The following is a 144,179-nucleotide window of genomic DNA, read 5'->3' as shown; positions in this document are numbered from 1 at the left end:
GCAATAGGTGTTATATTGCAATACACGGTATAGTGTGATGTGCTAGCAACCGTACCAACTATTACGCGCTCAAGCCTTTAGTAAACACGTTCGCTTCCAAGCAAATATCAATTAACAACAACATTAGGTCCACCATCGAACTAATCGCAATCGGCAATCGAATTCCAACCGTAACCTCGAGTATTCCAAGTATTCGGGACTATTGCGATGACAATACATAGGACATTGAGTCGGTAAATCGAAACGGCGAAGAGAAAGTACAAAATTTCTGTACTATTCAAATTCAAATTAATTTGTTTTGATAGGCTTATAAAAAGCTCTTTTGTTATGTTATTCTTTCCTCCATTTGCCTCTGGTAATTTAGAGAAGGCTGTATTCCTGTAGCGGAGACTATATGTATTAATGACCTGATGACAACAATACCTATGATACTATGTAACGACCTTAAGAGCAAAATATTTGACGATTTGTAAGCACTATATAATAGTCTATGCAAATAAAGAAATTTTGACTTTGACATTAATTATTTTATTACCGTGCAACAACTGTTTTATTTGCTTTATATAAAATGTGAATTAAAATAAAATTTTGGTTTATAGATATCTAATCTAATTTTATAAAACAATATTGTGCAAAGGCAAGTTGTACGGTTTTTTGTGAACATTTTTGGTTTGAACGTCGGCCACTACTTTGAGGTTTCAAAAATACAAATTCCAATATAGCCTCAACCCATTCAGTGACACATCGGCATTCAATACTCAGATATTGCAGCTATGGCTGATATATGCCGGCTATCCGGAGCCATATTGCCTGTATGCCCGCTAAGCCGGGCTCGGGTGTTAATACCGGTCCCCAATAAAACTGGGTATTTGGCATTAACCAAGCTGCTGTGAAAAAACTATCATATCGAAAACTTCTCGTATCAATGTATTAAAAGTCGACAAAGAACTACGAGTGTAAACTTAGTAGGCGCGCACACCGTTGATTTTTAGTTGGCCGATAGTTGTGCCCGATTATAAATTGTATGAAGAATCGGCTAAATCGAATCGGCGTAGTGTGCGCACTCCTATACATGCCCATACTGATCAACTGCCCGACTAAACTATCGGCCGACGAAAAATCAACGGTGTGCGCCTACTCTAATTGTTGTCAAATGGCCTTATTTGCTCGTGCACTATAAGCCTAGGCGCAGGCCACCGATTTTTAGCTGGCTGATAGTTGGGTCGGGCTGTTGATCAGCATGGAGACGTATGAAAGGGCGCACATTACACTGATTTGGTATCGGGCGATTCTTCATACAAATTAGAATCGGGCCCAACTATCGGCCAACTAAAAGTCGGTGGTTTGCGCCTAGGCTAAGAGTAAATTGGTAAAGGTATAAAGAAGACCTCTCGTATAGCCATCAGGATGAGATGTGGTTTTACTAAATCAATATGATAAAACGGTATTCCATAGACTTTATGCAAGCTTTATGCGAGGATATCCATTATGCAAAATCAATACCTAGGCTTTCGTACAACGAGTTTAGGTTTAAAAAACATTTATCTTCTAAGTTAAATTTAATTTTTAGCCAATGTTCTTCGTGAAAAGCAAAGCAATCATTCTTCCATCAGAAAGCTAACAGAACTGATTGCCTTCAAGACCAGAATATTTTCTAGGAACGTTAAATAAAAGTTAAAGTGGTTTTAAGTTTAAATGCGAGCCGATGTTCTGCCGGAGCTTTTAAGTTCCTTCAGAAAAGTTTTTCAATGCGCCGACCGTTTGTACGTACAGTCGATGACAGAAGTATCGAATGCAAAGTGCCCGATTTATATATTGAAATGGAATGAAAAATGAAACAGTTTAACGAAAAGCTTTAAGTACTTGTACTTTCTTAACTTGAGAATTTCAATCTTTCGTGTACTATAGAACAACTATTGATAAGGGTAGGTAAAATGTATTTAAGACACCTTCAGTCTTCACCTACCTTATATTTATTGTATTTTATTTTATTTTTCTTTATTCAGAAAAACCACAACTCTTTAATACAAACAGGTTCTGAAGGTGTCTTAAATACGTGTCTTAAAAGGAAAAGTGTTATGTATCTTATTATCCTTGTCTTAAAAACTCAATATGCCCTACATTAAATATTAATTTTTGTCGACTGTACTTAACGCTATGTAGATAAACGATAAAATTCCATTTCTTCATAGCATTGAAAGGATTTGAAATGATTGAATCCAAGTTTAGTATTGAAATGTTAGTTTTAGCTCAATTGAATTTCTGTGAAAGGAAGTTTCAAGCAAGAGTTCCCTGTCATTGCGATTGACGTTCTTATTATTAAAAGTTATTCTCTTTTTTTTTTTAAACTAGATGGCGCTGTCCTGACTTAGCCCGCGATATGAATGTATTTTTGTACGTTTTATAAATAGTTTAGTCTATTTTAATTGACCATAAATTTGTTTTTTTCTTAAACTTGGCATACATATTCTCAAATATAGATATCAGAGCACGCTTATAAATAAAATACAGGCTTTTATTCTCACTTCTAAGAACCTATTTCAAAAATAACAATCTATAGACTGGGCTTGCTATTTACTTGTAACCTTTATCAATGTGAACTCACAAAGCCGTGGTTTGTTTCTAAGGAGTCGTATAACAATGGCCGAAAACGGCCGGCTTTTCGGTTGCCCGAACAACGGAACGTGTCGCCGTATTGATCGGTGACCACGTGTGGGGAAACGCCTTCCTTTATTTCTTTTTCAAGTCCTTACACAACACAAAAACGCGTAAATAGTTGCCACGAGTAAACAATATCAATCAATCATTAAACGGCCAATAAAATTTATAATTTGCATGCTAACTGACATTGGCTAAATAGGACTGCACTTCTGATAAAATACCATCACCATTTATGTATTTACCCTATTTAAAAACGAATGAAAAATTTGAATGGAATTAAAGGCATTTTAACCAAATTCACACCAAGAAAAAAATAGACAAATAGCTTTTGTTAGTCGAATGAGAAAAAATTGTCAATAAAAAAAAATACAATGTGAAAAGTATTTTAAGATTTCGTATATGAACTTGACATCTAAAATTGTTGAATATTTGTACAGCAATATCGTAATTTGATTTTCATTGAGGTGATATTGAGACTAGATTTTTAATATTGTTTAGTGTTTTGTTACGTGAACAGCACAGATACAGAACCAGAACAGCAATAACTATAATTTCAATAACACTTCCAGCATCCATTCGTATGCCAGAGAAATATAGGCCTTCAAATCCACCACTTTCCTGTATTTAATATTCACAATCCCAAATCCCAGTTGGAATTTGCACATATCCCCATTTACATGGAAAGTAGCCATTAGCCGCGTATAGAGTCATAAGTGCCGGTACGGGTAGGGTTGCCAGGTGTCCGGCTTTAGCCGGACATGTTTGGCATTTTACGGTCTTGTCCGGCCAAATAGTGGCTTGTCTGACCTGTCCGGCCAAATATTGGCTTTTGTTAGGCTTTTTATGTGGCTGCCGCGCCAGCCCAAAGTCGAGCTACAAAATAGTATCAAGCGCACGCATCAGGATGTTAGGCAACCGATGATGATAGTACTCACTCGTGAGCTCGTGGTAAAATGTCCGGCCAAAGGCCAAATGAAGCACAGAGTCCGGCTTTTGTGTTTTTGAACTTGGCAACCCTAGGTACGGGTTAACCAATGATTGCCTCCTTTAAGCACTGATACCGTTCCATTATGGAGTTCTGTTGGATTGGCTGGATTTCGGGAATATTGAGTTGGCTTATTTATTATCTTTTCAACATTTATTAGGCTTGCTAAGATATTGAGTGTGAGTTAACTGAATCAAACGGGTGATTACTCGTAGTGTGGCGTAACTTAGGTAACTAAAGTAATTTATTCGGAAACTATTTTTTTCTCAGCTATATTGAAAAGTAAAGATCTGTAGTTATTATGATTTCTCAATTCAGAATTTAAAAATACAATAGGTAACTTAAGTGAAAATATTTTTCGATGTAATTCTACTTCTATTACACTTTATGTTGATGATGAGATGATGTTTCTACATGAATAAGTTTGTACATTTACTACCTCTAGTAGTTTATTATTTGCAAAAATATTCTACCTCGTGACATTACCGCTACTAGGTCACGTATCATATTGATGACGTCATTTAGCCAGTGAAAGCGGGCACACTTACACGGGTCATATACTGAAATATGCTCTATTATGATAGCATGCTTTCTGTATCATAATAATGATATTTGTACTTATACATAGTCGTATTTAACATGTTTAATGCCAGCCATAATGTGTGCCAAATGTGGAACAATGTTAGAAACTTTTTGTTCGAATATGTACGAGGAAAAATTTCCATTATGTGTGCCAAATATAGAACCACTTTTTATGCAAATATGTACAAGGAAAAATTAAACTGAAAACTTCAGTTCTAATTTCATTACGTCACATTTTCGCAACCCCAGCTTTAAAAAAGAATCTCTTAAAAAAGGAAATAAATCTCTCGGACATAATAAATTCTTTCTTCCTTTCATTCCATGGAAATTACGCAGACTTCATCAGCCTTTCATTTGGGTTATTAATGTTCGCTACTAATTAGCGAATGACAGAACTTTTCTAATTGCGAGTACTTTTGGTGAAGCCTATTAGCGCAATTAGTAGAAACAAAAATACCCAGTCTGTAATTGGGATGGAGAGATTGGAGTGGTGTGGAAACGTTGGTTTTGAACGTGTTAATTTTGTTAAAAACGCGAATGAAACAAAAAAGCTGAATAAAAAAGATTTTGTTAGCTTAGGCTTTTAAGCACGAATAAGATAATGTTGATGAAATTGCTCTACCTATGTAGGTAAATATCAGTTCAATGGTACCTACGTAGAGTTTTTATGAAACTTATTTAAAAAGGTACAGCAAAATTTTATTCTCGATAATTATCCGCCTTTCAGCAAATTTATAACGATGTCCAAAAGTTCTAGAGATAATATTGCGAGGACCCAACCGGACGTCCGAACGTCCGAGGGCCTAAATTGTCTCCACAGGCACTAAATGGCTTAATTAGGATCTGTCCGGGATGGCTGAATGTTTCCCTAATGAGGACAGAATTAAAACACTTTTTGATAATACTTGGCAAAAGGTACTAGGGAATTTAAATTATGCTAGATAAGAAATTAGTACTCAAAAAGTATAATGATTAACTTAGGTACTGAAAAAGTACGAAAGTTAGGTATTTGTGCTACTATGAATGAATGAATGTGAATATAAATCACTGAATTGATGAAAAATTATGTAACTTATCGTTAAACGTAAACGTTCGATTTCGAAAAATGTGTCCTTAGGTTTCAAAAATACCTACTAGTTATCAACAATTAAATACATAATTAGTCATCCGAATGTCCGGGCCTCAGGTAACATCCGAAAACTCCTTTCCTTTAATATCGCTAAGCATATCCTTAATCAATTTTCTGGGAATGTATATAGATAAAAAATATTTTGAAATATTTCAAAACTGTTATGATTTCAAAAGTTACTCAAAAATAAAAAAAAATCCGTTACTAACTCAACTCTCGTAGATATTAATTCAAATACGTCTTCCCAGCCCCGACCTTGACAGTGTTCCGTTAAATAATATTATTTCTGCGGGCGGGGAGTAATTTTAACATCTCACAGTTAGCACCAGATTCTCGAGGGGGAGCGGCAAAAAACAGGCGGAGAGTTTAGCTGTCTTAACCTGTTGGGCCACGAAATAATGGGGGACTGAAAATTCGGTGACCTTGAGGCTATTTTCGGTAGTGTGAGTTGTATAATAACACAAAATAGCGAGTGTGACGATTTTGTACTACTTCTTGTCACGATAGTAATTCACGCACCTTGTTAATATTTAAAGAGATACCTACTATTTTTTAAATAACCTAATAGGTAGGTCATATTAAAAGTAGTCACCCAAAACGTTTATACAGTGTTTTGGCGCATGCAACAGTACAGAAATATTCGAAACTCACTATAAAAATGTGTTTTTAATGAAACTGACTATACTGTCTATGACAGTTTCTGAAAATAATATAGATTTAATTCAATATCAATTCACTAATACTACGTTAAAGTACCTACTATTGGTATTATAAGCGCCTTTGAACCGTCACAATTTTCTATTTTCCACACGTAATTTATACAACCAATTCTATTCAATTCTGTGCTATTCAGCATTTCGCATTCACACTCAATGCTGCATCGGCTTGAATGGATATCCGCTTCCGCTCTATCAAGTTTTATGGCCCCGCTCGCTTCGACTACACAGAATAAAATATCTCGCGACGTTCTTTTATTCATCGCTCCCTAAAGTTGAAACTTCTTTATTGGGACAGTTCTGAAGCTTCAATGTATTCTGTTTTTTGCTGAAGTTCCTGAAATGCCAGCGTTTCGACAAGGCGCTTTCCACTTTCTTGTTTTGTACTTAAGGTACTTTTCTCGATGTAGCTAATAAGATATTTAGGTCTTTTGCAGAAGCGATCAAAGCGAGCGTGAGGGCAGATATTTAGAAAATTGGTACTTTCGCTTAAATGACCCTTTTTGCTGACCAACTTAATCGCGTTACCTTTACTTTTGTAGCTTTCTTTGGAATTTGGCGAGGGTTTGTCAAAGGGAAATTCTTTTACTAGTTATACCTTAGATCCTACGAATAGCTATACTCGTATATAAAATATGTCAATAATATTGATATGAAAGACTCCAAATAATAACCTTTTTAAAAAGAAGCCTCTTCATCAAAATATGAAATTCTCTCAATATGAACAGCTGGCGCAAACCCTCATATTTCCCAAAACCAACGAAATAACATTTTCATATTTACCACATTCTCGCGGAAACTCATATAAAAGCGCTCCCAGCCATACTTTAGCGCATTGGTTCCCAAAGTGGGGGGCGCAAAGACCTTTAAAGGGGGGCGCGGGCCATCTGTGTACTTAAGTATAAAAAACCTGCTACCGCTCTGAGAGAATGCATTCCAGACTGCTCGATACGACCAATAAATAACCTTGACTGGAGGAGGGAGGGGCGCGGAATTTTTTTTATGGTCGAAAGGGGGCGCGTCTCAAATAAGTTTGGGAACCAGTGCTTTAGCGTGAGATATTCCCTGATAAGATGTTGCCGCGTTCGGGGAAGTAATTAAACCGGGAAGTTTTGTGGGGAAAGTGCTTCGTACAGGGTGGTAATGCTTAACATTATCATTATCATACGTAGCGCAACTTTGAGACAACCAGTACTTAACATGTCGATAACTTACGATTGTCAGGTAAATTATTTTTTATGATTGCGTTAAAGAATTTGACTTTTGTTTGCAAGTTTTTTATTCCAACATGGCTGCTGCTCCAAGCTGTCACAAAATAATGACAGATGTCATTCCTGTCAAAAATGAGCGACGCTGTTTGAAGGGAGTCGTGTGAAGATTGTTTGTATCATGTTAATGTCAGATTGATAAGGAAACGAATAGATTGACAAGCGGCATTAAGTATTATACTTTAAAAAAGTTATCTTATTTCATAAATTCGCTAACGTTATAAATATTTTTTTTATAACAAACTAAGCAATAATACTAGTATTATTCTCTGAGAATAAATATTAGCCACTAAGATTAATTTTATTCTTGCCTTTTGTAGGAACAAAATATTTGAATATCATTTAACCCGCGCAGCAACGGGCTTTTCCTTAGCCAAATATTTGTTTATGCTTCTTAGTATAATTTCTTTTGTATTTATTCACTGAAAAATACTCAAACGGACTTAAGAATATTTAAACTTTTGATACCAGTGCAGTATAGTTAAAGAAAATTTATTTTTTTATTACATAAAATATAGATGAAAAAATATTTTTTATGCATTAAAGTCGTCGTAAATCGTGTTAAGTGATATGCAGTCTAGGATGGTACATATCCACCCTGTAAGTGCCTATTCACTCTCACCTTGAAAAGGCCAGAATTATAATGTAAAAGCACTTACTTTGTTATTTTTATTTTTTATTTGGTAATCAGGCATCTACAGCTAAACATATTATCTTTGACAGCTCGTAATCAATAAATTATCAACAAGCTAATTTGCTCGTCACGTTGTTCATTTAATTTAATATTATTAGATACTAATTAACTTACTAATCAAATGTCAATTTCTAGCCAAATGAACATAAATAAGATTGAAAGACTTGACTTATTTAATTAGTTGTTAGGTATATTGTTTTTATTTTAGGCATTGATAACATAATAATATTTTGTTTTTATCACTCAAAACATTCAGTAAGGCTGAGATGCACCACCTAACTTTAATGGTAACTACTTATAACGATAACCGGTGCTTTTTGTATGGAGTTCGACAGATTTTTGACATTTGTCACAGTTAAAATAAGATGGTGCAACCCAGAATTAATCAATATAAATTCATAAACAAACTATTGAACATAAATTGATAAAGCTAACCGTTTAAAAATGCAAAACTAAGCTTTCAAATCGACACCGCGGTGCGCAACACGCAATGAATATCAAAGCTCGTTTGTTTTCATAAAGTCCAGTTATTTCCAGTTATTTTCCTGAAACATCGTACATATTAATTAAACCTCGGGCGAAGGAAATTGTCGGTGTTCGTGTCGCAACACTTTAGTTATTCACCGGTTTATTACCACCCTGTATCATCAGGGATGTCGCATTTTAATAAAGAGGACGTTCTATAAAGTAGAGCAAACAGTATTTTTAAAACTACTGTGAAATAACATTGTCATTTTGTCTAAACTTTTTTTTTGTCTAAACTCTATTTTCCCGAGTAAACTGTACTACTCTCTTTACTACGCGTAATATCACAATACTTTTCAGAAAACTAGTAAGTAAGTAAGTAAATTAATCATGTGTTATGTAGGAACATGAGAAAATCACAGTGTTTCAAAACAAAGAAGAACTTAAAAAAACGAAGCCTTTATGGACCAATTAAGGCAAAGAAAGTTTACTTATTCTAAGGTATAATTATTTTCGTAATATAATAAAGCAGGCAGCCCTGACCATTTATAAATCTTCTCGTAGGTATATTGAATTATGCAAAAATCTGCGCTGTCGAGTTAAGTTAGAAAAAAAGTGCCACCATCAGCGGGCGTTAGCATAATAATGCCCAACATACGGCACGCGACGAAATTGTATTTGCGACTGTCTCTCAGCGCACACAACGAGGACAGTAAGTGTAGGCGCACACTAGGCGACACGCGACAGCGACAGCTCGGCAACTAGACGCGACGACAGGCTGCTTTCTTATATAACGTTTTAATGAAAAAGCGCAAAACCTGAAATTAGTTTGTTTGGAATCGAGAGTAGAATCGATTCCACTAATAAAAAATAGGGTCAAATTTTAACCAAAAATTTTTTTTAACAAAAATGAGATAATAAGTGAGCGGGGCGAAAACAAAAAGAGTGAATATCTTCGTAAATAATCGGCGAAAATTAATTTTAATAATTTACATAATTCTTTTGTAACAAAAATAAGTTGGGGTGTCTGAGGTTTTGCGCTTTTTCATTAAGAGTAGGCGCACACCGTTGATGTTTAGTTGGCCGATAGTTGTGCCCGATTTTAAATTGTATGAAGAATCGGTCAAATCGAATCGGCGTAGTGTGCGCACTCCCATACATGCCCATACTGATCAACTGCCCGACTAAACTATCGGCCGACGAAAAATCAACGGTGTGCGCCTACTCTAACACGTTGTATTTATCACCGGGGAACCAGACGCAGGTTAGCATACTATCCCTATATTGTTGACATTCCACCAGCTCGCACTAATAGTTTCAATAGCTCTTTTATAATGCGAACAGCTAGGGACTGGAATTCGCTGCCTGCTGCTGTCTTTCCCGAAGACTATAATAATACGGGCCTTTTCAAGGCAAGAGTGAATAGGCACTTACAGAGCTGATATGTACCATTCTAGACTGCATCCCACTTAACACCAGGTGCGATTGTGGTCAAATGCCTGCCTTGTTGTGCATAAAAAATTTTTTTTGGACGCCAAGTGAGCGAACCTTTGAATAAAATACATGAAACTAGCTTTCTGCCCTCGGCTTCGCCCGCGTGGAATTTTGTCTGTCATAGAAAGACTTTATCGCGCGAGTCCCTGTTTCAAAAACCAGGATAAAAACTATCCTATATCCTTTCACGGGACTGAAACTATCTCTATGCCAAATTTCATCAAAATCGGTTCAGTGGTTTAGGCGTGAAAGCAAGACAGACAGACAGAGTTACATTCACATTTATAATATTAGTATAAATTGTCGGCCTCAGCCAGTTGTCGCGTCTAGTCGCCGCATCTGTCGCTGTCGCATGTCGCCCAGTGTGCGCCTACATTTTACATCTTTTTGTTTTATTCGTACCTACATCCTATTGTACTACCTCGAAATCAAAATAGACACTGCAAAAATGTGACTGAATTTACGGTGTTTGTTTTTAGACGCAAAGTGCAGACTGTTTGTTGATAGTAGGATTTATTACTTCTGCCTGGATCTGGGATTTGATGCGAGTTTGTTTTTCATGACGTCACTCTATCATGTGGTTTTAACCGAGGTCAACCTTGACGAATTTTATGAAATTGTCATGGTCAATCAATAAAACTCGAAGGTTTATTAAATGTGTCTTCAGAAGCACAAAGTCAAATTTTTAAACAATAAAGTTAATTTGAGCCTGTAATATTCTAACTGGATTCGCATAAAGGACAAGTGATTCCCACCTGGTATTTCAACTTAGAGTCTCGAAATTGAAAATAAAGATCATGACCAAGTTCACGCCGTGACGTGACTTGCATTTAGATTAATGTTATTTTACTCCTATACTGCTGCATTTGAAATAATCAGCACGTCCGATTTGATAATAAGGTTTAATAAAACCTTTTAACTCCAAGTCAAAGTGTTTGTCGGATACTTTGCAATGAAATAGGTAAAATTCCGACTCGATCGTTCTCTAGTGCACTACATAGAGTACCTACAATAGAGTCCCATTTCACTAACAAGAACTACAGTACAATTCTAATTCACTTAACGATAATGATTCTAAACTTTAAACATCACTACGTTGAAACAGCGTTCTGAATGGTAACTCTGTTTTCGACAAAAGGTATTCAAAATTGAACCGTGAATCTAATGTAATATAGATTTTAATTACTTGCTAACTTTGTTTATTACTCCCAACACTTTCGTCAGACACTTGACTCGTAACAATGTCTGCGAAACAGGGAACTTAGCGAAAGCTCTTCGCGAAATGAAAGCTCAAAGCTTCATTAAGTTAAAGCCGTTACGTGAGGCTTCTTATGAATATTCAACTAATTATGGAGCTTTATTCGAAGTTCATGTACAATCGTATTCAGCTGAAAGCTCAAATATAATGTACATAAAGAACGTTTAATTTATTCATATTGGTATTAAAATAAATAAATACTTACATTCTACGGTAATTTTAAAACATGAAATAAGTTTACTACAAGAATTCACAAACATTACAATGAGGTCTCACAGTGTGCGTGGACGCACAGGGTTACACACGAACCAATCACAGAGCTCTACTCAACGCTGTGTCGATTTGCTGCTTCACTCAAGCAAGTATCGTTTGTGAATACGGGCGCAAGTGAAATAATTAGGTATTCGTATTATTATTCTCATATAAATTTATAAAAAACTCATAAAACTCTTTTATTTCTGTAAGTAGGCACTTTTACATGTCCCAGTGGTTGGGCCTATGTCCAACTTTCTTATCTTTCTTATCTTCCTTTTCTTCGGTGGCTCCAACTCTCAAAATTATCTAGCTGCATGAGATGGTTTCCCACTTCTTCTCAGCACTTGCCAAATGTTGGTCTCGAAGCGCTGGTAGGGTAAAAAGATTATGAGACATGTAGAGGCTCCTTAAGAGCAAAATGACGATTTGTAAGAACTATTTATTAGTCTAAACAAATAAAGAAATTTTGACTTTGACTTTTGACTTTGACACTAATCTGTTTATCGGATTCGGGGCCAGCACCTTCGCAGGAGCCAACCTTCGCGAAAAACCTCTATGGAAAATTAAGAAGAAAACTCTATGTTGTCTTGGAACGTCTGTCAATGAAGCAATGTGAAAAATCCGCTGAATATTTGCTGAAGATATTGAAATAATCAAAACCGCAAGAAATATCGACGGGTCGACCCTCGAAGCCTGGTCTCCGTCTCCTGATCCGCAGGTTGGTGGTTTCCGTTTTATGCAGCTGTATTTTTGAGTTGTTTGGAGTCACCAGCCGACCCCCGCATCATCTTTCTTCCCCGCAATTTTTTTCTATTCCTGGTGTGGCTATTTACACGCCACACCACCCAGTATTAACCCTAACACTGCTTCAGGACAATAAATGGGCTGCTTCAGGACAGACAATATAATATGTATATTAATAATTCGAATTCTAGTAAACTGGGTTAAGTGACAGCGTTAATCATAGTTGAAATGTGATTTGACGATGAAATTCTCTAATGAGTTTACTAATCTTGTAACAACAATGTTAAATTAAATATTAGAATCCAAGTGTCAATCAAGTTACACTCTGAATTAATTATAAGTTCTTGATTAGATCAAGTTGGGTAAACTTGTAAATTACTAAGCACTGAATATTGCGTTTCTGTAGCTTCTATTCGACATTGTTTCACGTTGTTCAATTATATTATTAATAGTGTAATTTTGAATTAATAATTAGATTGATACAGACACAGCTTACATGATAGGTATTTCGTGAATTTCCGAATAATAATTGAATTAGTCTGCATGTAGGTAATTAATTTGGAAAATAACATTACAGTACTTTTTCTGGTTCTAAAATAGGTTGAGCTGTATTTTCAGGACGTAAGAGTTTGAGATTCATCTATCTATCTATATAAATAAAAATGAATTGATGTTCGTTAGTCTGACTAAAACTCGAGAACGGCTGGGCCGATTGAGCTGATTTTGGTTTTAAAATGTTTGTCGTAGTCCAGGGTAGGTCTAAACGGTGAGCAAATACGCGCACGATATTGTTTTTCTGTGACAGACAAAATTCCACGCGGGCGAAGTCGCGGGCGGAAAGCTAGTTTAAAATAAAAAAATATATCATGCAGCGACCCATCAACTAAAGTTACGATATTTGGCGTTGCTAAACCTACGTCTAGAGTTCCTTCTGCACATTCATTGTATTTTGTATAGCATCTTGAAACGTGTAACTGAACTGAAACTGCGTTAGGTGCTTGCTAGGTGGCCCTTCATCAAATGAACATTTAAAAACTAATCAGCATTCCAACCAACTTCAAATCAAACTTGTCTGGAGCTAAACGAAGTTGAAACTGTGACAGTAATCAAAGGCGCATTTGTGAACTACCGTCAACTTGTGACGTCACTCCAAGTCGAGGTATTCAAATATTTATGGAAATGAGTCTGAAACTAATTGCGCTAAATGTGCCCCATTGATGGGACGGGCGGGAGATTAACTGGGACGTCCCATTATTCTGCTTTTGTGCAGACCATAATACAGGCTATCTGGATTTTAATTTGGTGAGAAACGTCTGAGACGTGGATTAAAACCTAATTTTATGCAATTCGATTTGGTTAACTTATCTTTTACTTATTATAATTTTATTCTTTGAAATAAGCTACTTTGTACTACTTTTATTGAAAAGCAAAAGTTTATAAAATCCTATAAAACGGGAGTGGTCCAACCGACGAATGTGCCGTTATTTCTACGTTCATCATCATCATCATAATTTCAGCCACAGGACGTCCACTGCTATACATAGGCCTCCCCAATTACTTCCACATCACCCGGTTGGTAGCGGCCTGCATCCATTGCCTTCCTGCTACCTTTATGAGGTAGTTTTGGTTTCCACATTGTGGTGGAATAAAATTATTAAGTCTGTATTTGTGTTTCTTTAGGGCTAATTATATGGGCCAGTGATCAGAAGCCGAGCTACAAACCGGAAAACAATCTAATTACTGAAGTGTACTCAATTAACCCACTTGTTACTAGCGTTCTTTTAAAAGAACGCTTGTTTTTACATAAATATTTTTACTAATGTGGGTAGTGTAAACAATTTTTATGTGCAACATTTGAAAGATGAGGTGGGTCGCAGTACTGTCCAAGTCTTATAAGTACACTGACGTAAATAACTATAAAGTTTTGGAGCGATTGTTTTGAGATAAATTTATCATGACTGATTTAAGGTAAGTGATAGAAAAAGTGAACTCCGTAACAAGTGGGTTAAGTGTTTTCTCAGAATTTGATTACGGTAATGTTGACCTTTACAAAGTCTGGGATAAAATATTTTCTTTTTAAGCAATGTATGACCGGACCCAATTAACTTTGATATTTTTATTTCTCTCATTTCCACATCACTGAAAAAATAATGCTGAAATTCTTGCATTAGGTACACATTTTTCTCAATGTTTTGACTTGTCACTTATTGGGTCTCTTGGGTAGGTATTTACTATCGAAGTTGAAACCTATTTGGCTCTACTTTTTTATTGATCCAAGGATATTTATTTATTGATGACCATAACAATTTTTAGCCTAACTAAAATTTTATGATGTTACATACAATTTGCAGGTAAATATCGAAACAGAAAGTGATTTTACATTACTGCATTACCCTTGAGTTAATATTTGTTGATTTCACCGGTGAAATGCAAAAGCTCGCGTTCGAGCTTGCAGTTTAAAAAGCAATAAAAGCTAATTTCTACTTTTTTTTTGTTTCAGGTAATACCGCGGGAAATGGACGTTAAAAATGGAATGGAACTGCTACAGTTTGTAAAAGCTTTTAAATTTAATTTGACGTTACATACAATTTTACGTTGGATACACGCTTTTTGACGAGCAGGAAGGCGCTGGATGCAGGCCGCCACCAACCCGACATTGTGGAAATCATTGAGGGAGGTCTATGTTCAGTAGTGGACGTTCTATGGCTGAAATGATGATGATGATGATGATGATGATGATGATGATGATGATGATGATGATGATAATGATGAGGGATTTTTGAAGTAGTACTCGTATTTTTGTGAGATATTGAAAGGCACTTTTTTATCGTAGAGTTTAATGAATGTCTTATTCTTCTTTGTATTGCTAATATCATAGAACTCGTAACTACTATTATTGAGAATAGTATTAAATGTAGTACACATGTCTCAGTTTTATGACAGTGTTAAAAGGAGAAGAGAATACATACAAGGTATCTAGGAATTTACGACTTTACAACTGTCTGATGTATGTATGAATTATGTGGCAGGTAGCCTCGCTTTTTTATCCTCACTTATAACCAGTTTTTTTTTTTAATTTTAGTACGATCATTGTACTTCACATGCATAGTCCTTTTTAAGTACTTAGTGATCATTTTGAAAACTGGAGAGTAATGTAAACAGCCCCAGGTACCTACTAATATGTTTTTTATTCCTATTTAAAAATAACAACTGGGGTAGCCTATTTTCGTGATATAAAGGACAAAAAAGGTTATGTTAGGGACAACCTTCCTATTTTTATCGAGGCTGAAAATTCCACGACATTAAGATAAAAAGAATAACAGGGTAAAGTACCGGCTACTCTACAAAGAAAACATAGGGACATAAACTGTTTTGCAGTGATAGGATAAAAAATATCTATTCTGTAATCCTCTTTGCCCAAAAAGATTATGGTTTGTTAAAAGATATTATTGGAATTTATGTAACACAATTTTCCCTTTCTATCTTTTAAGCTGAGGGTAGTTTTTCGGCGTAATGCTGATAGAAATGCGGGTAGAATTGATTTAAATCCCTTCAAGGGTTTTCCAGCGGGTGTAACGAATATGAATTTTCTAGATAAGAATCTTCGTTACAAAGAAATGCTAGAAGTTTCAAATCTAATGAGTTAAAAAAGCATTTTTAAAACACAATTAATTTCACCCAGTCCTTCCAATATCTGGAATCAAAATGGCGTCGATTCGGACATTAATTCAGTATTTTCGCACAGTTCCGGAAAAGAGGTCGCCTGGAGGGAGTGGTGTTGACCTTTGACTAGGTCGCCGAACACAGATAGGGGTCGGTGAACTGAGTGACATCAGCATAAATGTTTGTCCATAAAAGCATCCAATTTCTAGAGCAGAAACGGATTTTAGTAAGTACTCAAATCTTTTTAGTGTTCCAATCTTTTGGAAAAGTACGTTGGGGATAAAAAATAACAACAGTAAAAATTAAAGTATTTATTTTTTGCTAAAATAACTAATATTTTAATTAAACAATGACAGCTCTTGCACTCTACCTCTCTCTTTTACTATTTTTTCATAACAAGGTCGTTTAAAACTACTTAAACAAATGATGAACAAATACTATATTTTGGGGTAATTGTCAAAAACTCCATTAGTGGTGGTTTCCCCCCTGTAATACATAGAAAACTCAGTTATTTATTCATAATTTGAGGGCAGTCTTGCGACAGCTTTGTAAATGTACGAGTAGGTAATGTCGTCTGTTTCTTATTGCAAATGGGGTTCCCTCATGACTTTATGAATGAGCTTGCAGCAGCTCTTACAAATAGAATTTCAAGAGAAACCAATTTGTTTGCACAAAGTACACAAAATGGTACAAACGCATACAACGTAGCAATAATGCAATTCTTGAGTTATTTGTACTGTTCATTAGGAAATATTGCAGTTGGAGCACTATAGAGAGTAAGACATTAATTTCATAGGTAAATGTTATAATTTACCTTTACTCGAATTCATAAAGTTAATGTACAAGTATTAGTATAAGTTTTATTCTTGAAGTTTTGTGTCAAGATGTTGCAGAAAACACAATGACAAAGGTGACTGAGTTTTCTTCCGCCACTTCTTCCCATATGTTGTCCTGAAGTAGTAGTAGGGCAAGCTATATTTGGGACGTCTTTAAGTGCCCTGGAAAGGGCCTATGTACTGAATAAAATATTTGAATTTCGAATTTGAATGTTTAAAAAGATAATAATAATAAGTGAGAAAATATTTACACAACACAAGACAGTCTACACCCAGGGACTTCGACCCTTCTCAGGATAAAATTAGACTCAAATATCAGAAGCAAATAGACACAGACAACCACTTAGGTAAGGTAAAATTCCAAAACAATAAAGCTATCTTCAAAAGTACTGTAAATGGAAAATATTTGCATTCCACAATCACAACTGTTACATGAGTTGGTATTGCATTGCAGTGCAATAAAATATTCACAATTAAACGATTTGTTGCACTAATCGCGCGCAGTCATGAACGGTAATCTGTTAGGGGCATGAATATTGAACGTAGTAGCGACAAAATGGATTTACTTTCAGTAGGACTACTAGTTAGTTAAAACTGTTACCTTTAACAAGAATTAATTATACGTGTGGTTCAAAATAATAAAAAAACAGGGCAGGACTTTCACTGTTTCTGCGGATGTCGCAAAATTCAACTGAGCGACTGCTACTACTTTGCCTGGCCCATTCCCATTTTATTTGGGGTCGGCCCTCCGCGTCATGCGTCTCCAGGCGGCTCGGTCCTGGGTTGTCTTACTTCAACTGAGCGACTGCGACTGTAGAAAAATTTATTTATTTATTTAATCACCAACAAGGCCAGATTTTAGCATTCACAAAGAAATTTACGTAATTTGCGTATATAATATAAGCTAGTTTCCTAAAAAAATTTTTTAGTCCGTCAATTTTGATATAAAAAAATATTGAACACGTATGTTTTGAATTGTCAATCAAACAAATAATTACAAAGTTATAGTGCGTTGAAGTTCCGCGCGACGTCACAAAGTGCTGCACTTTTACGCACTCACTGACGTCACGGGCCTTTTCTTTAGAACTTTGGCACGCTTAATCTCTTTACATTTTCATTCGTTTTAAAAAGTGAAAAATTCTTACGTGTCGAGAAGTTTTTGATAAGCTAACTGACGGACTAATTAAAATTCTTGCTTTTTTACCCAGGAAACATCCCTATTGTGCGAACATTAAGCCTTTTCAACCCGTCTAGACAGCATGGAGGTTTTGCATACACTCCGTAGGCCAAAACCTCCATTTATCTATGATAAATAAGAGAGAGTTGTCCTGCAGCAGAAAGTAAATGACTGGAGTCATATTCAGTTCTAAATATATGAAAGTCTATCTGAATTGATTTAAGCTAAACGCTGCAGGGCACGTAGGTAAAAATGGACCTACTGCACCTCAGTGTACCAAACGATTAGCGTCTGAAATCGTTTAACGCCTGTCGCAGCATATCGTGACGGCTTCATTATTTGTCTGCAGCGCTGACGTTTTTGCTTCGGCTCTGCACATGCATGTCAGCTACATGTAAACGCGATGACCAACATTTACAATGTAACTGTTAGTTTTTTGGTATCATAAATTAGTGTTTTTGGAGTTATTTACCGTGAAGGACAAAAAGGCAAATTTTGCACGGACGTCAGTTAGCAAATGATTTTCGTAAAGATTACAGTTGGACTATTATTAACCTACGTCTCTAAAACAATGATTGTCGTTTAAAGTAACTTTTTACACGTGGACCCCGTTTTACCTGCTTAGCAGCTTCTAAGAAACTCCACCCGAGTTTCGTAAAATCAATTCACATCGAATAAGGTTTAAAGATTCTTTATTTCTCAATAAAAACCATATTGTCACTTACTTGAGAACAATCAAATAAACTATCCATAACCTATAAGGAATCTGCCTAATTTCAAGTTTCTGAAATTTTGTGATAAATCAGTGAGTCGCTTGAGAATCGCTTGTAGGTATAGCCCAAGGAGAAGATGTACCTAAAGAATTCAACTTTTGAATTTTGAGTTTAATATTATGGTGGTCAACTTGGATGTTTGTTAATTATGATGATTGTGCCTGGGTGCCTATGACCGGTTATAAAGTCTAACCAGTTGTATATTCAGGTTCCCACACAATTGATGGTGAAGAATGAACCATTAAATAGCATAAGTTCCACAACATTCTTGGGAATCACTTTAGACTCTAAACTTCAGTGGGGTCCTCATATTGAAACCTTGTCAGCAAGGCTCAGTTCAGCTGCTTTTGCAGTGAGAAAGATAAGGCAATTAACTGACATTGAAACGGCAAGGCTAGTTTATTTTAGCTATTTTCATAGTATAATGTCATACGGCATATTGTTGTGGGGCTCAGCTGCGGACATTGAAACTGTGTTCGTTCTGCAGAAGAGAGCAGTGCGGGCCATTTATAACCTTGGACCCCGATTTTCCTTGAGAGAATTCTTTAAGGAGATTAATATACTGACAGTAGCTTCACAGTTCATTTATGAAAACCTTTTATATGTTCGCAAAAATATAGAGCAATTTACTAGAAAGAGTGATTTACACAAGTTCAATACAAGAAACAAAAATAAACTTGCCGTTCCAAATTTCAGACTGCACAAGATTGGTAATTCATTTATGGGGAAATGTATTAAACTTTTCAATAAATTACCACAAACTGTTGTAGAATTGCCCATTCATAAATTTAAAGCACATATCAAAAGCACCTTAATGAAAAAGGGCTACTATAAAGTTGATGATTATATAAAGGATAAAAATGTTTGGAATGTATAACTACCTAGCTCGCATTAATACTTATGACTATAATTTGTATATTTTAAAGACTGTAAAACCTTGAAAAGGAGGCTGACAATAGTGACTGAGTTTCTTGCGCTGCTTCTTCTCAGCACTGGCCCATTTATTGTCCCGAAGCAGTGGTAGGGTTAATATTGGGACGTGTAAAAGCGCTTTTTTAAAGCCTATTTGCAAAAATAAATGAATTTTATGAATTTTAATTTTTATTCAGTTGTTCAAAATTACTCGAGACTAAAATATTTTTTTTTATATTTTTTTATTTGAAACTAAATCTCTGAATATCTTTTTAGTCTAAGAGCAGAGGAGAACCAGATAATGTTTGTTAGAAATAGCTCAAATGAATAATGGAATTATTATGGCCCAAGCAACCGTTATTGTTTAGCAAAACATAACATACAATCATCTCTAGAGTTCATAATATAGCGTTCCATTCCACAAAGCCTGCCAATCCTAGCTAAATAGAAAATTGAATCACGTCGCTAAGCCAACAAACTATACAACTGGTTTACGTAAAGCTATTCCGCGAACACAGTCAATAGTGATCAGTCAAACATCGGTGGTGTGGGCCTTCATAGAATTATCAGTCGCATGTTTGATGGTAATTAAGAATTCCACAGTGTATTGATAGTCCAAAATTAGAGCTGGCGATGTTGTTTGTTTTGCACACTGTTAGTTGAGAATTGGCTTTCAAAATATACCTTACACTTAGTTAACAGATACACAGACTTTTGGTTAGAATGAGACTTCATTATTTGTCAGCTTATGTGTATTTGGTCGCTGTTTTAAAATTTGACTTGATAAAAAAAAATACTTCGTTTTATGAGGAGAGAGATACCTAGTATACCTAAGCAGGACATGAAAATTAAAACGTGGAAGCCATAATTTACGAATTTAGAGCTATGTTTATTTTCATGTTTTCGTGCTTTTATATTTTCAAGTATCATTATTCTTTAATTATGTGTTGTGTGTTATTTTTTTTTAATAAAAGTATGTAGATTCTGTGTGCCTACCATGAGTTTACGTTAGGTGATCTCGCTAGCGACTGCGTAAAAAAATGACATTTAAATGTATGACATATTGTGCAGCGCCCCTAGCGGCTACTTTCAAGAAACAAAATCTTCATAGAGATTTTTGACGTACTCGCTGACGTAAACTCATGGTAGGTACACTGATGTCGCACACTTACAGCCTCACTCATTGTGTCCTATTTGGAGTTTATTTATTATTTTACATTTGAATAGAGCGTCTAATGAAAACTTCTACAAAATGACAACTCTATATTATGAACTGAATGATACTCTACAATGGTAGCTTATGCAGTAAATGTCGAATTTGTCGGTCAAATCGATCGCTGTAGTTTCTGCCTTGAGCCCGTAAAAAATTCCTTAGTTTTTGTTAATCCTTCGTGCCCACACGCGAGGGCTGTGTCGTGAACTATGTAGCTATAAAATTATAGTTATTACGAACATTTTACGTAATATGGTTATGCAAATGGCTCCTACTGGGAAATCCGGTTTATTGGAGTTGCTTTTTTAACTTTTTCACCTGTTTAATTTAATTGGACTGACGCGAGTAAACTTTAACTGCAGTCGTAAGCAACGTGGAATGGCTCGTTAGCAAAAAGGAGGAAAAATAATAAACAGTATCTCACAAAGGCAACGATTATGATGTTATAACAGTCAATTAATCCTTCGTAATTTAAGTCATTTATTTCAACAAATTATTTCTACTTTCTATCTACTTCGGTTAGGAAAACTACGTCAGTAATAAGTATTATGCTATTTATGTTTTTTCTATTCGATTTTTTCTTCAACATGACAGCGATCGGCCTTTTAAATTAAAATCACGATTAAATATATCAGATCCTAATTTATATTTTAATGGATTTTTATGTATATATCTCAATCACTCAGCTGTGTCATCTATTAAATCTTTAGTTTTATATTTATATTATTTGAAAATGAAAATGAAAATGAAAATATTTATTGCCAGAATCAAACAATACAATAACTAAAAGACAGACCTCCACACTAGGCATTGCCTGTCCTGTGGAGGAGAGAATAACGATTAACAGGTAGAATTAAGTACGGCTAAGCTGAAGCGTTATTTAAGGAACCAATAAATCGAAAATATGAAAAGTACACAGAAGACGAAAAGGCATCAGGGATGGATGTAGGGTGTGTGCTGTTGTGTGTAAAAGTGTAGATGTGTTGTGTATTAGTGTGTGTGTGTGTGTGTGTGTGGGGGGGGGGGGAGTATTTTCTTCTTCAATTATTTATTCTAATAAATTCTTCAGACTCATCATATGTCCAGTTCATCAGGGTCCGTGAGACGAGAACCTTTGCTTCTCTGACCGTGCAGTATTTATAATCACACAACCTGACAAGTTTATTGTAGATGTGTGGGAAGAGGAAGTTACCAAAACGCCGAGCAAATGAAGTTTTTACAGCGGGACAGGGAACTCTAAAAACACGCTTTTCGAGCAATTCGCCGTAACAATCAGAGTTCAGAACAGATTTGTGCATGGACACAGCAACCCTTAAGTAAAAGAGTCTTCTGACGCTGAGAACCTCGGCATCCCTGTATAAGGCCACTGTCGAGTATCGGATAGGTTTCCTTAGCGCCACTTTTAAAACTGCTCTTTGGGCTCTTTCGAGAGATATAAGAGTAGTAGATGCCGCTCCACCCCAGGCTCGAATACAGTAACCCAAGACAGACTGACCCAAAGCCATGTATACAGATTTCAGGGTTGTACCATCAATTGAGTCCCGAAGATTTCTCATTACGTAGACGCGACGCATTTGCGACGCAGTTTATTTCTTAACAGATTACGTTGCATTTATTTTATAGATCAATTGTCATCAAGAATATAATTTAAAGTTGTTTGTAAAACCGTTTAAACTGTTGAAATAATATTATTTACTTCACTCAAGCAATTTAGAATATAATGTAATAGAAATACATCTGAATGTTGAATTTACAAACGCACCTCACAGAGAAAGTTATCGGATTATTTCGTTGAGATTTTAGAGTTAAATTTTTTTTTGCATTTTCTGTATGACATCTACGAAACATGACTTTTTCAGTCATTTGGGACCTAAACATAATTCAGTCAGCAGTCATACCTATATGCTTACGTTATTGACTGTATTGAGGGGTAGGTGCTATCAATGTGGTAGGTAGATATTGCTGGAATTTGACTGGGAATGCAGCCTCGCGACCAATCCTATTGGAATGTATTGTATTGGTCGCCGAAATGGCTCGGGATGTGGGGTCAGATATGTATGGGTATTCGTATGGATGTATGGACTGTTTGTCGCGTCGGTACACCACAGTGGATTGCTCTATTGTCGGATATTTCTGTTTTGTTTTAAGAGAAAACGTTTTGCTTTTGGTCTGAATGATATGGTTATTGTGAATTCATGTTTTTGCGACTCTATCACTGATGATCAGGTTGTATTTCTAGTCGACTAGAACTTTATCTAAAGTGTCACCTTTTGCTCTGAAATATGGCACCAGTAGGTATACCTAGATAGTATAGGTAAACCAGTTTTTTGGAAAATTGCACCAATAATACAGTTATTTGTTAAAAAACGTTCACCACCACACATGTATTGGGTTCGATTTCCAGCTGAGATGCACATATTTTGAAATCAACGTGTAACTATTTGTTCAAATTACAATATCCTAGTTAAACTGGTATTTAACTAGGATATTGTAATTTTAATCAATCTGAATACATGAAAATAAGAATGCTCTAGTGCAGTGGTTCTTAACCTTTATGTCACGAGGGACCATTTTACCAAATTTCTGTCTTGTCAGGGACCACATATTTTTTTCAAAATCCTATGAAAGGGGAGGTCGATTTCTCGTCCACTGTGCGTCGTTTGAGTTGTGTTGATTCTACTCATCACGTCACATCACTTGATTATTACGATGTCTTCGTGGACCACTTGGAATGCCTCTAGGGACCACCGGTTCAGAACCACTGCTCTAGTGCTTCAGAAAGCATATTGAATTTTTAGTTTGACTACCTTTGCAATGCTTTGCTTTGACTTTAGTTTAAATTACGTCTGACATAAAGTTTGACACCTAGTCAAATAGGAAATGCTACGAGCTTTAAGCTCTGAAAGCCTGAAACGTCCAACATAACGCGTTTACCTCCTACCTTCATAGTATTTGCATGAACTAGTTCAAACTAGTTAGCGGCCATCAGCTGCATGTTCAACAAGTCCACACTGGTAGCAACAAGTCACAGGCCAATTAGCCTACTTCCGACCACGCTGTATGATAACTCGGCCCTTTGAGTTGTGAGCTTCATTGCAAACTTATTTGAGCTTTGTACACTTAGGCCCAGAACAGACGGTGAAACGCAACTGCAACTGCTAGTTACTTTTGAGTTGCATCTAAGTTTCTGCCATAGCGTCCGTTGAGAGACCACACCATGACGCGACCAGTTTGAAACTTTCAGTTTCAGTTTCATTCATCAGAATCATCAGACAGTTGCAGTTTCGTTGCAGTTGCGTTTCACCGTCTGTTCTGGGCCGTAGGTAAATAAATTCATGTTGGGAAGTTCGAAATTGACATAATTTTCAGAAAATTATGTCATCAAATTCACCATATGAAATACTTTCATAAGTTACAATAAATATTACCAACATGAAGCTGAAACTGAAAAAAAAATGGAAAATATATTACATAAAATTCAAAATTTTCTAAGTATTTTAAAACAGTGAGGATGATTTCGTCGTCAAAAATATCACGTCGTAAACGTCATTCATTCTATTCATATACATCATAGGTACTCGTAAAATCACGTTTTTAACAATAATTAAGTGAGTATTAAACCTAAGGTAATGTTAAATTCAAAGTCATGAATAATGAATAATCGAGTAAAGTGCCATAAAAAGGACATTAGGACAGAAAACGTTAGCATGTCTAAGGGTCTTGATTTGAGTGGCAATGAATAACCATTACTAATCGTTATTCATCCACACTTTGATCGAGTCCCAATTTATAATAACTTTGATATCGATATCTTCTTTTTTTGAAACAATAATTCACAGCCCTTTTATCTTCAACTAATGAAGACTATCCTTTGTCCAGCAGTGGACGTCTTTCGGCTGAAACAAACGAACGAACGACGAATGAAGACGGCAAGAGAGACGGTAGAGCTTAAGTTAATTTTAATAAAAGTAGTGATGTTCTTGATATTTTTGGTTAAAATGTAACGCTGTTGCTTGTTACAATCAAGTCATTCACGAAAATATTTCCTACTAGCTTGGCGCCCGCGGCTTCGCCAGCGTGGAATTTTGTCTGTCACAGAAAAACTTTATCGTGCACGTCCCTGTTTCAAAAACCGGGATAAAAACTATCCTATGTACTTTCCCGGTACCTAAACTATCTCTATGCCAAATTTCATCAAAATCGCTTCAGTGTTTTAGGCGTGAAAGTAAGACAGACAGACAGAGTTACTTTCCCATTTATAATATTAGTATAGATTTTCTCGTTCATTAGGTAATTTTCCTGAAGAAACTTTGAAACAGCAAACTTTGTCGAGGTATTTTAGTACGCACTTTGTTGCGACCAAGCAAAATATAAATTCATTCAACCGAACTAATTTAGCAATTCGAAACAGATTCGGGTCTAAAACGAATTGTTCACAGAGTAATGAGTTTGACCACAGAGGAAAGTGAACAGCAAACTCACAAAGTGATGTTAGCGACAGCTGACGGGCGCGGTGACGTAGATCGGCCATTATGTGGAACTGAAGTAGGTAGTTGCGTCATGTTTTGTGGACGAAATACGTCAGGGCTGACGCAATTCGGTCTTCGTATTGTCTTATACTCTAAGAACTGTTGTTATGGTGACTTTGCTTAGAACTTGTTGAGAGACAAGAAAAGTAGCATGTTTATGAACATTTTATTGAACTACATGGAGAGTCGAATAAATACCAACTTATTCAAGTTGTGAACAGGCAAGTAGTAAAAGAAGTGCCGAAATGGTTTAATAAAATAGAAAGGAGAAATTTAGCAGTAGACAGATAGGCAGTGATGACGATTTTGGTCTACGTGTAATCCGTTGAGCAAACACAATTGATTGACCTGTCTGCTTTGATTGGATGTGGTTTGGGTCAAAGCGAACCGACTGGGATTCCGTTAGAATATTGCAAAGGCAGCTAAAACGGAAATTAATTAAGGCCCAGTGCATTAGTAATTAATGTGAAGCGTTTGCGAGTGTCGGCTTTGGCGGAATTGTATGGGGAATACAGCTCGGGTCACCCAGTTTACGTATACATCTGTAGTTACGTTTGAATTAGTGCGGACTCGCAACGAACATTGTAGATTGGACCATGAATTTTGAATAGTATGGAATCGTTAAGTCTAGTTTTGGATGACTGGGTCTTATTACAAAAAAGCGTATTGAACACTGATTAAATTGACATTTAGTATGGAATAAGCCAGTCTTCAGGCCCACTGTGTTANAAAGAAAGAAAAATAGGGCGGTAATAGACTACAAATTTTGGGGGGTCGTTAATAGGCGCACTTACGTTAAAAATTGGAGAAGTAAATATTTTAATCCGTGGTTAATGGCCCTTCAAATATATTCTTTCTAATGTCTATCATGCTACTTTGCATCGCGTTGCGTCACAGTTGCGCCACGTTCCCGAAACTGAAATGCGCCGACCTTGCGGTACATGTGCTAACTACTTGACATCTCTTGGTACTTAATTAGAATCATTTGTAGTTTATATTGAAGAAAGTGGTCAAATAACAATAATTTAATTTGTGTTTAGTATTACAAATAGATAATTTATTTATGTTACAAATATACAATTTAGATAGTTTCTGAGATATAAGCGAAAAACTCAAAAATGGGACCTTCAAAGGCTGCGGTAGACAACTTTTGTTAATGATCACCCCCTAACTAGCTACTCCAAACAAAATAACTTACAATGTCAAAAATATACTAAAAAAGCAATTGAATATCGCTGCTAAATACTTTTAGAAGTGTTATTAAACTTCTACAGTCGATATTAAAAGTCCAACGCCGAAATCACAACAGATAAAGCTCGGCTCACACCGCGCGCGCAGCATACTAACTAAGGCGCAGCGCACACCTGACGCGACTTCCGCTGGCGGATCAGCTGATACAAGATGGCTGATAGCGAGTCACACGACGCTAAGGGGAAGTGCATAATGGTCAATAACAACTAAATAACGAAGAAGGAAAGAGGTCCGATTACAGAATTAGAAAGAAGTTCTTAGTTGTGTTAAGTTTTTAATTCCTTTCAAGTTTTCTTTTCGGGTTCGTAGTAAAGAGGTTTTCTTTATTTTCGTCTGCGTGTATTTTGTTTTATCATACAAAGTATTTCTGGAAGGTAATTAAGGATTAATAAAGTATTTAAGGATCCTGGAAGGCATACACAATCAAAAACTTGGTCGTAAAATGTTCTATCTGGAACTCTTGTTCCTCAATTGATTTAGCAGCTGGTAAGATAAGAAGAAGAAGTAATAAGAAGCAAAAGATGGTCAGACTTGTTTTCGTGTTTTAAAAGGCCTATTCCCACCTCTCGTTCCCACCTCTGCAACTCCTGTGTAGCCAGGATCTACTGCTTGATCGCCAATAAAAACCCAACCAGTGAATGTCAAGTTTGTCCCGAGGGAAAGTTAAACTGTCATTGGACCCGCGACGAAATTAATCAGAAGAACATAGGAGGAGTTCGAGTTTTGTTTTAATTTATGTACTCGTGTATAAAAGTAAAGCTGTTGATAATAATGAATGTATGTTAGAGAGTGCTTTTCTCAGAAGTCTAAGTAGGTATGTAGTGCAAGTCACGAACCTTATGATTCCAATCATCTTTGTATGAAAATTCCATATTTTGAAAGCAATATTGACAGTGCGATTAATCAGTAAAAAATTATCGTCAAATTGCTTGCATTCCTGACCACATAATTACTCGACACACCGTTATAACGCCAACAAATCTAACCAGTCACTTGCGAACCTCCAAAATGACCTCTAACCCCTTGTTTCAAAGCTCAACACAACCGCAGGTGTGAATCTAAGTTTCTACTTAGAGCAGGCTCATTGTGTATTGTGGTGAAAACGGTAAGTTTTTCCCACGAAAAAAGGAAAACTACGGTACCTCGTGTCGAAACGAGTTGCGACAGACGTATTATATGTTGTGTTGTATGGTGAATGGATGTCATAGACAAGGACTCGGCTGTTGACCCGCGAAGGAAGCGGCGTGGGCGCAGGTGGACGAATTTCCGCGAGTGTGACACGGGCCTAAGCTTTAATGGACTCTAAGCCTGCTATTTTATGTGAAATATCCAGCCATTCTAAATTGACTCTTGTGTTAAGGATGTTTAAGTTCTATTTTGGATGTTCAAAGTAGGCACTCAAACATTGAACAAACATTTGATTGGTTGGTCCCAATATTTGGACCAATCTTTTTTGGAGATTAGTTCTCAAATCTGTCTGTTGGCCAAAGTCAACTGACCAAGCTGAAGACAGAGGATGGCAGAGCCATTTCGTCGGGGCCGGAGATATTGGAAGAGGTCGAGAAGTTCTACGAACAATTATACACGAGTGTACGTGCACCTGTCACAAATCTAGCCGAAGACCCAAGAGCTAGACTGACCCGACACTATACCGAAGATATCCCGGACGTCAGTCTGTACGAGATTAGAATGGCTCTCAAACAGCTGAAGAACAACAAGGCACCGGGTGATGATGGAATCACGGCTGAGCTTTTGAAGGCAGGCGGAACGCCGGTACTGAGGGCTCTTCAGAAGCTGTTCAATTCCGTCATCCTCGAAGGGAAAACGCCTACGACATGGCACAGAAGTGTGGTGGTACTCTTCTTCAAAAAAGGTGACAAAACCTTATTGAAGAATTATAGACCCATCTCACTTCTGAGCCATGTCTACAAGCTGTTTTCAAGAGTCATTACGAATCGTCTCGCTCGCAGGCTCGACGACTTCCAGCCTCCCGAACAAGCCGGTTTCCGAAAAGGCTTTAGTACCATAGACCACATACATACGCTAAGGCAGATTATACAGAAGACCGAGGAGTATAATCAACCACTTTGCCTGGCGTTTGTGGATTATGAGAAAGCCTTCGATTCGGTCGAGACCTGGGCAGTGCTACAGTCTCTCCAAAGGTGCCAAATTGACTATCGATATATCGAAGTGTTGAGGGATTTGTACAAAAACGCCACAATGTCGGTCCGCCTCCAGGATCGGGATTCGAAACCTATCCAGTTGCAGCGAGGGGTAAGACAGGGAGACGTCATATCTCCAAAACTGTTTACCACCGCCCTGGAAGATGTCTTCAAGCTTCTGGACTGGAACGGATTTGGCATAAATATCAACGGCGAGTACATCACCCACCTTCGATTCGCGGACGATATCGTAGTCATGGCTGAGACCTTGGAGGATCTAGGCACAATGCTCGATGGCCTCAGTAGAGCCTCTCAACAAGTGGGCCTCAGAATGAACATGGACAAGACAAAAATCATGTCTAATGTCCGTGTTGCACCCACTCCTCTGAAGGTTGGAGACTCTACACTCGAAGTTGTCGACAATTATGTATACCTGGGACAAACAGTCCAGTTAGGTAGGTCCAACTTCGAGAAAGAGGTCAATCGTCGAATCCAACTCGGATGGGCAGCGTTCGGGAAGCTTCGCCATATACTCATGTCCGAAATACCGCAGTGTCTCAAGACGAAAGTCTTCGAGCAGTGTGTGTTGCCAGTGTTGACATATGGATCCGAAACGTGGTCGCTTACTATGGGCCTCATAAGAAGGCTCAAGGTCACCCAAAGGGCGATGGAGCGGGCTATGCTCGGAGTTTCCCTGCGTGATCGAATCAGAAATGAGGAGATCCGTAGGAGAACCAAAGTAACCGACATAGCTCGCAGAATTGCTAAAATCAAGTGGCAGTGGGCGGGGCACATAGCTCGTAGAGACGATGGCCGTTGGGGCAGGAAAGTTCTCGAGTGGCGACCACGGGCTGGAAAACGTAGCGTGGGCAGGCCTCCTACTAGGTGGACCGACGATCTGGTAAAGGTCGCGGGAGGAGCCTGGATGCGGGCAGCGCAGGACCGTTCATTGTGGAAAACCTTGGGGGAGGCCTTTGTCCAGCAGTGGACGTCATTTGGCTGAAACGAACGAACGAGTTCTCAAATGTCAAATATTACAAAACTATACTCTATCTAAACTGGATTCAAAAAGCATCGATTATGCAGGTCAAATATTGAAATTACTTAGACCAAAGAAACCTTTGAAAATATTCGAGTTTGAAATGAATTTTATGTATAGTTTCATAGACCAAATCAATAATATCTTGAAAATACTTGAGTTTCAATTGAATTTCATGTTTTGTTACATGATGGGGCCATAGACTTCTATAAAAAGTGTGTGTATGTCTAACTAAAGTAAAAATAACTCGAAAATACATAATACATTCCAATATCACAACTTATCCCCAACGCAAAAAGCGTAATGATACTCAAGTGACTTCTAAAATCGATTGATTGATCATCGATTTTGTACAATACTTTGCAATATCTCATCTAAATGACCACTTTGACATTTGGAACTTTACAAAACATAGAAACATATTATTTCGATGCTATCGTCTAATAAAAATAAAAATCGCCTCAACAAAAGCTGGTAGCCATGATTGATGGAGAGAGGAGACTGACATATTATTATATGTGACGCCCACGCGTGGGCTATAAATAAGTAAGACATAGTAGCTCCATGTATGTATAGCCAATGGCACATCAAGCATTTAGTCCTTGAATGCAGTTGCATTAGGTTCTTTTTTCAGAAAAAAAAAACGAAATTCCAATTTCGAATTACATGAATGGGTGTTCTAAAAAAATAAGTATGGCCACTGAAAAGCTGGCTGTATGTGTCGTACGGCTGCCTTATTCCAAGCGAAAAAAAGGCGATGTTTGTTTTTACAAAAGCGGCTGAATACAATTTTTATTTTTGATTTTGACGTTCCAAATTCAAACAAAAATATTGTCCCAGAACCTAGTTTTTTATGTGACTATACGTTTACTAACGTTTGCATGACAATGCTAGTGATGTGAACAATATTATTTTCGATTAAGTATTTCGTACGTTACGTAAAGATAATGGGATATAGCGACGCGAGTTTAGCTGTCTCAAATTGTCAAAAACTAAAAAGTAAGAATTTAGTTATCTTTCAAAATCTATTAGATGGGCCTACTACATCTACCAGTACTATAGCCGTGGTTATTTTGCAACAGTACAGATGTTAGTTAACCAAACAAGAATTAACTTTATTCTGTGATGCGATCTTCACGGCTGATACTCGACTCAAGGCTGAATTCAAATGGGGTTTTAATTGTACTGCTTTGAATGCGCATTTTGAATTTGAAATTGATTTTTCATGTGTCATTAAGTAGATGATTTAAGGCGGGAAGCGCTGATCCAAGGATTGGTTTTATTGTTACTTAAACCGTAAACCGTTATTGGGAAATATTTTGTAAGGTATTTTTAATTAGCGAAAGAAGCAATAACGTAGGTAGGCGTTTGTGCAAAATAGCATTCTTTTCATAATGCTTATTAAATAAAGGTTACGGGGTGGTTAGAAAGATGGTTTCTCAATTTGGAGGACCGAAACCTCATTAAAAATTGAAAAATCACAGTTTTCTACTATCCCCAGTTCAGTTGGGTCCGTGGCCGAGTCCCCCTGTGTTCGACGCACCCGTGGTCGACGCCCCCGGTCAGATAGAAGCAATTTTTAATCAAATGTACAGTCAGTCACAAAAATATTTATAAACGAATAAATATTTATACTGATCGTACAAATAAATGTTTAATATTATTTCACCATAGTGATACCTAAAAATATAATAGGTTTTATTTTAACCTATCATATTTTATCATAGGTTTTATTTACCTATAATAACATGTAAATCGTTTTACCTAATCAAAATAATTGTAACAATCAGTCTTTAAAATAACTCTACTCTCTCTACATTTAACTAACTACAAATAAAAGTTTTAATTATAAAAGTTTTAAGTATTTTTTACAAAAAAATAAATACATCATTTTAAATAGCGTCAAACATGCATGGTTTTCGTGGACAGTACTTAGTGCAAAAGCCGAAAAAAATATGATATTAAATTTATTTAAATCGGGGGCTTCAACCACGGGTGCGTTGAATACTGGGGGACTCGGCCACGGACCCGTTCAGTTAGGACATAACAGGCTGAAACATGTTTTAATTTCTTTTATAGTTTTCTTTATATATTCAGATGTTTTGTAATCTAAAAGATTTTGTTCAAAGTTTTAACCAAATAAGCAATAGGTGGCGTTAATCGCAATTTCAGAGATCCGTTAAGTTAACAAGCAATAGATTATCGAGTTAAGACAACACGCGCCACAGAGCTATAAGGAAAAACTGAATATTTCTCAGGAAAAGGCGCTAGGGTTGGCAGAGGTAGGTAATATTTTGCTCCTAGCTGCTCCCGTCGCCCCCCGTCCTGGGGGGCCTGTAGGGCCCGCCGTGTAGGCGGGCAATCGCCGGGAGGGACTGTGGTAGTGAAGGCTTTGTCCGGAATCCCACAGTTCCTTCCCACTTAAGGCGAATGACGGAGCACCGGGGTCTTTTTAGTGGGTATGCCTTTGTCCTTCTGACTTGGTGAGCCCCACATAACCTACCCTGTCCCCGCAGGATAGGTATGCAATTCAATGCATTTTTTCCCCGAAAAAAAAAAAAGGTAGGTAATATTTCAGTTCAGGCAGTTACTTGCGATGCGGCTTCTTAGCAATAGCACATTTACTGCGGAGAAGTAGTGGATCAATCTTAAAAATCATTCTGGGATATGGAAAGTTTCTTTTATTTAAAAACATGAAAAAAAATCCCAACTAATATTATAAATGCGAAAGTAACTCTGTCTGTCTGTCTGTCTGTCTGTCTGTCTGTCTGTCTGTCTGTCTGTTACGCTTTCCCGCTTAAACCTCGCAACCGATTTTGATGAAATTTGGCATAGAGATAGTTTGAGTCCCGGGAAAGAACATAGGATAGTTTTTATCCCGGTTTTTGAAACAGGGACGCGCGCGATAAAGTTTTTCTGTGACAGACAAAATTCCACGCGAAGCCGCGGGCGGAAAGCTAGTAGTTTGATATGTAAGTTGAAAAAATAGTAGCTTTTTATTTATCAGTAATATCGGTGTACATAATACGTGCATAACTAGACTACATTTTTATAGCAAAATCTCATCTATTAAAGTTAAATAGCCGTGGTGTGGTTCTTCCGACAGATTCAGACATGATTATGATCCCAGTTACATAAGACGCCACAGTATCTACATTACTAAACACACAAAAATAAATTTTCTAATGAGTGACAACCCTAGATTAATGGAAGTTTTTGCGTGTCCTACTTCAGGGCTGTATTAATTAGAGCAAGCGATGTCATACAAAGGAATAACACGTCATTTGCCTCCGTTTAATCTGAATGTTTATTAAAGAGTTTTTATTTATAGTGCTAAATGACAAATATCTTTTAACGTAATAAACAGTGATGATGGTAGATTGTTACACAAATAAAATGTGTTCGTGCTTTCGTCTTTTTCAGCAAAATGACGTCCACACTGCTGGTCAAAGGCCTTCAAGAGATATTTACGAGGTAGAAAATGTATCATGAATTGTACCGTAGCTGGTTGCTAGCCGTCAAGAAAGATTAGGGTGTTTATGTTGGGGTGATTATGGGGGTAGGATTCAGCAGATAAGTGACAATGAATCACACCAGTTGTGAAGCTATTGACTATAGAAGTCTATAAGTCAGGGTAAAAGATATAGCAAGAACAACGGCTTATAATGTTCAGTAGTGGACGCAACGTAAGCTCTTTAGCGAGACGACGACTCAAGATGGCCGGTAGCCATTGGTAGCAGTGATGATGATGCAGATATTTTACAGTAATTTAAAAAGCTTTGAATCTGTAAAATTGGTTCTAAATTAGAAATGGTCACAAAAATACTGGCAGAAAAAAAAGATGCGAATAAAAAAAACATACGCAAATGAATTGCAAAAAAATTGGTTTGAAATTAGAAATGGTCACAAAAATACTGGCCGAAAATAAAAAGTTTCGACAAACATCACTTGCAAAGTGTTGTACTTTATGGCGATGCGTAACGCTCCTCTCGAGCTATCTCGATTCTCAAAACAATCGAATACTGTGTATCGATGCATAAAGAGGTGTCGGCTCCGGATCTTGCCACAGCCTCGTTAGAGATTCTAGGTCGTTGCAATAGTTAATTAGCTAGATAAGTGCTGTATTAATTGTACGCCATTGGAGCTGTTATCGCGCATCTCGGGCACTTCGAGTAGGACTTGAACAAAAGGAGATTTAGCCCTACTTATGGCAAATCAAGTTTAACATTGTGGTATCTTATTTGGTTGTAATAGAAGCTATTATTCAACAAAAATGTATAGTCTGACGTGCCTTTGAGTGTACTTTAGTACCTGTTGTTTTGTTACTCTAAATTCGATTGGTAACAACTCTTTGAAAAAAAAAATCTGTGAATGCTCTTGTAAGGATCTTTTCAGTCATCAGACCACAGACAGTGGTGACTGAGTTTGTTGCGGCGCTTCTTCTCAGCACTTGCCAAATGTTGGTCTCGAAGCGCTGGTAGGGTAAAAAGATTATGAGACATGTAGAGGCTCCTTAAGAGCAAAATGAGAATTTGTAAGAACTATTTATTAGTCTAAACAAATAAAGACATTTTGACTTTGACTTTGACTTTGACATCATCATCAGGTGATTAAGTCTCCACTGCCTGCAGGAGCACGTCTATATCTAATTTACAAGAGGAAAATTGAGGATTCACTATACTCCATTCGCTGGCCAGATGGATAGGGGACATCCATGGGAAAAATGGAAGTGTTTGCTTGCTAAGAACTCTTTTGAGTTCACCAGCAGTTTTTACTGCTGGTCAGATTTTTATTGTATCAACATAGTCCAATAGCACATCAAGTCCCTAAAAATGTAGGGCACATTTTAATGTAGAACTTAAGATATGGATCCCCTAAACTGGAAGCAGTTTAATATCAATAAGAGGTCTAGCTTGTTATAACTGGAAATCGATTAAATCTCATACAAAGTTGCTGGTCAATCAATACAGATATGGAAGTGATAAATTAATTACACCAAGTTATTTTATAAAGTAAGTAATTAAAATAGGTAAGATGTTGTTTACTACAATTCATCGCGAACATTCTTAATTATTTATTCATTAAAATTGTGCTACAAATACTTGCATAAGCGTAATCTTTGTTAAAATTCTTCTTCTGCAATTAACAGATAAGTTTTTAATTACTTCAGTGCATACGAGTATGTGGATAAATAAATAAAGTGTTTCATTTAGTTACTTTTGCAGTATTAATTGAATTTATGTAGCAAATGGCTACGACGTCATTTATATCATTAAAAAACTCGAAGAGCTTATTTATGTATTTGTTTGAAAATATGTAGAGTCAAAACCTTAACTTATTAATACCGATTTAAAACCACTAATAACCCAAAAAATCTTAAGGAACTAAAGATAACTGCGTATTTACTCACTCTATGACATCTTATTTTGTGATATTAGGACAGGAGCAAACTTACCTGTAATAAAAAATAATTTAGTATGAAATAAACCCAGAAGTTTTTATTCATAATGCTTAATTCGAACAAAATCTATAGGTATGTGAAATGTAAATAAAATGGATTATACACTTGTTTCATAATTATTTTATCTGTGCAAAAAAATGGCGCGCTGTCAAAAGCTCCAACCGTTCCGGATTCGAAAATTTGAAACGTTCGGAAACGCACCAACGCTTCTCGATTCGGATACGGTGTATCGTTGCGAAAATGGAACGGATATTGCTTGTTCCTCTGGCCGGCCATTCTGATCGAAATTTGAATTTTGCCGGTTAACTGGGCCCATCCGGCACAGTTACGGTTATATGCTTTGTTTCTATTGGGCAAGTTTCCGAGGATTGGGTTGGGCGCAGGTGTTAAATAGGTGCGATAACAGATAAGTGGGGTTTAGAACGGATTATACTGTTTAAAAAATACCTACACGAGACCTTATCTCAATATAACGTGAAAATCGAAAATATGTATAGAAAGCTTTCAGTGAGGCGTAACTTATAGAAAATGAACTACAACAACTAGAAACATTACGCGAGTTTTATTTTCTATATTAAGAGGGATTATGCTTTTAAACTGTCATGATAGTATTTAAATAGTTGGGTAAAAAACTTTGTGACCGCGGTTTAAATACTCTGACATCTGAAGTCCTTGTAATAGGAGGGGCATTGCAACAAAAATGTGCACAATAATCTGTGATACTTTACATGCACAGACTATAAAACTCTTGGCGATTTCCCTCTAACCCGAGTAAACAAACAATAAGCACTGGAATTAAAAGCGTATCAGGCGCGCGGTGGAGCGAAGCGCGACTCTTACATGACCCTGCACGGTACGCTAGCTGTCACATGGATCTTGCGTTTAGCTTCTTTACATATTATAAACCTCTTTTATGTGTCATTTTGTACTTTTAGCTAAAAAGAAAAATAGTGTCAGGGTGTTTATTTAATGAAGGTCACGCAGAACCGTTAATTGTAGAAAGCCTTGGGGAGGCCTTTGTCCAGCAGTGGACGTCATTTGGCTGAAACGAACGAACGAACGAAGTAAAAGAAAATATAGGAGACAGAGACAATAACACCCGTATACCCTATATTTTCTGCGGGTCACCTAGGGAGCATTTTTATGTTTTCGTATTCTATGTACTATGAAAAACTAGGTATTTTCCAGTCAGCCAATTTTAGAAATTTTAGATTTGTCGATGTTGATCTAACTCTCCCATTTTTACCACGAAATCGAGTCACATTTTTGTAATTTTCAACCATCGAAAGTATATTATTTTGATTTTTCGTCGCCTATTTCAGATGTTCCACGTCGGTCTCACCTCGAGGCGGTCCCGTGTACCTAACCGTCGTCACGGGTCGCGTACTCGCAATTAACACGCTATGTTTAATCAAGCGTTGCTTGTTTGGGATACCTACATAATTAATTGCCATTCCTGATTTGTTTTTGTTATCCTGTTAGTTTTGTTATTTTATTTTACAGCTCTTTGTTTTCTTACGTCTGATTTTCACTTATGGTGCAGGAAACTAGGCAATGATACAGCGTCACGTTGATGGAGCATTTCAAGGGAACATTGGAGCCGATGACGCTTCGAATGTTCATTAACTTTTGTTGTTTTTATTCATTAACGTTGGGCGAACGTCCAGTACGCGCTGATTTTCATGTTTTTCTTGAGCATAACGTACATCTGTCAATATCCTCGGAAAGTGTTCTTGATCTTGACCGGGATATTTCCACATGCACTATTTGAGCTGATGTTTTGTTTTCTGAATCGAACGTTGCTCATTTATTTTCTTGAGCGTATCATACCATTAAGAGTGTCATATTCGGAGAGTCTTTATCCCAGCATCACACAGCTGTTGTTCATTTGTTTTCTTGGGCTTAGTGTCCACGAGGAGGATAGGTACAGCATTATTCGAAGCATTTGACCTAATGCTCAATTGCTTTTTGAGCGAACGTCATTGCAGGCTGATGTTAATTTGATTTTTTAGGCGAATTTGAAATTATGAAAACAAATGAAGTAAGTGTCCATTATGAGTTGATGTTCATTTGTTTTCATCGGAGCGTCTTCACTCCTCGTTCCAGCTTGACCCGTCACGTTTCCACACGCTCAATCTGAACGCAGGGCGTTCCCGTGTAACTGTCGTCACGGGTCGCCAGCTTGAAATTAGCGCGCTAAGTTTAATCACAATCAAGAGTTCTAGACTAGAGTGATCGTCCATTAGCTGCTATTCTCGGAGCGTCTTTTTTCCTGTTTGACACGTCTTTACACAACTGATGTTCAGTTGTTTTCTTGGGCTTAGTGTCCACGAGGAGGATAGGTACAGCATTATTCGAAGCATTTGACCTAATGCTCAATTGTTTTTTGAGCGAACGTCATTGCAGGCTGATGTTCATTAGATTTTTTTAGGCGAACATTCTCAAAGGGTTGATTTTCATTTGTTTTCTTGCTTAGGTAGAGTCCATTACCGGTTGATGCTCATTTGTTTTCTTCGAAGAATCTTCACTTTTTCCAGCTTGACCCAACACGTTTCCACACGTCTCCGATAACTGTCGTCACGGGTCGCCTGCTCGGCTGCTTGGAATACTATTCGGGATACTTTCATTTGTTTTTTCAGCGTAACTTCTACTACGGGTGCTACCATAGGAACGTCTTTCTTTGTCTCCAAGACCTTCCACACGGCTGATAATTTTCTTCGAAGAATCTTCGCTAGTCCTTTGTTTTCTTGAACGAACGTAATGTACGCGTTCATCTTCATTTGTTTTGCTGAGCAAACGTCCATTACGGGTTGATTTTCATTTGTTTTTTTCAGCGTACCAGGTGCTACCTTCGGAGCGTCTTCGTCTACTTTCTTCAAGTGCTTCCATACGTTGTTGCTAGCTGATGTTCATGTGATGGAGATATATTTTTCTTTGAAGAATCTTCGCTAGTCCTATCTTGACCCAACACGTCTCCACACGCTCAATCTCGGCAGGGCGCTCCCGCGTAACTGTAGTCACGGGTCGCCTACCCGCAATTAGCGCGCTCGCTCGCGTGTGACGGCGAGCACCAGACGTGACCCCGCCGAAACTTGAACTCGGGACTGATGGTACAGTTTATGTCCAAGTAACTTTAGAATCTTATACATAATTTAGCTCCGAGAAAAATGTCCCGCGGGTTTGTTAAAAACATTTGCTACAGCCTTGTCCTGGTCGCTGGTCTAGATAGTTCAGACTTCTAGGTTGCGGATTAGGTGAGCTCGCTAGCGACTGCGTAAAAAAATGTCATATTGTGCAGCACCCATAGCGGCTACTTTCAAGAAATAAAATCTTCATTGATTTTTTTAACATACTCGCTACTTAGCGAGCACACCTTTTTTTTTTTTTTTTTACGGGGACACCTAACGTAAACTCATGGCAAGCACACTGATGTATTTGGTATGTCATCAGAAATCTCCATTGATGCGAGCACAATATGGCGAATGTCAGAGCGACACGAGTGGCTTTGATAACTTTCGTTTAATAGTCAATTTTATTAGACTTGACTCTACTCTGAACTAGAGAAGTGACGTTTATTGAAAGCTCTTTACAAACAATACTAGACCAGTAAATTTCCCGGAATATCCAATAAAGTATGTCGTCAGGAATCTCCATTGATGCGAGCACAATATGGCGAAGGTCGAAGAGCGACACGCGTGCTTTTGAAAACTTTCGTTTAATAGTTTCAATTAGACTTATTGATAAAATGGCAGTAAGTAGAGAAGTGACGTTTTTGAAAACTCTTTACAAACAAACTAGACCAGTAAATTTCCCGGAATATCCAATAAAGTATGTCGTCAGGAATCTCCATTGATGCGAGCACAATATGGCGAAGGTCAGAGCGACACGCGTGGCTTCGGCCGCGCCTGTATACAGGGTGATCGGTTATGTGGTTTATGGTTGTGGGTAAGACAGTATAGAACTGGGTTGTGGAGTTACTGTGCTTGGAAAATTCTGTTTTTAGTCGAAAATAACCGCCTCTGTGGTCTAGTGGTAAGACCACCTGCTTCAGACGCAGAGGTCACGGGTTCGATTCCCGGTGGGGGCAGATTTTTCTGTTCGGTTTGGTTGGTGGTAGGACTTGTTCTAAGTCCGCCTGGCTAGCTACCACCATCTTACCTAAGTCTGTCGCCATAATAACAATGTTAACAGCATTGTTATGTTCCGGCAGTTAGAGGTAAGATAGCCAGTTCCTCCGTGGTTGAGGATTCCGGGTGAAGCTCGCTTCCACCTACCGCCTGATCATCACTTACCATCAGGTGAGATACAGGCCAAGAGCTTCCTCGTTGTGGATAAAAAAAATGAGTAAGTAAATTGTTACTTTCACTGTTAAATTCTTAAACTCCTTCGATTTCGAATTTCTATGTTCATCTGATGAAATTCGTTGTGATGACAGTTTAACATTCCCCCGGGACAAACTTGACCTTCACTGGTTGGATTTTTATTAGCGGTCAAGCTGTAAATCCTGGCTACACAGGAGTTGCAGTGGTCGTGGTGCACAACAAATTAGTTATGCAAAAAGTTGTGTTTGTCGAAATCTCTGGATGTTACTCCCTGATTATTCGTCTTCTTTTCGTCTTGGTGGAAACCTGGCTTAATAGTCTTGTAATTTTATAAATGGGCCCATTTAACTAGCTTAACCAATGCCTCCGCCCTGTAGATTTTAAACTAATAGCTCTACGTGTGAAATCAACCGCGAAGCCGGGGCCACGTAAATGCGCCGAGCGATATCACCCGGCAACCCGACATTACCTTAACTTATTCAATTTTACTATAATATCATTGTGTTTTACATTAATAAGCTTTATTTATCTTTTATTTATTGTTGGACTAGCTTTCTGCCCGCAGCTTCGCCCGCATGGAATTTTGTCTGTCACGGAAAAACTTTATCGCGCGCGTCCATGTTTCAAAAACCGGGATAAAAACTATCCTATGTCCTTTTCCGGGACTCAAACTATCTCTATGCCAAATTTCATCAAAATCAATTCAGTGGTTTAGGTGTGAAAGCAAGACAGACAGACAGAGTTACTTTCGCATTTATAATGTACTAGCTGACCCGGCGAACTTTGTTCCGCCTTAAATAAGGCAATAAATAAGCAGACTTTTTTTTATTTCGAACGGGTAAAAGTATCCTATGTCCTTCTCCTGGCTCTAAACTACCTCCCTGACAATTTTCAGCTAAATCGGTTCAGCCGTTCTTGAGTTATAAGTGGAGTAACTAACACGACTTTCTTTTATATATATAGATTAGTATAGATAACTAGATCTGATAGATAGAGACACTTTATTGTACACCACACAAAACCAGAAAGAAAATAAATACACACCAAAGAGAAGACTCAATTTAACTAGCTTTTGCTCGTGGCTTCGCAATCTCTTTAAAACTAGGTATCTCATGTGTCTTACTTGGTACCAAATTGCATTAAAATTAGTTAAGAGTTTTAGCTTAAAAGTCACAGGCAGATTGAAACTTGAGAATTTATAGTAATATTGTTGGCAAAATTGGCCTTATTATAAATTACTTAGTACTTAAGTTTATGAATAATAAGTACCTACCCTAGAATAACTATGTGTTTTTGGGTTAGGTGTACGTCTTACAAGACGTAGCACTTAATTTGACACAGGTTGCTGTCATCCTAGCATACAAATACTTTGTCAAATCATCAATACATATAAATACGATAGGAAACGCTCGTTCATTTCAACTACGTGGGTGTAGGACATGATTTCTATTAAAAGAAAACCGAAATTAATACCATAACTTGCTCGTCAGTGCTCAAAAATAAAGGTCAACTTACAATATCTTTAATCCGAGTCATACGTCACAAATCCATAGTGAATGAAACGAACCGGTACTTCATACAAATTTACTATTCACCCTGAACAACAAACACTATTGTAATACACCTTATTGCCTTCAAATTACAGCTCAACATCTGATTGTATTCGTACACCAAGTGCAAAAGAATGTTGTCGAAAAATAATTGTATAGCACAACACTAAATTCGGTTCACTCAAAAATTACCTTTATTGCTTGTAAATAAGGACGTTAGGCGAACTTTAGTGGTGTGTATCAGTCGATCACGTATCGATAATATGATAAATGATTCGGTGTCAAAACAGAACGGATTGTATTACGGTAATGATAAAAAAAGTTGTTTGTAAAAGTCGTACGTAGTTCATTCACCATGCCATGACGGAACTGGTCGATGGTAAAAAATGTGTTAATCTCATATGGAGTTAATCTGATGGCGATCTGAAACTGGGAGGTTGGTTAAGAATTAAGATCCGTGCAAATGGTATTTCGGGTCTTAAGTGTCAAAGTAATCCGTTACACACACTATTTTTAACTCATAAAATTAAATTAGAACATTATAAGCAGATCGTTTATAATATTGAAAAATTTTAACATGAAAGTTAAAATTTTTCATTGGATCTCAACACCAGAGGACAAGTTTTAAAAAGCCTAGGGACTTTATTTGCCTCAGGTATAAAGGGTTAACTTTAACGATATTTTCAAAAAATCCTAACTCTATAAATTATTAGACATGGGGAGGATCATTTTCAGCATGGGAATAATGCATAGAGGCTATGTCAAATACGTCTTAAAATGAAGTTGATAAACATTTATTTAGGTGACGTCACCATATTTAATCAAATGCATTATTAAGTACTTTGGAAAAAAAACATTTCTCAATTGTTTCATTTTCTACCATAAAAATAGATTTTGCCAAGTACGAGTATATCGCCATTAATGAAAACCAAAAACTCTTGTCAACGCTCAGTGACTTTTAGTGTAAAAAAACTTCATTCACAAAACTACCTCTTTGTATGTAATGTTAAAAATAATTTGTCCGTTGTACCAATTTCCGAACGATTATACTGTTGAAGAAACCACGAATCACGTTCAGTGGGCGGCGAGAACACCGTGTCTTATAGCGTTAAGAAATACCTAAGCAGTAAGCTGGGGTACAGGCGGGGGCAGAAGTCTTTAGGAGTATTGGACCTCTTAGAGAAAAAATAAAGAAAGAATATGTATAAATTTTGGACAGTAATAAGGTAGGGATAGTAATAAATCTTAAAAAAACAAAAATAATTATTGATTCAAATGCCGCGGTTTAAAAAACCTACGAAGTTGGTTACTCGCAGTCTCAAGCGACTATCTACGAGGTAGTTTTGTAGTCTAGTTTGCAGAGTATCCCTTATTCCTCAGACATCAGTTATTTACATTTGAGATGCAAAACATAATATTTAAAAGAATTTCAAACTCGACGTGTTGTTAAAACCAGCTAAAAACCAGCTTCTCGGCATGACGTTTGTGTCATGTCGCGATTTTTGCTGAGCGGGCGCCTATTCAGCATAATTGTTTTTATTTATTTTTTATGTTTACTCTTGCTTTGTATACCATAATATAATGTGCTTTGTATACCATAAAGACATTCATATTCTTATTCTTAATAGGGTTGTTAAAATACCCACTAAATACCTCGATTCGACTTTACATCCTTTTGTTTTTGGAGATCCGTCTAATTTAATTAAATTCCTTGACACTTCTATACCTGCCAGTACATCCTCATGAACAAAAAACAGTTTAACATATTCAATTTATCGGCGCTGTCCGCCCCGGCCGTCTGCCGGAATGGCGACAAACCAGTAACGGTGATCGATTTGTATAGATGCACCGGGTTCGAATACCGGGTCGAGCATTTTTTACTGCGGCAAAGCTAGAGTAGGTTTCTGCAAGTACTTATTATTATTCTGTGGTTTCTGTCACAAGAAGGTATAGAGCTAGAGACGTCAATCAAAAACCATTTAGTTAATTAGTTAACATATTGCTACAAGTCATAAATAATGGCTTTCATTCCCTAATTCCCATTTCCTAATTCCCATTCTTTAAGATTTATTTTTGAAAATGAAATGAAAAATGAAAATTAATATTTTATTTAGCGACACAAAACAGCATCAAAAATATGAAACAAAAGTGTAACGATATTTGTCGCAACCCATTTGAATTTAAATAATCATTATGGATTTTTACGCTCTACTAAAATAGTATGATTGCTAGCTACAATTTTACAGGCATACAAATACCATAATTTCAACCTGAATCATATTTTATAGTTAAGTTTAAAGTGAAATATACGATTTACAGCTAGGACAGTTACGCCCGTATTCACAAACATTAGGTACTATGAGATCTCACAGTACGCGGTGATACACGAACCAATCACAGAGCTCTATTCAACGCTGTGCGCTCGATTTGCTGCTTCACTTAAGCAAGCATAGTTTGTGAATGCGGGCGTTAATTTGGTTAGATGTTTCATTAAACTCAGCTGAAAAATACGCCAATTTCATACGTAAGCACATAATAATATGTGCGATAATGGAATGCCAGTATTTGGGACGTATAAGTGCCCTAATAAGAACTTGAATTAGAAATAAAACTGGATTTAAGTCTTTAATAATCTGTACACTTGATTAACTCATACGCAAAATGGTTTCCCATAACGAGCGTGGCATTTGCTATACTTATTACGGATTGCGCGCGCATACCCGCTACAGGTATTAAATACATAGTAAATCATAAAACGCCTTTATGCGACGTCACTCAGCTTTATAGAGGCAATATTGTTGGTAGCGATAGCAAAAAAGTTACTTTATAATATTTTATTTTGTACTATGTATATCGATGTAGAAGGTTTGCTATTGACCGCGATTAACCGTATATATTTTGTCAAGACTGCGTGTTTATTTATTTACACATTATGTCGCTTCTCGGGACTTAAACTATCTCTATGCCAAATTTCATCAACATCGGTTCAGTGATTTAGGTGTAAAAGCGACCCAGACAGACACACCGAGTTACTTTCGCATTTATAATAATTAGTAGGGATTTCTTCTAAAAAGTATTCACTTGTAGAGCCAACCAGTCAATTATTAACGAAGTAGGAATGTATGTGCGAATGCAGAGGCACTGTCTGCAATAGGTAACTAATGCTTATACTTTAATCCTTTAAGGCCCGCGAATCTAGACACAATAGATAATCAATTGTTATGACATTAATGAATGCCGTCTGGGACTCAAGCGGGTAAGTTTTAAAAGCTTTTTTTTGGCACAAAAATATCGTCTTGCTCGCTAAGCTGGTCCGATTAATAAATATGTCAGATGCCTATTCATTATTCATTTATTGGCTCATCAAGTCTAACATAAAGGTAGAATGTAATTTAACAACATAATTAAACCTATTTTACATATTTTGACTCATACAGTCGAATGAGACCCTTCTTTTTTTTAAGACAGTTAAAATATTCTTTTTTGCTGTCAGTACCAGTTGCTTTGCCCTGCGGTTGTGGTAACGATTTTTCCACCACCATCGCTGTGGATTGGTGCGCGCGCGCCTTTCCACTTATACCTTTTAAACTGCAAAACGTTTACCACTCTAAATATTGCTGTTAATTCTGCAAAGAATTATAAAACTCAAGTTTTTAAATAAATATTTTCCAATATGCTATTAAAATCGGTAACGCGGAAGGTTTTTCGAACATGTAATTTGGCATTATCTGAGATTACTGCACCAGAAATTAAGAGTATAATTAAGATGGTATCTTAAAGTATCGTTTATTTACTACCGAATACTATTTTTGTAAAAAAAACTCTAAAAATCAACTTGTTTTTAAAATGAACCCTGCGAAGTCGATGACACTGAAAGGATTTCAAAACACATCAAATATTTTGATACCTCCCCACTTTAAGACCTTTTTTTGTGGGTTATCATTAACATTATAACCAATTAAAAAGGTCTACATTACAAAGAGTTTAATTCACAAAATGGGCCCGTCATCCTCACAAAAGATATTAGTATTATATTAATATGAGCTTTAGAACGCCGAGGGGGTCACAGAAAGTGACAGTCATGATTCGACCGACGGTTTGGAGTTCCATAACTCAAGAGTATCTAAGATCCTTTTGACAGTTTTTGTTTGTGTATATTTAATAGAGAAGTATAACTTTTATAAATAATATTACTTTAACCGCCTCTGTGGTCTAGTGGTAAGACCAGTGCTTCAGTCCCGAGTTCGATTCCCAGTGGGGGCTGATTTTTCTGTTCGGTTTGGTTGGTAGTAGGGCTTGTTCTAAGTCCGCCTGGCTAGCTACCACCATCTTACCTAAGTCTGTCGCCATAACAACAATGTTAACAGCATTGTTGTGTTCCGGCAGTTAGAGGTAAGATAGCCAGTTCCTCCGTGGTTGAGAATTCCGGGTGAAGCTCGCTTCCACCTTCGGCCTGATCATCACTTACCATCAGGTGAGATACAGGCCAAGAGCTTCCTCGTTGTGGATAAAAAAACTAGCTGTGCCCGCGATTTTGTACGCGTGAAAATAGTTTGAATATTTCCCGTTTTCTTTACTGCTCCGCCCCTTATTGGCTGTAGGGTGACTTTTGCTTGAACGCTCTAATCTCAGGAACCTGGTTGTTCCAAGTTTTTAACAATTGAAAGTGTATTTTAGTCTCTAATCGAGAGTCCACTAACGGTGTTACAAACATAAATACCTTAACAGCGAACCTTACTAACAAATGATCGAGCGAAGTAGTTAATAAGGTAGCCCTTTATCTTATTAAATGTCTAGTGATACCGCTTGATGGATCCGAGCGCGGGAGGCCGTCGATACCCGATGCTCGACAAATAACCCGCTAGGGAGGGGAAAACATCGATATCGATGTTTTTTACAAAGTAAAAGATTGGGTAAATCCTGCTCGCTGGAGGATATGTTCATAATTTTTGTTCCGGACTAGATGAGATAATAAAAAGAAAGAGAAAGTACTAATAATATTTTAGAAGTAAAAAATCAAGCAAAACCTTCTTCGTTTAAATAATTGGACACCGTCTAAAACCTTGCACGTAAGGTTTTATATCGTTGAAATCAATAAAATTATATGTATAGACGTATAAATAGACGCAATGTGTATCTATTTAGCTCCCAAAGAACTTAAAAATAAAGCAGTAGACAATTCTATTTAATTTTGCAAAAAAATGTTCGTCCCGACACTAAAAAAGAAAGGTGGCGTTCTAAATATCGACTAATATCGATAAAATCCACTACCAATCCAGTTCAAAGATACAGATAATTTGAATAGGAAGGAACTGACCACGTCCATTAATCACAGCACCGTCAACTTGAAGTATGAATGCTGATTGATAGGTGATAGAAAACATTATCATGAATAAATTTGCACATTATGATTATCGGTTGCTGGAATTGTTGACGGCGATTGTTTTGTTTTGCATAATGATTGAGTTACGATTTAGATTGGTATAGTTTTGTTACACATACAGGGTGTAAAGGCATACTGTATGTTGCTCATAAAACTAATGTAGTATCTAGTACCTATAATAACTTTTCGAACTACGTAAGATGCCACAGAGTATAATTAAGAAAGTAAACTATTTTTCTTTCTTTCAATCGTCGGCATAAAACGAGTAAAACCACTGAAATAAATATAATGTAGAAATCAATTTGTAATTTTATCGATTCGAAATTTTATCGATATTGTCACAACACTAGTTAAGGGAAAGCACATACCGGCACAATTAGGGGATATCGTACATCGCTAACCCCGCATTCACGGCATTTGTCATATCGAACACGAACGTAGAGAACGAGATCTTAGGCTGAGTTGCACCATCCTACTTAAACAAACGTCAAAAATCTATCAAACTCCATACAAAAAGCACCGATTATTGTTATAGTTACAGTTCAAATAAGTTGGTGCAAGTCAGCCTTAGAGTAGTATAGGTTTTTATAGTATTTTCTATCATAATCTTTTGAAATATCTGCTTACATATTTACTGCATATTTATTCTAACATATTTGACGGATACCTGGTCCAGTGGTTCACGTAATCGTAATTTCGTTGCGGATCCAATGACAGTTAACTTTCCCCCGGGACAAACTTGACCTTCACTAGTTGAGTTTTTATTGTAGATCCTGGCTACACAGGAGTTGCAGCAGTGGGAACGAGGGGTGGGAATAGTCCCGTAATCATCATCATCATCATTTCAACCATAATATGACGTCAACATGTTGACTAACTAATGATCAGCGCTGATAAAAGTCAACTTCCTTCACCATTATTAATATTTCACTTAATTATAAAATATCAAATAGCATCTTAGAAAAAATATGCTTGAAGAATAAAAAAGAAACGACTAACAAACAATAGGCATAGTAATGTTACAGTAATACTATTAACTATAAAAGGTAATCGTTGAATATTGCAGAATAACTCATTTATGGAAGAAGTTTTATCATAAAAACTGAATAACCAATCCAGAAATACCTGTGTCATGTCTATCATTGATTTGTCATTATGATTGTACTGCCATTTATTAGTACTAGGCAGAATATTAATATGTCATTCTGTCAAGTTTGAGTTGAAATTCTGTTATTTGTTTAACAGAATTATGTTAGAAAAACTACTGCTGTTATACTTGTTAGGCTGGGTTGCACCATCTTACTTTAACTTTAACAAACGTCAAAAGTCTATCAAACTCCACACAAAAACGCCGGTTATGATTATCGTCATGGTTAAAATTAGCTAGTGCAACTCAGCCATAATGTTTCAAAATATGTCCTTCATCTAGTTCATGATTAATCTGCATTATAAATTGAACTTTCATTAAAATAACCCTACATTATTATTGAACTTTCATTCGTTTTAGCCAAATGATGTCCACTACTGGACAAAGTCCTCCCCAGGGATTTCCACAAAGACCGGTCCTGCACTGCCCGCATCCAAGTACTTTCCGTGAATTTCATCTTTAATCGCCCTATACCATTATTGCATTTGGTTTTTATATTAGCTAAAAGTTGCTCTAATAAAGACTTTCATGTGAGAAAGAATTTCTTTTCGGAATGAAAAATATCATTTTAACAAAAAGTCAATCTTATCACAGAGGATTCAACACTATCATTACCACGACGATCAGCTCCCACATTTGTTACCCAACATTCCGATTTTACTACTGGCAACACCGTCAAATCGTGTCCACATTCCGATAATTTAGTACTGGCAACACCGTCAAATCCGCTGTCCGGCAGGCCATTACCGAGAAGTGTTATCTGTGGCAGTAGACCATCTTTCATTTTTAGACCGCACGGGACGCACGAGGCGATAAGAACGGATTAACTATGACTATTTATCATTACTCGACCTTTTTCCACTACCGTTCTACGATGGATGAGGTATGACCTCCTTGCTAGCTGTATGGGGTGACGACCGGGAAAAAAAGTTGAGAGTACAGTGGCTGGAATTCTACAAGCAAGGTTTGATTAGAGAAATATAGTCCTAAGTTCTATTGAAAGATATTTCATTTCAGCATGTACCTAGTATCTACCTCAAATATAAATGCTCAAAACGAGTCGCCTGTGCTGATTCGTGTAAATTGGCTCGTATACTTGTTCAAATAAATTGCTGGCAGTATGTGGTGACGAAAAAAAGTTTAGTGGCTCTACAAAAGTAGAATTTAGAGAATAATAAATTTTGTAGTCTACGTTCAATTGAATTAAGATTTTTCTAGCGCTATAAATGAATTGTGACGAATTTGTACACAACTGTTAGAAAAACAAATATTACTTTGGTGCCGTTAAAAGTCAAGAGTAAAATATAACGTCTTCTTTTTTAATTGGATGGCAAAGCACTCATCTTTAATGACTGGAGATGACTGTAATCAAGCAGGCTTAATACTTACTTTAAAGGCGAAGGAAAATTGACGAAAAAACACTAAAAGCGATCCAAAAGATGGACCACCCCTTTGGTCTTCCCACCAATCTTGCTAAAAGTATATAATTAAACTCATTACTAATCCCATAAGCAACAGAAAAGAAACTCGAAACAAGTTTTCAAATGAAACAATTCAATTACTTGCAAAGGCAAACAACTAAAAACGTCTACGACAGTTACGTCACGTCGAAACAATACAAATTCATACTCGTCACTTGAAGACAATGCTAAGTTCATTGTTACACCTTCTCTTTCACCTATCAATGGAAGATAGGATCTCATGAAAACAGCTGATCAGAACAATGACGAAAAACAAATGAACCTATTTAAAAGAGGCTAGATGTGAATGAACTGCCTTGAGGGACTCCCGATACCAACGCAAATATAAAAGAACAATGCCCTATTGTTGTTGGCCACGTCACAACAGAATATAGGTCAGTGGTAACCCAAATGTGGCCCAGCTGATCGAGGGTTGATCTCAGGGAACAGTTTTAGACAGTTTTTTGCCTTATTGTTGGTGTGGGAGCCAAATTGGTGTGGGAACATCGTTAAAGTTATGTTATTTATAATATAATAATGGGTTGTTAGCCGATTGTCGTGATACGGTTGGAAATATTAGTTTTTGCGGCGGCTTTATATGGGTCAATTTGGAGGCTGTTTTTTGTTCTTATTTATTTTTATTGTCTGTTCACAGCTTCGCGTTTCATACGATCATTACCGGGATTTTACAATATGACAATAAAATTAGGGACTCCTAAAACCACTATTCGTATTGACCGTTAAGAAGAGTCTTTTATCACAATTTGTGTATCATTTTCTTTTTTTCTTCAAAATTCGTTGAATTACAAAAAGTATGTTTCTATGTATATAAGTATGTTTTTTAAATCGTCGTAAAAAGGGTCACATCTCCACACTTCGACCCAAAAGGTCTAAAAAATGATTTTTTTATCCAAACCTAAGTTCAAATTTCGAACGAATCTTTCATGCCAACTTACAGAATTCGAAATTCGAAAGCTTTTCTGCGCACCATACTGAAACAAGTGGAACTACTGGCAACACTATCTGCAGGAATCCGACAACGCTATTGTTCACCACCATCGCAATTACAGACCACGTGGCTCTGTTTACCAATTGTTCTTATCTCCATCGTGTCCTTGGTCATTGTGTGGGCTGCTTTCGTTGACGAGTCAATGCCTTGATGCGACAGTGACGTTGACTGACGTTTGTGGTAAAGGTAAAGACACATTTGGTATTTCAGAACAATGCTTGAAATTGTGACTGTTCTGAGTCATAGATATTTAAATTTCACTTATGAAAAGCCTCATTTTAAAAGCTTAATTCTGTAAATGGGCTCCTAAGAAACACATGAAATTATGGCGAGAGTTGTATTATCTAATTAGATTATTACACAAATCTTGTTATGAGGTTTTCTGTAAAGATAGAGTTCCTAGTAGAGGAATTTATTAACTCTTAGGACATTTCGAGGTTAGGTAGAGAATTTCTTAAAGTACAGAGAGTACAAGACAGGTATTTGACCATAATCGCACCTGGTGTTAAGTGAGTTGCAGTCTAGGATTATAATTAGCAAACATTTACCTCCACGGTAGCGATTTTCAACTTGCTGATGACTACTTATATTTTGAAGGGCATGTTACGCCATCGTCCATAAAATGGCTACACGAAGAAAACATCAATAATTTATTCAGCGGACTTTGAAAATGACTATCAGCTTTTTGACAGATCATAAAAACAAATGAATGATGATGTCATATTCCCGCCAAGCCCTCAACTTGGAACTTGGCTTTGTTAATTTGAAATTAAATTCCCTGACACCGAACCGACCGTCTGACAAGCACCGTAAGACATAAACATACAAACTTTATGTACGGACTACAGCTCATAAGATATTAAACAATTTCGTAGTAAAATCGACCGTATTACAACTGATTAAGATACATCAGTTTAGCTTGATGTACTGTCGAATGTACTATGACTGTCTCGAGCATTGATTGGTAATGATGTTCCATGCAGAAAACTTTGAAGTATGTTTCAAGTAAACCGAGTCCAATGTTTGGTACAAGGTCTAATAAAAGACATTAGGCATAAGATTTTGTGACAAATATGAAGAAAGAAAGTAACATTTATTAGAATGGATATCACATAAAGACTTATAAATCCCAAATAATGGGTAATGGCTAAGACAAAGCAGAAGAATAAGAAGGACATCATACAAAGACTTTAGAAGGTTTAGAAAAATATTTCAGTAGCACATTATAAAACATCGAGGAAAAAGAAAAGTGTACCGAACAGTGCCGTGCCACCTTGTTTAAAAATTCAGACCCTTTTACAAACTTTTAGAGATAACCGATTTTCACCGCTTAAAAAAGTATACATAATTTGATACAGGTTTGACACCTGATCCGATACTATAGAGGCAGCTGAACCAAAAATTATCGTAGACGGCCTCAACTAACTGGATATTTCCACTAGGTCATCACATCACCCATATTATTAAGAAAACCTATCTTTACCTGCATTTACAATTATGACCACTCATAAATCTTTGCCGTGACATAACACAGGCTTCCATAATTATAATTGGCATTTGTTTTAATCATCGCAAGTCCTTCGGTGACGTCACCTTTAAAAACATAGCTCATAATATTGTTACTACATTTGAAAATATTGACGCGAGTCAGATGTAAATCATCACTTAACGACGGCTGAAAGGCATGAAATAATGCTTGGGTTTCCAGAATGCTGTATTTTAGCTGTATAATCAGCTTTCAGGAAGACTAAGGTGGTATAAGGATAGTACATATTTCAGTTACTTACGAGTAGTTCTGCCAATAGGCTAGTTGCCTAAAAAAATTTTTTTAGTCCGTAATGTTTAATATCAAAAAATATTGGACACATATATTTTTATTTGTCAATCTAACAAANAGCAAGCGTTGACGTCACGCGACCTCTTCTTATGAACTTTGGGGCGCTATATCTCTTTAAATTTTCATTAGTTTGAAAAAGTGAAAAGTACGTGTAGAGTATTTTTTGATAAGTTAACTGACGGACTAATTAAAACTCTTGCTTTTTGACCCAGGCAACATCCCCATTAGGAGGACGAATAGGTTACATACTTTTTACAAGACACCTCGCCGACTATAGACTTTTAGTCGGCCGATAGTTTAGTCAGCTTCCAATTTGTATGAAGAATCGGCCGATACCAAATCGGTATAATGTGCGCACTTCTATGTTAATACTAACAGCCCGAGCCAACTATCAGCCGACTGAAAGTTTGTAAATGGCAGGGTGTCATATCATAATTTTATCTGTTTACATAAATAGAGTTACAACAATACAATGTCTTTTTGGAAAGTAAGTTAAGTAAGTGAATATTTGTATGCTAAAATTTAGCTAAATGTGAAATGCTCAATTAAACTTAAAACACCTATGTATGTACCACATTTATTACAAATAAATATATTCTATTCTATTCTATTCTATTCTAAGAATAAAGGGGGGTGTAGTAGAGTCGCATGTATCTGTTAATTTAATACCTTAGTAAGCCTTATTTTGCCCTAGGCTGTAGTATCAATTTAAATTAATTATGTTGTTTTTTTACCTACTGAAACAGGCTTTAGACATTGGGTAGGTATTTTTCAGACTTGCCTCGTGTCATTGAAACTTGTTTTAGGATGTCACTTTGATCCCAGAATAAATTATACTTTAGGTAAACTCAAGAATATGAGTGGTTTCATTTGCGTTCATCGCACTTTTGGAGGCCATCTTTGTTTTATGAAATTATCGTGTAAAGATTTAAGATGTAGGTAGAGATAAACGCCCGTATTCACAAACATTACTATGAGGTCTCACAGTGCGCGTGGACGCACAGGGTGACACACGAACCAATCACAGAGCCCTATTCAACACTGTGCGTTCGATTTGCTGCTTCACTTAAGCAAGCATCTCATCATCAATGATAGGTGGGAATTGTCCCATTTTGAAAGCAAAATACTTTAGTGTCTTTTTGAAAATACATATTTGATGCATGTGGCATCAAATAGCTGATGTTTTCTTCTGATTTTCTTTAATACGTGTATCTATAGATCAAATACATACAGGCATTTATAGTATACTAGCGGCTACCTGCGACTTCGTAGGTACTCGTGGAAACATCAACCCCCGTTTTACCCCCTTTTAATTTTGCAAAATCCCGTCTTAGTGAGCACCTACGTTCTAAAAGGAACCCCCATGCAAAAAATGAGACTCCTAGCACTTGTAGTTTCTGAGATTTCGTGATGAGTGAGTGAGTAAGTGACGTTTCGCTCACGGCTTTTAGCTCTAAACTGGTATTGCAGAAGCCAAACTGCAATAAAACCGAGTGCAGTTTATTTCGTACTTAACAAAATTGCAAAGCAACCCATCTCACGCTCCAAGTTTTTACAGCCGAAACTCTTAAACACGTCCCAAGCTTTTAAGGCGAATCCATCATACCCTGACATGGTATATGGTAATCTTTACGGTCTCCCCGCTAATCTACCCCCCAAAACCTTCGTGGAACCGATCGAATTATCTCCTGAATGATTTTATGGGGTAACTCTGGGTTTACGATGGCAACACTGTTGCAAGAGTGGCTGTGTGATTTATAGTCGTACAACGGTGCTAACGCAGCAATTGTGGACGCTTTGCCTGTTGCTTCGTACTTTGTAGCACTGCAGTTTGTAGCGGGACTGTTTTGAGTTTGAGTCATGTTGATATGAAATGTAGATTGGCTCCCATTTGGAATGGAATATTAGGTTATGTCTAAGGTGAGTATTCGGCACATTATATTAATTCTAAGACACCTCTACGTACTTATCTACCTAAATGGACACAGCACTGTCCTTTGGTTAACTTTTATAATTTCAAAACATCTAATAATCTGTATTAGTTTGATTTTTTTTTAAGTTTTAGGCTGGGTTGCACCAACTTATTTTAATCGTGACTATAACCATAACCGTTGTTGTTTGTATGGAGTTTGACAGACTTGACGTTTGTTAAAGTTAAAATAAGATGGTGCAACCTAGCCTTAGTTTCGACCAACTGTACCCAAGATATAACTGTTCTGCCAAGAGTGTAGCGACGAAGAAGTTGATAAATTCAGATTTTTAGTTGCTGTTACTATAAAAGTTAGTCAATTGATTGGTGGTGTCAAATGCCTTATAAAAATATACCATTTTTATCTGTAAGAAGATGACAGAGAAATTCTTGGAAAAAATTGCTATCATTATACAAGTGTGAACTCTACTGTCAATTCTTATAAAAATATGAAAGAAAACCCAGACGCAGACGCATGCTACTCAACTAATATGTGCGGAAATGCTGAATCGATACACAAGTATCACATTCCAGCTTTATGAAGTACAGTGTTCAGCGGAAGTATTTGACACCTTTCTCCTTAAGCCCTTGGGAATAAAGACGAATGTGTGTGGAATGGGGTACGTGCTTAAAGTAATTTCTTCGGAAAGTGTTCTTGGCGTACCTAATCGCGAGCGAGCGAAAGGTGAGCGTTCACCGTATTGCTATAGGTATTGGTTGAGACACACGGCTCTGGAGTTCGGCGAACATGCAGTCATCAAAGTCCAATATAAATCTTTATATTGTGAATTTAATTCCTTCTACGGCATCTTTACTTTGCGAGCTTAATGCGATTAATGGTAACTAAAACACAATGTTCTTTTTCAGTAATAGGACCGTTCGCGTTGTTCGTTACAGTCTATTGGAATTTAAAATCTTATTGATGCTCATATTTTATTTTCTTATTTGGCTATTAAAACAATACTCCTCTACTATCTTTCGATAACTAACTAGGACATCTGAAAAAATTGTAGAAAAGTAAGTCTGATTGAAAGAATCACTATTAATTAAAATTATTTGAAGCCTCATAAAATTCGAACACTTAAGTACATACATTTTTATTGCGAATGTTTGAATCTACGTTTCCGGATAGAACAATGAGTGTTTTGAAACATCTCAGTGATTTATTATAAGTATATTAAATAAATATTGATTGTTTCACTCTTTTTATAATATTAACTTCAATTATTTCTAGATAAACATTATTTTCTCCTGGCATTAGACAAGAAAACTAGCCTAATTTCTATAAGGGACTCTATAAGTATGCGTCAATAGAAGTTAGCAATCAACAAATAGACAACGCATTTCAGGATACTGATACAGATTTCAGTTTAATCTTTTTTCAGTAAAATGGACTCAATAAGACACATTTCAGACACATATTTCATTTTAGTATAAAGATGTTCACAAAATGTACGCTTGATATACGCAGTTTTAAATTATGTAATTAAGGAAGTACTGTGTATACCTGTTTGTTTGAGTGCATTTTTATACATATTTGTATTTTTTTGTAGTTTTAATCCATTTAATGTACATATTTGTATTAAATGATTTTTATTTTAGTTAGTATTTGTCCCCCAACAAGCTCGCCAACTCGCTCGCGATTCTCCCCGCCCGTATACCACAGCGATAAACATTGAGCAACCTGACGCCTGCCGCCGTTTTTGAGCAAAATATTGCACGTTAATTTAACACAGACCAGCGGTCATTTGCGAGCGCAGGCGCAGTTTTTTTAAGCCTTTTTTGAGCCCTTTTTACGGTCTCGGGTCACGTTTGCGACGATTCTTGCGATAACTCATATATTTGACCTTACGTCGGCATTTGATCGACGGGAATAATTATAGTAAGTACCCATATTGTACAGTTGAATTTGGCATGACCTAGAGCTAGTAGTAGACTCTGTGCTAACCAAGAGAGTCGGACTCTATGCTAACCAAGACATAGTTGAGCTGCTGAGCATTGCTGAGTTTGGACTCTATGCTTGGGTTTGAATAGATCTTTATTCACCGTTTTAGTAAACAGCTCTAAGTTCACTGGTACATTATATTTAGTCATCCACTTCGATTAGCGATGGAGAGAAATCAGCTATTTTCTCTTCATACAGCCAAATGACATCCACTGAAGGACAAAAGCTTTCTCCAGGGATTTCCTCAGCATCCAGGTACTACATCATGCTTAAAGTTCAGGTTTAAGTGATACTTAAATCAAGCCCAACATTTATGCGGCTTTTTTCTAGTCATCGGAATCTATGATTACAAAGAAAAGATTTCATTGTTTTAATTATTATACTTAGTTTACTTAACATCTTAAAATGAATATGTTATTTTAAATGTAAACTGCCCCATTGCAGACTTTATTACCAATTCCCGTCTTAACTCTGACGTCATTTGCCAAACCAAACCTGCCGAAAATTCGCATTCAGCCAACTACAAATAGTTTATTCATCAATCACCACAATCGCTTAATGGCACCGCTCCTATTACCCAAACTGAATGAAACTCAATCAATTCGTGACCGTGATTTCATTCAAACTTCAGGCTTATTCATATAACAGTGTACATTCATATAACAGAATATAACAGAGTCGGGTGACCGCCATTGATTGAGATCAGTCTAAACACGGCTCGGTTTCGTCCGTGTTTTAACTTTGCTTTATAAACATTAACTGCAATATTTAAATACGCGTGAGAAGGCAGGAAGTGATTTGGTTCTTTTCAGTATTTGAACGATTGAATATTTTGAGATTCCGTAAGTACGAAAAGGATGTCTAAGGCCTGAATTAAGCTACTGGTTTCTAAATTGAGATTTTCAGCTTTGACAGTGCTCATCTTCTAGTCAAGGATGTATTTAATATAAAATATAGAAATCTAAATTCAGAAAGGCGTAAGCCACCATTGTCCATCCCATCACTCTACCACCTGTAGATAAGGCTGTATCTATGAACCTTACTATGAACCATAATCAAAAGGCAAATGATTTTTAAAAATTCGAAAACGCTTCGCTCCTTTTTCTCAGCGAAGCGATCGCGAAGTTGAATCTTCATCGGCAGCATGGTAGATAAATTCTCCAATGCAGTATTACTGGCGAAAGCTTGTAGCAAACTAGACAGGCTGCTCGCTTTTTGGGTTGGAGAAATAGTAAGATAAAATTAATAAGTATAACAACCAATTTGATGTTCCAATTAGAAGTATGGACAATTGGACACAGCCCAGTAAAAATAACTAACGCCCGTATTCACAAACGATGCTTGCTTAGGTGAAGCAACAAATTGAATGCACAGCATTGAGTTACAGCTCTATGATTGGTTCATGTGTGACCCTGTGCGTCCACGCGCACTGTGAGACCTCAAAGTAATGTAGAATACGGGCACGTGTGGACACAGCCCAGCGAAACTAAATTAGCTTGGTGGCTTAAACATAGTTATAGTTCCAAAATACTGGACTGTCCTGTCGATGACATTGACAGTGGGGCGCCACCGTCAATACCGGATCGCTGGTTCAGATTTTTGCCATGTTGGAAACCATATAGTTGAACGATGGTAGCGCCCCCCTGTCATTGAGTTTGGTGGGACAGTTCAGCGTGGGTCATCTATAATGTTTAAGCCAGCAAGTTTGTCAATAGACGTTCTTTTGTTTCTAACTGTAATTTCTTGGCTGAGTTGCACCATCTTACTTTAACTTTGACAAATGTCAAAAATCTGTCAAACTCCATACAAAAAGCACCGGTTATCGTCATAGTTACCGTTAAAGTTAAGTGGTGCAACTCAGCCTTAATGTACCTACTTGTAATTTTCCACTCACATTATACACTAGTCAATCGTTAGTGTATCAAAATACGTGTTAAGTTATAGCCATAATTTGCCAGCCCGATCGATAAACGGATCAAACCGATTAATCGATACTCCACGGTCTCGGATCGAGTAGCAAGGTCTGATATCTCGATGCTATATTTAATGTGTGTTAAATGGCTGATTATGCATCGGGTTTTAAAATCGATGTTTTTATTTCGATATCGGTTCGAATTACACGATTTAATGTGTCTAAGTACAGAAATTAACTTGGTTGCTATTTTTAAACCTAGCTTTTGTGATTCATGATCACCTATCACACTAAGAACTTTCATATTAAATTCATACTAAGTCTTAGTTAAGCAGAAAATGAGCTCAAACTCAAAAAATCTTTAGAAACCGACAACAGTAAAAGAAAAGCTGTAAATAAAAATTTTGACCGAACAAAAATAAAAAGAAAAAGTTTAACACCTATCGAGTCACCTATGAAATAGCACATAATTATTATAATATTAATTTTCCTCCATCAATACTTATTTGTAATAGTTAATTGTTCCTAATATATTATTTAAATGACCGACGTTTGAACTACAAAGGCGCGCTGCATTTGTATGCGGGATGCGCACGCGCACGTAGAGAGGCGAATAATGCTGAGCTACTGTTTAATGTTTACTAGTTTATTAACTTTAGTTTTATAAAAATAAATTGCATTTAAGTGCCTGTTTCTATGTAAAAAAAGCTTTAACAAATTCACTGAGAAATTTAACTAATTCTGAAAGAAAGAAAATAGATTCAGTGACAGAACTGAAAATTATGAATATCTTTCTGGAAAATTACGAGTAAACTTTATTGTGCGTAAGTTTTTAATAGGATATTATTACTTACTACTTATAAGGATATTATTACTTATAAGTAGTACTTACTTGTATAGGTTTACGGCACAAAAATTATCTTTTTCTTAGGCCCAGTTTTTTGATTCATAGTTAAAATAACAAATTGTTAAATTTTGCTACTAATGGTTAAATATTAACAAAATGTTAACTAATAGTTAAAAAATTTACTAAAAGTCAAGCTAACCATTGTTCGAAAAACATTTTTTTCTGATATTTAACCACTTGTCATTTGACATCTGTCAAATTTGACCATTGGTTATTTTAACTACGAATCAAAAAACCGGGCCTTACTGTTACAATCAGACATCTCTCAAACCCCAAACAAAAAACACCGGTTATCTTCAAAGTTAGGGTTAAAAAGTGGTGCAATTCGGCCTTAATCCTTAGGTTCTTAACTGGCGAGCAACTTGTAGGTTTGTCCGTAATATAAATATTGCATCGCACCCTGTTCCCCTTTCGAAAACCGGGATAAAAACTACCTTATTTTTTCCAAAGTCGCAAACCACCATCAAATTTCATTGAAGTGTGGAAACAGACAGACAAAGCATTAAATTGCAAATAAGGGCGGCCGTACAAAGCGACACGCGTCATCCGTCACGACAGCGCACGCGCACGTCTTGCGTCATGAATAGGCGCGTAGTTTCATGGGTTTTATGAATATCTTGACGAAATTAACGAGGAAATAAGACGAGGCATAGTTACTGAAAAGCCAAATTCTTTACTAACCCAATTATAGCACTGGACCGCAAAGAAAAAGGGGCGGTTAGAAAATCTTCAATATCTTTATAGGGGAGACCGTGGAGAGTTGTAACAGAGGAGAGTTGAGACATTGACGATTTTTTGGAACTTATTAACTATGTATTAGCTAGCTCGTAACGGCGATGCGAGCGGCGCAGGATCGGTCTTCGTGAAAATCCTTGGGGGATGCCTTTGTCCAGCAGTAGACGAGCTCGTAACAGTGCGCGCTTTTTAGTCCAAGTCTCGAGCTAACAAATACGTGCTGTTGCGAGCTCGCTGATAGTTAATAAGTTCCAAAAAATCGACAATGTCTCAACTCTCCTCTGTTACAATTCTCCTCGATCTCCCCTACCTAACCTAGCCTAGTTTCTTGCGCTGCTTCTTCTTAGCTGGCCCATTTATTGTCCCGAAGCAGTGGTAGAGTTAATACTGGGAGGCGTAAAAGTGCTTTTTTTTAGCCTATCTACAAAAATAAATTAGTTTTATGAGGTTTTATGTAGCTTCATGAATTTTCATTTACTTCAGTCTCTATTTCATTGGCTATATAATATAGGTCATGTACTTTTGAAGTTATAGAAAATTTTCTAACCGAACCTTTTTCTTTGTGGTCCAGTATATTAACATTGTAGAGATGGGGCTCTGGGCAAGATACACAAGTCCGTTTTCACATGGACTGTACACTATTCGATAGAAATACCATCTCATACAATTGGAAACGTTATGTTTAACCCTCTAAAGTCCAAGATTAAGTGATCTGTAACATTCAGTAACAGTTTCTATCAGTGATTTTCCATTATGTGACATTAAATCATATTAAGTTAATAAATCATTTAATAGCAACAATTAATGGACGACCGATTTAATTGTAAACGTAAAATAATAATGTAACAAATTATGTTTGTTATTCATAAACTAGTAATTAAGAATAGACACGACAATTTGTTTGTTCTAAACTAATGACTAGGCTTTTAGCCTTGTTCTGACTTCCTACCTACCTTCCAACCTCATCACGCAACGAAGTTAATTGTAGAGATACCAATCTATTAATTTGATTTATATTTAAATGAGGAAAAGCTTCTTTAAGGATTTGCTCTGGAGTCTGGATGCATTCTGCTGTCAGTGGTCAGATCAAAGTGAACGCAGTCCGTATCATCCGCCCGGGCGGCTCGCGACGATTCCATGCTCTGTGGTATCATGTATGAACAACATTCTCAAGATATAATCCTTCAAGCTCCGCGAATCTAGACACAATAGATAATCAATTGTTATGACATTAATTATTGCCGTCTGGGACTCAATCGGTTAATCAACTAAAGGGCTTTTTATATGCCGTTGACGTGTTTGTTTTTATAAAAAATAAATTATTTATAATATTTAACAACACGTCAACGTCATATAAAAACCCTATTTAGGCCCTTTTGATCCGTAGTTAAAATAACCAAATGTCTTTGTTACCAATGGTTAAATATTAACAAAATGTAAAGTAATAGTTCTAATGTAAAAAATATAGTTCAAAATAATACTAAAATTTAAGCCATCAAGAACCACCGTTTGAAAAACACATTTTGCAGAGTTTCTTATCTGACTTTTTGTTTATCATTCAATAATACTTCACATCTACATACCAAATGACGAATTCTCAAAAGTGGCTTACCTGTAAACATAAAAAACACATTTTAGTATGTACATCTTAAAAAAACTTATTACACGTGTGTACATCTAAAGCAAAACTTAACAATTAATTAACGCGTGTATTCACAAACGATGCTTGCTTAAGTAAAGCAGCAAATCGAACGCACAGCATTGAATAGAGCTTTGTGATTAGTTCGTGTGTCACCCTGCACGTCCACGCGCACTGTGGGACCTCATAGTCATGTTTGTGAAGTGTATTTTAACTGCGTTTTGTTCATTAAACCTTAATTATTTCTCGGATCATTCTCATAATGATCCAATAAGTCATTGACCCAAAACGTTCAATTAAAAAGCCCCATTCAATCTTCAATAAAGCGACGCGTGCGCACCAAATATCGGACGCGAGTTGACAGCGTTGACAGCTGTCACTGTCAGAGCGAAGAATAGAATCATCATCGTCAGGCACACCCTTGCAACGGTTTCACACCTCAACACCATGGATGCGAATATCGGTCTTATGATGAGGCATTTTGGGAGCATACACGTTTGTGATCTAAATGGTGTAGGGTTGGCACTGTAATTAAATTGAGTAAGGCTTTTAAATCTCTAGAATTTTTTTACTAGAGTTGTTGTTTTATTTTTGACCGAGTAGAACAAAAAAGGAATAAAACTTTATTACCACAATCTACTATTCTATATTTAATAAGTTTCCACCCACTGAAATTGTGTTAATTGGCAATTATGTGAAACAAGCAAAAAATGAGATAAAGTAGGTATCTCCCATAAATTATCTGAAAGAATATTTCAACTACCTAACTAAAGAAAGTCCATTTATTGTTGATCAAAAAGGTATCATCTTCATGCTAAGCAGTGCAGTTCACTGAAATTTTAGGCCACATTTGATTTTTATTTTATCTATAACTAGGAAGCTCTTAGCCTGCATCTCACCTGATGGAAAGTGATGATTAGGCCAAAAGTAGAAGCTAGCTTCACCCAGTATCTTCAACAATAGAGGAACTGGCTTTTTTTTAACTGATTTTATGTTTTGACAGCCCTATGGTCACATGGCAAGTTCGGGGAACGTAGAATGAGTTTTATTGAACGTCAGGAGAGCCCCATTCATTGCCTCCCACTCGAAAACGTAACGGTACATCATTTTTGGGGCCAGTGGACTGAGAGTAAAACCATAAAGGTTTCGTTCTGACAGCTACCAGATTGCATCATAGGCTATGTCATTTACATATCGTTGCAAACTGTACTACATATTATATTAACAAAACAATAAACAGAAATTTTTAAAACTGACGCAAACTCGTTGCAAATATTAAAAGAAAAGTGAATGCATTACTATGAGAAAGAACCAAAGAAATGACAACTCCAAAAAAAAACGGTTGTAATACTCGTAGAATAGACGAAGGCGAATGAGCTTTACATGTGTGGTGGCTCGCTACTGTTCAGTTTTCAAAAGTTTTGATAGACATTACACTATCGTTATGTGCATGTATACGTACAAATAAAGCTCACTCGCCTTCGTGAGATGCAAGAACTATACACATTATTTTTACACCTTTGAGTACAGTTTTCAGGTGGTTATAAATAAAGATAGAAAAGAAAAAACGTTAATTTGGTAATACCTATAAGAATTTGTTTTCATTTTCTTCAATTCAATGAAAGAAAAATTGTTCTCGCACGGAACCACAGCATCAAAAAGTTCTCATTTTTCGAGACACCAACACAGTCGGCACATTACAAATCATTTGCATATTTAACTACCTATATGCTAAAACATATATGTGCTACATGCCAGTTAATTTATGCGGTGTCATTGGCATCTAGAAAGGCTGTCTTCACCGAAAATGGCCGCCGAAAAATTATGACCACTATTATTTTGAATCAAAATATGGGCGCGTGCCGCAAATCTATTGTGTTTATCGTAATAAAATGTAGTTGGTTTAATTTAATTGTGACTTCATATTATACGTTTATTGAAATCACAATACGGGGGTCACGTGGCTTGTAGTAGCCTATTGTCTATTGTGGTGTTTCATTCATGGCGTCTAATGAGTGTCGTATCCAGTGAAATGAGAATAATGATGGTGCGTTTAATCTTCTCGCGAAAACTTTGCTTTCAACAAAATATGTGAGTAAGTTCGAAAGAGATGGCTAACGAGAGAGATGGCTATTTTTTTCTGCATTGCTACTTACTGCTTGAAAATTGTTTATTGAGTTATTAGTGTTTTGCGAAGTTGTTTTTACAACACAAAAGAGCTTTAATCCTAAATGCTTTTGCCTCCACGGGGATACGATCCATGTTGCAAGTTTTATAGAAAAGTGTGTAAGTTACTAAGCCGTGTGGTGACGAAAGTGTAGAATACATTTGTCACCAACCCCTACTCTTCCCGCGGGTGTCGTAAGAGGCGACTTAGGGACTACACATCAAACAGAGAACGCAGCAGCGCTCTCTGAAAAACATCAATCTTTTAAACTGCGATCTCCAATCCGCCTGTCAAGCGGGGGGATTATGGCAAAACCCTTCACTAATAGTGGAGGAGGCTCATAATCCAGCAGTGGACTGTAAAGGGCTGTTGATGATGATGTGTAAGTTACGACTAAAAATATAAAGATCTATCTACGAAGGATCTTATATCTTAGGATCTTCTATAATGCTTTCAGAGCTTATTAAAATTTGTATGAATCATTATTAGCATTATTGTTAGCCGCCTGGCTATTTCTGAGAATTTTCATTTCATATTGCCAGCTAAGATTTCTTCACAATCTAGTTTAAAATAGATTTATCTAAATAACACAAAGTTGCTTACTTTACAACGCTTATTACACTTAATAGGTTAGTGGAATTTTACTTATCATCTGGCCTGGCCTATCAGCTGTAATTAAATCATTTTGCGTACTTTTGATTGATTGAGTTTTCCTCAAATTATTTTGAGCACGCTACTTCAGTCAAGGGACAAAAAACTGACGATGTTTCCTCTTCGAATTACTTTGTCAAGGGCTGATGATATCTTGATAGAGTCTTAGTTAATTATGATGAAGTCACTCAAAACTTAAATTAAACTTAGGTATAAGTTGAAGCCTGATTTAGTCTTAACGTGAAAATTCAATGGACCTGTGTGCTTACCATGAGTTACGAGTGCTCGCTAGCGACTGCGTAAAAAAGTGACTTTAAATGCATGACATATTGTACAGCGCCCCTAGTGGCTACTTTGGAAAACTAAACTCTTTATAGTTTTTTTTTTACGTACTCGCTAGCGAGCACACTTAACGTAAACTCATGGTAAGCACACTGATCGCGTTTAGAACATCGACTATGAGCCTTACAATCGACTTTCTTCCCCTTAACTATTGGTTTAGGCAAAATTTATCGAACTAGCGGCCGCGCGCGACTTTGTACGCGTAGATCCCGTTTTACCCCTTTAGGGGTGGAGTTTCGTAAAATCCTTTCTTAGCGGATGCCTACGTCATAACATCTACCTGCATGCCAAATTTCAGCCCGATTCGTCCAGTGGTTTGGCTGTGCGTTGATAGATCACTATGTCAGTCAGTCAGTCACCTTTGTTGAGTTATAATAATTAGATAGACTTCATTTTAATTCTGTGGCAAATGCAGCCTGCCCTTATTCAAACACTTTGACATCTTATCCGATGTTTTATTATTCTTCAGCTAAAAGGAGATAGGTATAGTATTTTATACCTTGTCGATAATTAGCTAGGCTTTCGTTCTGTACTATCCAAGTTGTTGCATCATATTAGTTATCACAACAACGCTTAGCTATACTGAGTTAGTTATACTATAATACTTGAGTATTTTTGATATTAATATAATTAAATTCCATCAAAAAGAATTAAGTTTTAGCTAAATCCTTGTCAGAGTAAGTACTAAGTACACAAAGTATGTTAGAGTTATTAAAGGGCTCTTATGGAATCCAAAACGAACCGTGTTAAGAAAATTTATGCAATACCTGATTAAGTTTAGTGCGTAACTGCAATCGCTATTGCAAAATCTGTTTGCAATTAATAGTAAGTGACATGTATTTATGTAAATAGTATTCTACAATGTCACTAAATTAACGCCATCAAATTAACGGCGAATATAAACTACTCCATCCATCTTGTTGAAGCAAATCTGTAAGCCAAACCACACTAATAACCTCTATAAAATGCAAAACAGTTAAATAATATATTGCTGTAATTGTTTCTATTAGTTTGATATGCAAAACGGTTGGTACTGCAGTAGATAGAGTGTAGATTGTAGTTGCATTGATTACTTAATGCTTTTCAGTCGTTAGCGGTCTTTATGAAGATTCTAAGTACCTCTTCTTTTATAGGTAGTAGGCACTGATATTAATATTAATGCACCGGCATAAAGTAACTTGGGCATATATTTTTTACTTAGGTATAACACACCCTTCTTTCAGGCATAATTATTTACTTAATTGATTTTTATGATTCTGATTACTGAAAATGCAAATTAGTCGAGATTTCACACATTATGTTAAATCTGCCAAAGCTAAAGATTAAGGCAACTAAATAAAGCAATTGCAGTGAAGTTGAAATATTTTCAGTTTCTTGCAAGAAATGTAGAGAACTTTAGATATATCGCATCTCATTTTACATCTAACGTAGTAGATAACACGTTTTTAGCTAGACATCGCCCGAAAACTGTCATCGAGTCGTAAATTTCCCCAGCCCTTCATCAGTCCACGTTTCCCTTTACCACGCCGCACTCATTCAGCTTTCGGTCCGATAAAATTGCCGACCAAAGACAATTTCCATATAAGCTAAAGACTCCATATTCACGGACGCCTGACAGCGGTCGCCGCCTCTCTCGTGCTTTGAGCCCGCCGACCGCCGGCCAATCGGGGCGATTCGCGCCGACCAATCGGCGGGCTGCGCACGCGACGGAATTAAACCATTTAACAGCTGATAGCGGGTAATATCGGCCAGATGCAAGGGATAAGTGATGGGACGTACGCACAGTTGCTGGCAGATAATGCTCAGAATCCTGTGTCGATGGTAAATGGTCGGGCGTACGCATAGTTGCTAGCAAATAATGTTCAAAATCCTGCGTCAATGCTAGATGGTCAAATCGAAGTGATGGGACATGCACAATTACTAGCAGATGATGGTCATAATGCTGTGCTGGTGCAAGATAGTCAAAATGGGATGCACAGTTGCTGGGTCGATACCCAACACAGCATTCTGTCAATGATGACCATTCACCAGGGTCAAATTGCCGCAAGCAATGTAAATGGATCAAGAGATGCAACGGAATGACAGTAATATTTAATGTTACATAGTTATTCACATGAGACATTTTACTCTGATTTATATTATAAGCTGGATCCTCTTTAATTAGTGATTAGAACAAGCTCTAAGCAGATAAAAGGCCCGTGTCCACCTGAAGCAAATATGTCTATTTCAGGTAGAAAAACTGTTTATACTGGCTCTTTCATAGTGCCCAAAAATTTAGAAATGTGTGAACCTGAAGCCATTTTTTTTTTTTATAAAAAGTTTCCCAATGATTATCAAGTATCACGTCGGGGTACTCAAACTCAAAACAAATCAGAAAATAACATTGTTTCAGACCTATGGAAACTTTGCCCCAAAACACAAAGGGAAACACCTCTGGTACTAGGAAATCATAAAAGCCAGAAGGAAAAATCAGGTTCAAACGCAAACATGACATTTGACGTACAGGACGTGAGTCATCCCCCCACTAAGGCAGTCGGCACACGTCAACGTGGTAGGTAGTAGGACATACATACGTGCGAATGTTGCTGGATTGTTAGGCCGGGCGAACACGGTACGCGAAAAGTTTCAGATCGGTGGACCGCAGCGTCTCATTACTTGGAAATTGTTAAGACTCGTGTTTCTCTATTTTAATGGAAATTGTATATTTAGTACTAATAGTTAAAGTTATGGTTAGAGGATAGTTAAGAGTAAGATAGCTCACGTGTGGTTTATCACATAACATAGCTGTTGTAGGGCACAGCTTTTCCCATAAATGAATTACCAATCTTATGCAATCTGAAATTTGGAACGGCAAGTCTATTTTTGTTTCTTGTATTAAAGTTATGCAAATCGCTCTTTTTCGTGAATTGCTCTATATTTTTGCGGACATATAAAAGGAGAAAAGAAAGAAAAAAGGAGAAAAGGAGAAAGGAAAGAAATTGAAAAAGCTGTTAAATATAGTACATTAACTTTAACAGTTGATAACTTTTAAAAAAAATAAAACCGACTTCAAATGCGTGAACACAAAAAAAAAACTAAAAATTAAAAATATTGCGTATAAAAAAGTTCATCCCCAATTTTCCACCCTTGGGGGTGAAATATTTTCTTCAAATTCGCATGAAACCACCCTTTTGATAATACCTATTCAACAAAAAAATAATCGTTCAAATTGATTTATAATCGGCGGAGATATTGCGTATAAAAAAGTTCATCCCCAATTTTCCACCCTTGGGGGTTGTTTTTTCTATTATTAAATTTAAATGGGACCACCCTTGAGGTATTACCTATACGCCGAAAAAAGATTTGTTCAAATCGGTTCATAATTGGCGGAGTTATCGCGTAACAAACATAGAAAAAAAAAACATACGGGTCGAATTGAGAACCTCCTCCTTTTTTGAAGTCGGTTGAAAACAAAATAAACTCAGTTTCATAGTCGTGACAATACTAATAATACCTTAAATACCTTGCGAACAGGTTGATTTATTATGAGTGGCGAAACTTACGGGGTGAACGGTTCCAAGACAAAGATGTGTCGCTAAATAAATTGATTCAACGCGCTTTGCAAATATTTCGTGTCGTCAGTGCCCGGCCTAAGGCCCTCGCCGACTCGGTAGGTAGACGTAGGACATATTGTATACGTGCAAACGTGGCTGTCGATTAATAATTAATTAAGGCAGCTGCATACGAAGGACGGAGGAAGGGAAAAAACTTTTGATGGATTGATTTGTGGGTGATATTATCGGAGACTTGTGACAAAGTCTTTTGAAAAAAGTACTTTTATAGAAAATATATTTTAGTGAAATTTCAAGGGCAAAGAATTTCCAAGTCGTAGCTCTTATCAAGTTTATGTCTACTGTCTATTTGATCTGAACATAATAATTTATGAACCTAATTTTCCTAAGGGTCATTCAGATTCTTAATGTACTTTCAAATCGCGCTTGAAAAATGAAGCTTATATAGAATCCTGCAATTATTGATTATATTCATCATCATCATCATTTCAGCCATAGGACGTCCACTGCTGAACATAGGCCTCCCCCAATGCTTTCCATGTTGATCGATTGGTAGCGGCCTGCGTCCAGCGCTTCCCTGCTACCTTTACGATGTCGTCGGTCCACCTTCTAGGTGGACGTCCCACGCTGCGTTTTCCGGTACGCGGCCTCCATTCCAGAATCTTTCAGCCCCATCGGCCGTCAGTTCTGCGTACTATGTGCCCTGCCCATTGCCACTTCAGCTTGCTAATCCGTCGGGCTATGTCAGCGACTTTGGTTCGTTTACGGATTTCCTCATTTCTGATTCGATCTCGCAAAGAAACTTGATTATATTATTTTTTGGCAAATTTCAGGCACATCAAATCTTGAGTAGAGATTCATACTTAAGAATACACCTACGTCCACTACAAGAACTATTGTAATAACAGAAAAGTACGATACGGTAACAAACGGCCATGCCACATATTTTTTCTAAGGTGTAGTTTATGGGGTTACAACTCGTAGGTTAAGAAGATTGAGTCTACATGAGATTGTTATTGGTCTCGTCTTGGCAAAATTTTATATGATTTTTTTAGTGGAATATTGAATTATTTCAATGTAAAAAATTCCAGAGAGACTTTGATTAAAGGTAGAGTCAGTTCAAAGTTACAAAGGCACCTTGTATGACGTACTTGTTAATGAAATGCATTTTTAAATACAATTTGTCACCGATAGCGTCACCAGAGCCTATAGAACTTTGAACGTCACGTAGGTCATACACAAAAAGATATGAATCATATCAAACAATAAACCGCAAAAACCAACGTGATTGAGTTTGGATCTTTAGTCCTACGGAGCCCTTAAAATTAAAATTGTATACACACGACAGCACATCAGGCTACCCATTTTTGTTCCAAACTCGCCTCTTATACAACTGCACAAGAACTTACAGTGGTTACGTTGACGTGCCGTCGTCTATACCTATCTAAAAGGCAATTGCCAGCGATTTGAGGACATTCTGGTATACCGCCTGTGTCCATCAGAAATAATGTAGGATTCTAATTGTGGAATACAAAAGAAAAATAATCAAATCTTTCCTCAACACTCTACATGATAATTAGAGAAGTACCTACATTATTGTTTGTATCGAATGTAACTTAATAATAATGACTGGCAACTAGTGGTGACTGAGTTTGTTCTTATAAATAATTTATTTGTAAATAATTTATGTTTGTCTAGAAGCGCTGTAGAGACTAAAGGTAAGGAGACGTGTAAAGGGCTCCTTAAGGGCTACGTTTTGGTTTTAGTAGTGCCAAATATTGGTCAAAAAATTGAATAAAGATGTATCATTTTCAATTTCAGTACAGCCGTCTGGCCTTCTGAAATCCTTCATTTGTCTCTGGTGAATAGACGATTTGACACCATTCCCCGATAATTCGATGTTACAACTTTTCAACCGACTTCAAAAAAAAGGAGGAGGTTCTCAATTCGACCCGTATGTTTTTTTTTTTCTATGTTTGTTACGCGATAACTCCGCCAATTATGAACCGATTTGAACAAATCTTTTTTCGGCGTATAGGTAATACCTCAAGGGTGGTCCCATTTAAATTTAATAATAGAAAAAACAACCCCCAAGGGTGGAAAATTGGGGATGAACTTTTTTATACGCAATATCTCCGCCGATTATAAATCAATTTGAACGATTATTTTTTTGTTAAATAGGTATTATCAAAAGGGTGGTTTCATGCGAATTTGAAGAAAATATTTCACCCCCAAGGGTGGAAAATTGGGGATGAACTTTTTTATACGCAATTTTTAGTTTTTTTTGTGTTCACGCATTTGAAGTCGGTTTTATTTTTTTAAAAAGTTAATTATGAGCATGAATAATTTAAAAAGACACTTCATTCTGATCTTAAAAACTTAGTTCATTTGAAATTACCAGTAAATTGCGATTTTTGGTCGCATTGTAATTGAAAAAAAGTAGTTTAATTTAATTCCCAAAATAGTGACGTCACTTGCTTGTAGTGCCATACAAAATCTATAGGAGAGTTTCGTTTTGACAGTTTTAAAAAGTACGTCAATTAATTGGTGGTGTCAACACGTCTATTAGAGAATACTGAATAATACTGATGTTCCTGTAGTTGACACTAAATGAACTGATGATGATGATGAAATTGTATTCGTTTTGAAATATTGCGTCGAATAATCCCGTATATCTTTTCGATAATCATCAAGGTGCAAGATATTCAGTATAATACCAGGTGCTCCAACTTTTTTACTATCTTAAGGTACACACTTCACATCAGGCGTGTACAGGCCCTTAAAAGGACCATTTCTATAAGTCCACGCCAGTTATGGAGCCGCAGTTTCTTGCCAGTGTTCCAGTAAATATTTTCTTATCAGATAGAGCTGTAGATAGTGATCTATATATTCTTAATTACTAGGCTCAAGATCCCAGAAATAAGTGCAAGTAAGTAGCCTTTTTGGTCCCTATAAAAAAGGTAGAGTCAGCCATACGATAAGGATGGTGCGACTTTTTTCATTGTAACTACGAATACAGTTGAAAAATAGCTTCTGTGTTAAACTCCTGATGCAATATTTACCTAGTAAAGCATAGTAGGTACCTATCAAGTGTATTGTAAGTGAAAAATTTGGTACCGTAACAATTTTGTCATTGCTACATGTAAAGATTTGGAGTGTGTTCAAAAGAAATAGTAAGGTATTAATTTATTCCTTTTGTTTGCCCTCCAGTCATATGAGGTCAAAAAGCATGCTACAGAAAGCATTTTCAGATTCAAATAATTTTATTTTTCTTACTTGTAAACACACAATAAGGACCTTTGCACATAACTATCCACCAGCCACGATCAGGTAAGTTTGTAAAATTACTGACATTTTCAACCAAAATAATGTGTTTGTCTATCTTATCTAAGGCTGGGTTGCGCCATCTTACTTTGACTTTAACAAACGTCAAAAATCTGTCAAACTACATACAAAATACGCTGGTTATCGTTATAGTTACGGTCAAAGTTGTGGAACATAGCCTAAGAATGTAAGTTTATCATGTAATTATAAACTCACTTGCGTTACAATTGTAAACAATCGTCGCTATAGATGACCCAAGGAGATAGTAACAAATACTTCCCTGTTGACAAGTAATAATTATCTTCCAAGAAATCTATGACGACCGCCAAGCGTCACTTGCCAAAACCGAGCTGACACCGATGATGCCCGAATAAAGCCGATCGAATTCCAAAATGGCGGGCCGCATTCCGATTGCATCTAATAACCTCAAAATCGAATGCAAAACGCGGTATTGAAATGACGCCGCTCCGCTTAACATTCCGACGTGCCATAACCGAGTACGCATTTTCATTTGGAGCCATTGTCTGGCCAGATATTAGTATTGATTTCAATAAATAAATTAATCGTATGCCCCCACGAATAGAGTTGGTTTGGCACGCGTCGCAAGACAATCGGTGAATCGATAAGTTCTCGATTGTGTTCGTAAGTACGTCTGGTTATTAGCGATTTTATATCGATTGACTCATGTAGCGTACGTGAGTGAGGGCATTAACTTGTATGTAATTCTTATGGCAGACCACATGCATAGTTTGCTATAGTTCTGATCCTGTAGCAGTGCATACCGGACCATGCTTTGAATGCAGTATGGTCAAAGGATGGCTATCTTATCTAGCTACCCTGAGCAGAATTATGAGGGGTTGAAAGCGAATTTCAGAGGTAATTAAACTCTCCGTGGGCTTGTAATCAGAATTAGACTCTAAGGCTGAGTTGCAGCATCTTACTTCATCTTTGACAAACGTCAAAAATCTGTCAAACTCCATACAAAAAGCACCGGTTATCGTTCTATTTACCGCTAAAGTTAGATGGTGCAACTCAGCCTAAGGATTCAGGGATCATAGGTTCCATTCTTAAATAGGACACCCAAAATTAACAATCAAACTGTTGTCCGTTATGTTAGGAAAAATCAAGTTAAATTCAACCTGACAGGCCATGAAAGCTGAATGAGCAAGGCATGACAGACTTCTATAGTGGTTCATAAAGCAACTTCATGACCTTGGTCTTTCATTATGTGGTACTTCATGGTTGTTATCTCAGTGTTCCCAAGATGGTTAACTTTATCAGGATACGATCAATCGTATCTTTTGCTCTTAGTTTCTCTCAATTTTATTTTTTATCTAATACCCAAGAACAAGCAGAAAAAATTAAATCAGAAAAACGTTTTTGCTTTTGAAACTTCAACAGGAATGCCAATATCTTAATAGCTGGAAGTAGCAGCCTGGACAGCAAAAACTCTTGGTTCAGTCAACCTTTAGTAATTTCCATTCTCAATAAATTGTGACTTTAATTTTTAAAATCTACAGGAATGATGTTCTATCCAAAACCGCAAAATCATCCTGCATTGCAAAATCAGCTATTAATTTAAATAACTCAACATTTACTTCAACATTTCAAACTGGCAACAATATCTTTCATGGCCGAACCAAAATAGTGTGTGATCACACACAGTCTTAAAGATGTATGAGTATGACTTTGCTAATTAAACAGATTCCTATACTAATTTAGTCTCCCAACAAAATAATAAATAAACTCAAATGGGAGTTGAATAGTATGTAATGAACGCCGCAATCCGTTAATTTAAAGGGCACCAGTTCTTAGCAAATCTAAGCCTAGGCACAGACCACCGATTCTTAGTTGGCCGACAGTTGGGTCGGGTTGTTAATCAGTATGGAGATGTATGAAACATTACACCGATTTTTATCGGCTGATTCTTCATACAAATTAGAATCAGGCCCAACTATCGGCCAACTAAAAGTTGATGGTCTGCACCTAGGCTAAGACTACGTAGACTACAGACTTTTAGTCGGCCGATAGTTGGGCCCTATTCAACTTTGTATGAAGAATCGGCCGATACCAATGTGCGCAATTTCATACATGTCCAATGTCCATACTGATTAAAAGCCCGACCCAACTATCGGTCGACAAAAAGTGTAAGCCTAGGCGCAGACCATCAACTTTTAGTTGGCCGATAGTTGGGCCCGATTCTAATTTGTATAAAGAAACAGCCGATAAAAATCGGTGTAATATTACATACATCTCCATACTGATTAACAGCCCGACCCAACTGTCGGCCAACTAAGAATCGGTGGTCTGTGCCTAGGCTAAAATGAGTGACAACCTTTTCAAAACGTTACATAGTTTTAATCTGCATGTGCGAATGCATCGTATATTTGAATACTAGGTCAAAACCATTAGTGTTATCTATAGTATATTTATTTGTCTGTCGGTTTATGATATAAGCTCGATCGTTAGTCATCGCCTACGCGTTATGTGTGATAGTAAAAATATTTTTTGGACAAGTGGCTTATCATTTGGGAGCAAATAAATCAAAGGACCACACACGTCAGTATTGCCAGTCACTTGATTGGATCTAGTGCTAGTTAATACGAATTTATTTTGTTAATTGACAACCATTAACCAATAATTCCAAAGCACATTAAAATGATTCAACTGTAAAAATCTTCTTCTCAAAGAAAAAGAAAAAGAAGAAGACTGTAAAAATAATGACGTCATCGTTTCATATTATCATAAAAGATAGAGTCGCATTTTGAAATCTCATAAAGAATATTCAATTGACGTAGTGTAAGCCACTGTCGAGTAGCTCTAATTTTGATAATCTATCATAATGTTTTCTTGCCAAAAGAATCATTATGAAAGCAAAAGCAGTGTCTCACAAATACATATTTTGAAAACAATAGTCAAAATCAAAGTCAAAATTCTTTATTTGTATACTATAGACCAGTGTTTTTCAACCTGTGGGTCGCGACCCCCTGGGGGGTCGCGAAGCCTCTATAGGGGGGTCGCGAGAGGTCGTGAAAACTACCTCAGTAAAAAAAACAGTAAAGCTAGATTTATCCGAAGTCCAATAAAATTATGCAAATGCATAAACCCATCAAAAACAATACTTGTCAAAAAAACCAAGTCTCGCAACTCAGTTGTTCTACGGTAAAAAGTTGTGAGATCCATGTAATACCAAGTCCAGGCCAGGAAATCTTTAACGTTTTACATAAATTATTGACTTGGCCATCGCACTAAATAATTTAATTTACACGTGTTTTCATGCGATGGCCAAGTCAATATATTTATGTAAAACGTTAAAGATTTCCTGGCCTGGACTTGGTATTACATGGATCTCACAACTTTTTACCGTAGAACAACTGAGTTGCGAGACTTGGTTTTTTTGACAAGTATTGTTTTTGATGGGATCACATTTCTTTTTGTATTTTGTAGACAGCAGTTATGTATCTAGAAAACTGGACCGAAATTGAAAAATTTTACTCGACTTGGCGGTTGCACTACCGTGCCCCCAAATATTTTAGTTTTTCCTTGATTCATACACCAAACACTACTTATATTCCAAATTTGAAGCTTCTAGGTCTGCTAGAAGTGCCTTAGAGTTTTGATGATCGGTGAGTCAGTCAGTGAGTGACAAAATTAAGTAACTTTGACCCGTTATAATTCTCAAACTACTGGTTCAAATTGAATGAAATTTTAAATATACCGTGTCTTTACAATGCCTGCATAGCTAATGAAAATTCAGCCTTCTAGTTTTATCCACAACGAAGTTACAGGCAGTCGAAAATGGCCTGAATTGCTTCGAGAAAAGGATGGTACGGCCGTGCCGCTTTTTTGCTCGACTTGGTGGGGGCACTGCCGTGCCCCCAGATGTTGTACAGATTGAAGAATTCGGTCCCTACAACATCTTCGTAATAGGCATGAAAAAAAGCGAACGGTCGGGGGGCCGCAAAATTTTTTTTCATGCTAGGGGGGTCGCATCATGAAAAAGGTTGAAAAACACTGCTATAGACTATTTAAATAGTGCTCACAATTCGTCAAATATTTTGCTCTTAAGGAGCCTCTACATCTAAATATACAGTGTGTCCGGGCTTGTAGTGATCAAACTTTAATGGCGTAATCTATGGACAATTTTATCGATGAAAATACTTCAAATTTGGGGCTTGACCCATTTTTCGCAAAATTACGAGGATTTAAGTTTTTAATTTTTAGTTTTCACCTCTTCCTTCAAAAACAAGTGAAAACGTGGGTAACTTAACATTAATAAGCAAATATTTGATATCATGCGATAGTCAATAAAATTATCTATTAGTAGAAGTAGAAAACGGACACAAGTTTCATACATTTTATGGAAGTAAGAATGGATTGAATTAGAAAAAGACATGATTTTTTTCACTTCTTTTTCAGTTATTTTCCAACACAAGAAAAACCAGGTCGTTAAGGTATGTTTTATTTGCATTGTATTATTAGTATTTGAGCTATTCTACAAAACGAATGTAAATTTATTAGTCTACGTCTATTAGTTTTGACGTAATTGTTGAACAAAGATACCCCTTCCCAGCCGGTTCCATAGCGCGTCGGAATAGGCTGTGTGATTCTTTCAGGCAGTGCATTTTCGCATGTTAGCAGCGCTATGAAACCGGCTGGGAAGGGGTATCTTTGTTCAACAATTACGTCGAAACTAATAGACGTAGACTAATAAATTTACATTCGTTTTGTAGAATAGCTCAAATACTAATAATACAATGCAAATAAAACATACCTTAACGACCTGGTTTTTCTTGTGTTGGAAAATAACTGAAAAAGAAGTGAAAAAAATCATGTCTTTTTCTAATTCAATCCATTCTTACTTCCATAAAATGTATGAAACTTGTGTCCGTTTTCTACTTCTACTAATAGATAATTTTATTGACTATCGCATGATATCAAATATTTGCTTATTAATGTTAAGTTACCCACGTTTTCACTTGTTTTTGAAGGAAGAGGTGAAAACTAAAAATTAAAAACTTAAATCCTCGTAATTTTGCGAAAAATGGGTCAAGCCCCAAATTTGAAGTATTTTCATCGATAAAATTGTCCATAGATTACGCCATTAAAGTTTGATCACTACAAGCCCGGACACACTGTATAAAAGGAGAAACTGACTGACTGACTGACAGATCAACGCACAGCCTAAACGGCTATACGTAGGCACTTGAAATTTGGAAGGGACGTAGCTTAGGTACCGTAGAGGTGCACTAAGAAAGGAATTCCCGAAATTCCCACGGAAACGGGAATTAGCGGGAAAAACGGGATTCACGCGTACGAAGTCGCGGGCGGCCGCTAGTGTCTCATAATCATTTTAATTTAATCTTTAAAAAAAAATCCAATATACAGTCAGCACTCGGCATCACTGTATTAGACTCTACTGTTTATTGCAAAATTGGGCCTATGGCAGTCAAATAAGATGTTACTGGGTTTACCTTGATGTTTTGCCTATACTTACCTAGTCTATGCTTGCAGAGTATCTACACTGTCTTCAAAATATGCCAAAATCTAACACAAACGTCATCATAACGATCAGATTTCCTGCCGAATATTTAACTTTGACCACAATCACGGCATGCCTTATCGTCGAAATGCAAATTCGAAATTTAAAACCTCAAAGTTGCGCACGCGTCGACGCGGCATGACTCACACACGCAATAGGGTCACGACACCGCTCACATAGGTACCAATACCACACAAGACTACACATTTCTGCTGCAAACTCGACTCTATTACAAAGGCCTAAGACCCCAGTGGCAAGCTTGACGAGCCGCCGTCGGTACGTAAAACAGTACAGTTTATACAAAACTATATACAAACGCTTACCAAGTTTTGATTGCGTTTCGTTTTGTATACGCCGACGTAGTTATTTGATCGTATGTGCAAATGTAAACTTTTGTAAGAAGCAGCACAGGAAAAAATATGCTGATCAATGACAAACAAGTGCCTCTATCCGTATAACAAATTCAAAGAAGAAGTATTTTCACAGAATCACAATTTTAGACAGAAAAAGCTTTAGGGAAAACTATTAAATCAGAAACCATCTGATAACGAAATATTAAACTTCAGTAATGCGTGGATCATGGAAATTATCATTTAGAAGAAACTGAAGATTCAGAAGAATAACATCAGCATCAGCGTATTCTGAACGGCTAAGTGCAGGGCCTGCACTGCAGGTATAGCCATTTACAACTAACTATGATACTTAGAGCCTATTGTTGCTTTTTCATTAATATACCTTTGATATTTGCCGCACCTGACGTCATCACACCTCGTGCCTATTTTACATTCCGCCACACGTCAATTTTAACAAACGAGCCAAGTATCAAGACGACTCAATCCTGATACACACCCACGCGCGCACGTAGGCTCCGTCGAATACATTATTTTATTATAAGTAGGCGAACCACAGATAGCGACGACAAATTATTACTAGTTAATCGATTTCCCGACAATCGATTGTGGCGTTTTTTAAGAAAATCGCGATCTATGGGAACGATGAATAGATTTGTTCGTCTGAGAAAATTTTTCTTGCTCGTCTTGCTATAAAGCTCGTCGATAACCTTGTTTATACATATCGTATCTGTGTTCTCGATTTTTTATCGATTAGTTCTTTGAATGCGAGAGCGAGACCTAATCGATACTTTCGAATTAGAAGCAAGTGGTTACTTTAAAAAAAACGAATTAGTTTGTGTGATGTGAACACCATTAGTCATATGAAAGTATTTAATTACATATTTTACTCTTCTCACTAGGTACTTAATTTAATTTTGTGGTAATAACATGAAGTTTGTTTCGTTAGAACCTGTTTTGGGTGAGCAAAAAAAAGTTGACAGTTAAAAACAGTGACTAACCTTGACGCATGTAGGTAAACTTTTATTTTACAGAAAAGTACTGCCTATAATAATATGAATAACTTGAAACTGAAACGTAACGTTTACGTATTTTCATGTGGCGCCAAAACAATCATTTTTTATATTTTTACTAGCTTTTTCCTGCGGCTTAACACGCGTGAAATTTAGTTTGTCACATATCGTCTTAAATTGTAGCCTATATACACAAGCCAGCTTAGGAGCCAGGGCTTCAATATAAAATGTTACAGTGTATTACATCAATAAAAATATTCTTATTCTTATATGTTATTTCTAGGTTGTAATCAATAATACTGTAAAGTTTAATCAAAATCCGTTCAGTAGTTTTCGCGTTAAAGAGTAACAAACATCCATCCAGACATTCAAACTTTCGCATTTATAATATTAGTTAGTAGGATAGGATGTAGAGTATTTCTATTTATACACTCTACAGTGTAAGTAAGGTATTTAATAAAAGAATGAAGTATTTAACTTATTAGCATTTATGCGAAAGTGATGACATTTAACTATTGACGCAAAACAGTAACGTCATTTGTAATCGTCAAGGGCTTAAAACATTTTTTTATTTTTATGTATAAATGGTTAGCAATGATGAGAATACGTAAGTAAACACCTTGTAAATACAAACGTAGGTAATATAAAATTAAGAAATATTATTTTTATATTCATCTAAATATTTCTAAAATGTGGTCTTCAAAACTTTACGTCTCTTAATAAGTACTAAATGTATGGAAGCTATCTAGTTTATTCTGTAACCTATCATTGATACCGTTTGATAGAGCTCGTGAAGCACTTTCAGGATCAGTAACCGGTTTTTCGATATCTTGTATAGTTTAGAAATAATCGAGTTAGATCACTTATCGTTTCCACCCTGTATTTCTGGTGAATATCTACCACTAAACTGCTGACGAGTCTCGAGTGGCGACCACGGGCTGGAAGACATAGCGTGGGCAGGCCTCCTACTAGGTGAACCGACGATCTGGTAAAGGTCGCGGGAAGAGCCTGGATGCGGGCAGCGCAGGACCGTTCATTATGGAAAACCTTGGGGGAGGCCTTTGTCCAGCAGTGGACGTCATTTGGCTAAACGAACGAAACTGCTGACAAAGTTGACTGAGTTTCTTCCGCCACTTCTTTTCAGCACCAGCCCAAATGTTGTCCCGAAGTGGTGGTAGGGCAAGCTATATTCGGGATGTGTACAAGCGCCCTGAAAAGGGCCTAAGGAGTCTTCCAGTGACTAATGCCCGTTTTCACCATCAATCTCTAATTTTTAAGTGACCCTTAAGGTAACACATAACAGGAATTTTGTTTTCAAAAACACTTTTAGCTTGGTCCATGGGCCAACTCGCTGGATTGTTTTCTTTTTTATGCATAACAAGGCAGGTATTTGACCGCAATCGCAACTGGTGTAAAGTGAGATGCAGTCTAGGAATTTTTTAATATTTTTTCTTCCAGTAACTTAGCCCACCTTCAAATGTTTTCATTAAGAAATTAAACGCCAAATCAACAAAAATCTACTCTAGAATCTTGAGAGGGCCCAGTTGCTAGAAGAAAAAATATTTAAAAATACAATTCAGCGACTTGGCCCGTGGACCAAGCTAAAAGTGGGCCAAGTCACTGTAAGACGGCCTAAGTACTTAATAAATGATTTGATTTGATAAACGCTTCAATTCTAAATAATTACAGTTTTCACAAACCGACGTTTCAATTTCAATTGTCTGACATAATTAACGAGTACATGCGTAGGAGCGCTAAGTATGCCCTAAGCGATAATAAGCACCTAGTTATTAGGCAATTACTAGGCTTAGTTAAGACCTAGAACCGGTTGGCTAACTGCCGATACTAGAGTCATGTTCAATCTGGGAATTAGTGGAATTAATTTATCGGATTTGCTGTTTGAACTGTCATTGTGACGTCATTAAGCTACCACAGGTTTTTTGCGATAAACCAACAAACGTCATGATGGTCCAACGTTCATTTTTACGACAACAACGTTCAACGTTCAACGTTAAATTGGGTCCATACGCTGGAAAACTTTCAGCTTTTGTAAATAATGAAGGTCGGGGGTTTACTAAGGATCGAAGGCTCATAGGCCATAAGCCATGTTAAACGTCTTAGCTAGCCAAATTTTAATGAGAGTTATATCGGCTCTACATTTGTAGGTACAAGCGATTCATACAATTTCTATAACTATCAGTCTCATGCTGAGCTTTGAATGCTACTTCAGCTTTAAGGCGAGTCTCAAATATGCCTCTAAAAATCCCTTCATCATTATTTTTAGTTATTTAGTTAGAGACATACACGTAAATTACTTAAAAATGACAGCGCTACAACGACGTTACTGTACCTAGTTAGCTGTACACCACAGCTTTTTCTTTTTTCAATTTCAAGACATATGGATTCCACAATTACAACGAAGATCCTAGTAATAAAACAAAAGGATTATAAAGGACATTGTCAGAAACCGCCTAAAAAACCGCCCAAAAACATTAACCCATCATAATTATTTTCAATTTTTTTTAATACATTAAGCACCCTTTCATTCTAATGGACACTTAAGCATTGAAAAATTAAATAAATAAGTCTTTTAACGTTTATTCTATAATACTATTACAACTTCCGGATGTTTTGGTGCGTGGCATGGTCTAAAACCTATCAAGTTCCATTATTTTTGCCGATAAAATCTGTACGAGGCATTACCGTACTTTATTGCTGGGAGTCCATGTATAGTGATGTTCCTGCGGCCATCATAGACAATAAAATATCGATTTGTAGCCGCTAAGGTTTGAAACTTCTTGCTTAAAATATTGTAGTCTTTGGCATAGACTACGACGGTAGTCATGGAGATAGGAGTTTGTTATCTCGTGTCAGATGTAAATGGTGAAAAGAAAACTCATGATTCGTGTTATTTTTATGCAATATGTAGGTTTTTTATAAAAGTGGAACCCCGAGTGATCTCCAAAACCCATTCTATTATTATATACGATTCGGCTTCGATATCTATAATACAATAGGAGTTTATTTCATGTGTCAGATGACAAGGGTGGAAACAACCTACGATTCATGTTGTTTATTTACGTGCAATATGTGGGCATATTATAAAAGTGGAATGCCGAGTTGTATTTCTAAAACTTGTTCTATTATTTTATACTATTTGGCTGCGACTCGGCGTGACGACAATAGAAAACATTTTTCGCGAATCGGTGTTCATACATTCACACAATACATTAGACGCCATGTTGTCATAAACGACATATTATAAAATCGCTGTGATTTAATACTCTTAATCATTAATTTTATGGCAAGTGTCCATCAGGAATCATTGTTCTTACACACAGAATCGTATTATTTCGCTTTCGGGTAGTAATATGTCAAAATTGTTGGTTCTTAGGCGAACAATGTATGGAGAACGAACATTGTCCTTTTGTTTTCAATAGCACTTAGGTATACTATAAAGTAAGTAATTGGTAATTGGTAATACTATTGGTCCAGAAATACTAAAGAATCGTTGCAAAGATTAAACGCATATTCCAGATTCCCAATGGCCTACCTCCCAAGTCGAGTCACACTAACTCAGCTACTTATATCGCTAGCACAAACTTATCCCCCACCCACATTCAGCATTTCAGACCTTACTGCATCGTGATAAGAACTGCGCAGGCGCACGTCAAAGTGTGCGGCGGTTATCAGATGTGACAAACTGAATTAATTGTATTATTATAGTTGACGAGTGCGGAATCACAATAAGTACAGTTAGGAAGAAAAGCGATAGATAAAATGATTGTATCTATGACTTTTACACGTTTGGTTTAGGAAGAAAATAAAAGTTAAATAGAAAGTATAAGCTTATTATAGTATGTAATAGACGAATAAACAGGTACAGTAGGCGCGCGAGTTCATGTCCATCGGGGCCTTACTTATTTACTTATACTTACTTATAAGTTCCAAAAAATATGGAATAAGTAGATAAGGTTACTTAATTGGTAATAATTATTTATCGATATCGACATTAGCATAATTAGTTAGTTAGGTAACAGCACTACCGCATTCCTCAGGATGGACATGAACTCGCGCGCCTACTATATTTTAAATGCCTGAATGCAATAGCGTTAAACTGAACAAACTTCTTATTATTTGATATTACTGACTTTTTCCTCCAATGATCCAACAAAAATAATAATTTTCATACCACATTTTCAGCTAGTAAAGTAGACACTACCATATCTTTCATGAAATATAGGTAAAATTATTACATGATAATTCATTGTACTTACCTACTTACTTTGACAGATATATCACCAATCTGACTGTAATATACCTGTATAAGTTGTAGAATCTATACTAGAACTTGCTTCATTTTCAACAAACTTTATAATTGACACTACAGTACACGCGCCCCCTTTTTTACACCAATACACGCGCGGCCTACTCTGGTAAGCCAATTTAAAATCACTGTTAATCAGTTTGTAAGCAATTTATGAATACAATTACTATGTAAATGATAAAAGTGTTTATTATAGTTCTTTTATGATCAAAGATTATTTATAAAACTATTTAGGATCAAACATTATACACGGATTTAAAAGTTGTAAATTTTTTGGACCAAAATTGCACTCTGAGATGCATGTTAGCAAAAAATAATTTAATGAAAAAATATGGTTTGTTTTTTATCTTTCATAGTATTCAAGACTTTCTAATGCCTAGTACATGGGGTAAATCCGTTTTTTGCAAGTTTTCCATAATTTTTTTGTCGAGTGATTTCGGGCTTTTGAGTAGACTCGCATTTTTGACGGCCAATTTTAGAAAAGTGCGAAGACACTGGCGACCCAACTTTCACTGGCTTATTGACAAATTTAGTAAACGAGGCTTTCCTGGAATGCCAGCTCTCTGGCGCAAGTTTAAAAAAAGTTATAGTAAAATGTTACCCTGGTCTCCCATAGTAGGCCACGCGTGTACTCTAGTGTTAACCTGCCTCGACAAAATTGTAGTCACCAAAACAATAGCTACGACTTTTGTCGCCGACAGTCTCGCGGTTGCCTTTAGCAAGTTCCTAGAACGTTTTTCGTGTGTACCATAGACACTGCTTCGGGGAAGCGTGCGTCTAGGCCGAATTCGCCAAACCGACGTGATGTACCGACGGTTTTGATTGAAAGGTACACAGGTGTTCAGGGTATGTACGACAAAATGAACGCTTGATACACCAAAAATAAATTGCAGTCTTACACACAATTTTAATATTTTACACAGCGATGGGCGACTTTTTCAAAACAATGGTACTAAAAATTACCCGTTTTTAGGAATAGCGGAGCATTTAACATTATGCGAGAAAGCTAAAATTCTACATAATTATTCGGATAAAAGTACTAGATAATTTTACTAATTTCAGATATTTTAGAATTGATCGTCACTTACCATCAGGTGAGATACAGGCCAAAGGCTTCCTCGTTGTGGATAAAAAAAAATTTTTTTTCATTATAAAAAGTTCATGAACCAGATTATAATTAGCTAAATAATTTTGATTAATATTTCATTAGTTTACTCTCATAGAAGGGAACTCCGAGCTTAAGAAATGCGACCCATTAAAGTCCCATTTAGCGCCAGTTTTCGAAACCGATTTGCTATCAACGACTTGTAAGTGTCAATCATAACTCCGTCGACATCGTTATAATCACAAATCTCGTCTTAACCACTTAAAGTACAACATTTGCGACATATAGACTAATTTAGTGCGTCTGCCCTTTTTTGGAGCTAAATAAAAAGTCGTAGGACGTTTATGGGCATGCCACCGAAACTACGGGTGCGGTGGGAAATAAGAATCTTAGATATGCTTGATGGCTTAAATTATGTATGAGAAATTAATGTTAAGGTAATGAAACGAAACACTGGTCGCTAGTCGCTACTTAATGCTTATAGGTTTTGCAAAAATGATAGGTTTTACACCAAGACTCACTATTCATAACTAAAATGTACCTAGGTGACTATTTACTCCTCCATAATAGGTAGTTAAAAAGTTGAAATATCCAAAGGACAATGTTCGTTCTCCATACATTGTTCGCCGTTAGATCAACAGTGCCGAAATAATACTTTCTAGGTTCTAAATGACACAAATCTTTATGTAAGAACAATTATTCCTGGCGGACCAATTCTATAAACTTATTGATAGCCATTGAGTTATAATGTACTACGTAGTAATATTACTTCAATGTTGATAGCAATATTGTTATCATAACCTCTTACTTACTAGTATTGTATTATATTATTTTATGCACATCGATTTGGGAGATGTTCTGTATTGTAGTTGTCGCAGCCAAATTGTATTATAATATTGGACGGGTTTTGGAAATAGCTCGGCGTTCCACTTTTATGATTTACTTACTTACATTTTGCACGTAAATAAATAACATGAATCCTATGTTTACTTTCCACTCTTGACATTTAACACGTGACTTACCAAACTAACTATCTCCATGGTTACCGTCTTAGTCTATGCATGACTAGGGATTGAACAACTTTTAATTGAATATTATTAACAATTCTCGATAATTATTATCGATTGAAAAATATTCGGTATTTGAATCGAAAGATATATTCAATTTTATCAATATCAAAATATTCAATTTTAATAATAAAATAAATATTATTTACTACCACCTATGAAATGTTCTAAAAATTGCCTGGAGCGCTCCCCCAATCCTGGGTTTTCCCTTTCCAAGCTGAGAGGATATCATTTTGGTTCTATCGATACATTATAAAGGTACTTAATATTTGAAATGTATTACCAATTATTGTTATAAGCATTTTGAGCGAATAAAACTTTCAATTCTATTAGAACTTTAGACATTTCTCTCACTTTAAGCGGCATTGGATTTTTCATCGAATTTTGAAACTGTAACAGATATATTAAAGATGATCCCATATTGTTGTCATTGTCTATATCAGTGTTATGATCACAATTCTTTTTATTTTATTCATGACCTTCGACCAGTTGGACACATTAGATAGCTTCTTGTAGTATCGTGCAATATATTTTTAACTTTTAATTAAAATCTAGTCATACTGTAGCAATTTGGACGATTTATTTTATTTACAAGATCGGTATCTTATTGTCTATGATGACCGCAGTCAACATCACTATTACATGGATTCCTAACAATGAAGTACGGCATTGCCTTGTGCCGATTTTACATAGATTTTATCGACACAAATTATGGAACTTCATAGGATATGGAGCAGGCCACGCCCTAAAATGTCCGGATGTCGTCATAGTATTATGGAATACATATAAAATACTTTTATTATTTCATTTTTTAATCCTCAAGTGTCCGTTACAATCTAATTAATATTTAAGTATTCAAAAAGTAAGAGATTAATTTTGATACTTTACTGCTGTGCCCAGGAATCTAAGGCGGTTTCTGACAATGTCCTTTAGTGGTTTTTGGTTCAATTTCTAGAAAGAAAGACAAAATAACATTTATAAAAAATCTACCGTTAAGAGTGGCATCTAAAAACATTAGGTATTCTACATTTTTTGTTAGGAAATACCTATGATACCGTACCTCAAAAAGTAGAGAGTGATAGGAAAGGTTCAGACATGTCAAACTCCCATAGCCTCCTAAATTCTGACACCAAAATGGCCTCAGTTTAAAAGTTAAGCGCTGTTAACTCCATTAAATAGCTTCCTTGTACAGCTTTCAGTATCCAGGTAAACCGTATAACAGACACTTAAAGACTTGGGACAGTTAAAAACCAATTTTAAACCAAAAAATAATATTAAAATAATAAACAGTAACTTCAAGCAGTCATTTAACTTGTACTCACTTATTACATTAATATTGTAATATTGAATTATGCCAATCTTTGTTTTTGTAACAAAGCTAAATATGTGACAATAATGTAACAGGCATTCGCAGTTTGCTATGAAATAAACATTTATCGGTATTAATAAGTGTAACAAGTATAACTCATGTTCACAGTTTATCATCAAACACTAAATCATGGCGTCATAATAAAGTCACGTAAAGGAGCATAAAAATAAGAGCTGATTGCGCGAATGTTAAAATACATTACAACTTAGTTATACAGTTAATATTGACTAATATTTAAGGGTAGATACTAGAGGAAAATGATTTTTGACTAACGTTCCTGAGCGATTCTGATGATGATGAAGGTGATGGGCTCAACAAAATTTGTTTAGAAACAAGCATCAAGGTCAGTGTTTATTTATTCATGTGTTTTTTATTGTTACTTACTTACGTAAATGTAACGTTTTATTTGAGACATGTACCTAATAAACAACAATAAAAAATAATGTCTTAAGTTCAAGTAAAAAAAACCTTAACAACAACAAATACCATGTGTTCATGTTCATTGCGAATGTTACAACTAGCTAAGCAGTGTGCGTGCACCCCAACCGCGGTGCTTCATACAATTTCATACAATCACTTGTAAGAATGTTGTCACTGCTTGACAGTTCATAAACCGGACAATTAACCAAATAAGGATTCAAATGATTAAATTAACTCTATATAAAGAGCTCATTTACAATTAAGCCTTACTTATATCCGTCTGCCAGTTGCTTTTTTTCATTGAAGAATTTTTGCTGATTCCTTTTCTAGTTATAGAAATTGTAGAAATCTCCTCGGAAGGCGAAGGAATCTGCCTCATCAATGTTATCAAGATGTAGAGAAGGTACATCAAGTTACATTGTTGTATCTTAAGCAGTAGTAAATAGAGGCGATTTTTCAAAAAACTGTTGTAGCAGAAAGTTATGGAAGTCCTTGGGAGACCTTTGTCCAGCAGTGGACGTCATATGGCTGAAACGAATTTAGCAGAAGCTGAAAACACAGATAACTTCTTACAACATTGTTGTTACAATATCTTTCTTAAAACATTGAAAAAAAAATGTTAACCTTCTTGATGTTTTTGTTTCATATTTATTTTTTAAACTGTTAAACTGTAACTAAAACAGGCTGGTTTTTTTGTCATTGTGTAGTTAATGATACTAACAGATTTTTTTATTTTTTGTTGTTGATATTTTGTTACGATTCTTTAAAACTCATCGTAACGTTTTCAATTATGGTTGAATGCTTATTTACCTATTTAGAAATTCATACAGCGGTACATAGTGCAAAATAAAATGGGTTATATTTAATTAATTAATATTTTTTTTCAACCGACAATAAAACCAAGACCAAAGAACCCATCGAGTATTCAAAGTTATGATAATAAAATAAAACTCATATGACCATCACGACAATAAATTATTTATCAAAAAGGCCATGCTGCCTTCAAAAATATTCGCACACCAAATACGTTGCTTGATGGACTGACAGAACGCATATATCGGTGGTAAATAAGTCACAGTATATGGTGTCAATTATAATACCACCTGTTAGTCACACATCCCTAAATATTTTGAAATCTAGGGCTGTAAGTACAAAAATACGGGAAAAAGTTGAAACTTTTGCAGTTCGATACTGGCCATCTCATGCTAGCGGTAAAAAAAAGTAAATGACTTACGTTCGAAATTTTAATTCCAAAACAGTTTTTCACACCTTTACTGACATTGCAACCATTTAAAAAATTAACATACTGCACTGGCCACTAGTTACGATACTATTTTTATTAAAAAATAAACTTTGACAGCTAGAAGTTTTATTACCTTTTGCATCTTTCCTAAAAAAGGGTCTGTCAATATTATTTAGCCGTAGCCTAGCAATATCATTTGAAACGACAGATTTCAATTATGCATCGCATCGAAATAGTGAATCTCAAGCTTTCAAAGCAATGCAGATAACTTTTTTTCTAGCTTAACGGATATTCTATCAGCATTTAGTGGAGTTTCAGCAAACTCGCTCCAGCTCTACACTGGAAAAGATCGTATTTTTGTTTACACTAACTAATATTATAAAGAAGAAAGATTTATTTGTTTGTATGGAATAGGCTCCGACACTACTGGACCAATTTGAAAAATTCTTTCACCGTTAGAATCCTATATTTCTAACGAACCGGTACGAAATTCTCCGGGTCAGACAGTTTTTAAACACAGTCAACCCTGCTCCGTTCCCGGTTATTGTCTATGACTCAAGACGTTTGAATTAGCGCCACTAAGTATGTATAGCGCGGCCTGTAGTTACAAGGATGTCATTCCCTCCGTAGAAGGAGGGCAATTTAGCCAATAATAGAGGAAGGAGGCCCAAGGTCGCCCATTGAGGGAACGTGGTGCAATCAATTTGAGATTATGCCCTGTCTGATGAAGGTTAAGGTTGGAAATTAATTGGATAATCCTACTAATGTGTGACGATTTAAAAAATACGTAACGATATGGAAAGACCTTTCGATGCATAAACCTTTTTAAAGAAGCTCTTGAAGTCTTCCAGCGACTTGGCCCACTTTAACTTGGTCCACGGGCCAAGTAGCTGGTTTGAATTTATAAATATTTTTTCTTCCACCAAATAGCTGGAAGACTCCTCTTGAACACGAAAAAGTTCGAAAAAAGGTGCTAAAATATTGGTCAAAGGCCAAATACGAGTAATTTTCATATCTATTTCTGTAGCCTTTATTATGTCTTTAGACATAAGTCAGGAATTCTACAATAAACTTCATCAAGCTCATCCTATGCGTCATCCCACACAATCAATATGTCGCAAGGATACGTTATGTTCCAGTTCTTTACGCAAGTCCTTTGTTTATTTAATTAATAATGAGTATCGCTTATTCCGTGGGTTTTCCCATTGCCGTATCACGCTCGAGGCTTGTTCGCACTAGTCAAGTAATTTAGACGCACTCATCACTGCGAGTAACTAGTCAGAACACCAAAAATTTGGCTTACTTGAAGTTGTTGCAATTTACGAAGGCGAGTGAGCTTTACATGTGTGGTGGCCCGCTACTGTTCGTTTTTCAAAAGTTTTGACAGTCATTACACTATCGTTATGTACACGTACACACACAAGTAAAGCTCACTCGCCTTCGTTAGTTGCAAGATCTAGGTATACTAAATCGTTTAATTGTCAATCCATTTTATTTTCTTTTGATAGGTGAGTAGCACCCCCCACCACGCGTCTGTGCTCACTCGCTCACCAGGCTAAACGAGTCGCGTTCATAAAAAAACCACTTATCTTGTAAACAGTACAGTACATTTTAATCAGGGCAAATGTGTACAAAAAAGTACACGACCAAAGTGTGAACGGTATTTTGGTCAGTAGCGAGTAGTTTAGTTACCAGAGGCAAGTTACTCTACAAAATTACTCGACTAGTGCGAACAAGGCTTCAGTGCTTGCCTACTGTGTTAGTTCATTTAAAATTAGCTACAATGACTTATGACATTACGTCTACTTTAATTCATGGAGGTTTTACTTTGTCTTTAAAAAGTGAAGTGTGACGATTCAGGAAAACCTTGGAACGTCATATTAGTGCATGAGTCTTCCAATGCTCAATGATCATCATCAATCGCAAATAACGTTTTGCCTAATAGTAACTAATTAGTTTAGAATTTTAAAAAATAACACAATTCTTAGATTTTTTTTCTATAGATTTATGAGAAAATATTTAAAAATTCAATCCAGCAATTTAGCCCATGGACCAAGTTAAAAGTGGGTCAAGTCGCTGGAAGACTCAGATAATTATTTTCAAACTAATCGCAGCTTACAGAATAATAACTTAAGTATACAGGGTGGAAACGATAAGTGATCTCACCCGATTATTTCTAAACTATACAATATATCGAAAAACTGGTTACTGATCCTGAAAGTGCTTCATGAGCTCTTTCAAACGGTGTTAATAATAGGTTTCAGTTTCTGGAACTATCCGAAAATTCAATGTTTCCAGCTTCCATACATTTGGTAAAGTTACATAATTTTAAAAACTACACAAGATATCGTAAAACTGGTTACTGATTCTAAAAGTGCTTTACGAGCTCTATCCAACGGCATCAATATCAAATTACTAAATAAACTGGATCTATCCTAAAATTCAATGTTTCCGTCTTCCATACATTTAGTACTATATCACAGTCATCGCACTCATCTCTTGATAAATTTTATAGCAAATAAAGCCTAAAACTAATGATTTCACTAATAATTTTAAATAAGATGCAAGTCACAAGTTTATTTAATCGACTTTTTGAGTTTATTATTTAACAAAAAAATAAATTACACTTCTAATTTGTGTCGTCGTCATACATTTAGTATGGAAGCTGGAAACATTGAATTTTGGGATAGTTCCTGTTTATACTGTAACCTATTATTGGTACCGTTTGAAAGAGCTTGTGAAGCATTTTCAGAATCAGTAACCAGTTTTTCGATATCTTGTATGGTTTAGAAATAATCGAGTGAGATCACTTATCGTTTCCACCCTGTATAGTATTTTTTATTTCAGGTAAAAGGAAAAGTGGTCGAAATATTAGAAGTGCATCGCCTTATCAGTGGGTAATTTGGTCCCGGCTGGTAATCCCGTACACGGATAGCACAACACTATTAGTCATCATAAACAACAACCGGTGTTAATTAAATAAAAATACACCCTATTTAGTTGGGGGTAGGCTTGAAAATTAAGTGGGTTTGTTCTATGCTCACAATTTACGGGTACATGGATCTTATTTTTTATGCCGGTTTATTTCATTAGACGCGATACGATCAGCCACCCACGCCGCGTTATAATGACTTGCCATATCTACCGTAGGTCACAGCTCGTTTAGAACAGTAAGAGCGTCATATTAGGGTGTCAGGAGCGCGACAGCTGCAGCTAGGGTTGCCAACTATACTGTTTTGAACAGTATTATACTGTTTTTCACTAAATTATACTTTTTACTGTTGAACAAAAATAAAGTATACAAAATACTGTTTTCAGCTAGCATCACTAGTATCCATAGATATTTTTAAAAGTAAATGCCCAACACCACATTTAAGTACGCGTTGTAGAGCTATACTGTTTGTTTTTTTTTAATACTGTCTGTTTTCCTTCTCCGACCTCTAATATACTTTATATTTTGAAAGAAAAGTTGGCAACCCTAGCTGCAGCGCGGCAGCGGCATTTTTATGTGAAGGCAGGCAACCGCTGTCATATAGTATGAAATTTTCGGCAGCGCGTCTGTCGCGCGTTTATAAATCGCCTAAATGTGAAAGCGCTCTAAAGGTGCAAGTTCGTAGCTGACTGCACACAGCAGCAGCAGACGACTTGTCATCGTGACATGTCACTTTCTACGAGTATTAGTCCGGTCAAATGTGTGTAGTGAACCCTGAAATAATAGCATACAGCCGAAAATTGGTACGAACGTTGAAATTGAAACAACCTATTGTTATACTTACTGTTTGTTTTGTACCTAATGGCCCATTAGTAATGGGGAAGACACTGTCGTCCATACTACAGGCAAATGCCTATTTTGGAAGACAGAAGATTCGCTCAAAATTGTAAAACTTTTTTCTTGCAATAAAGACATTTATTTATGTACGGAGCACCATTATGAATGGAATGTGAAAAATCCCCATCGTTCCGACATATGCTAAAAAAAATTCAAGGTGAAAGTTAAAAAATACGGATTTTTTAGCACATGTCGGATCGATGAAGATTTTTCACATTTTACACATTACTGAAACGCTTAAACTTCATTTAATAACTTATATTTATAGGAAATAGGTACTTAATATTTTCCTTGTTCTTGTTTGTTCACTACTAGTGAAAGTAGAAAAAATAATATCCCCGAGTTAAACTTTGCTTTTTCTCTTATTATTAAGCTCGCCTCAAAGTATCTGGTAAACAAAATTACCCTTATCATAAGAACATCAAATGAAATCAAATCAAATGGGTTTTATTGCTTCATGTTAGTACAAAAATTCTTAAATAATAAAAATACCCATAATAACATAGATTATTTTGTTGCAAATAAAGTAGCTCTACATATAAAAAAGGTAGACTCGCGCGAATTGAGTTGGCTGTTATGTCCTGTCCACGCGCCAGTCAGCTGCTAAATGTCATACTCATTTCTATTCTTAAGACAATAGCGGTAAGGTATCAAACTGAATAAATTAATGCGCAGCTGACTGTACATTTACGCAGAAAGGCGATAGTACCGTTGGAACGACCTAATTTCTACAATTAGGGCCCATTTTGTGTATCAAGATCGAAACTGATTTACTAAAATGGTGGCAATGTTACTTGTTACAAAATACTTCTATTGTCCATAAGACACTGTGCTACTGTATCTCATAGAACTGCTGTGGTTGAGTGGTAAGCGAGTCAGATTCAGGGGTGTAAGGTTTGATTCCCTACTGGATCAATTTCTGATTATTTTGTTGCATGAAAAAAATTGACCTTTACTGGCTGAGTTTTTATTGGCAGTAATGCTATAGACAGTTGCAACTGCAACGGCGAAATCGAGAGGTGGGAATAGACACAAAGAACCGCCTCTGTGGTCTAGTGGTAAGATCATCTGCTTCAGATGCAGAGGTCCCAGGTTCGATTCCCAGTGGGGGCAGATTTTTCTTTTCGGTTTGGTTGGTGGTAGGACTTAGGACTTGTTCTAATTCCGCCTGGCTAGCTACCACCATCTTACCTAAGTCTGTCGCCATAACAAAAATGTTAACAGCATAGCCAGTTCCTCCGTGGTTGAGGATTCCGGGTAAAGCTCGCTTCCACCTTCGGCCTGATCGTCATCAGGTGAGATACAAGCCAAGAGCTTCCTCGTTGTGGATAAAAAAAAAGAAGTGGGGTACTGTGTATTATGCTCACAGGTGGTTCAGGATATAGCAAAACTAAAAAATGACAGAGTTGTCGAATGCACCACCTGGGAATCGATCCTGGGAATTTCAAGCTGGTTTAAAACTAAGTATTCTACTGTATTCATGTGTTATATGTTGGTTTATCCATACTTGAATAATACAGAAATAATATTGAGTATTTACAATATTGTGCGGATATGATATTTTCATATTTAATTCTTGCGGTCAGAATTATCTGTGAGTAAATTAATTATTATTATTTTCAGGACTGATATTATGACGGTAATGTAAACATTTTAATGAATATCAAAACATATTAATAGACTAATTGTTGATACTTATAACTGTTTCTTATATTGGATCATTCATGATCGAACCAGGTTGGCGTCATCACCGTCACATCAAGGTTACATAGCGGCAATTTTTTGTGTATTAAATAGTCACAAAGTTTTCCGGAAATTTTGAAAATACGGAAAAAACCTGATCGAATTTTTTCATGGGATTTTTGCTACTACAGACGCAAATAACGATTACAATATTAAAATAACGGTACGGGTCTTTTTTATGAAGAACCTACAAACGCGATCTTTTTTATGAAGAACCTACTAAGTTAAGTACTGCGGTTGTGTTGCTACAGCCGATGACTCTACTATTTTTTTAATATTTTAATATCATCAAATGGGGATCTTTGCGATAGAACGAGGCGACATGACCGGCAATGGGTAGTTAACACTGTTGCCGATAGTACAAAAATATAATACCTACTTATTGGAATATTAGCGCTTTCTTAAAGCTTAATTTGCATAATCCTATGGCGTGAAGTATGTCGGCCACGGATTTCCGTGAAATGTTAAGGAGAGTGCCTAATGGCTAGATGGTAAATTTTCCACGTTTTTGCGCCTATCCAGAGCAGAAATATGAGCAAACGAGCATTTCTACGGCCGGCCGCAAATGTTGTAGTAGGGTTAGCAAAACACTCTGACAATAATAAAAAAAATCTGTTTTAATGAAGCTTTACTATATGAAAATAACACGTACTTAAACTGATTTTGTATATCTTTTTGTTCCAGTTAATCTCCGAAAGGGCAAGATTGATTTTGACAAGACTTTTAATAGATAGCTGATGTTATTTAGATAATTTAAGCTACTAAAGTAGGATTCAAGTAATAATGGGACGTGTAAAAGCTTTTTTCAAAGCCTTTTTGCAGAAAATAAATGACTTTTATGACTTACTTATAATAAAATATAAGTAAAAGTCATAAAATCTGTGATGTGTATGTAAAACTTTACTTTGTTAAACTCTTTACTGGACGCAGTTCCATTATAGTGAGAGGTTTAGTTGGACTAAACTATCGTATTCTCATGGTTGAACAAATGAATAAAGTGTCCTCTTTTTATGATTTTAAAAATAGAATGTTCTTTTTTTGAATAATTTAAAAGAAAACGTACATCGAAATGTCACTTGCGCATACTCCTCACCTTCATAACCAAGCATTAATAAAACACTAATGTTGACGCTACTATAATATTTAATTAAGTTGTTAACAGCCTCGCCGATGTCTGACATACCTTTTACGTTGAAGAATGCCATATTGAAACACTCTTGCTGATATGGAATTAATATAAGACCCCGGTTTTTATGGCGGTTGGTTTCACATAAAATCCGGTGTAGTTATTTTTGGTATTGGGGAGACCGGGTGAGTTGTAACTGCATGCGTGAGTTGACTAGCGAGCTCGAACTTCGAACTCCTCCAATGTTCTTCTGATTAATTTCGTTGCGGGGCCAATGACAGTTTAACTTTCTCCCGTGACAAACTTGACCTTCACTGGTAGGGTTTTTATTGGCAGTCAAGCTGTAGATCCTGGCTACACAGGATTTGCAGAGGTGGGAACAAAAGGTGGAGTCCCGTACTAGCGAGGTCATAGCAGTGCACGTTTTTTTTAGTCTCACGCCCGTTTTCACCATCAATCTCTAATTTTTAAGTGACCCCTATGACAACAAAATTCCTGTTAATTGTTACTATAGGGGTCACTTAAAAATTGGGAATTGATGGTGAAAACGGGCATCAGACTAACAAATGCGCGCTTTTGTGAGCTAGCTGATAAATTAGTAGGTTCTAAAAATCTACAATGTCACAACTCTCCTCTGTTACAACTCACCCCGGTCTCCTTTCTTGATTTATAGTCATGAAGTCGTACGCTGTCAGATTACCTAATTGACTTTCGCAAATGAACTTTTTTGCTGACGGTACTATGGAATGTGGGGTGTGTTGAAAAGAAGTTTGGTTGTAGTTTAACGTGATTTATCTGAACAAATCGTTTAGATTGGTGGTTCACGTGCTAGATTAAAGGTGTGGTCGCGGGTTCGAATCTCGTGGGTATCAAATAAATGTAACTGAAATAAACGAATTATAGTTGGGATGTTACTGTTATAATGTACATATTCATAATTATGTACAGCATAAATAATACAGATTAGTTGCAAAATAAAACCAATTGCAACTATGTGTAGGTACATAATATTAATACATAATACCTGGCATTAAGTCCGCCACTGTACATATGTATGTGCAAAAGTGTAAATAAATAAATAAATAAAAAAATAATATTAAGTTTCATAATAGAACAACGTATCTTAGTTTTTGATAAGCTCCATACATACCCTTTAATATATTCATAAATAAATACATAAAAACATTAGAAATGATGTTTTGAACATTAGAAATTCAAATATCCGAAGATTGCACTATAACGCTGACTCACTCGGCATTATTACATTCCATTTTTTGTTCCATTTTGCTTGTATGAGATTAGTTCTGTTGTCCAATGAAAAAAGAGAGGACAATGTTTTAAATTTACATTTTTAATACACGCACAACTCGTTCTATGAAGATTTTTAAGTAGCTAAGTTAGTAGGCTAGTACCTACCTATTAAATGACAAATAGACTATAATTATCTAATATTATTATTATGACTTTATGCTAAAACATCCAAAATAGAAATTCAATAAGTGAATTTTATCGCTATTAAACAAGGAAAAATGCATGTTGCAATATTCGCGTTGCTAAATAATATTATCGGTTCTGACTTCGAACTTAATTCACAACAATGTTACGTCATTATGAATGAGAATAAAAAGAGATAATCGCATTTTAAAATTAGAAATGGAACGTAGAATTTGTTCCAAAAAAGAAAAAAATATTCGAATTTCAAATTAATCTGAAAACAAAACAGTCGGAATTTTTAAAATATGGAAACCACAGAACTTAGAAACCTCTTTCTATGTTCTGTGATGGAAACAGTTTAAAAAGAATTTAAAAGCACTTACCTAGCATTTTACTCAGGTCAGCGTTGTGGAGGTCCGGATTCTCATCGGCCAGCTTCTTGCGTTCCACCTTCGCCCAAACCATGAAGGCGTTCATGGGCCTTCTTATTCTGGCCTCCTTCAAGGCTTTGGCTTGCCCCATCTTGGTCGTAAAGGGCGCCCTTGCGTACTGCTGACTCGAGTAATCCCTTCCAGTATCGTACGGACTTCTGTAGTCGTACTGGGCTCTGTAGTCCAAACCGTAGGGTAGAGTGGACCAGACTACCAGCTCTGGGCTGGTTTGGTCCTGCCCAGAGTCGGTGCTATTCTCAACACCCCCCTGCACGTATTGTTCGTAAGAGCGGTGGTAGGTGGGGGGCGATTCTGCGATACCAGCCCCTCCCGAGTCCATTATGCTGAAATAAAAAAAAAGTTGTTAAAATATTGGACTTGAAGCGCATTTACAATGTTATCCTGAAGTGGAGGTAGAGCACACTATACTTATTTGGGACGTGTAAAACACCCCCGTATTCGCAAACGATGCTTGCTTAAGTGAAGCAGCAAATCGAACGCACAGTGTTGAATAGAGCTTTGTGATTCGTTCGTGTATGACCTTGAGCTTATATTTAGTAATGTTTGTGAATACGGACAAAAGTGCCCTGAAAAGAGTCTAACAATAAAAAAGTCTATGATTTGTGTTCAATAAGCCGTGGTTCAATAGTTGTCGATGTTATACTGGCTGAATATAGTTTCGCGCCTTTAACAGAACATAATCACGACAGGTTTTAATAAAGAGTTGTGCTCATGCACCTGAACCATCATTTTATAAATTCAAGAGATATTTTGCCTAGTGTCCAATCTTATTCTCGCAAACGATTGTAGCAACCCAGCTTAATAACCTAATAGACTCGCCAAGCGCCTGAATCGACACCTCGCTTCTCGAAACCGTCGCTTCCACTGAACGTCAACTTGCGCGAAGGAATTTGAAAAATCATCGGTGTCATTTGCTATATCGAGTTAGTCGCAGGAAACAACGTAAGGCGAGCTGCGATACCGATCGGTGAAACGCGAGCGTCTGTCGCCACGTCTAGGAAAGATGAGGTCTATGACTCTATGGTTACTAATCTATGGTTCATTGGATCGTTTTAATGCGCGCGCGTGCCGTCATTTGTTTAGACCACAGATTAGGCTATACAGTTTCGTTGCAAAATCGCCGCTATTACAAATACATATGGGCCTATAGAAACGCCTTGATAATGTGTACTTTTATTTGGGACTATTCCCAATTCTCGTTCCTACCGCTGCAACTCCTGTGTAGCCAGGATCTACAGTTTGACCGCCAATAAATAACCCAACCAGTGTAGGTCAAGTTTGTCCCGGGGGATAGTTAAAAAATCTCTCTTAAATTCATTTAATGCGGGTTAAATCGGACACGCCACATAACCACCTCATTCAGCATTTATCAATACTGGCTGGACAACAAAACTATGTATCAAAATCCGTAGAAAAACACCGTCAACAATATGAGTAACCCCGAAATTAGAGGAAAGCGCCACCCGACCCGTTCCGCGAACGGCGCTGCGTGTGAACGCATGCATTGTTCGTGATTTCTCCAGTTACGAGGTACGGTTCAGATGCAACGAGAGCGATTGATGCACGCAGAAAACTTTTTTCTCTAATTATTAGTTTTTTTTTTTACATTTAACCTCATTGTTGCCAGCGACTGACCGCTGTGCTACGGATATTGGGTAAATTCAAACAATTTTTTTAAAACTTGCCGCTGTACTTTATGCTCTGACTGCAGTGCTATGGACACATTGGGTAAACCCAGCGAAATTTTTAAGTTTATTATACGCTGTGAGCCAACCAATCCAGGACATTTATGACATTTAAACTCAAAGAGGAAGGCAGGGCCACGAACTGAAACCGGTGAAGGTTCAGGGAGGTTCAGCTCGATGGAGGGACGACCTCAAAATTGTAGAATGAAAAAATGAAGATCGTCAGTATTTTGTAGCGTTTCTTGGAGAACTCTTTTACATCCAGCGTCCAGTAGCGGACTGGCATTAGCTAAAATGATGACGATGATCCACAATAATCACAATTTAGCACTTTTGTCTTTAGATAACAGTAAAATCCCGAACCTACTAAGACGCGTGGGACTCTACGTAGCTCAAAACCACCGCAATAATTCCTCCTTCGTTAGACTCGCGAAATTAGTTCCTGCTTTAAACTCGTCTTCACGCCACAGGAAAACAAATGCAGTAAGGCTGAATTACACCACCTAACTTTAACCGTAACTGTAACGATAACCGGTGTGTTTTTTGTATTGAGTTTAACAGACTTTTGACGTTTGTTAAAGTTTTTTTTTTATGTGATAGGAGGCAAACGAGCAGACGGATCACCAGAGCATCAACAGAGTTAAAGTAAGATGGTGCAACCGAGCCTAACACCCGTATTCACAAACGACGCTTGCTTATGTGAAGCAACAAATCGAACGCACAGCGTTGAATAGAGATCTGTGATTGGTTCGTATGTCACCCTGTGCGTCCACGCTCATGAGTGAATACGAGCGTTAAGTCAATCACGAAACAATAATTTTCTATACCTCGATACATGTCTGACTTTTTGATACTGACAGAAAACTTGTAATTGGACAGTTCAAACCTTTTTTTTTATTCACAACGGCGAAGCTCTTGGCGTGTATCTCACCTGATGGTAAGTGATGATCAGGCCGAAGGTGGAAGCGAGCTTCACCCGGAATCCTCAACCACAGAGGAACTGGCTATCTTAACTGTAACTGCCGAAACACAACAGTATCGTACTACCTATCAATTCTTGTGACAGCATCAAAAACCTGGCTGTTCTCCCCAAGCTGCCAGTGAAGTGACAATCCCTCACGGGTGTCACATAATATTCGTGAAGTATGGCCGCCATAAACGCAGGGCAAATTAAATATGTTGTTTATCACTCACTTACGTTAGGAATGCAAGGTGAGGAGGTTTTATTTTAGTAAATAATTAATATTCAAGCTGAATATGTTTGAACGAAGTATTTAATAGTTTTTTCAGCATTTTTAGTAACTAAGATAACGCAACATATCATTCATCATCATCATTAACAGCAAGTTATGCTGATGATGTTTATTATATACAAGCATTAACCCGCAGCTTCGCTCGTGGTAAATTTTGGACCCCAGATTCATCAACATAAGGAGTAAATTTCGGAAAACCCTTTCTTAGCTCAATCTGTTCAGTGGTTTGAACTATGGGTTGATATCAGTCACTAACGGTTGCTTTTATAGACTCTACACACCAAGCTGTCGGCGGCAAAAAGACTTTTGACAAAATCGGCGAGTCGGAGTTTGGAGTGTAGGTGCATTATACAGGGTGTCCCAAAAAGTAGTATCAAGCCGAAGCCCACAGGCAAAGTATCACTAGGGCTACCGGAATCACCGCGACTTTTGACAGTTTTCGAGTTATGATTTTTTTTACAACATATAGGATTTTTTTGGTTTACACATGTTATGGAAGTAAATAGGTACTTTTGAATCAGATACGCTTAGTATTCATCTAATATGTAATAATAATAAAAAAATCAGGCATGTACCTTATCTATTCGCGCTACAGTGACCAAAAAAGTGCCCAAGCACAGAAATTTAAAACAATCATAACTCGAAAACTATCAAAAATCGCGGAACATAGTATACATGGAGGTGATTCGGATAGCCCTAGTGATGCTCTACGTCTGGGCTTGACACTACTTTTTGGGACACCTTTATAAATATAGAAAAGGTATGGAAAAGGCGTGTTAAAAAGGTGTACCTACCTACCAAAGTTTGACGTAAAATCCGTAAAAATACTTGTATTTACATTAAAGATTTTTTTCTTATTTCAGACGTTATTCGACGTTCAATGTTACACCAATGTTCTCAATGTCACGAGTGGGGTTCGAACACGTGACCCTTGCGATGAGTCAAGAGTCAATGGACTAGCGGGAGGTTTATGAATAAACAATTTTGTATTAACACCATTTCACTTGGCTATTTGGCGAAAGCGCAGTACCTCTGTATGTTCTTGCAACTCACGAAGACGAGTGAGGTTTACTTGTGTGTGTACGTGTACATGCACATAACGATAGTGTAATGACTGTCAAAACTTTTGAAAAAGAACAGTAGCGAGCCACACATGTTAAGCTCACTCGCCTTCGTGAATTGCAACCACTACGCTAGGTATGACGGTAACTAATAGGTATTTATTTTAAGTATTTAAATTAATTTTTTTTTGTCTCTAAAGGACAATGCTCCTCTATTTAGAGGTGTCAAAGTTTAATTAGTATTTTGCAGTATGTATTTCCACTTAATTAAGTATTGTGTAGTGTTTTAGAATTGCAATACTTGTACTAGAGTCATTGCGAAATTGATTAAAAGATCTCATGTAAAACGCAATAGAGTATTGCGTACAAATGGGCCACATTTCTAGCTACTCATTTCCGATCATGTCGTCACGTTCTATCGCAAAGACACATTACCTACCCTTTGAAGAAAGTGAAAAACTAAAAGAAAATGGGTAGCTAGAACTGTGCTCAGTACATGACTTCTTCAAAAAGCCTTCAAAAGTGACATTACAACGTGACAAAATAAAATTTTCTTTTTTTTTAGGATGGACTGTCCCGCTGAACTTTATTTTCACTTACCTACAAATAAAGCTCTCAGCTTTTTGACAAAGGAAAATTCCTGAAATATTCCACTTCGTGTTTGTTTTCCTACATTCCTAAATTATGCACAAAAATACGTCCTGTGGCGCAGAGATCACGAAATCAAAGTCTTAAGTAGGTGGCTGATAGATTCAGCAACATTTTAAAGGCTGAACTTTTTTTACAAGAAATATTTTAGTAAGTTAATATTGGATTTTATTTGCCTTTCGCATTGCTAGATATCCCAACTAATAAATCTACGATTAGTAACCCAAATGACGTCATTAAATTTCCCTACAAAAACAGATCAATGAATACACCGATCAACGAAAATTATCTCACATTATTTTCGCATCAGTTCCCTGCTATTTCTATTGTTTTTCTCATTACCGTGTAAATATAAATAATAACTCGTCACAATACCGCTTATTAGAAATATAACATTCCACTACATCTAAACAAATGAAAGAATGAGTGAAAATATTTAATGTTTTCACAAACGACGCGCGCGCAGCGTGCTGGATCTAAAGTTGGATTGGATGACGTGCTTATGTTCAATGAAGATATGTTTTAGAAGTTTCATCATCATCATCAACAGGTCATTTGGTTTTCACTACAGGACACCCTTATTTACCAGCGGTAAATGGAAGATTTGGCTCTCTACGCTGAGGTGGAATTGTGTAAAGCAATCGTAATCATTTAATATTACTAACAGCACTAATAGTAATAACGTACGATTATTCTGTTAAACGCTTTGTTTAACTGACTTTATCGTACGTTATGAACTGTCAAATGATAAAGATTGCTTCACACAATTCCACCTCTGATCAGACGGGTTGGGGATGCATGATTTTCTCATACAGTGTGAGTCTTGATAAAGTGCACATATGAAATTAGGTGAAACTATCGAAGGAAAAAATGACAAAAAATCAGATATTTTTTTACAGTCCCTTTTTACAACATTCATGAGTTTTATTTCTTCCTCTTAATTTAGAATTATTATAATACTCAATTATTTATTTTGGTATAATGTGGTAATTGTAAAACTTACTCAATGTCATTTTTCTACTCTTAATAATTTTGTTCATTTTCCTAATGCAGATTACGTACGTATAATATTTATGCAAATTAATGTATCCGCATGTAGATACTTACAGTCAGATCAATAAATATAATATGTATTTGACAACCTTATTCCTTATTAACATTGTGCTCAGTGTTTTTCAAACTGTGGGTCGCGAGAGGTCGTAAAAACTACCTCAGTAAAAAAAAGAAAAATTTAAAGATAGATTTATTCGAAATCTAAGCAAATGCGTAAATGTTGTATGGATTGAAGTATTCGGTCCCTACATCTTTGTAACATTATAAAATGCATGAAAAAAAAGCGAGCGGTCGGAGTTCGCAAAATATTTTTTGTCTCGTGTCATGAAAAAGGTTGAAAAACACTGCGGCTTAGCACTTTGATATCCATTACGTGTTCATACTTTTGATGCTGGCTGTACTACTACTTACTAGTATTATTCGAGTGGGTTGTAATAACCTTGATGTCAGATATTTTAAATAGACGACTTGGCGCATCCTACGAACCACAAAATCATAAATTAAAAAACTTGAAATAACTTATCTGCCTTACTAACTTCATTCTCGTTGCAAAATAACTCTTAATGTCACCGAATAAGATACCACAGTTTATTCAAGAGCTTAACACCTTCGCTGCCAGCCTAAAAATGGCACTGTTCCGTTCGGGCCATGGGGGACAATGATGGGCGACACTTTAACTTTCCGTTCGGGCCGCGTCGGACAATGATGACCGCGAGTCAGACCTATGTTTAAACCTCTGTATTGAGCCGATGGACAGCATTTCTTCAATAATTCTCATATAAGCTGACCCGCGCGGCTCCCAAGATTAGTGTACGTCACTTGGTTCTCAGGTAAAGCTCGGACTTAGAAAAAAAAATGTGGATAACGGTAGCGCAATGAAACATGGTAATTATACAATGCATTTTTGCAAATGTATCAACTTTTTAGCAAGATAATAACGGTTTATTAATTAAAACATATCGTTTACTTATTTTACATAATTTATATTATGCAGGAAAATAAAAAAAAACACTTTTATTGTTGAACAACCACTTTGTATGAAGGGTTGGTACAGGTACTAAGTTCTTAGTACAGCTACAAAACTTATGCAATTTAAAACCTTATTAGTGGCATAAATTATTGTACTTATTAGATGCTTACACCTAGCAGGATTGTCGAGAAAAATAGTATTGTTTAATGTATGAAAAACATTTTTTCTCTTATGGATACTCTATTCTAAAACTTTTTTTATTATTAAATTAGGTCAAATTATTGGCATGTTAAATCAGCTATGTCATTATAATTATTTTTAATTTTAAGTATATTTTTAAAGATTATTTGTAGATATACTGACAATTCAATGTTGTTTTGACAAAAGAACCGATCGAAAGTGACACTACAGTGATGGATGAAAAATTCAAAATACAGTCAAACAATTTCTAAAACGTCAAGTCGCAAAAATTGGATTAATAACCCAGTTGTTAGTAGCACCTTCCTGTAAATTTCATAATTATATGGCTGTCCAACGAGGCAAAAATCGGAACTAATAGTTCAGTATTGATTGTAGCGCCTTCCTGACAATGCCATAGCTGGGACGGCTCAGTTTTGGACAACTTTTATACGAATTATTGATAAATTCAATTTTTTAAATAAAATTTAAACCTTTTTTAATTAAAACAATTTGAAAAAAATCACTTTTAGCGTTACTTTTACGGTATCATCGATTAATTTATTATTATTTTTAATCACTATTTAAGACTTATCCTGCTAGTTTCGTTTCTCATTTTATACCTTATAATATTCCTATTTATGCGTAATATAATATATCAAAAACCTACCAATGTACAACTCTTTATTTTTTTGGTTGTTTTCCTTTTTTTTTTGGATGCGGGCGGGGATGGTCGACAACCATGACCGCGCGGCCCTACGGAACGGATTTTCGAATTTTCGCTCGCTGGGGCCATGGGGGTCAATGATGTCCGACGCTTAGTAATACGATGTAAAGACTCAAAAACAACTATATGTTAATAAAATCCTTTATTTGTGTTTATAATGTAACGATTTAACAAAAAAAAACAATCGACGAAAATTGAAAAAAATTGAAATTTTTACTTGGCCCGGTAGGAAAGTGCAGTGTCGGACAACATTGACCGCGTTGGCGTTCAATGTGTTAAAATCTGCTTTAACTAAACATGAAAAATATGGGGGGGTTAATATTACATAGTTTATTTTTTGGGATACTTAGTAGTAAAAACGTTTTTTTTATACGTAGGTACCAAAGTAATTTTGCTCTAATAATGTCCTGTGTGTTTACCATGAGTTTACATTAGGCGTTTACAAAAAAATATGTAAGAAAGATCGCACAGGGCCCCAATAGCGGTTACTTTCAAGAACTGAAATTTGTCATAAACTTTTCTTTAACGCACTTGTTAGCGATGGTGTTTAATGTAAACTCAATGGTAAAGCTACAACATGCGAATCGAATCCAGAATTCAATTCCGATTCTGTAATACATGAAATAAGTAGAAAATCCAGCGACTCATCATCAAATTATGCAAGGACATTTCACAGTAGAACGCTTGATCTCGAGCCTTAGGAAGGGTGGTGTGTTTCCAAACAATCGGATACAATGGGTATTGTTGACAAAACGGCCCGTCAGCGATCGACAGACGACGCGTCGGCTCTTCTCGATCGAGTTAGCAAAATTTGAAGCGAGATTCGGGTGAGTCACGCGTAGTGATGCAAAATTTGAAAAAAAAAAATGTAAAAAAAACTTGGCACCGTTGTTTTTTTTTTTGATAGAAAGAGATTTTTTTCTGTCTTACAATATTTATTTATTTATAGAAACCAACAGGGATACATTATGAAACAATAAATAAATCAATTTATCTATTTATAATTTAGTTATAACAACTTCCAACAACAGATTACAACTAAACTTATTTTCGTTTTTTATTTATTCTTCATCTTTACTTTCATTATCAGTTTAGAATAAGAATAAGAATAAGAAGCGTTTATTTGCCAGAATACAGGTTATAAGGTTCTTACAAAAAATTTTTAGTACAAGTATTCAACCTGCATGCAGGTGAGCAAATACATTTTGTCAAATGGTAAGTCAGTAGGATCACTCTTTATTAATATTTCATTCAATTATATCATTACATTACTTTAGTCAATTTATTATTTACCTACATTTACATTGTCATATTTTTATAATCCATAAATGTGTTTCAGTGCCTTAACGTGCCTCAACGTTGCCAATATACCTATTTATGAAAATTAAACCAAAAGTACAGAAGAGTCAAGAATAAACCGAAAACTTATAGTCCTCTGAAGTAACGGTAACTGCCTTAATAGTTTTGGATTTCATACTCTAGAAAAAAAATCAAGGTCCAGAAAAAAACAGATTTTTTTCAGGTTTTTTTTTTGAGCCAGAAAAAAAACATATTTTTGCAACACTAGTCACGCGTGAGATTGTGAAAGCGGTACCGCTTTGACACGTCTAATCAGCTGATTTGATTGAGGAAGTAATGATTTAGTCAGAATTGACTCGCTGAATGAATAATCTGATGGGATTGTGCTAATACAGCAGTAAATCTATCTCAGGAATCATTTGAGGGTTCCAATAAGTATGTATTTAATACCGACTCAACTGATGAAACTACAATAAATTCTTTGACAAGTTTTTTTTTTGTTTTTGGCCATTTTTTTCTAATCAAGTTAAACAAGTTTTTCTCTGTAAAACTATAATAACCTTGCAAGTTCTAGATAATTACAAAATACCACAATTTTGACGTCATATATTTTTTGAAGGCTTTTAAAAAACATAGGAATGAATAAACAACTAATTTTTAAAAATTCAAATGACTTTTTGTTGTCCTTTGATCACCCATGGATAAGAAGTTTACTTTGATCACCGGTGATCACAGGTGATCACAGGTGATGTTATCCATTGGTCAGACGAAGAAGACGTCAAAGTGTCAACTGGGTGATCAAATCCAATAGACCATAACTTCGGCTATTAACATGAGCTTTTTAACTTAGTGCAAATCCATAAACATAGATAATTTTGCTTTGTTCATTCAATTACATTACAAAGAAAACGAGCGATATTCCAAATTCAAATTATGTATTAAAACTTTATTTTTAAATTCAGAGCACTTTGCAAATGGAGTCTTTGTCCTAAACTCCCTACGCTTGCAAGACAGGTCAGTTTTTTTTACTTTAAATAATATTTTGTTAGTGGCCAGATAGCCACTAAACCAACTTTTTATATAAAAAAATAAACTTGAAATTACATCTAGAAACAATCTAATCCTATCCAAAGTAATTTGTAAAGCAATTTGAGTCGCGCGCTCCGCTGCAAGTCCGATAACGGAGATCCCTTATCACTGATAACGTATCAGTGCATGTGCATTTCATACGAACGCGACGGGTCCCACTGATGCATTTATTGATAGCTGCAAGGTCGGAGATGTGGAGTTACACGTGACAAATGTAATGCAAATTAAGTTATTTTACATTTTGACAGGGTTACAAAATGTAATTGTTGATAGTACAAAACGGGACTATTCCCACCACTGCAACTCCTGTGTAGCCAGGATCTACAGCTTGACCGCCAATAAAAACCCAACCAGTGAAGGTCAAGTTTGTCCCGGGGGAAAGTTAAACTGTCATTGGACCCGCAACGAAATTAATCAGAAGAACATAGGAGGAGTTCGAAGTTAAGGTTCGACTTCCCTCCGTTGCAAAGCGGATGACAAGTGACAAACAAAGGTTTATGAAAAAGATATGCACAACGGGCAATAAAAAATAATAAGGGGCTTATGAGCTATTTTTGGTACAAGTGACCACCCAAAGTGGGCAGGCTCCCCACTAGGTGGACCGACGATCTGGTGAAGGTCGCGGAAGGTGCCTGGATGCGCAGGACCGGGCTTTGTGAAAATCCTTGGGGGAGGCCTTTGTCCAGCAGTGGACGTCATTCGGCTGAAACGAATCCAAAGTGGCCAAAAAGTTCACAACACAACTGCAATCCAATTGTAACAAGACATGTTGCGAACTTTTTGGCTACTTTGGGTGTCACGAAATATACTCAACATCAAATAAATCGCACCTTCCGCGACGCGGACTTTAAAGATTTTCTTCTGACATAATCATGGTGCCCCAACAATATTGGTGTTATTTGAAAGCCCAATAAATATCGTTAAAGAAAAACACATTCAATTTATTAATCAATGATTAACATATACCATAAATGTGACTTGAAAAAATACCTCACTTTGGGCTCACCTCTGGGATCAATTAGACCATTTTTTATGGTTATAAAACCAAATAATGATCTCACGTGTCCTCTTTAACAGATGGATAGCGATTAATCTCAACTTAACAGTTTTATACCCATAAAAGTTGGCTCAAGCGTAACTACCTATTTTTTCAAGAAGTGACTCTGGATCCTTCTAAAGACACATTTTTATGGTAAAAACCTTTCCCATAGTGAAATCAAGTTTAGAGCTAGGCTTTTAAATAGTGCCAATATTGGTGGGAAGTTGGGATGCATACGTTTGAAAGTGCTTGTCGCGCGAGGTGCGATTTATTTGACGACGAGTGTATTTGACAAACTTACATACGAGTATCCATAAAAAAGTATATAAAAGTAAAATGAGTCACTTTAATATGTGTTGCTATGTATTACAACTGGAACATTGTATTAACTTCTTCCAAAAATTGGTTAGAAGGTTCTTAAAAAAGTGAAAATATGAGAAAATTTCCTTTGGAGTTTTTAACAGAACATCTGTAGTGGGCTAGTTTTATAGTTCATAGCTCTGAAAATCTTGAAAAAAAAATTGCTTGCATATCTTTGAGTGTGATTTCCTTAACAATAATTTACAGTATTAAATTCTGAAGCAGAGTAGAAATCTTGTTTTTTTTATTTCAGTAAGTATAACTTATGTAACGCCGACTTCTTGTTCTACTTACTTTAAACATTTAAAAAACACTCACAAACCAATAGATTGAAGATTGAACCAATTAGGATTCAGACAATATGCCTTTAAAGTTAAAAACAAGCCACGAACATGCCATTCCCGACCGAACGCGGTCTATGAAAATGCGCATTTATAATTTGCCCGACGAATGTCGTCTTCTCACTTTTTCTCGCACTCGTTCCGAGTCTGTATGGAATTATAACTTAATAAATCAGTATAAGGTACTTACATGAAATTAATATAGGACGGGGTATCAAGATAAATATTTAAGTTAGAGTAGCTTATCTGAAATACATAATCGAAGAGCCTGGATGCGGGCAGCGCAGGACCGTTCATTATGGAAAACCTTGGGGGAGGCCTGTGTCCAGCAATGGACGTCATTTGGCTGAAACGAACGAACGAACGAACATAATCAAAGCGCGTTTTTAAATATTACAGTAAATGAATGAATTAGGTTAATTACGTTAAGTAAGTTACCTAAACTAAATAAAATAATCTTTGATTTAATTTCAGCCGTGAGGTAGAGGTGAGAATAGGACTACCTTCACTTTTCCCGATGATAACATATCGAACTAAGGGAGAAATGAACATAAGGGTTTCTTAACCCGTCTGGCCAGAGTGGGGAATGTAGGCCAAGTCTTCTATTTGCCTTTGTAATTTTTAGAGCGACGAGTTCCTGTAGTGAACTGATGATAATTGATGATAGAACTTTGACTACCCGAAAACTCTGCCTATTAAAATAAAATTCCATATTTTAAACTCCCCGGTATTTAGCACTTGGCACCTGAACAAAGTTTATAAATCTATTTCGGGACACAACGGTATTTTACCGGTTTCATAAAAAGGTTACAACAAGGTGTTGTGATTCTTGTGCGCATTTTTCTAAGAATAGACATGAGGACCAAATATTTCCCGCGCTATGAGGCTAATTTGAAGTAAAATGCTGTGGTAGAGTTTAGTTAAAGCCAAAAACATTGAAGACATAGATTTTAAAATAGGTCTAAAAAGTTGTACTAGAATATTTTAGGTAAGTATTATAAGGTTTTTGAGTTATGAGGGGATTAAAAGGCTCGTGGTTCGTGTAATATTACACACGGTGCTGCTCGCCACTTCTATTACTTGAACTTGGCTGAACACGCTACCGCGTGTCTAGATAAGCTCGAAAAATCTGACAGTTTTCATCAGGCCAAGAGCCCGTTTGTGGTGAAAGACAAATTGCGGACTTAATACCAATAAGTATTCACTCACTGATGTTAATGAAGTATTCCCATAGTTATCTAATTTCAAATTTCTCATACCAAAACATATATTTCATAGATTCCACTGCAGTTTCTTAGAAACGCGTGTTGTGTCGCGGCCTCCCAGTACGATGACAATGGATGTTTCACTTCGCCGTGTTGTTGATTGTAAACTGTGTATTTTTCTTTTGTACAGTCAACAGCTCGACAGGCTACGCATTTTTGTTGCAATATCGCACCTATTGCAATGAGATAAGAAGTTAGTGTTTACGATGTGCCGTCGTCTGTACACGCGTGATCGAAGATGATTAAAACGATAGAATTCGTAATTTGAAAATTTTCGAAAGAAGAACGTTAACTTTTTAAGACGTTTAAAAGTCACCCCTTCTATTGTTTTTTCTTCGAATTTGTTGAAACGCGCGCACTACCACTCAGTCATTTTTAGTCGTGACGTCATCGTTTAAATGAAAACAGACTTTATACGTCACGCTAAAATACAGCAATTACTGTTAACAGTTAAATAGTGTCGATTTTATTTTTAATGTATTATTGACACACGATGCTCCACCATTATTGCCAGGATTTATACATAATATTTTAAGTAAAATATTATTGTACCTACCTACGATGAACCAATTTTGTATTTTTATTCTTTTACTTATTTTAAACAATTCTGTGCGCTAGATTGCCTGGAAGAGACCACTTCATAGCGATAAGACCATCTAAATCGTGGTTTCTCTTTATTGTATTTCTTTCTTTTCTTGTTTTTGTTTATCTACCTTTCTCCTATTAATATTTAAATGAGTTTTCTCTTCCATAAAATGATAACTTGATAATTATAATTATAGAAACCTTTACGCTCGTTGCTAATCCGTCGCAGGCGCATTGCACCCGTCACGGTGTCTCCCCCTTATCAATGCGCTTCTTATCACTTATCAGCGGCCTTCCTACTCTATGCACATTTTCCCTCTCGCTGATGATTGTGGGTAATAGTAGGTCGCGGATTCGATTCCCACATAATACAAAGATCTGGGTATTCGAACAAATCTATTTGTATTGGACACAATCAATATTATTTTTCTTCTAAATAATTATTTATTTTTGGCATTTTTAACGTCTTGCAATACTACTCAAGACAACGCCTAGTTATTCTCTATGGCACTTTTTTACTTCCTCTTTTTCCCAACATTTTTGATTTGTATTTTTACCGCAATAAATTAATTACTTGCAACTTGAGTTTTGGTAATGATGGCTTATTCCACTATTCCCCGTTGACAATCCCCGTCAACGCCAATTGGAACTTATAATGGGGAATAATGAACTAAAAAGTTCATTAATCCCCGTTATATTGGACCTTCATCTCAACATTATTCAATGATAATAATTATTTCTTGCATACTTTTATTCTTTAAAATATAAATCACATAAAACAAAGCTTTAGGTAGGTAGATGACAATGACAGACAACAGAATAAAACTAAAAAACTATTTTTCGTTGCATCAATTTCAACTACCTAAGTAAGCTTGATATGCCGCCATGCATTCTGTCTTTCTACATTATATTTGTATCTAAATCACAATGTAGACAAATCGGTCACCCATCCTAGTTAATCCGCGACGAAGGTTGCTTGCTTGACCGATAGTGCTCTGACTCATGGGGTCCCCGACCGATATAGAATACTGACCTATACTGCATTTCATAAAGATAATGTGCAGCAAAAACTATAGTTTTCCTTCCTGTTTAAAATTTGTGCATTCAATAGTACAAAAGCGAACTAAATGCCATGTAGAAATCTCCTCAACTCAACTGTATCAGTCTGCATCACTTATTACTTCGTACTCTAGTATGAAGCTACTAAATATCTTTTGATTTGAATGAATTTGATGAAGTTTGGTATACTTAGTTAATTTATTTTGTATGCAAATTAAAATAAAATACAATTATGATATCAAATTTCTGACTTCACCATACCATTTATATGCCCATGTTAACATGGGCTAGTGTCAGCTCATATACCCATTTACCTAACACCTTGTAGCTATATGGTTTCAATTAACATTTGTCCCTAACGAGTTTTGAATCCACAAATGTGCTATGTTGTAAAGAGTTCAGATCGCAAACCACTAAACTACAAAATATTCAGAAATATTAGCAAATCAATCTAGGACATTGATTCAATTGTTTGGTGTTACATCCATTCACCATCTGCTACATCGAAACGTATCTGGCAGATTAATGTATAATCCGGATTGTACAAAAACTTCCATTCATAAGTTAACCCTTACATTGTATGTGTGCGGTCTGACTGACCCCAAAAAGAAACAAAAGACACCGCTCTTTTTTAATTGAACTATTTTTTACATGAATTTAAGCTACAAAAGCTTGAATATACTACAAGAAAAATAAAGTTAAAAATTTATAAGTTGATTGGTATGTTATTTTTTTTATAACAAATACCTACTATGTCACGAGATCAAAACATTGTAACTATTTTACGACGTCGAAGAAAATTAATTGAACAAAACTTTAACAAACATGAACAGTATTATCATGTGAATGATTATGAATAAACCCACGTCCAGCCTACAATAATGTTTGTAGCAAAACACTTAATTATTTGAATGATGATAGCTCTGTATGATTAAAACACAAGTTAGTAAGTACTTAATAGCGATAAAATAAAATGCGAAGGATTAATATAAGGAAATAAGGAATTCACTTAGCATGTTATTTTAATTTAATTATTCACAATTCTCATCGCAATGATGTAGCGTTTATAAGCCTAAGATAGAACATGAAATTTAAATTCCAAAACGGCAAACCCAAACTTTTAGAGCAAATTTCTGGCCCTATGTTTTTAGATATTTCGAATTTAATAAATCATCATTGATATGCCGTCTAACTAGTAGTTTATGCTATCATCTTGTAATAAACTGTTAATCATAATTCAAAAAACAAACAATGAAAAACAACACAGTAGTCTAATAGACCGCCGCATCCACAGAAGGTTAAATAAAGGCCGTTAAAAATACAATGGCAGTAGTAGAGCTGGCTGACGAATTTGACAAATCTTTATTGATACGTCGTGCGCTAGACAATGCTACAGCGACCTACAGCGCTGGATGTATGGCCGCCGACTGTCGTATGTTCGAATGAATGGACCGTGAAGTAGACTTGAGATAATAATATTGTTGTAGGAACGTGATGATGATTTTTGCAAATGATATGACGTCAATAATAATAGGCTAGTTTCCTAAAAAAAACGTTTAGTCCGACAATATGTATTATCAAAAAATATTAGACACATATTCTTTTATTAGTCAATCAATCAAGTAATTACGGAGTTATGATGCGTTGACATTCCGCGTGACGTTACAAAGTGCTACAATTTTAAGCAAGCCTTGACGTTACGGACCTCTTCTTTTGAACTTTGGGGCGCTGTATGTCTTTCTATTTTCATTAGTGGGTATTTCTCATCGCCACGGTTCTCATCGTCACCTTCGTGGCGAATTTTATTTCTAACTTATTTGAACTTTTTGTAAACAAAAATTGTAGCGCTTGATGTGAAGATTGTATTCTCAGTAAATCAGTCAAATAGTGAGTCTCGTTTGGAAGCTTTAACGTTTTGAATTTTTTGATGCCACGAAAGTGATTCTGTATTTCACAGCAATATTTTTTTCAAACTTTACTACTGTTAAATGACTCTTAAGTGTTTATATAACACATATTTTGTCTTATTTTCATAGATAAATACCAATAACATAATATAAATAGGTACCTACTTAAATACAAGATACAATTTTACCGATTAACTCATCTACTAAGTTTCAAGATTCTACGCAATTGGTTTTAAGGGTAACACTGGTGGCATTCTGAAATGCTAAAGAAGCAAAAAACGGATTTATCAGTACCTCAATAAAAAAGAACTCTTACTGATTATCAGTCCCTCAACAAAAATATATTTTTTATTTTGGCCAGAGGGCCTTGTATTTTATTATTATTGCAAGCTTTTATTTACTTTCACATGTCTGGTGTAGGCAAATCTTGCAACTTAAAATTGACCAACTTCCCGGTTGCCCATTGAGCTGAAATTTTTCATGCATGTGTAAGTCGGATGACAATGCAATATTATGATGACATGGAGCTGGAAGGTAGCCATAGGAGCTCTGCAATAAAACGACATAACCCCATAGAGTTTGGGCTCATTTGATTTGTATTGATGAGAACTTCCATCCTATATGGTAACCGGGGTCTGATGATGAAGCCGGAAGGTGGCCATAGGAAATCCGCACTGAAACGACACAACCTCATCGAGTTTGGGCTCATTTGGTTCGTATTGACGAGAACTTCAATCCTATAATGATAACTAGGGTCTAATGATGGAGCTGGAAGGTAGCCATAATAACTACGTAATAAAACGACACAACTTCGTCAAGTTTGGTAATTCGTATTGACGAGCACTTCAATCACATATGATAACTAGGGTCTGATGATGGAGCTGAAAGGTGGGCATACGAATTCTCCGCACTAAAGCGACACTACCTCATCGAGTATGACTTCAATCCTACTTATATGTTAACCAGTCTGATGATGGAGTGGAAGGTGGCCATAGGAACTCCGCAATAAAGCGACACAGCCCCGTTGACTTTGGGCTCATTTAATTCGTCTTAAAGAGTACGTTGGCCTAGATCAGTGTTTTTCAACCTGTGGGTTGCTCTCTCCTCATTTGCACAAGTAAATCTCGCGATTAGCTTTTAGTCATATAAATTGAGTAAAGTAATAAGTTGATGGGTTTGAAACAATTTATATTTTATTTTATTCTTTTTAGCGCATTAAAAGCTTGTTTTTCAAAAATAATTTTTATTCCAATCTTTTATAACTCAAACTTCAGATTAAATTTATCTTACAAACAGATACCTACACAGTCACATATACAGACATACATACAGACAGACAACAAAAATACGAGGCCCTTATTTATTTATTGATGTACTGATCTCTACCAACCACGTATAATTTATTAGTTATTAAAATATTGTAAAAACATAAACACCAGTCACTATATTTTAAAATAAACCAAAGCAAGAAATCACTTTCGTGGCCTAAAATCACCTTCGTGTATAAAACACCACGAAGGTGATGCCACGAAGGTGACGAAAATTTTAGTTTTTTATGAATTATCCTTAAATTTGAATTTAACGGTTCAAGTTGAATACTACACAAATAAGTCTAACATGTTGAGTTTTCAATGGCAAAGTTTCAATTAAATTGTTTAAATTTTAGAGGTAGAAAATATTGTTCAAGCAAGCGACGGTATGTCTATGGATAATCACAAAAAGTTACGTATTTTTTTCGCGGAGCGACGATCGACCTATCTCACCTCCCCAATGGTCGAAGCGCGACTGACGTTAACCGAATAGAATGCTGTGATTGGTTGCTGGTGTTCGGTTTAACGGCAATTTTGTATTATAACTCAAAATTTTAGGTACCTAAAATCGTGTGACCAACGTATTTCGCTTTCTCAATTCAAAATAATTATAAGAAGGTATTTTTTTGACTGTTGTGTGGAAAGTATATTTAATTACGATGATTTTAGTATATGATACACACAAATTGAATGAAAATTGTGAATGCAGTAACCAAATGTTTCATTGCAATCGAAGGTGTGACACGATGAGAACGCGAAAAATGACCCCGATTTTTATCGTTTCATGTGATTTTTTCGTATTATTTTTGCTTCTATTACGATAAAATTTATTTTGTATGTAGCTAAATAGATATTTTATCATCTGATTTCAAAGTTATTGTTCTAACTTATACCGTTTATGAACTATTACTGTGTGACCATCAAATTTGAGTGTAAATGAGAAGTACCCTACTAGTTTAAAAAAGTGAAAAATACGTAGTAGGTATGCTTTTTTAATCAAGGGACATCCCTTTTAACTACTGACGTCATCATACTTATGATCAAAAATTTTAAGAAGATTTTAACTTTATAATTATTTTTGTTACTATGTTTTGTATTTGAAATATTCTAGTAATTTTACGTCCATGTGCGATCTTAGTTACTCGGTTACTTTCTATCTTGTTGGCACTGATAATACACAATGATGGCATATGAAATCTAGAGTCAATGTCAGTCATTTGGTATACCATCTAAAATCTAAATGATCATTAAACTGCTGAGCTTATTCATTTATGACGATGGGACTTCAAGTTGAACAATATCTTATGTAGTTATGATAGAAATGGTGAAGTAAGTAGTACAAAAAAATCCTGTAGAGTAATTAATTAATCAATCTGTGCCTGTAGATTTGGATAAAATGCTCTTTCTTGTTTTTGGTCGCTTAGACCTGGTATGATTCAGACAATGGCATTTACTTCACATTCCGTATTTGCAGGAAGAAAATATTTAGTCCTAATTTTAAGAGACGGTAAAATGTTATGTGATGTTATTCAATAAATCCGCGTTCCTAAAGAAACACATAAAACTCTTTATTTTACTTTTGCAAGTAGGCTTTTAAAAAGCACTTTTACACGTCCCAGTATTAACCCTACCGCTGCTTCGGGACAATAAATAGGCCAGAGCTATGCTAGTCAGTTCAAAATATATCTGTCACAGTTACTCCCATAAAGAGTGAAAAGGACAGAATATTAATTATATGTATAATTAAATCTTTATAAGTCATAAGTTCGTCAAAGCTTGACGCGTCATCGGGCCGCGTCATCGGCTCACATTCGCTGACCGGGTTACGAGGGCGCCTGCGCAACTGAACTTTGTTTTTTGCCGGCTCTATTCAGCTAGCTGTCTGTTTTCTGTCGACATTTAGTTTTAGAACTGTTAAATCTCGTATGTACTAATCTTAATGTAAATGATTAATGATTAATTATAGTAGGACACTGTTAAATACTAAAAAAATCTTTCATGGTTTTCAGGTTTCATGTAAGTTATCGGATTTTATCAAAACATCATTGCTGAAAATTTTATTTTACTATACAATTACATTTGGTGTAGGTACCTAAATGTAAACCACATTTTTATTGCAAAATTGCATTAAGACAGAACAGTGACGTCTATGTTTCTTCTTATTTACCCACTTAAATAAAGCACCTGCAACTACCAAGAATAAAACAACCAAAGGTATTTAAAGATAACCGGTCGAATAAACATTGCACTATTACATTTTAGTTAATACATGCACTGACCGCCGGCATAACCCGACATTTGTGACAACGAAAAAAAAGAAAATTTGCAAACGCAAGAAATTGAAAGGTACCGGCGACCAAGATGCTATCGCGAAATTATTTCGAATTTCGAATTTCACCGTTTCCGAACGCAGTTGCAAAACGTATTCGGACTTCTTTTTAATTTTTTTCGTGTTTGTTTTTTAATTTTGTTTCGAGCGATGGCCGTCGTCGTGGCCACTCACATAAATTATAGTTCGGTAGCTCTCTTAAAGGGGTTTTTGTGATTTTTTATTTTTGTTTAGCCCATTGAAGAATTTATGTCCCGTCTTACTTAGTAGCGACGGTCAGCCGACCTGTCTGCGAGGAGAAATGTCTCTGCGGCCAGACACGGAACGAGGCTCCCCATTTTATAACGATAAGTCTGTCTATTAGTGTATAATATCTTAAAATAGTTTTAGAATAGTTTTAGAATTGTTTTGCTATCGGTTGGTGTAAGGTCAACAGTAAAGATTTCAATCAGACGACTGAAACCTCACTGAAACCATGTAAAAATGTCCAAATTGCGTATAGTTCTTGCAACTCACGAAGGCGAGTGAGCTTACTTGTGTGTACGTGTACTACATGCACATAACGATAGCGTAATGTCTGTCAAAACTTTTGAGAAACGAACAGTAACGAGCCACCACACATGTAAAGCTCACTCGCCTTCGTGAATTGCAACAATTATACTGAAATGATGACATTTATCTGTCTCAATAAACAATATAATGTGTTAGTTGTCTACTACCACTATTAACTTTTTGAACTTAGCTTACATGGAAAGCTAATAAATAATACCTCATTTCAGCACAGTCTTGAACAGACTAGACTAGTAGAAGTTAATCGAGAGCTTTTATAAGCTTTTTTCGTGTATCTTGTAGAGCTTCCTTGGAGCTTTAGACACTTTTTCATTAGGTTCTTCGAGTTCAGGTTAAATTGTGACCTCACTTTGACCTGAAATCGAATACCTAAACACAAAATACTGCGATTAAGCTTGTAAAAACATCGAAAACAAATCTCGCGCTTTTGTAAGGAGTCTATTTTATGATACAGTTAGTGTAAAAGACTAAAAGAACTTTCCGAAAAGTCGTACAAACAAATATCAAAAGAAATAATTTATTTAAATTCTATCAAACAACACGATACGCCACGGGATCGTAGCAACAAAAATAACTCCGAAAATGTTATGGCAGCCAAAACGGATTCCGTTTGCTGGCAATTGGAATAGTTTTCAGTTTTTTTCCCTCGTGCCGAGTCCAATGCGAGCCAGCCCTTCTAGGGTTGCCATTTACCAATATATTTTCAAAGTCAATATTTCATTTGTTAAATTTTAAAAATCAAAACTCTGACCTATTCAACATTCGCATATTGACTTAGCAAACGACTGACTTAAATAAAAACGCTGTCGTACCAAATATTTGGCTGAACTGGTATCAATTAAATTTCTTTAAGGAGGTTGATTTTATCCTTGAGAAAAGTACCTGCATTTGATGTTTAACAAGAGTTTAATATCCATAAACTGCAATTTTGATTAAATTTTTTACAAAATACACATAAACTAAGTATAATGTTCTATTCATTTAAATATTATATTTAGCCGTTCATTTATTTTAGTCATCTAAGTTGGTTTATTTGCTGATTTTTAAGATAATACGTGGATATTTATATTTTTCCATGAATATCCATATTTTTAACGAATTTATAAAAAGAAACAAGTAAACTTTGTATCTTTGAAGAATAATAAAAAAACGTTAAAAAAATATCCCTCTTTCAGACCTCGTGCGTGCGTGACGCACTTAACATGTCTGTTTTTTTTTTTCATGAAAATAACCAAAACAGTAAATATAAAAATACACAAAAAGGCTAATGTAAAAATATATTTTTATAAACAAGTATTTTTATTCTTGTCTCAACAATTTTTATTTACGCAATTCTTAAAAAAAAACTGTTTAGGTAGGCAGCAAAAATAAAACTGAATAAGTATATCTTATTATCACTGATATGATTGGAAAATTAAATAAAAAATAACTTGTAGACTATAACATAAGGATTTCTGCCCTATTAAATGGCAACCCTAATCCGAAGGCATCCTAACGGTACCGGGACATAACTCGCAGACCGCGAACGTTACTTTTTATGCTATTTTTCCTTTGACCTCTATCGGTCGCGTTCGATTTACAAATCGATATTTTAATCGATTTGAGATTTCGAATTTTGCTATCTTAAGTTACATTTATCTAGTAACGTTCTAGTTTAAAAACGAGTGTTTCATTAATTTACTAAAGTTATGACGAAGTAAATTATAACTAATTTTCAAGATTTTTTATTGCTCTACATTTAGGTATATCATAATACTCATTTACATTAGTAAATAGCTGAGAGTCTCTGACTAGAATATTCTCTGCCTAGGACACTTTTACATTTTCATTGTGTCTTTACTTTTGAACCCCTTACAAACAAATTAGAATGGCAGTTTAGTTTACTATCCTAATAGGTACCTACACAATTTCCCACCATTGAAAAAAAGTGAAATCAAAACCCCATAAACTTTAAATGCAGTCTTGAAACACATAACATTTCTTCCATGATCACGTTAATTAGAGGATCGAACCGAAGAGGTTCGTTTGCCTTATTAATTATCTTTAACTCTTATCGCCGATTCGATTATGACAAAAAGCTCATATTGGGGACTCTAATTGCGTCCATCGCCGGTCGAAATTAAAAAGAAAAATTGCGAGGCAAGAATCCCGCCTATTTTTAAAAATGGAACTCGTCGATGATTCGCTTAATTGTCAAACCAATCACGTAGCAGCCGCGACGCGGCCGCCGGCGCGCCGCGGGACGCGGGGGATGAACGTTCCAATATTCGAATACTATATTTTTTATGCACTCAAAGCATCGCAATGCTACATGTAATTGGCCTGGCGGGCGTTTTAGTACCAAATTAATTTCAGAGCCGAGACAAACTAGATAAAACTGCAATTAGCCGGATTACAGACTACGCTTGTAGTTTATTGCCTTGATGCATTACTTAAAATAAAATTGTGACACAATAAAATAAATGTAAAAGAATAAAAAGAGATTAGGTGACGCAGCAATATCATTACTATTTTTCACACAGCGTGAATGAGCCGTGCTTTGACAAAAGAGGTCTCATTGACACACCGGAGTCTCGAGAAAAGGTTTTTGAGCGGGAAAAAAATCATTTATCAAATAAATGCATTCCTTGTTATGTCTTTGCGCAGCGTGACTGCAAAAACTAGTTGAATAATAAGGTTGGCAACACTGGGAGCCGAGGGTAGCCGACGCGAGCCGAACGAACGCGAAGATTAGCTGCGCGCGCTTTTTGTTAGCATCAATCGATGCGCGAGCGCATTCGTACGATGAATAATTCAAAAATTGACATGAAATGGCGTATGGTTCTTTTTTTAAATGAAAGGTGCCCGATTGAGGACTGTAACCGCCTGACGAATTCATTGGCCAACGGCTTTTTGCGTTCGGTAATTGCTGTATTTACTTTATAGATTATGAAATTAATTTATTCGTTGTATCTACGCCGGTGATCTGCAGTTTTTCTCGAATCTTCGACCTATTTTGAGCATGCTAAGCGCATAATGTGGTCAGCTATAAGGTTTTTACTGTCAAACCACAAATAAGCTTTTGCCTTGAGCTGCTAAAACCCCATTCGGTGTTTGTTGGTCCATTAAATGCTATATCAAATGGCTGTAGGCGCGTCTGACAACTTGTGAGAAGTATTTAGTTGCTTCTTTGTGTTTCTATAATTTGATATTTTTTACAGTTTTACAGCTAAGTAATACTAAATTATGTAAATAAAAAGAAACTATCGTCTCTTTAAACGGAGATTTTACTAGTGTCCGTCCCTGAAAACAAAAGCAATATTTTTTTTTCTTTTATCACGTAGGCTCATAAGCTGTGATAATTCAGGTCAAAATCATAGTGTCAGATATTACCAATCGCCACTGGAATGGACCAATAGGACCAGTGATCGTCGATGACTTTTGAAAAGTGACTTCTTTAATTAAAAGTCAGAGTGATCCATAATCGTAATGGGAATCTTAACCAAACTAGGAAAAGTAGTTTTTGACTCTGTACAGCCCACGAACCAAACCTCTTCTTATGTGACAGAAATTGAAACGAACGGTAACCCCTTCTGTCGTTCACACTGGCGCCCTCAATACAGTCTTACACGTCTAGAAATTAAGATGCGCGCCAAAAAAATGATAATTAATTCAAGTAATTCCGTTAATGATGCGCCTGGGCCTGGCTCGATTTCCAAGTACAAGGCAATCTTGCAATCTGGATTCTGCTTGCGATCGGAAGATACCGGACTCAGTTTTTGGATAAATGACTTCATCCAGCTGGGTTATGGATATGACCAGTTTTTGCAAAGCACCCTGACAGTCCGGGATAATTTCATTAATTTTAACATGCTTAGCGCAGTTGAGCGCATACAACTACTTGCATATTGCATAGCCAGAATAACTGCCCGTAATTGGTCGCGTTTCCAGTTAAGATGTTGTGACGAGTTGATGTATTGGACAATGAATATCAGGCGGTTAGCACGTGATAACTTTGGTTGTACAGTTGTATGGCAGAAATTATAATTTATTAAACGAAGCTTTTTTAAAATATAAACTAAGATCCTGGCTATCTATGTATGAATGTACTCTTTCATGATTTTTACACTAACATTCATATTATGATATATATTTTTTAGTAGGAATGATGACGATAATGAGGCTTTAAAATCACTTTTAAACTTGCACTTTTTAATGTCGAATAAGTACCTATTTTAATTCAGTAGAGACAACTCCGAGTTTCCTAAAAAAAACGATGCGATACTTTTGCTTGAAAGGCTTATTAATTCAGAGTTTGCATGGAAATTAGGGACTGTTTTGTTTTATATTAAGTTTTATTCTTAATGTCAAGGTGTTACGAATTTTGTGACTGAGTGTACCTATTGTTACATCGGAAGTCTATGTTAATGGTATACAAAAATCTGTATATTTTACCATGGAATTTGCAATAAGATATAGGTCACTCGAAAATATTTAGATCAGTGTTTCGAAAAGCAAATATATTTAGTTATCTTTTAAGTATTCATTCATTCAAAATAATTTAAATCAAATGCCTAATCAAGTTACTTATTCGTAAGTAAAAACGTCACTTACAACGTCCTACTTATTAAAACATTGAAAAAGCGTTTTTTCACGAAATAGTGCCAATATTTTTTTGAAATTACATCCCATATTTGTTTCAGGCGCAATTTTATAAAAAATATTTTCTCAGATTCTTTACGAGCTTTAGAAACAAGGAGAGCTATTTCTTGTGTCTTTGTTAGGTAGGTTAACTGTTCCTACTTAAGGTCTTAAGTTGGTTTCAAGATTTTATAACTAACATCACTGTCAAATTACATTTTGCACATGATTAAAATGTTGTAGAGTGGTTTCTAAGCGCTAGAGTTTTCTGAAAATTGAAATTGGTTCCTTATTGAACAAAATAGTTGATTCAAGTTGAAAGAAATAAAATATAGTAGAGAAGGTATGCAGAAATTTTTAATGTTGGATAGTCAAAGTCTACAAAATCTCACTGAAACACATTGTTACAAAAATTGATATTCTGCTGTGTACTATCCTCAAATTAATAAATAAATAAAAACTAGTTTGGTTTATTAAAACACAATTTGACATTATACACTTGAACATCTTATGTGATTGTAATAGATGCTATTATGAAACAATAATATACAGCCTGATGTGCTTTACACACTTACACAGTGATAGTTTGGTCACTCGTAATAGTTTATTACGATATCACTGGCTAGTGATGGAACATTCAAAGGTCATTGTCATATCGATAACGGATTTTAAGTCAAAAAGTCATCTGTCTCTTGATCAAAAGAGTTCGGTCGTTTCAGCCAAATGACGTCCACTGCTTGTCAAAGACCTCCCCGTTGGATTTTCATAACGACCGGGCCTGCCCGCATTTATAGGACCGACCGCATTTCGGTGACTTTGAGCCTTCTTATGAGGCCCATAGTAAGCAACCACATCTCCCACGTCCGGCCAGTTATTGTTATTTAATAGTAAAATTAATCATATCAGAATCGGCTGATATCGCCGAAAATTAAATACATTGTTTCAAACTTTATGTATGTATATCGTATCGCGTATCCATCACTTTTTCCAACTAAAGCAAATGAATCTAAACAATGCACCATACGAAGTTGCAAATTAGGCTTAGGTGTAGTGTTTTGATTGTACATCAGATGATCAGACTAATAGAGTGGGAGTTTACGTCAAACGCATTCGATGTCGACTGCATAAAAATTGTCATTAAATGTATGACGGATTGTACAGCGCCCCTAGCGGAAACTTTTAAGAACTAAAATTTACATATATTTTTTAACGCGCTCGCTAGTGACCACGTTTGATGTAAATTCACACTAAGCCCTCTGATAATCTGAATAGTCTGATCATCTGATGTACATCAATTTGTTCGGCAATAACTATTTTTGTTGCAAAATCGCACTTATGTTAACCCACTTAAGATGCCGGGTTGTGCTGACATTTTCTGGCGGGTTCGGGTGGAAATATTGCATTATTGTTTACACACGCACTGCCCGCGTGTTAGAACTTGACCTCTGTTATAATTTCATTCAAAAAACAAATGTTTCAATTTACGTCACAATCAGACATATCTTTACATACGCTTATCCCTTTTCATTGGTAATGAATAAAAACTGTGGCATCCTATTTCGTTTCAATAAGAGCTATTTTACAACAAAAATGTAAAGTTTGATATGCTATTGACTGTATCATGAAAATAAAATCTGAATGATGAGTTTTTGTCTTTGCGTGGTATTGTTTTGTTGCCATTTTTAAATTTTTGAAAATGAATTGAATAAGCCGTGTGGTGACGGCAGAGTAGAATACATTTGTCACCAACCCCTACTCTTCCCGCGGGTGTCGTAAGAGGCGACTTAGGTACTACACATCAAACAGAGAATGGGCAGCAGCGCTCTCTGAAAAACATCAATCTTTTAAACTGCGATCTCCAACCAGCCTGCCAAGCGTGGAGATTATGGCAAAACCCTCCACTATAGTGGAGGAGGCTCATAGTCCAGCAGTGGACTGTAAAGGGCTGTTGATGATGATGATGAATTGAATAAATAATAAGGAACCTGTAAATCTCTATACAGAATCTACTTAAGACTGTTGATGACTGTTCAGTTTTTTATTAGAAAATAGCACCTATTACTGAATAAGATGGCATGGATGGCTGGATTAGCTAGATGCATACTTTATAGGAGCAGTTAGTAATAATTAGTTTTATTAGTAATTATCACTACTTATAAAGTAAATAAAAATGGATGTTACTCACTTATACGATGAAAAAGACATGTTGCTATCGACACAAGTTGGATCATCCACAGCCCCACTAGTCGTCAGCATGAGGGTGTTCATTCGTGTTGTTGTGCCAACAGAAGCGAGTATCGATATGTTCGACGTGGTCACGCGCACAACACTAGTTGGCCAAAATCCGTTGACATTTCGTCACTGAGCCGGTCCGCATCGCACGTCATGTCACTAGTCGAGTCATATCTGAAAACAAAAAGAAAAAAATACTTATTTAAATTTAGAACTGATACCCCACAAATATGTTGAAAATTTCAGTTTAAACAAAATGAGTAAGTTAACTAAAACACAGCCTCAAAACAATGTTAATGAAAAAAAAAGTTTATTTGTGATTTACAATTAAAAAAATACTATCTAAGTACTAGATGGCATTATTTATACGACAGCAATTCTGACTCGCTCATTTTATTTCAGGAAATGAATATATTACCCAGGTGACCTAGGGAGTCCGTAGTTTTCCTACAACGTTTCATTTCATTGTTTATTTTGTGACATGAATTAGGTTGGCTAAACCTTTATGTTATTCTGGCTGCGATGCCAATACAAGTCATGTTAAGAGGACCCTATTATTCCTTTTACGGCGCATCCTAAAGTTTATGTCAATAAGTAAACAAATGGGAAACTATAAGAACACATAATATTCTTTGTCGGGCAGAAAAGCCACGTTGCTGGTTAGAAATAAAACTAATACATTACAGTAAAAAAAAGTTTTCATTCGTATCTCGTTTCAAAGTTTCTTTCTGAGATAGGCTTCATCGGGGAATTTCCTTTGCCTCAACTTTTTTCAGATAAGATCCGAATTTATTAAACTTGTTTTACAAAAAGCGTAATCGGTTCACACAAGTCACAATATTGATGCGGAAAATATCTCGGCAATAATCTAACACGGGTACTGAACTCCGCATCAGATTTGACGAGATAGTGAAGCATGTTTGTTCGGCCGAACCGGCTCGGCGGCCATATTGCGGGTGATTGACAGCTGTCAATGTTGGCGGCACTGCGACGCGTTGCCGCGCCTGTGCCACGGTACACGGCGCACCACTAATTCCATTTTTAAAAACATTTTGTTTTTTTATTCGGTTCCTTTTCGTCTAGGTCGACCTTTTTGTAATGCTTCTACTTTTTTATCGACAAAATACCTAGTTTGCGATAATAACATGAACTGTTGGGGGAAAACCCAACCAAACATAAATAGGAAAAGCTACTGTAGTTTACAGCTAATCGCAAATAATAATATATTACCTACTTATATTATGTATAAACATTTCTGTTACATTTTCTCTACCTAAATAAGAATGTCTCATATGAAACATACTTAGTTAATATTTTAGGCTAATTGAGTTATAACATTGGAAGTTAACATAGACGAGTTTTATATAAAGCTGAAAAACGTTTTTGTTCTTATTTCAAAAATTAAAATTGTGTAGAGATTTTACAAGGCTGCTTGTTGCTCCAACCAGTCAATCTGGAAGTCATTGGAGTCTTTGAAGGTTCAGCAGTGGACGTCATAACTTTAAAGCTGAAATGACGACGTCGCTTCCCGCACAGAACAAATATTTGTGTGCAGTTACAAAAAAAAAACGTTTTTTAGTATGTTCATATCCCTTGCTTGGTACCCATAGTACAAGCTTTGCTTAGTTTGGGATTAGGACGCAGTGTAAAATGTCCAAGGAATCCAAGGACTTATTTATTATTTATTACGCAAGTTCGTTACGTAGTAATAACGTAAATGCAATAAGTACTACTTCAAACCGCTAGATAACTACGACCCATCTTAAATCTTAAGGAAAACCAATCAAATCTTGTACTTGCGTACGACACAAATCATATTTTATGACCAAAATAGCGTCACACGTACTTGACATTACACATAAATATTATTGCAAATAAAAGTTACGCTACTTAGTTAAGATAATAAGGCCGAGTTACACCATCTTACTTTAACATTAACAAACGTCAAAAGTCTGTCAAACTGCATACAAAAATCACCGGTTATGGTTATAGTCATGGTTAAAATAACGTGGTGCAACTCAGCTTTTGTATTGGTGTATCTATTTTGATTATTATAAAGGTCATTTAGTTCGTATAGTTTTTGCCTTATTTATGTAAAGTGGAAAAATAAATCCATATATTGCTTATTCCGCAGTTTGTAGCTTCGTAATTCATATTGAGGCAGTTTTTTTAAACAACAAAAAATATTAGATTTTTGCATTATAAGAGCAGTTTAAATATTATACACTGTGAAGTACCTACATGTTTTAGTAGTGTACTGTACCCAAATACTTTGGCTGGGTTGCACCATCTTACTTTAACTTTAAAAACGTCAAAAGCTTGTCAAACTCCATACAAATACACCGGTTATAGTTATAGTTACCGTTAAAGATAAGGTGGTACAACTCAGCCTTACTGTTAGACCTCTACCCATGGGTTAAAGAGATATAAATACTTCATAAGAATGAGTACCTATTTATCAATTTATTTAAAACATAGAATAGGCACATCAAAGAAACCATCATGTTATATCTCATGTAGTTGAAATATTGTGCTACTTATTTAACAACAAAAATGGTAAAAAGGATGTTTGACGAAATAAAACTTTGATTCCATGTAATTTCAGACTTATTTCAAAACACCTTAACCCCAATTTCCCAATCAAAGGACCAAATAATTTTCAATTATATCGAATGTCGCCTTACCAATTCGGTTCTGTTATGACACAGCACGTCGACAACTTTCGAGTTTCGTCGCCTCTACGTCGATAAGATCGGCGGCTATCGACAATCTGCGCTGACAGCACTAGTCGCGATAGTATCTAGACGGGCACACCACTGGGCGTGGAATTCCAATTAGGATATTATTTTTTAAATATATTTTAAGGGATATTTATTATAAGGAGAGTGTGCTTAATATTATTAAGATATTCAGTATTTATCACCTGCAAGGAGTTTTCATAAGATCTTTTTGATAAGTTAATTTTCAATATTATCCTTGAAAAATAAGCTGAAAAAAGTGACAGATTTCTTGCACTGTTTTTCCCAGCACTGGTTCATATGCCAGTTCCTCTGTGGTTGAGGATTCCGAGTGAAGCTCGTTTCCACCTTCGGCCTGATTATCACGATCACTGATCACAGGTGAGATACAGACCAAGAGCTTTCCCATTGTAGGTAACCCTTAACCAGGCTAAAAAGACATTGGTTTTCAATCGTATCTTCACAGCACATAGTTTGATATGGGCTCTATGGGTTATAGTAAAAGTTTCAAACTTTATGAGACCAAATACTGTTATCATTGATGTTATAGTGAAAGACATAAGGTAAGAAAATAGCTAGGAACTTGGAACTAGTCCTAACATGAACCAAAATGAACAGAACATTTTTCACTAGGAATCAAACCCAGGTCATCTTGTAGTCTTACCATTAGAACACAGAGGCGTTTAGAGTTGTGCACAATCGTTGGTATATCAAACGCCTGGGTCATCATCTTACTTTAACTCTAGCAAACATTAAAATTAAGTCTGACAAAAACATCGGTTAAAGTTATAGTTACGGTTAAAGTTAAGGTGATGCAACTCAGCCCAAGTATCCTAATATACCTACCTTCATCAATATTGGAAGAATATTAGTGTAGACTCTACAGAGGAACACGTAACTACAAACACAAAGCCTGTTAAAATCATAACCTCCTTTTGGTTCGTCGGGTAAAAAGAAGAAAACTCAATATGAACAGGAAAACCTTAATGAATGAGTTATAAGTTGATATCATAACAGAGCCTCTCCCACGGAGCGGATGTTATTTGTTCTGGCGGTAGTTAACCAAAACACAGCTTGTTTTAGTTAGCCGAGGCCGTAATGTCAACTCTTAAGGACAGTTAGGTACACCACTTTTGTGAGATGTAGTTAGGTAGCTAAAGGCCTAAAGTTAAATGTTGCAAAAAAACTGGGGACCTTAACTAAATTCTTAGACAGTAAAATACTTAGGATGAGTTGCACCATCCAATTTGACCATGACTATAACGATAACCGGTGTTTTTTGTACGGAATTTGACAGATTTTTGACGTTGGTTAAAGTTAAAGCAAGATGGATTAGCAAGCTGAAGTGGCAATGGGCAGGGCACATAGTACGCAGAACTGACGGCTGATGGGGCAGCAAGATTCACTTTGACTACATGTTTTATTTATATAAAAAAACTAATTACTAAAGAGTTTTTACGTCTTTCGGCTCAAACGAACGAACGAACGAACGAACTAAAGATTTAGACTTCATCATCATCAGCCCTTTACAGTCCACTGCTGGACTATAAGCCTCCTCCACTATAGTGGAGGGTTTTGCTTCTATGATCTGAGGTTTTACCATAATCCCCACCCTTGGCAGGCGGGTTTAAGATTTAGACTTAAAGGGTTATAAATACATTTTTATTGAAAAAAAGCCTTAAAGATAGAAAGATAAAAATTCTCAATAGTAGGTACCTAGTACAATAAATTTCATAACAATGGAGTATTTAATTGTTTCCAGTTTGCTAGAAGAAATACAATAGTAACTACATATTTATTCCGAACCAGTTGCATATTTAGTACAAAAATGAAATATCCGTATATTATAACTTTTAAAAATTCATAATCTCACAACTTTGTACCTATGATAATGACGAATAAAGTTAATTTTCATTCTTTCATGAAAATTAATTTATGCTGCATATAATTTATTAATGCATGCTGTAATACTAATAAGATGTTCGTATCTAACTAGTTATTGTATTTTTAAGACGTTGTAGTAACATTGTGTTTGTTTAAATATAATTTAACTAATGATCAAAGAAGGCTACAATTTAGGTTCGTATTATAATTTTAAGGGTAAATATTGCCCATTAAGGAAACAACACTAGTTCATGATGTAATAATTAACATGAATGAAAATTTTCCACAATGGACCAATGTCTTCGTAGCACGACGGACAAAGCAAAAGATTTCAAGTCCCATCTAAGGTACCACCTCTGTAACATTATGGATGCATTATAGAATTGAGTATTGAGTATTAAGGTTGACTTTTCATGTAACTAATAAATTGTGTATAATATAATTCCAGATGAAAATCAATTACTCAAAGTTGGTTTCACTTTTATAAAATTGTTCAATTTTGTATAGAAAGACATTAATAAGAGTTAATATTTAATTTATTTGTTAAAGTTTGTTAACTCTTTTTAGATTTTCATTAAATTCCAAATACCTAAATATATGTAAATTTTAAAGAAATATTAATATTTCTATAAAAATTTTGGCTTAGAAATAATATTGTTATTTGTTACAGAAGTAGGTACCTACTTATTTTAATTAAATTTATTATTATCCAAAGCGACTTCAGAAAAACGTTCAATATTTCAGTTGGATGATGTCTTAACTTGTAAAAAAACAAAGTTAATATTTTTAGTTTTAATTTAGTTAACCTTCGTTTGCTTCAGCCATCTTTGATTTGTATGGTAATTGGTACAGCTGTTGCTTGTCATTTTTACATAATATTTTATTTCAAATGGATGAAGTTTTGAAGTTTATTTTTAAGTGTTGTTCTTACTAGCACATGGCTTCGCCTGTGTCCATTTTGGTACGTCTTATAAATTCTATACTTGCAGTAGGTAAATAGTTTTCAATATCACTATCACTATCTATATATATAAAAGAAAGTCGTGTTAGTTACTTCGCTTATAACTCAAGAACGGCTGAACCGATTTAGCTGAAAATTGTCAGGGAGGTAGTTTAGAGCCAGGAGAAGGACATAGGATACTTTTTATCCCGTTATTTATTGCCATTAAGGCGGAACAAAGTTCGCCGGGTCAGCTAGTTTATTATAAAACAAAGTCGCTTTCCTCTCTGTCTGTTTAGATCTTTAAAAGTGCGCAACCGATTTTGATGCGGTTTTTTTTAAATAGATAGAGTGTTTCAACAGGAAAGTTTGTATGTATAAAACATGCTTATTATAGAAGAGAAAAGCAAGAAAATTCCATTGCAACCGTGCGAAGTCGGACGGGCCGCTAGTACAAATATAAAAATAAATTAAATTAATGCCTAGTGTGGAGGTCTGTCTTTTAGTTATTGTATTGTTTGATTCTGGCAATAAATATTTTCATTTTCATTTTCAATCTGTACACTAATGTACAAAGATTTGATTGTTAGTTTGTGAATACGCTCAAAACTACTGGACCGATTTGAAAAAATGTTTTCGTCATTAGAACCTTAGAACCATACACTATTTCTGATGAACATAGGCGGTACGAAATTTGCCGAATTATGTAGTTACTTTAAGACTCTATATATCTCTATCTATAGCATAGTGGCGCTTAGAATCGCGTAGAGTGCAAATAATCCCTAGTTGATCCCTCAGTTGGGTCAATTCCAGAACAATGGTTGCAATAATTGAATAACTAAAGATTTTTATTTAAAGACTAATATACAAACAACTAGGTAAAGACCACAGTAAAACAATACAAAGCTAAAAACTGTTGTATTCCTGAATAGTTGTAGTATATTTCGCAACGAAGACTGTGTTGCCTGATCTTACTATACAGGGTGGAATTGTGTAATGCCACCTGGAGGGAAAGTACTCTTGATACTGTAGACTTTTAGTAGAAATTTTACTCAAAGAAAACATTCCTTTATTTTTGAAAAGAAATAGAACTGCATTCAAAGATTTCAGATATAAATTATCGACGCATAATGGAACTTTTAATGTTAAAAGTACTGATAATTTTTATGAAAGCTGCGGCGCGCGAGAGCTTAAATAAAAGTAATTTAATGTGTAAATAACAAATTGTTTTTGACAGTCTGTTTTGATATCGTGGCGAATTAAATATTTAAATTATAACATATTTTATTTAAAGACATCAAATGTTATTTGTTCAGTTTCAAGTGACTTATTTTTGCATCGAGCGCATTCCAATTCGTATACGATACACATCGTAATTTCCAGATTTGTATACGATCGTTAAAGATTCGTATGCGATAGTTAATGATTCGTATACGAATTTTAATTCGAATGCTTCAAAAATACGTCCCCTAGAGTTTATTCAACCAAGCCGACCGACGCATATTCAAATCGAGGGTAGAGTTCAGATTCCATCAATTAAGTTCCCTTGGCATACGATTGCTATACGATTACGAGTATTATTTGTATAGTGCTAATAGAACATTTTTTTGTTTTAAATATTAAAAACACAATTTTAGGCAAAGGCGAAGCAAAAATTGACGTTTGACATCTTTTAAACAATTTTGTATTTTTCCACCTTAATGATAATTTACATTATTGGAAATAAATTGTAGGGTTCTAAAATATTCATAATAATTTATCTACAACTTAAAATATTTAATATTCAATCACACTTTTTGCGGTAAAACTGAAGACTTTTTTGTCTCAATGTGACTCTACATTAACTATAGTTTTTCAATACTTAGTAACAAGTATTATTATACATAATTTACATGATTATGTGCTATAAATATATATAAATAATTAGTAAATGATGGTTTCTTTGTCTAAAAATGGTTGTAAGAAAAGTTTTTTCAAACTAAAGATTTATAGATACTTACAAATATCTCTGAAATCAAATATTACATAGAATACACACTGTATGTAAATACACGTTGCTGCAGTAGATAATAGACAACTGTGCACTACAATACAAATATAAATACTTCTTTGGTGCAATCTACTGCATTATCTCTACTATCGATGATTTAAATAAATACGCACCTTAAGCCTTTAGCCGATTGCGACTGGAGTTTAATGATCGTCTAGCACACACACTAAAAGGGTTAACACTAAGAAAATATATAAAATCCAGTACATCCACGGTTCTGCGTTTGAACTTTAAACCTCAACTTGTCACATAAACTTTGCTCCACACTATCCGGTAAAAAAATATCGATAGCACGCTCGAAAGTAAATACACAACACAGCACAGAGGTCATTAAAGTTTTTAAAAGCAAAAAAGTCACGGTTTTGAAGTTTTGACGTTCGATAGAGTTCGATATTTGAATTTGAATTTGGTTGGCGCGCGGACTACGCGCCGGCGAGAGATCACGATCGACTGACGACTCCCGCGCAGCTATCCGCGACTCCGCGCTCGGTGCAGGCGACGCCAACATTTTGTTGGGACAAAGAGTAGGCTGCTAGCTTTGATATTGCGTAAATGTGGATTTTATTGAGCAATTTACAACAATTTACACAGAAAAGGTTTTTTAAAATAATTATTAATAATGCTAATGCTTGTTTCACCGAGAAAATGTATGATATTGCATACTATATCTTTAATTTAGTAGGTGACGAGTAGCCTCTACAAGCTTTTTAAAATGTATCAAAAATGTATGCTTATGATATTTACAAGAAAAGTTTACGAATTTCTAAAATTTCGAAAACTATTTGATATTTTATTGCCAATATTTAAAAATACTTTTATTCGTGTTAGTGTAATTAAATATTAAATCAAGACTTTACGTACTTGGCAGTGCAAGTAACATTAAAATAAAATGTTTCTCATTTCTGACATAACCTGTTCAGTTTGCCAATGTACGCACCAATAGTCTCCAAGGGTGCTTAGAAAAGTGTAGCCATCTCGTTCCCACTAAGAAAGCTTCCGATGCTGGCAGAGCGAGACGGCTATAAGGTTACAGGTGATTTAACATGGACCTTGGTAAGCTATTCTAGTCCCAAAACGCTGTAAGCACAATGGATGGGAGCAAATGAACTTTAAGCTTAATATCAAGGGACGAAGTTGTATTTTGCGTTGAATTTATCTCCGTTTTTACAGTTTCAATGTAAGAGATAACTGAAAAATATGTTAATATCATCTATCATTTACAACCGTTGCATCTAAGTTAAATAAATAAACATGAAATTAATTAATTTTTAATGTAATTGGTTTGGAAAATAATAAAATTTGGTGCTTCAAAGACAATTTTGGCACAAGATGCGTAGGCGCACGTCGGACAGTGGACGACACGTTTCATTAGCTACGAGACTGCATCTTGTCGCTTCGTCTCGCTCCAACGGTATGCCGGGACAAGTGTTAGAGCGTGACGACACGATGTTTACATCTGTTCTGGACCACGGAGACGTGGCTATATTGGGTTCTTCCCAGATGCCGTTCGGTAATTTTTCGTAGGTAGGTAGGAGTAAATTGTCAGACTGTACATAGCGTCTGTTTTTTATGTTATTTATTGAGAAGATGAGCGTCCGACGCTAATAAACGTCCAGTTACAGTTTTTATTGCTTATCTAGGTTTATTAAGCGATGTATTCAATTAGAATTCACGTTAATTAGTGTTTAGCTCGTGGTTAAATCGACTTGGTTTTTATAGCTGAATAAACATCTATCATTAGTAATTTATAATTTGCACGTTATTTATAATTACTAATTATTAACACATTACATAATACGGATAATGTGAAATATCTTGAAAATAAAAAATATATTAAATACAATGAAATTTCACCATAAAAATTGACTCTACATTTTACAGTAAGACCAAAATAAATCGTAAAATTTCCATTAAACACGAGTAACTTAACTTATATTATACCAACATATTAAGCCTTCATTTTGATAATACACAATTTTATTACATTACTAAATTACGCAGCAAAATAATTGGTTTAATCAATATACCGTAGCGTATCAACTCAGCTTGTCTAATTACTTTGATATCAAAATCTGTTTCTACTCAATTTATTCCTAAAGAGGTAATAATCAGTAAGGAAATTATTATAAAATATGTAAGTAATAGAGATGAAATGCAACCGTAAAAATAATATTATAAAAAATTCGCAGTCATGTGCACGAGAAGAAAGCTTAAAAAGCTCTACATACTATAAAGTTTAAGGCTGGGTTGCACCATCTTACTTTAACTTTGACAAACGTCAAAAATCTGTCAAACTCCATACAAAAACACAGGTTATCGTTAAAGTTACGGTCAAACAGTCTCTACATTATGGGAAATAGAGAAAATAATTCATATCAATAGTATTACAGATCATTATTGAAATAAGTATGTATTTTAAGTAGTGTTTTTAATTTAACATTTTTTTATCCTTGATTTTTTTTTATCCTATGTAAGATAAGCTTATAACCGTAATTATAACACACTCTTTTATCTTTTGATCTTTTATCTTTTTGATCAAAAAAATACTACAATAATTGTAAAAATAAATTATTCGCCAAAAAATGACTAGCGATATTTTATTTCTTAAAATATTTCTTGGTCAGTAATGTATAATTTGCTGCAGATAATTATGTAAATACTTAGCATACCGTGAATTTAACATACTAAATAGGTATAGTTCTTGCTACTCACGAAGGCGAGTGAACTTTACGCACAAAACGATAGTGTATTGTCTATCAAAACTTTTGAAAAACGAACAGTAGCGAGCCACCACACATGTAAAGCTCACTCGCCTTCGTGAATTGTAACAACTACGAGTATACTATTGTGTACTTTGATTCTGATGCCACAGTTTTTTAAAAGCACAGAGATAGTCAAAACATTTTCAGACAGTGTTTAATTCAATCTAGAACTTGTGGTCAGGACAGTCATTGCGGCGCGTCACTGCAGCGCCGGCCTTTAATTGTTTGTATTAACTGAATCACTTCTGTTGGGTATAAGTATAACATTTATTTCAAGGTAGGCTGTATAGGCGGGGATCGATGACAAATGTTAACTTACTTAACTTACGTTTATACGTGGACAGACACACTATACCAGGGGTGGTCAACCGGTCGATCGCGAATATTAGTCCAGTCGATCGTGGCAAGACAAAAAATACTACATGATTGTGTACTAAACTATGCTGTTTCATTTAAGATTTCAAGAAGTATGTAAGTGATAGATCACCCAGGGTTTCGTTAGTAAACAGTAGATCTTAGGTGTCTAATCAAGTTGGCCACCCCTGCCCTATAATATCTAGTTTCCTTTTAACACTAACGCCCACATCCACAAACATTATTATGAGGTATCACAGTGCGCGTGGACGCACAGGGTGACACATGAACACTTCACTTAAACTAGCATCTTTTCTCATCAGTCTTTCAAATTAGACATATTCAGCAGGACGTCTGTCGTATGTTTGCAAGACCGCACACTAACTTATTGGTAATTGTCAATTTTATTCCGACGCCGTTGTCATACAATACGTCTAATGTGAAAGAGCTCTAACTTCTATAATTATGTAAGAGGGACTCTACATGGTATTAGGTATAACTTTTTCAGGAACGAATTACTGCCGTTATTATGCATGTTTTGTAGGGTTTCGACGTATCGTGTGGCATTTAAGCTTCTGACTACTGACTGACTCTATGTCACCTTTTTTGGAGGTGCACCACACATAAAATATACATATATTTTTTTAAGTCATTACCTTTATTAGCCCAATGATGCGTCCATACTGGGCGAACGGGCTCGCGCGGCAAACTCGACATCCTGCTCACTCAAGAGCAGTGTGAGCAGGATGTCGAGTTTGCCGCGCGAGCCCGTTCGCCCAGTGTGGACGCACCATTACCATTACTTACTTACTAAAAATCTACTATATAAAAATAAGTCGGGTTTTCCTCTCTGACGCTATAACTCCAGAACGCACGAACCGATTTCCACGGTTTTGAGGTTTATAGCAAAGAAAATTCGGGAAAAGGGGGTAAAACAGGATCCACGCGTACGAAGTCGCGGGCGGCCGCTAGTAAGTTTATAATCTTATTTTTCTCAGTCACACCATCTAATGACCACGGTACACCAGTGAGTCGCGGTACACCATTTGCGGAACACTATTAGGTACCTATTTAAAACTCAAAAGTCAAAGATTCTTTATTCGAATGGACTATTAAATAGTGCATACAGGCTTTCAAAGCATTACAGTCAGGCCGTCGTCCTGACGAATTTTTATCGTACTTCTCCAAGATCATCATCATAGCGCTGGTCATGTCATCATGCGTGTGAAACCAAATCTACAGTCAAACGATTTTGAAACGTAAAGAGAGAAAAATCGGAACCCGGCTCTGATTGTAAAGCTCTACTATGTCATAATTTTACGGGACCTATAAAGTGTTGTCCAACGTCTCAAAAATCTGAACTTTAACCAGTACGACTAGCACGAAAAACTTTCGAGTTCAAATCGTTTGCGTACTCGAATCGCCATGAAAAGATTTAGTAAGAAAACTACAACAGCGCCCTTGTGAACGTGTCGTAAAGGGAACTTAGTATGAGATGTGGTTGCACGAAACTTATTTTGAGAATCAAAATGTCACGTTATCGTTTAATTTGAAAATTGAGTATCGAATTTTATCGAATACGCAAACGATTCGAAGACGAGAGTTGTTCATGCTAGAGGTAGGTACAGTATTGATAGTAGCGCCCTCCTATCTACATAAAACTTTCAAAGCCTGGGCCATCGTCCTCATAGTACGAGTATTCATATCGTACGTCTGTCAAGATCATCATCACAGCGCAGCTTGCAGGTGAGTGATCGTGAGTGTGAAACCTCCGATGCACGCCCCAGATACCATCTTGATTGTCACCGCACGCGACACTGCGGAGAGATTTCTTCAAAATAATGGAAATACAGGCAGTGACACAACAAGTCTATGTGTGGTTTATGTGGGTGTGTTAGGAGCTATTTTAAATTAATACTGTGGCATAAATTTATATTCTATTTCGCGAAACTGGGACTATTTCCGCCTCTAGTTTCAACCGCTGTAACTCCTGTGTTGCCAGGATCTACAGCTTAACCGCCTACTAAAAGCCAATCAATGATAGTCAAGTTTTTACCGGAGGAAAGTTACTTAAACTGTCATTGGAGCCGCAATGATTAATCAGAAGACTTCGAAAGGAATTCGAAGTTAAATATCGATTTTATCCTTAGGCGTTTTTTGTAACTAAGTATTTACTTAGCCTTATGCCCGTTTTCACCATCAATCCCTAATTTTTATGTGACCCCTATGAAAACAAAATTCCTATTATGTGTTACCATACCCTCACTTAAAAATTAGGGATTAATGGTGAAAACGGGCATTACCTACTTAGTCTAATTAGCAACACATACAAACTACAACTTTAACAGAAGGACGATTAAAGAGCTGATAACAAGTACAACAACAAAATCTGAAGAAAATACCTTAGTTTTTATTTTTTTTTGTTTACCGTACATAATGTACAGGTATTCAATTATTGAGTAAAGATTTAGCATTTAAACTCAAAAAGGCTGTTTATTTTATTTATATGGACAACCAATAAGGTGATTGCGTCACGATTTATTTGACTTTTCGGCTTAACTCAACGTTAATGCCACCGACTCCATACAATTCCTATCGCCTTTGTTACAAGCACATGGCCAATGGCCATAGAACCCAACAAACCTTTGTCACAATTTCAAACACATGCGCATCATCTCAAGCGCATCTTCCATGTTTGGGCGGTCATGAAAGTGGAAAATCATCTCTAATACTGGTACGATAATGCTCAGGCCCGCAGCTGGTGACTTTCCCTTACTACGGATAGAACAGTTCTTTTAAGTTCTACAGCGAAGAATGTTTGCTATCTTTGTGTTTATAGATCAACATCATCTTCATCTCAGCCATAGGACGTCCACTGCTGAACATAGGCCTCCCCCAATGCTTTCCATGTTACCCGGTGGGCAGCGGCTTGCGTCCACTTTCCTGCTATCTCTATGATGTGTTTATAGATAAGTGCTTTAAAACCAACAAATATTTGATAAAATATTGCCGAATTTGATCCAGTCGTCCTCGAACGAGATAATAATGTGCTTAGTTTCAGGTGTTACGATAGAAGTTGAAAGCTTAAAGCTTTTTAAGGAAGCTCAGTGCAATTCATCAACATTACGTTTTAGGATGGATGACAGTGCTTAAAAAGAAAACCGTACACAGAAAGTATACACTTAGATACTGCATGATTTGAAAATGCAAACAATTCTAATCCTACTAATATTATACTCGTAAATGCGAAAGTTTGGATGTCTGGATGTTTGTTACTCTTTCACGCAAAAACTACTGAACGGATTTTGATGAAACTTTACTGTATAATTGTTTATAACCCAGAATAACATATGGCCTGTAATTTATGACGATCTGTGACATTCTAAATTTCACGCGGGTGAAGCCGCGGGCAAAAGCTAGTATAATATAATTCCAACTTATAAAAAACTATAGTCCAAGTCATTTCAGCGAAGCTTTAACCCTTGAAATCCGAACAAAAGCTTCAGTAGTAAATTAGAATGAGAACGGCGTAACGTTTCTACCGAGTTTTCTGGCAATTTTGACGTTTCATAAGAATAAAGAATACGACCTTGATACCTCCAATCCAATATCCTAGGACCCGTCATCAACGGTTGACAATAATGATTTTTTGTAATTATAGCGAAAGGAAGGAACGTATCGCATCTCTGTGAGTGGTGAGCGCTTTTCTATCAAGCTTTTGGCAGTTTTCACCTTTCATATGAAAATTTTGATTAAGAGATTTAGATTTTAGATCTTCTAATCCAATAGCCTAGGTCATCAACCGTTGACAATAATGATTTTTTGTAATTATAGCGAAAGGAAGGACCGTATCGCATGCAACTCTGTGAATGTGAGTGGTGAGCGCTTTTCTACCAAGCTTTTGTCAGTTTTCACCTTTCATAGGAAAATTTTGATTAAGAGATTTTGATTCTAGACCCTCTAATCCAATAGCCTAGGTCATCAACCGTTGACAATCATGATTCTTTGTAATTACAGCGAAAGGAAGGACCGTACGTAATATCGCAACTCTGCGAGAGTGAGTGCTTTTCTATCAAGAATTTTTTGGCCGTTTTGATGTTTCATAGGAAGATAGGCACCAAAAAGTTTGATTCTAGATTCTCCATTCCAATAACCTAGGTCATCAACCGTTGACAATAATGTTTTTTTGTAATTACAGCGAAAGGAAGACCGTACGTAATATCGCAACTCTGCGAGAGTGAGTGTTTTTCTATCAAGCTTTTTTTGGCCGTCTTGATGTTTCATAGGAAGATAGGCGCCAAAAAGTTTGATTCTAGATTCTCTAATCCAATAGCCTAGGTCATCAACCGTTGACAATAATGTTTTTTTGTAATTATAGCGAAAGGAAGGAAGGAAGGTATCGCACGAACCCTGTGAATGTGAGTGGTGAGCGCTTTTCTATCAAGCTTTTTTTGGCCGTTTTGAAGTTTCATAGGAAGATAGACACCAAAAATTATAAATCTAGATTCTCCAATCCAATAACCTAGGTCATCAACCGTTGACAATAATGATTTTTAGTAATTACAGCGAAAGGAAGGACCGTATCGCGACATCGGGAAAGCGAGAGTGATTACACGCGGCGCGCGCGCATGAACCTGGACAGATAGCAGATAAAGTGTAATTAGAATTTCGTGCGATTGTCATTTGTAATTAGTTATATAACGCACGTAACTGTAAATGGTATATCACTTTCATGAGTGAGATTAATAGCGAGTTGTGTGTTTAGAGGTGAATGTCATGAAGTTTCTAATTTTTGTGGCGTTTGTTTTATTGAAAAAGTGTCTTTGTTTTACGTAAATAAAGGATACACTTATAAAATATATTCGTGATCGTGACTGCTCCTATTAACACTAGATAGGTATGTATCTGGGTGCATAGTTCCTATCCCTTACTCTTCTTAAAACAAAATTATATTTATCTGTAGGTAATTTTGGATAAAGTAGGTATAACCCGTTGCTCAGATTCCAGCTAGACCATATTACTTTTAACTGACTCGAAGTGCTTCTAAAACCTTTGTCCAGATGAAAAAGACACCACAAAACTCGTAAGGTAAGGCTTTCATGTTTTCAAGAATCTTTCTGTAGGTACTTCTTGAGCCACGTCAATGTCTTGCGGATATGTTAGTAGACAAATAAGTCTAAGCTAGAAATTATATTCTCGGCTGCTAAGACTTACCTACACGATAGAACTATTCCCACCTCTTGTTCCCACCACTACAACTCCTGTGTAGCCAGGATCTACAGCTAGACCGCCAATAAAAACCCAATCAGTGAAGGTCAAGTTTGTCCCGGAGGAAAGGTAGACATTGGATCCGCAACGAATTTAATCAGAAGAACATAGAATAAGAATAATAAATCTTTGGACAATTTCACACAGCGCCAGCTAGCCCCAATGAGTTCGAAGTGAATGTAGAAGAAGTTTAGATACTTAACTAGGTACATATATTTTAAAACAGGTACTATGTTGAAATCACATAACTTACGTGCTCTCAATTGTTTTGCTGTCCCTCCAATCTTGTTAGGTGAACCGCGCTCGCAGATCTCGCCGAAATTGTCCTCGCACAATTTCCCGCCACTTTCCATATTGTCTCTGGTTGCGCAAGCGCACACATTTGGTAATTCGATTACCCAACGCGACCATAGACAAATGCGCCCTGTAATTAGATTACATCTGTGCTCTGACTGTTGACAAGCAATTTGTGGGCTTGTTCATGCGTGGACCAATTAGTTTTAACGACTACAATTTGCTGGGATAATTCAAATTATTTTGTAGTAAAGAGAATGTGTAAGAAGAACCAAGATGTGGTGCTTGAAAACCTACCTTACTACGAGTGCACTCTAATTTATTAACCAACTTCAACAAAAAGAGGAGATTCTCAATTCGGTTGGGTTTTTTTTCTACTATTAAGTAAGTTCATTTTTTCCGTTAATTCAGTAGTCAGCCAACTTTTGGCTGACTTGTAAACAAGGCCGACATGATGGGGCAGCAAGGTTCTGGAGTGGAGGCCATGTAGGTACCAGAAAGCGCAGCGTAGGACGTCCACTCACAAGGTGGACCGACGACCTCATAAAGGTAGCAGGAAGACGCCGTTGCGCTGGATGCAGGCCGCTACCAATCGCTCATTATGGAAATCATTAGGGAGGCCTATGTTCAGGAGCAGTCTTGTAGCTGAAATGATGACGATGATATTTTTACCTTTTTGTCAGTAATCCTCTTCGTAAGTTCTGATCCGTTTCCAATTCAATTTTTCCTGGGGATCTGATCCATTCCAGTGCCTTTGGAGGGTCAAAATCAAAAAATCAAAATCAAAAATATTTATTCAGTTTAGACCACAAGTGGCACGTATTAACGTCAAAATGTAGTAAAAAATAAAAAAGAAAAGGTAGCCCTTATGGGGCACTTTACATGTCTCCTTATCGTTTGGGCCCTACCAGCGCTTCGAGACAAACATATGGCAAGTGCTGAGAAGAAACGCCGGAACAAACTCAGTCACCACTAATTGCCAATTCATCAGGATCATCAGGATCATTGGCTGGGCTTCTTTAAGCTCAGCTCTACATTATCTATAACAATTTATTTACTTTAAATGCAAGTGCTGAACAATGTAGGTTAAACATTCTGTTTAATAAGTAGGTACCTAGTATTCGACATGATCATCACTTGACAATTTGTGAAACAATTAATTTACCAGTGAGATTTTCATTTCCATTCCAAATAGAAATATCTTTATTTATGTAAAAAAAACTGCTCGACACTGATCCCTAAACTTACACACTATTCAGGGGCCAATTCAGGAATCATTAGACCATGTTAATTGCTGAAATATCTTCCTTGAAGGCCATTTAAATCATGTCCACCGAACCAAAAACGAAAAAATAGGTTACCACCAACTTATTACGCCATCGTTCGCTAGCCACCGAAACGTCAACAAAAAACCGTCGCGCGCGCAGGTCTCGCCACGGAAGGCAATATCCGGTTTCCTGTTAACCCCTTTTTATTTTAATTCACAATTATAAAGTTATTTTCGCTTGATTTCGTCAGCTCCTGCTTGAGCCGCATATAAATTGGCTAATAAGTTCAGTTCTGGGGGTGGTCGGACGATTTTGTGTTGTTTATGGATATTACATATTATTTTGGTAATATGCAGTGGGTCTAGTCAAAATGCCATCACAAACCAATAGGAAGTTTTCACTAATGTCAGTCGCCGCGTCACCAGTAATTCGATTCGATCGGAAAATGGCAGCCAAAATGCACATTGAACCACCAACGACGCGGCGATATAAAAGTTCATTCAAAATCGAATAAAAGTTAAAAAATGTCTATGACTTTGCGATTGTTTTTACTTTTTCTAGCTTTTTTTTTTTAATTAGTTTCTTCCTTCTTTCTGCTCTCTGTTTACGTCTNTAGCTATTGTCAGGTATCTATATACATAATTATAATATACTTTAGTAAGACTGTCTAATAATATTATTAATGTTTTCTAAGCAATAACTTTCAGTGTCCATTTTAATTGTCTCATTACGATAATTTTACACTGCACTTCCGGTTTGTGATCTCATGTTGTGATTTGTAGTGTTGTATAAATTAAAATCAAAACAGTAAAATGTTAATATCAATTTTATTTAAAATAATGATTAATTACAATATTTTTAGAACATTGTTATAATCTATACTTATAATAAATCTGTAGAGAGGTCAATACTGTACATGAAATATATTTTCAAAATAACTATCAGGGGGTGATTAGTGATCGATACTGATGCCAAAAATGCAATCAGTAAAATTTTTGTCTGTCTGTCTGTCTGTCTGTCTGTCTGTCTGTCTGTCTGTCTGTATGTTCCTTATAGAAACAAAAACTACTCGACGGATTTTAACGAAACTTGGTACAATTATTCTTCATACTCCTGGGCAGGTTATAGGATACTTAGAAATTCCCACGGGAACGGGAATTAGCGGGAAAATCCTTTTGTATGAAAAATATAAACCGCTTAAGTTAGACGCTTGAAATTTTGGCATGCAGGCACCTTAGTAAACTTAAAGCTTAGTTGCAACAGGATATTGCAAAATTCCCACGGGAACGGGAGTTAGCGGGAAATAACATTTGTATGAAAAATCTAAACCGCTTAAGTTAGACGCTTGAAATTTGGCATGCAGGTACCTTAGTAAACTTAAAGCTTAGTAACAACAGGATATTGCAAAATTCCCACGGGAACGGGAGTTAGTGGGAAAAAACATTTGTATGAAAAAATCTAAACCGCGTAAGATAGACCCTTGAAATTTGGCATAAAGGTACCTTAGTAAACTTAAAGCTTAGTAACAACAGGATATTGCAAAATTCCCACGGGAACGGGAGTTAGTGGGAAAAAACATTTGTATGAAAAAATCTAAACCGCGTAAGATAGACCCTTGAAATTTGGCATAAAGGTATAAAAGGCAAACTTGATATAAAAATCATCAAATTAACAAAATTAAAGATCAATAACTAAAAAAGAGGATCAAATATTATTTTTGTTTACCAAATATTAAAAGAGTATGTTAAACATAAATATTATGTTACCTTTAATGAAGATCATTCATAATTTATCCGTAGATCAACTAATATAGACCCAATAATTAATATAAAGATAAAATATAATAAAAAACATCATTTATTTTTAAAAGTGCACATACAAAAAAGATCAATTAGTTTTTAGAGGATCAAATAATATTGTCCCAAAATTTAAATTGTTTTTTTTATGACGATTCATTAGAACATAGGGCGCTTCATAGGTTCCGCACACAGGCGCTGGCGGCGGTCGGCGCGGCCCTGCCGGCGCCAGACCTAGCAGAATAGCTGTAAAGACAAATTGAGAGTTAAATTAGGTGATTTTGCTTGTGATGAAAATTCTTTATGCACACACATGGCTTGCGCTCATTCTTTGGTGCTATTGGTCAATTTAGCTTGCTAATCCATCGGGCTATGTCAGCGACTTCAGTTCGTTTACGGATCTCCTCATTTCTGACTCGATCTCGTAAAGACACACACACTAGCCCTTTCCATAGCACGCTGCAACTTTGAGCGTTTTGAGCTTTTGGTGATGATAGTAGTGATAACTGTGCTGACATGGCCCAACGGATTAGTAAGCTGAAGTGGCAATGGGCAGGGCATATAGTACGCAGAACTGACGGCCGATGGGTCAGCAAGGTTCTGGAGTGGAGGCCACGTACCGGAAAGCGCAGCGTAGGACGTCAACCCATAAGGTGGACCGACGACCTCATAAAGGTAGCGGGAAGGCACTGAATGCAGGCCGCCACCAACCGGCCATTGTGGAAATCATTGGGGGACGTCCTATGGCTGAAATGATAATGATGAGTAATGATAAGTAGATACCTGACTTTCCAGTGGGCAGCGGGTTTGGTGCTTCTGCCACGAATGGTTTCTGCTCAGGCTGATGCGAATGTTCCACCAGCACCAGGAAAACACGTTTTAAACTGTAGGTATTCCTCAACTGTTCCACCAGTTTTATTGCTTATTCCATAAACCGACTGTATAACCCGATTGAGCCAACTGCGCACCTCGCTGGAATGCGACTGTCCCTCGCACACCCGCACACATCCCTCATCCGTTATTAGAGCGTCGATGTGACGTCACGGCTGCCAGGTACGCAGTTAGCTTGACCGTGTTATATGTCCATATGGCACCCTACAAGAAGAAGG

General features: G+C 36.1%; 3 protein-coding genes across 3 annotated transcripts in view; all 3 read right to left on the bottom strand.

Moving 5' to 3' along the window:
- Positions 1-21,565: 21,565 nt before the first annotated feature.
- Positions 21,566-22,376, bottom strand: LOC114357217 (uncharacterized). The gene is made up of 2 exons (XM_028310733.1): positions 21,947-22,376; positions 21,566-21,821 (listed from the first exon to the last, which is right to left on the bottom strand). Exons 1-2 carry the CDS (start codon positions 22,328-22,330, stop codon positions 21,816-21,818), a joined length of 390 nt encoding a protein of 129 aa, XP_028166534.1. The 5' UTR covers positions 22,331-22,376; the 3' UTR covers positions 21,566-21,815.
- A 15,377-nt stretch (positions 22,377-37,753) lies between these two features.
- LOC114357214 (transcription factor egl-13-like) lies at positions 37,754-131,766 on the bottom strand. Its single transcript, XM_028310730.1, has 4 exons — positions 131,442-131,766; positions 123,670-123,890; positions 96,069-96,460; positions 37,754-38,169 (listed from the first exon to the last, which is right to left on the bottom strand). Exons 2-4 carry the CDS (start codon positions 123,750-123,752, stop codon positions 37,754-37,756), a joined length of 891 nt encoding a protein of 296 aa, XP_028166531.1. The 5' UTR covers positions 123,753-123,890; positions 131,442-131,766.
- An 11,371-nt stretch (positions 131,767-143,137) lies between these two features.
- LOC114357215 (uncharacterized) overlaps positions 143,138-144,179 on the bottom strand; it is a 4,738-nt gene continuing 3,696 nt past the window's right edge. Inside the window, exon 5 of the mRNA XM_028310731.1 lies at positions 143,138-143,316. Coding sequence (XP_028166532.1) covers positions 143,162-143,316 — 155 coding nt within the window. The 3' untranslated portion in view covers positions 143,138-143,161. The remainder of the gene's footprint in view (positions 143,317-144,179) is intronic.

The sequence above is a fragment of the Ostrinia furnacalis genome, unplaced genomic scaffold, assembly GCF_004193835.3.
Source record: "Ostrinia furnacalis isolate ACB-3 unplaced genomic scaffold, ASM419383v2 OfSCF3070, whole genome shotgun sequence".
Taxonomy (NCBI): domain Eukaryota; kingdom Metazoa; phylum Arthropoda; class Insecta; order Lepidoptera; family Crambidae; genus Ostrinia; species Ostrinia furnacalis.
This window is presented reverse-complemented; position numbering and strand designations above follow the sequence as displayed.

What these genes read in the sequence shown, in the direction of transcription:
- LOC114357217 (XM_028310733.1), bottom strand. Translation starts at nt 22,330, where the DNA reads ATGGCTTTGGGTCAGTCTGTCTTGGGTTACTGTATTCGAGCCTGGGGT.
- LOC114357214 (XM_028310730.1), bottom strand. Translation starts at nt 123,752, where the DNA reads ATGAACACCCTCATGCTGACGACTAGTGGGGCTGTGGATGATCCAACT. An exon ending in ATGTCTTTTTCATCGTATAA is followed by an intron (nt 96,461 to 123,669) that starts GTGAGTAACATC and finishes TTTTTATTTCAG; the next exon opens with CATAATGGACTCGGGAGGGG. An exon ending in TGACCTGAGTAAAATGCTAG is followed by an intron (nt 38,170 to 96,068) that starts GTAAGTGCTTTT and finishes CATGAACATCAG; the next exon opens with CTAGCAACAACGTATGGAAG.